Here is a 144,179-nt window from a genome sequence, read left to right as displayed (position 1 = left end):
TTAATTCTCTAGAGCAAAACCTTATTTGTTGTTTTTCTCAACAAGGGTACCTTTTGGGGTTGCTAGGGGCTTCTTGAGCTGTGATTGCTCAAACTCCCATCTGATGGTTCCTGCGTATTTCTCTGTCCAATGCCACTTGGTAGAGCCAGCAGCATGACACCAACAAACCTTTAGGCTGTCTGTAAGGTAAGGGTGACATTCTGACCACCACAATAATGGGGCATCCTTTCCACTGACTACTAATGTAAGGAGACATTATTCTAACTGATCACCAGTCCAAGTGGAGGGGATTCTTCCCACTGACTACCACTGTAAAAGGGGCATTCTTCCCACTGACTATCACTGTAACGTGGGCATTCTTCCCACTGACCACCACTGTAATGTGGACATTCTTCCCACTGACCACCACTGTAATGTGGACATTCTTCCCACTGACCACCACTGTAATGTGGACATTCTTCCTACTGACCACCACTGTAATGTGGGCATTCTTCCCACTGTCCATCACTGTAATGTGGGCATTCTTCCCACTGACCACCACTGTAATGTGGGCATTCTTCCCACTGACCACCACTGTAATGGGGGCATTCTTCCCACTGACCACCACTGTCATGGGGGCATTCTTCCCACTGTCCACCACTGTAATGTGGGCATTCTTCCCACTGACCACCATTGTAATGAGGGCATTCTTCCCACTGACCACCACTGTAATGGGGGAATTCTTCCCACTGACCACCACTGTAATGGGGGCATTCTTCCCACTGACCACCACTGTAATGGGGGCATTCTTCCCACTGACCACCACTGTAATGTGGGCATTCTTCCCACTGTCCACCACTGTAATGTGGGCATTCTTCCCACTGACCACCATTGTAATGAGGGCATTCTTCCCACTGACCACCACTGTAATGGGGGAATTCTTCCCACTGACCACCACTGTCATGGGGGCATTCTTCCCACTGACCACCACTGTAAAGGGGCATTCTTCCCACTGACCACCACTGTAATGGGGACATTCTTCCCACTGGCCACCACTGTAATGGTGATTACAGGGGGTTTCTCTGGGGTAAAAAGGGTTAAGAAAGGCTGTTATAGAAGATTATGAATGAAAAGTAAGCAAAGTGGAATATGTTTGGTTGTACATTTTTGTACAGAAAGCCTCAAGTTTTATTTATGTATGTATTTATCATTACAATCTAAGGTCCCTAACTAACATTTATACATACACATACCAGGGTCAATTTGGGCCCATCAACCTACCAGCAAGTCTTTGGAGTGTGAAAGGAAACCGGGGTACCCAGGGGAAACCCACACAAGTCAAGATATCATAATTCAAGGAAGCAGTAAATCACAGTGGTTGCAGACTGAAAGGGACATTACATTAAAGTGGTTGCATTATCTGCATTAAGAAAAAAAATATTTTAATAGTAGCTCCCCCGCAACCCCCACCCCAAATACTTACCCGAGCCCAATCTTGATCCAGCGTTATGCACGTCTGCAGCAGCTCTTCTCCCCTCTCTCCGCTCTCACGGGATTGGCTGAGAACACCGGGATCATTGACTCCTGCTGATGTCAGTCAGTCTAAACAAACGCAAACAGAATAGACGCAAATGGACGCAAACTGAATAAATGCAGAATAGACGCAAACAGCCAGGCTCAGACCCAAGAAAAACCATTGCTGTGAAAAATCATTGCACAGAGTAGGTAAGTATAACATGCTTATTATTTTAATTGAAAACATTTTAAAGCTTTACATTAATTTTAAATAAAAAATGGTTCGATTGCAATTAAATATAATATTTGTTAGTGACATTGGAGTGTTCCTTTAAAATGCAGCGCTTCTGTAAGGTACTTTTGCATAGACAAACATTTGTCTATTAGATTCAGAGAAATTTCCAAGCCAGCTAATAGACATAACTGAGGTGTCCTAAGATCTCTCCCGCTGTCATAGTGCACCATAGGCAGTCTAATACTTGTCAAAACCTAATCTATAAAGCAATGAAGAAATACATGACAACTAGAGGCAAGCGATTTGAAAACTAACGCACAGTTTTGATTATATTGCTAATTTATGCTGCCACTCTTCTACTGAAAACAATATTACATGTATATTTTTAAATGTTACTGCACAAAACTGTTCATGGACTGTTTTCAAGGAACATTAGTGAAAGTCTGCAGCTGGTATACTGCTGTTTTCCAGAGCAATGAATAAAAATTCTTAAGATTACACAAACTATTAACAGCAAAATCACTGGGTCCGCACATCTGTTTCCATTGTACGTGCACGTGGATGTAAAGTTTAATTCATACAATTACTGTCACCTCCTCTGACTGGTCTCAAACATTAACCCTCCTTTCTGTGTGTTTCATCCCATTCAGCCAGGCATGCTAAAGCTTTGACTTCTACCAACCTAATTGACAGGATTCTTTCTTGTGCTGTTTAAATGTCCACAGTGTGAGGGGGAGCTATCACTGATCCATTCACATTTCACTCTGTATAGAAAGCAATGGGAAACAATAGTAGGAGAAGGACAAGCAATGAGCATGGCAAATGACATGAGTGAGAAGACAGCCTCTGACTCATCTGGCTCAAGCTAGACATTTCCCTGTGTTCGAAGACTTTTGTACAGGGTATAGAACATTTAATGGATGGTGCAACAGAAGTCTATTGAATGGTGATGCTAAGGTCTTATATTAGTAATGGTGTTAGTTCCTCACATAGGACATAATAAATCCCCTTTCTATAGACTTAAAAGATCAAAGTAACAGAGTACTGCCATGACTGTAATATCCATCAGGCAGCATGAAACGGATCACCACATTGGGGCAACATCACTTCGAAGTATTTTTTTCTCATACAGGAAGGCAAGCTTTTTTCTTAGGTTATAGCTACAACTTGGAAGAAAAGTTGCTGTAGAGAAGGTGCTGTGCCTCGTACACACGCAACGATTATCGGCCAACCGATCGTCCAACTTTTGTCCAGAGTGGTGTTTTGTTGGTTGGAATGTGCCTAGACTGCACACAAATTTTCTCGGCCAACAAAAATCTACTTCAGAAGTGATGTCATGTGCTGGTTTACTTTCCGTGTGTTTTTTCTTCTCTGAGCATGCCCAGTCTTGCTCATCAGATTTTTGTCTGCCGAAATCTGTACTGACTGACGGAAAATCGGCCGTTGTGTTGATGGCCAACAAAAATTTTATAGCCTGCACACCAGATTTTTTTCGGCCGAAAAGTCGGAGTCGGTTGTCGGAAGCATCATACTAACAAGCCGAAAATCGTCCGATCGGACGTTGGCTGAAAATTCCCGGCCAACAATCGTTGCGTGTGTACAAGGCTTTAGTCTGAACTGTTCAGATGGCCTTTTTTATTGATAAGATGATTCAGAGAAGGTATGATTCAAAGAGATTCTAATCTTTCATTTAGTCAGTTGAAATATTGGTAGGTAGACTGCCAGATAAGGTGCTCACCAAGCAAACAGGACCTCAGCTGCAACAAAAGAGATTTACGTACCGGTACTTACACAACGTGAACATGATGTTATTTAGGATGCTCACTGAGTAGCTTGACACATGATAGAGCTGTGCAGTGTTAATTTCGCAGATGAAAATATTTTTGTCATAATTTTCGTCAGCTGCATGTTTCGTCAGTGACAAAAACTAAAGGAAAATAAAATTCGAATAAGGTCAATTGACGAAAACTATGACGAAAATCAATTCCATATTTTCGTCAACGAACAAAAATGGAATGAAAATGAAGGAGGGATGTTTATCTACCTGAACTTCCGCTTTTCTCTAAGACCCACCTGTCTGTTAAAGCCCCAGCCCCATGAGAAGTTGTAATGGCTGAGAGACGCAGGCTCCCTGCTGCCAGGGAGTTCTGGAACAATGCCATACAAACCACGAACTGAGTGTTTCCTCCCCCAGCAAGGTAGAAGTGCTTAGCACTTTGTAGACCAGTTTTCTGCCCAATGTACTCCCTCACTCCTTTTTACATCCCCATCCCCACTACATAGACAGCCAAGATCTGTAAAGAAGAGTGGACCAAAATCCCTCCTGAGTTGTGTGTAAATCTGGTAACCAACTACAAGAAACGTCTTACCTCTGTGCATGCCAACAAGGGTTTCTCCACCAAGTACTAAGTCATGTTTTTTTTTCCTCCACCAAGTGCCCCTTCCCCCATTCTCTCTGTCAATATTGATGGCACAACTATCAGCCCTTCCCGGCATGCCAAGGTCCTAGGTGTTGTCCTGGACTCTGAACTCTCCTTCAAGCCCCACATCCAATCGCTGTCCAAATCTTGCCGCCTCAACCTCTGCAACATCTCCAAAATACGCCCTTTTCTAACCAACGACACAACAAAGCTCTTAGTTCACTCCCTGGTCATCTTGAGCCTCGACTACTGCAATTCCCTTCTCATTGGCATACCTCTACACAGGCTATCCCCCCTTCAATCCATCATGAATGCTGCCGCCAGACTCATCCACCTTACCAATCGCTCAGTGTCCGCTGCTCCTCTCTGTCAAGCCCTCCACTGGCTTCCGCTCACCCAACTAATTAAATTCAAAATACTAACAACATCTTACAAAGCAATCCACAGTTTAGCCTCCAGCTACATCACCAGCCTAGTTTCAAAATACCAACATAATCGCTCTCCTCTTTGTTCCTCTCAAAACCTTCTGCTCTCTAGCTCCCTCGTCACCTCCTCCCATGCTCGCCTCCAGGACTTTTCCAGAGCCTCTCTAATCCTATGGAACTCCCTACCCCAATCTGTCCCTTTATCTCCTACTGTATTAGCTTTTAGACGATCCCTGAAAACCCTCCTCTTCTGAGAAGCCTATCCTACCCACGCCTAACAACTATACTTCCATTTTCTCCCATGTTTTGCTTAGGGATCAAAAACTTATTTTACTCACTGAACTGCAACTCAATTTATAAAATTTGTATCATGTGTCTTTTCTGGATTTTTGGTTGCTATTCTGTCTCTATCATTTAAAATACAGCTATGATAAAAAATTATAGACCCTTCATTTTTTTGTTGGTGAGCAAATGTACAAAATCTGCAGGGGATCAAGTAATTGTTTTCCACATTGTATAATGAGTTTGGAAATTCTAGAGAAATGCTTAAATAATGCATTCAAATTTAACTAAACCCATTAGATTTGAGTTAACTAAAATGTAATGGAGGTATTAATCGACTAAAATGTAACAGAGATTTTAGATATTTAAAATATGACTAAAACTAAAAGCATTCAAATTACTAAAATGCAACTAAAACTAAAATGGCATTTTAGTCAAAAGACTATGACTAAAACTATATTGAAAAATTACCACTGGCTAACTCAGCAAGAAACATTTAAAAGCCCCCATCATCATTTACACCCCTCAAACATTACCAATTTTGAAGAGTATATATTATTTTATTTTGCAGTTTCAATGGGACATGAGCAAAAATGCACAGAAATTTAAGGGGTACATAATTTAGTTTAGGTTTTTAGACATACTCCCTAATTTCTTAGAGGAAAACACAAGCTGAATAAATGTAGGTTTACTAAAAGCAAAAATAAAGTTTCACCTTTTTTCATCCTTTATTTTATTTCAACGTTGTCAATCTACTTTTTGCAGTGACTACCCTTTCTACATGCACTCCAGTGATAGCTGCATGGGATTTGCTAGGGCAGGATTCCTGATGGTAAAAACAGTGGTCCATGCCTTCTTAACTAGTGTTGGCAAGGCCAATGGTTGCCTCCTTTGGAATCCAGGTAACAGCTGGCAAGACACTATTGGGAGACAGGAGACGAGAGTTGTTACCCCTATACCAGGGCATGTCTGAATAAAGACTTTAATGGCAAGAACACCAGCTATTTTTGCTGCAGATTTAAAAAATGACTAAAGCTTATACGAGAATTTAGTGATTGGATTAACATATTGTTTAAAGCGGAGTTCCACCCTGGAATTTTTTTTTTTTTAAATACCCCCGGGACAGTCAGGGCTAGTGCATTCCACAATGGCTAGCCTCTGATCTGTCCCGGGTTGCACTTACCTGTTAGGACAAATACTTACCTTGAAAAAGTCTTGTCCAGTGCTGCCATCTCAGATGTGGGCAGCTTGAAGCCAGCGCGATCCTCTTCGGAGTCCTCTTCCGCCTTCTTCGGTCCCACGATGCCCTGCGCCGGCCCCGCCGTCACTTCCGGGCGCGCGCGTCATCCCTCCACAGCTTCTGGGCATGCCCAGAAGCTGTTTAGAAGGGGATGACACGCGCGCCCCGGAACTGACGTCGGGGCCGGTGCAGGCGCAATGATTCCTGGGAGCTATGACGTTCAGCTCCCAGGAATCATTGCAGAGCCAGGAAGTGACGACGGGCCGCGGCTGAGGAAGGAGGAAGAAGGAAGTAAGGTAAGTATATTTTCTTCGCTACGAGGTAAGTAAAAGAAAAAAAAAAAAAAATGCGATTAGCCATTTGTTTTTCAGGTGACCCCGGAGCGAGAAGATGGAGGTAAGTATAAAATTAGGGTGGAACGCCACTTTAAGCTCTACTGGAGCTTTTAGTCCAACAATACTATGTAAAAATAATGAAGTAGGGAAGGTACAATTAATGTAAATACATATTTACCACTTATGAGTGCAACATTGAACAATAATGCGCAATATGCAATGTGTGCAATATTTCTGTTAGGGCACATTCACACCAATGTACTGCGATAACACACATGTTACCAGAACAGACTGTAATGTGCTTTGGTGCGCTGAACATTCTGAATGGCACCCCAGCACACCTTTCCAGAGTACCTATGCTGAATTGTAACACAAGGAAACAATCTAATGTGCATTGTGGTGCTCTGTGGAAAATCATGTAATTGTTGGCCTGTTGTTGGTTTATTCAGTTGGTTAGAATATGTGCTTTATTAATTGTTAACAATTGTTGCCTGGACTTTAATCTGTTAACGACCGCCGGCGATGTTTTACTGCGGCAGGCAGCCCCTCCTCTAGCTGTATGTCGGTCGCGTGCCTGCAGCTAGGGGACTAGCGCATGCTCCCACCCCCTCAAATGCACGGGGCCGTTGGCTCCAATTGCCGCCGGCCACCCGCAATCGCTCCCCGCTGAGAGAGAAGGACGGTCAGCTATTGTAAACACAGCTGACCGTTCTTCTCTCTGGAATGATCACAGAGCTCCTGTAATCCTTCTATGTAGGATCACAGGTCTCTGTGATCATTTCAAAAGCCCAACCACCATACAGATAGAAACACTCCTCTAGGCTTACATTTAACCCCATGATCACCCACTGTGTTAACCCCTTCCCTGCCAGTGTCATTATTACAGTAACAGTGCATATTTTTGGCACTGATTACTGTAGTAATGTCACTGGTCCCCTCAAAAGTGTCAAAAATGTCAGTTAGGGGTCCGATCTGTCTGCCGAAATGTCGCAGTCCCGCTAAAAATTGCAGATCGCCGCCATTAATAGTAAAAAAAAAACAATAAAAATGACATAAATCTTTCCCGTAATTAGTAGACGCGATAACTTTTGCGCAAACCAATCAAAATACGCTTATTGTGATTTTTTTTTACCAAAAATATGTAGCAGAAAACAAATTGGCCTAAAATGTTAAAAAAATTAGATTTTTACATTTTTTTGGGGGGGGGGGGGGGGAATGTTATATAGCAGAACGTGAAAAATATTGTTTTTTTTTTTTTTTTTTCAGAATTGTCGCTCATTTTTTTGTTTATAGCACAAAAAATAAAAATAGCACAGGTGATCAAATACCACCAAAAGAAAGCTCTATTTGTGGGAAAAAAGGACATCAAACTTTTTAGGTACAACGTTGCACAACCGTGCAATTGTTCGTTAAAGTAACGCAGTGCCTAATCGCAAAAAATGGCCTGGTCATCAAGGGGGCAAATCCTTCCGGTCCAGAAGTGGTTAAATGAATAATGGCCATTTATAAATATTTTAGATTATATCTAGGTAGGGTAGGTCTTATATGAGTTCACCTCTATGAGTATAATTATTAGAAAACACTTTTTTTTGCTTTCAATTCATTCTTCGTAATATAGTGCACAGAAAATATCATAATCAAATATCATCATTTATTAAGCTGAACTAAACCTGCTACAGTCACTTTGGGGGATCCTTCATACATTAAAAAGCAGAGAAATATTTATTTCTATATTCGGTCACATGAAACCAATGTTTCTGTGACACCATCAGAAAACAAACTGACTCTTGATGCTTCTGAGCCACCGTTTGGGCACAACGCCACGGTGAGATGGGAATAGATCATGCTGAAAGGCATTGGGATATGTGTCTGTCACAAGATTCTAAAATTGTTTTTCCTTTAAGATGGCATCAATGGTAATCCCTTTAACATCTAACATGCCTTGGTCCAACAGGATGACACCATCAATCTCTGGTATTGGTCTCTGCCAGCTTTGTGTGCCAAATTCCAGGCAATGAATCACAATTCATCTTATTTTCAAGATCTATGATGGGCAAAGTTGAAAGTCAAAGTTTCATAATTTTTTTCTGTTCTGGGGTTTTATTAAATGTTATAAGAACTTCATTGTCTGTTATCCAATTAGAAGACTTCAGTGTTTTAGCATTCAAAGAAAGAAATATGGTTCAGGACCTTTCTGAAAGAAAGCAGCATATATGAATGTGAAAACTTTAAAATGCATTTTAATATGCTCTGACATTTCAAGCATTGAGAAACTGGTGTTTTATACTGTGTTTCTGCTAGCATTGCCTGTGAAGTGCTGCAGTCCTGACCCTGCTTGCAGTGCTTCGTATTTAAACTAAATGTAAATCCATTAGTACAATTTTGTGGATATAACCATTAGATCAGGGTTTCTCAACCTTTTTTCAGTCAAGGCACCCTTTACAATTGTAGACAATCTCAAGGCACCCTTTACAATTGTAGACAATCTCAAGGCACCCTTTACAATTGTAGACAATCTCAAGGCACCCTTTACATTTGTAGACAATCTCAAGGCACCCTTTACAATTGTAGACAATCTCAAGGCACCCTTTACAATTGTAGACAATCTCAAAGAACCCTTTAAAATTATGGACAGTCTCAAGGCAAGCCATTCTAAAATGTAAAAAAAAGATTCTAATAGCCTAGGACACGTAGGACACCCAATGTTAGAGGTGATTTTTTCTTCCAAAGCAAATACATTTTTGCACACTGTTACTGACTAGTATTCCAATGTTTCTTTTTTTTCCCTCAATTTGTCTCGATCATTCAGCTAATGTCACCCCGTTACTGAGGGAGAGGGGCACAGGATGGTCAAACAAGGATGCTGTGGAGGCAACATATGGCGCTTTTCCACTGCATGGAACCAAGCGGTTCAGCTCGCTTTTGTGTTTTTCCGCTGCATGGTACGGTGTTGGAACAGTTCGGTACGGTACGGTATGGCGGCGCTTTTCCACTGCATGGAACCGAACGGTACAGCTCTCTAAAACTATACCACCTCGAATTGTGGTTCCAAGAGGTACTATACCGGTACCATATCCCACAATCCTTTGCATGCAGTCACTACTAGCCACTGATTGGTCAGAGAATCGTTGTTATCCCACCCACTTAACTTTAGTACTACTTTAGTGGAAAAGCAAACCATACCAAACCGTACCAAACCGTTCCAACACCGTACCATGCGGTACCATGCAGTGGAAAACCAAACCGGGCCAAGCAGGGCCGAGTAGAGCCGAGCCGGTACTTGCAGTGGAAAAGTGCCAATACATCCTTCTTATTAAATGATTACGTCATTGGTTGTTAAAATGCCAGTGTCTAGAAAGTTGTAATGGTGAATAATGAAAGCCTGTGGCTTTTCATCCACCAGCTGGCTTTAAACAATTTTTGATACATTTTTAGGCATTTTGCCAAGGCACCCCTGAAGAAACCTCAAGGCACCCAAGGGTGCCTGGGCACCCTGGTTGAAAAAGGCTGCATTTGATTACAACTTAAGAATAGCTGTGCGTTCACAATATTTTCCTTGGCCCAAATATGAAGTAATGTGACTTTGTTCCTATACCTATGCACCGCACTGTTCAATAGTAGGGAACACATATAGTGTGTGACATGTCCTGTACATCACAGCAGGATATTTCCTTACTTTTCGCAGAGGCTGGTAGGAGCTGATTGGTGCTTTTATAGTCTTGTACAGCCAGAGGAGGAGATGCTAGAGCTGCCCCAAAAGCTAGGGAGAATTGCACATAGGTGCTGTTGTCAATCACTATCAGGGTTGCCAACTTTAAGTAAATTTACAAACAGTTTGTAAAATCAGTCATTTTTGCATCTGTCCCATGAATGTCAGTTACGGACACGCATGTCCGTAATGGACTTTTATAGACAGATGCCAAAATTACAGATTTTACAAACTTACATATTTACTGAAAGTTGGCAACCCTGATCACTATACTAAAGTTGCGCTGCAAGCAGTTGAAAAGCGTCACCAAGGGTGGCTTCCAGAGGAGAAGCTTCCTTAAGGGGAAGAAGTGGAGCATGTGCAGTGAGAGTGACAACAGACAAGAAGGATGATCAGGAGGAATAGTGTTGCCACGCTGATACTTCAAACTAATTCTCTGGTCACAGCATGCACTTTATGACATCAGCATTGTAATAGCAATACAAACAATAGTTATATTAGGCAAGCCAATATTAGCTTAGAAATATCTCATGTTCCTTTTTGTGAATCCTTCTCTGTTGTTCACTATGCTGCCTGCAAGCAGTGATTCCTTTACTGATTCCGCCTCCTGAAACTCCTCCTCTCAGCACCCCATGTGGTTCAGAAGGCAGGCTCTGTGAAATGTGTGACACAGCAATGACTATCAACAAGGTGTAGTGGCATTATCAGATATGCGCAGATACTATCAAGCTACACATCTAGGTAGAATTTTAGATTGGTGGCACCATTCAGAGACAAAATTATGGATACAAATAGAACAGGCACAATCCTTGTCAGGGTTGAAATGAGCTATGTGGTGCTATCAAGCACTACCAAAAGAACTGAAGACCCACCCAATAATAGGCAATACCTTGCGAATTGATATTTAGCAAGGCTTACAAAACAAATTGACTACAAGGAAATCTCCGTTATTCCCGGTATTGGGAAATCCACAATTTGGCCCGGGATTGGATCCACGGCAGTTCACCACACTACGAGGATCGGGTTAGATACAAGCCTCAGCATTCATAGAGCAGGGGAAATTGCCCTCTATTACTGGGTTGATGGATAGAGAGGGACCATACGGGCTTTCTTTTTGGCAGGCCTTACAGCTCCATCTGTGTAATACAGAACCCAGAACACTATGGGAGGCCTCTAACTAATTTTGAGAAGTATTGTGAGGAACCGGGGGTTCTTCCACATACGTTATCAATTGCGTAAAGGTTGTTAACAACCCCCGTAGATCAACCAGTGCTACCTTGGGTGGAGAAGTGGAAGGTAGATCTAGAATGTGATTTTACACAGGAACAGATCCAAAAGATCTTGAAGTTTGTGTTTAAAACATCAGGATGCACCAATATTCAAGAGGCAAACTTTAAGTTATTAACAAGGTGGTATAATACGCCGGAGAGGCTACATAGGTGGTTCCAACAGGAAACGGATCGGTGCTGGAGATGTGGGAATGAGGAAGGCACAGTATGCCATATTTTCTGGACTTGCCCAATTATAAAAAGATACTGGGTAGCAGTAGGATCTATAATCCAGAACTTTACAAAGTACACAATTGGAGACGATCCTGCCTTCTCCATTTTCCATATCTCCGATGTACCGGACAGAAAATATGAGCGGTCTATTGTCCCACATCTGCTAAATGCGGCAAAGGCATGCATCCCTATGTATTGGAAGAAAACGCAAGCGCCAACAATATCAGACTGGATGAGGAAAGTAGAGAATATAAATAAGATGGAAGATTTGATGTTATCTTCACGACATAAGCAAGATCAATATAAGAAAATATGGAATATTTGGAATCTCTTTGTCGCTTCAGAGGCGGGAAAAATACTTTTGACAGATAGATAGGGTTGAGTAGAGAGGTTCTGAAGACCCGGGCCTTCCACCTGTGGTCACTATATACCTTCCCCCCCCCCTTTTTATTCCTTTTCTCTTTCTCCCCCCCCCCTTTTTTTTTATTGTGTGTGTGGGGGTTTGACTGTTCTAATGGCAATTCATGATTTAATGAAAAAATATAAAATGGGATATTAAAGCTCAGAGTGAGATATTTTTTTCGATACATTTAAATGAAGAAGAGGATGGATAGATGGAGAGTGGTGTTCTGGGCCCCTGTCCTCAGGAAGAATGTGCTGGAACTGGAGAGAGTCCAGAGAAAGGCAACAAAAATAATTAGGGGAATGGAGGACATCAGCTATGAGGAAAGACTACAAGCACTGAACTTATTCTCTCTGGAGAAGAGACGATTGAGGGGGGGATATGATATCAATGTACAAATACTGTACTATATACCTAGCATAAGGAACAAACTATTCAGAGAAAGGAAATACAATAAGACACGTGGCCACTCACTAAAACTAGAGGAAAAACGGTTTAACCTTAAAATACGTAAGGGGTTCTTCACTGTCAGAGCAGTAAGGATGTGGAATTCTCTTCCACAAGCAGTCGTATCAGCAGGGAGAATCAATAGTTTCAAAAAATAATTAGATCGGCACCTTAAAGACCACAACAAACAGGGGTATACAATGTACGATTAACAGCAAACACACACACACATCATAGGTTGAACTGGATGGACTGATGTCTTTTTTCAACCTCACAAACTATGTAACTATGTAAGTGGTAAAAGATAAAGAGCATTATAAATTCGTTATATGGTTATATTGAAGAAATTTTGATGTATGTAACAGTGAAATGTAACATTATATGTAACACTGGGCTTAGTTTAATGATGTGATTATCTTCTTTTGACTATATAATGATCCCAAATCTTCAATAAATTAATATTTGAAAAACAAGGTGTAGTGAATATGTGTCACAGAATTCAAGGAAGTAAATGTGTGGGGAACTTACCAAAGTAAGTTTATAAACTGTTCAAATTGTTCAAATTAATAGGAATAATTGAAATTCAATGTGAACATGAATATAAAATGTTAAATGTTGACCACAGATACACTTTAAGGATACACCTGGACTTTGAAATAGTAATGTACATGGAATGGCAAGTATTTTAGTAAATATCATCAGCAGTATATAGGAATTAGGGATGGACTCAGGCGTGTTCAGTTCATAGTCCCAACCCACCTTAGTAATCATGCCAGGAAGCCGTCACTGCACTTCACCAATCATATTCAGCGTATGTATGTGCAGCTGCAGGCCGGGAAGTGCCTCACTACCTATGATTGGTGGTGTGCAGCGAGGGCTTTCTTGCGGGATTGCTCAGGTGGGTTTGGACTATGATACCAAAACACCTGAGCCCATCCAATAAAGCAATCTTGTGACTTCTATCAGTGTCTGGCGGAGCAGTCGTTAAAGCTTGTAGGAGGAGTTTTCATTCTCCTTAGACTGTCCTATGAGGCTGCATGACCATTGACTTTCTGTCTGGACAGTGCTGTTTGGCCCTGTGGTGATCAAATGCACCCTCCCAAAAAAAAAAAACTCTCCAGCAATACACCAAACTGAGAATATGCAGAGTGCCCCTTAGGCCCCTTTCACATAAACGGTTAGATTACAGCTTTAAAGCTGCAGAAAAAGGAACTTATTTACTGCAGCTAAATGCAGACAATGCATCCCTATGGCCCCGTTCACACACTGCGTTTAGCAACGTTTTCATAACCTACGGTTTTGTGCATTTAAGGAAAAATAAAGTTGACAGCATCCAGGAGCAATGTACAACAGCTATCTGTATATAAACGCAATTAATCGCAGTACAAAGAAATAATAAGTAAACAGTTGCTATACAAAAGGAAAGAATTTACTACCGCAGCTAAACGCAAGTAATCGCACATAATTGCAATGTACAAATGTGAATAATCTTTGTGCCAGGAGTGTTGGAATTTCAAAAAAGCAAAATATGATTTTACCAGTGGCACAACAACCGCCCGTGTGAAAGGGGCCTTAGGGCTCTGTTCTATCAGCAGATGGATTGGGGGCAGTAAAAGAAGGGGAGGGTCAGAGAAGACAGGATCAAACAGCCTTTTTACACAATGCAGAGGATTAACCTCTTCCACAGTGAGTATAACAAGCATGTTTTACTGCATATACCGATTTTACTGTTGTGAGTTTAGTAACACTTTAAAGTCAATTTCCATTATAAGTAGGAACCTTGCTTTTTTTTTTAGTAATTTAAGAGCAGAGTAAATACCACTAGTTATTTTACATAACAACGGACAGAATCCTGGTACGTACACATATTATAGATAAAGCAATTATCTACCCATATGATGCACATCACATGTAACAATACTGCTGTGTCAAAATTAAAAGTGTCAGTGACATTAATTCAGATTTAGATCCTTTCTACGTTCATCGGGTACATTTATGCAGTGGTTACTACACACTGAGTGCCCTACATCTAGAGTCATATATAAATGAATGATGATTTCAAATTACATGTCACTAAATGACATATATACATATCATTTAATGGCATCAGTTCTGAGTTACATAACCATTAGCAAAATCCATTTCAAGTTACATCTGAGCTGATAGATAAAAACAGACCTAATGGCATCCTAAGCAGGGGATAACTGTTTAAGAGGTCCATATAGCATGTACTGTATTGCAGGTTTGTATACACCATTAGAATGTAGAAAGAGAGGCAAATATCATGATAACGATCTAGAATTTACTTCCATATGAATTATTGCAGTGAACATCTATAAAAGGGGAGCTAGAAATATCAAAGAGCGCTTTCTTTTTTGTACAGCAAAAGATGAAACAATTACTGCTTTAAATTAGTCGCTTTGATTTTCAGCATTTTCACTGACACTTTAAACCACTAGATACATAACTAAAGCGCATATACAGTATCTCACAAAAGTGAGTACACCCCTCACATTTTTGTAAATATTTTATGATATCTTTTCATGTGACAACACTGAGGCCCCGTTCACCCTGGGGCGATCCGACTTCCCCGGGCGACCACACAGGTCGCGGCGCGCTGCTCGCACCGTGACCTCGGAGCGGCCGGCACGGACTTCATAACATTGAAGTCTATGCAGGTCGCTCCGGGTCGCCACAAAGAAGCTCCGGACCCTTTTTCTAAGTCGGAGCCACTTGTGTTGCTCCTATTAGAACAGGTCCATAGCTTCTGTATGGCAGGTGACCTACGGCGACCTGTCAGGCGACCAGGTCGCCTGACAGGTCGGCCTAGTGTGAACGGGGGCTTAAGAAATGGCACTTTGCTACAATTTAAAGTAGTGTGTGTACAGCTTGTATAACAGTGTACATTTGCTGTCCCCCCAAAATAACTCAACACACAGCCATTAATGTCTAAACCACTGGCAACAAAAGTGAGTACACACCTAGGTGAAAATGTCCAAACTGGGCCCAAAGTGTCAAAATTTTGTGTGGCTACCATTATTTTCCAGCACTGCCTTAACCCTCTTGGGCATGGAGTTCACCAGAGCTTCACAGGTTGCCACTGTAGTCCTCTTCCACTCTTCCATGACGACATCACAGAGCTGGTGGATGTTAGAGACCTTGCGCTCCTCCACCTTCAGTTTGAGGATGCCCCACAGATGCTCAATAGGGTTTAGGTCTGGAGACATGCTTGGCCAGTCCATCACCTTTACCCTCAGCTTCATTAGCAAGGCAGTGGTCGTCTTGGAGGTGTGTTTGGGGTCGTTATAATGTTGGAATAAAATAAAGAATCTGGAAAAAGAAAAGAAAACAAGTGTTTAGATACACTTGAAGACACAGGGAAAGAAAATTCGTTTATAATTGCAGTTGCTTTGTATCTCTAAATGTAATGAGAAATGTGTTGTGTTTTAGTTCACCTGTGTTTCAAAGAAGACATGGTGTCTCCTTTCTAAAAACAATTAAAAATGTCTGTGCTAGTAAAAAAAAGAAGAGATATATGCAAATTCCAACAAAATCAATATTAATAATTGCAGCACCAGTGTTATACATTAATAATCATGGCATAATTGTAACACCCTCCTAGATAGGTTACTATTTAGGTCAGGTAAATTTAGTTCTGAGGGCTCTCTTGTAATCAGTTGAGCAGCTTGGGATTGATCTGGTCTGTTCTGGGTTCTGCAGGCTGCAGGTTTGATTGCTCTCCCCTGTCTTCTCGAGGATTCCAGAACATAATGGCAGGGGCGTAACTACAGGGGTTGCAGGGGTTCGCAATTGCAACCGGGCCCCATGCTCCAGGGGGCTTATGTGGCTCCCCTGTACACCTGGATAGGAGGGGCGGCAGGGGCAGCATGTGGAGAAATCCCTGTCCTCCTTTTTCCTGCTGTAGCTGCAGGAGGAAAATGGAGGAGATTGGTTCCTCCGTATTCTGCCCCCGCCACTCCTCCTATCCAGTTCACTTGTGTTCTGCTGTCTCTGGGTCCCTGTGTGCTCCCCCCCCCCCACTGTGCCTTCCCCACCCCCCACCCCCCACCCCCCCCCCCCCACTGTGCTCTCTCCCCTCTCCTGCCGCCTGCTGCAGGGATTGTGTCACAACAGAGAACCAGGAAGGGGTCGGCAAATATGTAACTTATCAGCTCCTTCCTTTTCTGAATGGACAGATTTATAGTCAGTGACATTGTAAAAAAATAAAATATAATGATAAAGAATAATACAATCAAAATACCAAAAAATAAAAACTACTGACACCAGTAGGTGAACTTCCAGGATCGCAAAGGTCACACTTGCAACTGGGCCCTGGCATTCCACTACCGTGGGGAGGCCCCCAAGATGGCAGGAAGGGGGCCCACTGCAGAACTTGTGAAAGGATCCCACTGCGAGACCGTAATAAAGGGCCCCGCAATGAGAGTAAAGGGCCCCAGGATCAGTGGTAGGAGCCCCAGACTTAAAGGGAAGGGCCCCGGCCAGGGGGCCCTTCATGGTTTCTTGCACCGGGGCCCTCAAGGTTCTAGTTACACCTCTGCATAATGGGTTGGGATGATGCAAACCAGCAGTCTGAAAATGTATGGGATCTCATCCAATCCCTGGCTGTGGAGGATGCCCAGTAGGTAGCTGCAGAGTGCATAAATATTCTGGGGCTTGTGGCAGTCCTGTTTTTGTCCAGAAGGAGAAGTTCCCAGCTGAAAATTCTACTTGCTCTCATCGAGGTCCCAGCTGTGGCAGAGCTAAGGAGCCTGTTTTGCAAAAAAATCTCTGAAGCTTAGGGAGGGATTTTACTGGGGACCCGGTCTGGTAGACTCATGGAGGAATTGCCTAATATTGGAGGGAGGAATCCAAGTATCCAGGGACATTTTGAGTACAAACCTGAATGGAGGATCCTAGTGACTGTTTCTGCTTATATCTTTAGCATATCAAATCTAGAGACATTACCTATAGTAGAACTAGCAAAACTTTTTTTTCATTTTGGATAGAGTAAGGAAGGGTTATAACCCCTGTCAGATTTTCCCATTTGTCCCATAGAAAAACAGGAAGTGAGATGAAATCCCTGCAAATTTAGGGAATTCCTTGGGGACCCCCTGGTCATCAGAACTAGTGTCCCCATTGGAAGATTTCCCCTCTATTACTTTTGCGGGGACAACCCAAAATTTGGGATGTCCTTTTACTTTTACTTTCAATGATAATGGTAAACAGGACAAATAGAGAAGGTGAATTTCCTTAATGGGGGTCACAGACAGGAAAAAAACTGACAGGGGTTCTAATCTCTCTGCACTTTATTAAAAACTAAAAAAAAAGTTTAGGCTATAATTATACTTTAAGTTGTCCTGGTGCTGTTCAATTTCTGGTCTTTTGCTGGAGGAAATGCCCTGCAAAGTAGGGACACAGTTAAGCAGTGAAGTGTGTCTGCAATCTATTGCTCATTGTTGATGGAGTATCCCACAGCTTCCTATGCCCTATCCCTATCCAAGTTAATCCACAATACATTTTAAAAAGGCAACCCCTAGACTGTTTTTTTGAGCTAGACGTGTGACTGTTGCAGTGTGCCTGGCTGCTGCTGCCCTATCTGGGAAACAAAACCTGAGACAAATCAGCGGCCCTCTCGGGGTGAGCGCTACATAATAAGATCAACAATGTAATCAATTATATACCTAAATAAACATATATTCAAATCTATCTAAAGGGCAAAAGTGCAATTAAACATAAATAACTTGCTCAATGTGCATTCTCACGTTTTATGGGAGATATAAGACAGCAGTCTGAAGAATTTATGGACTGTCCTGATTTTGTATATTTTTTTTTTTTTCATGCTACATGATTATGTATTTAGTTTAACTGCACTTTAGCTCCTAATTTTTACTGTATTTTACATTGGTTGCACAAAGTTCATGACAATTTTTATTCAGGGCTTTTTTTCTCAGAAAAAAAGGTGCAGGAACTTGACCACGACCCCCCCCCCCCCCCAAACTGATCAGAATTTCACAGTTCGGTGGGGTTACACACAGAGTGCAGATTTCAAGGGTGTGCTCCGTGCAGAGTTTGGGAGTGTGCTATGTATACAGTGCAGAGTTCAGGGGTGCGCTACACACAGAGTGCAGAGTTCAGTCTTCTTCCACAGCTGCTTAGCTCTGCATCCCTCATCCACATCTCACTTTTACCCCTCTTCTTCTCTAGTACCTTCCCTCATATTGTAGATGGCTTTGCCTAACTCACTTGCAGGGAGATCATCCAGTGGGGGTGTCAGCATTTGCACTGCACCCCCGGCATCGGCATCTCCTGTCCCTGGAAAACACAGGAAGCCAGACCTTTGTGTTTACAAGTGATAGTGGTGAGCAGGAAGCAGAGGGCCTGAGCCAAAGGGGGTGGAACTGAGTTCCACCAAGTTCCAGCTGAAAAAAAGCCCTGGTTTTATTGCCCTTTAGATAACTTTGATTATATGTTTATTTAGAGTTATACTTGATTACATTTAATGATATTATTATATCATGATTTTTACTTTATAACACTGGTGCTGCAATTACTTATATGGTTTCTTCTTTATTTATAAATTTCACATCAGAGATGAAAAAGGAGGGGAGGCATAGCTTGACCCACTTGATATGAGGCAGGGCTCATGAGTACCTGCAGCCCCACATTTAACACTTTATTAGTGATAATAAAGGCAATAATAATGAAAAACAAATATGTAGTACTAACCTACTCTGTGTGGCAGTTTTGCACAGAACAGCCCCGATCCTCCGCTTCTCGGGTCCACTGCCGACACTCTTGGCCCCTCCCTCCTGCTGAGTGCCCGGTAAAAAACCTTGAGCCTTTACAACCACTTTCACTCTCTCGGCACCTAATGTTCCAAACCTATACTTCCTATACCTAAACCCCTATCTCTTCTTAAAGAGGAGCTGCAAACTTCAAATACTGTAGCTGCTGACTTTAAATAAATAGGACGCTTACCTGTCCAGAGATCTAGCGATGTCGTCACCAAAGTCAATTCTTCAATTGGCTTCAGGTTCAGGCGCCTGCATTGTAATTAAGCAAAACCGGCAGTGAAGTCTTCTGGCTTCACTGCTGGTTTCCTACTGCGCATTTGCTAGTCGCGCTGTGCTTTGTGAATGGTCCTGCAGTTTTCTGGGACCTGTGTGTATCCATAAAAGGGTTCAGGGGGGAGGAAGGAGGGCTGACCCTGCTTGTAGATCACCGCAGCGATCTGAGCTGGAAGCGGGAGCGGGTACCTATCAAAACGTGGTACCCACCCCCCCCCTCCCCCTCAACTGAATGAGTGCACACTCAATTAAAGTATTAGTAAACCACTGCAGTTAAAAAAAAAAAAAAAACTCCTGTAATTGCATAATGGGCTAGTATGCATCGTATAGTAACACAATATGAAATATTTACCTTAGAATGAAACCCTCCAGCGGCATTCTGTCACTGCTGACAGGGCTTCCATCCTCACACAGTCTTTCTTCTGGATTTGCAGGCTCAGGCTGTTTGAGTTGCCGAAGCTGCGATGACGTCACTCCCACACATGTGCACAGGAGCCCTCAGCTTCGGCACAAAGCTCTAAAGGTCTGGCATGGTATGACGGACCTTCAATGTTCATGTGCTGGTGCTTTCACTGACTGCATCCAGGGTGAATTTCTCCTAATCGGTGTACGTTTATGAGATATTCATTTTACCTACAGGTAAGGCTTATTATAGGCTTACCTGTAGGTAAAAATCACAAAGTGGACTTTACTACAGCTTTAAGGCAATGATGTCCGGATATGATAAAGTTGCGCTCCCTAGCTTCCCGAGCGCGACCGACCTAGGTCTACGTCAGTTTGCGCAGGAGAGCCACCCTGCCACAGTAAAAAGGCGGCGGGTGCTTAGGAAGTGGTTAAGGGGGTGTGGCGGGGAGGAGTGTCCTATGCCTACATACTTTGGTTAATAGGTGTCCCTCATTCCCATCTTAAAAACTTGGGAGTTATGCTGCCTGCATGCCTGAGCTAAAGGAAAATGGATTCCAGGAAGTAAATACAACATGAATTATCTGTCTAAAAATGTTTTTAAAAATGAGTTCTCAGCAAAATAAAGCATGGAGACATGGATGGATGTGGGAGTTTGCTTTGAATATTAAAAATTAATTAAATAGCATTTTTGATTGTGGTGTTCAGATACAGAGAAGTTTTGCTTTAAACTTCAAACTTTTTACAAAACACAATAATATTTTCAGATGAGACAGAAACGTGAAAACTTCAACCAATGTGTATTTGCTATGTAACTAATTCTAATCTGCAGCTGACTCGATGACTGCAGCCCTGTTACAAGTTATATTGAAGACCTCCTGCAGTTTAGTCTACACAAGTACAGATGTATCCTAATAATGATTCTGATGCGCACCCTTGTGGCCAGAAATGGTAACAAGAGGACAAATGTTAGCTGTTGCCTTGATCTTCATCAAATACATCTCTCCCCTATACATATTGAATCACAATGCTAAAACTGTGTTTTCCAGATGTCAATCTTGATTACATACAGGTATGTGTAATCATTGTGTTATCAATATGTGAAATGGTGGTGCTGCAGCTAGACACAAACCCAGTTGCCATATCAATTCTTTATGATTTGTTGTGAGCAGGCAGCATCTAGTGGCTATAGAAGTGTACTGCATTTATATTTGCTAGAAAGGGTTGCATGTATTATTATGATTATGCTTAGTATTATGGTAGCATAATATTATATTAATATCTATATAGCTGCAAACATATGTAAAGTGGTTCTAAATCCTAAACAAATTATGTAAATAAAAATGTTTAGGTTACAGGATCACCCCCTAACCCCACAATATTACCTGAGTACTCTCTTGATCTAGCGCCGTGCCCCTCTGTAGCGACTTTTCCCACTCTGACAGACTTTGCCGAGGCAGTGGGAGCCATTGGCTCCCGGTGCTGTCAGTCAAATCCTGTGACAAGGGAGTGGAGGAGGGGCTGAGCCACCTGTGTGTCTATAGACGCAGGCAGCATGTCTAGGGATTAAGCCTGCAGGTGTGCCACCATAGGAGACCCCTCTGCAGCGACTTTTCCCACTCTCACAGGCTTTGCAGAGGCAGTGGGAGCCATTGGCTCCTGGTGCTGTCAGTCGAATCCTGTGACAAGGGAGTGGGGGAAGGGCTGAGCAGCCTGTGTGTCTATAGACGCAGGTAGCATGTCTAGGGATTGAGCCTGCAGGTGTGCCACAATAGGAAGTGACCTCCTATGGTGGCACACCGAGGAGGAGGAGCCAGGAGCGACTGGCAGGAACACAAGGAATTTCACACAAAGGAAGCAAAGAGAACAGGATAATTTTAACACTATTAATGGCACAACAGGTAAATACACTATATTAACAAAAGTTTTGGGACACCTGCCTTTACTCCTGCATGCAGGGGCGTCGGACGCATGGAGTTCAATGGGATTTATTTTTTTGGCATCACCTGATTAGAGTCAGAGGCTCTAATAGGGCGAAGCAAAGGGTGGACCCGGGGCGCAGAGCAGTGCGTCCCGAGCCCACCCATTGTGTGACAATAGCGAATGAAAATTCACTATTGTCCCACCGATACTCCTCCTGGCCAATAAGGAAGTGCGTCCGATACGCGCTTCCTGATTGGCCGCAAGGCAAACCCCATGGCATTCGCCGAGGAGGAGGCGGGAGCAGAAGGACTCGTGGAGATGTGCCGCCGGTCACCGGGACTGAGAAAAGCCGCCAGCCGCCGCTGCTGCTGGAAGGACTCATTGAGACGCGCCGCAGGTCACCAGGACTGAGAAGAAGCCGTCCGCCGCCGCTGCTGCTGGAAGGACTCATGGAGACGCACCGCCGGTCACTGGGACTGAGAAGAAGCTGCCCGCCGCCGCTGCTGCTCCAGGTAAGTAAGGGGGCACACACGCTGATCTCTGCATTGGGGGCATGTATGCTGGTCACTAGATTGGGGGCACGTACGCTGATCTCTGCATTGGGGGCATGTATGCTGGTCACTACATTGGGGGCACGCACGCTGATCTCTGCATTGGGGGCATGTATGCTGGTCACTACATTGGGGGCACGCACGCTGATCTCTGCATTGGGGGCATGTATGCTGGTCACTGCATTGGGGGCATGTACGCTGATCTCTGCATTGGGGGAATGGTATGCTGGTCACTGCATTGAAGGGGGCATGTATGCTGGTCTCTGCATTGGGGGCATGTACGCTGATCTCTGCATTAAAGGGGGCATGTACACTGGTCACTGCATTGAAGGGGGCATGTACGCTGGTCACTGCATTGAAGGGGGCATGTACACTGGTCACTGCATTGAAAGGGGGCACGCTGGTCACTGTGCATTAAAAGGGGGCACGCTGGTCACTGTGCATTGAAAGGGGGCATGCTGGTCACTCTGCATTGAAAGGGGGCACGCTGGTCTCTCTGCATTGAAAGGGGGCATGCTGGTCTCTGCATTGAAAGAGGGCACACTATACCTTAATTACTGAAGGCCCCTTTCACGCTTTTGCGACCTCAAAGTCACGCAATTTTTTACAGCGTTTTTTGCCGCAAAGCAATTTTTCTGTTTGCGCCCCCCAAAAATTTTGAGCACCAGCCGCCACTGCTTTACTCGCACATGAACTTTAATGGCACCCCAGGCTTAGTCTGTAGGGTTCAACATTGAGTTGGTCCACCCTTTGCAGCTATAACAGCTTCAACTCTTCTGGGAAGGCTGTCCACAAGGTTTAGGAGTGTGTCTATGGGAATGTTCAACCATTCTTCCAGAAGCCCATTTGTGAAGTCAGGCACTGGTGTTGGACTAGAAAGCCTGGTTTACAGTCTCCACTCTAATTCATCTCAAAGGTGTTCTATTGGGTTGAGGTCAGGGCTCTGTGCAGTCCAGTCAAGTTCCTTCACTCCAAACTGGCTCATCCATGTCTTTATCAACCTCTCTTATGTACTGGTGTGCAGTCATGTTGGAACAAGAAGGGGCCATCCCCAAACTGTTCCCACAAAGTTGGGAGCATTGTCAGAATTATTGGGGGAGATTACATTAAAAAAAATATGTCATATATAGAAATTTTGAGCAGTGGCATCCATGTTGTAGAAGGTCACTAAAAGTTCAAACCTCCTTTTAGGAAAGGTGTCTATTCAAGAAAAGTTTCAACAGACATGCTGTGTTGACCTAAGGTAATAAATAGTCTGTTTAACTTTCATTAGATAAAGTCTAGCTGACGCTATACCAAGATAATCGTGTTTGTGTGGCGACCATAAAACACAAGTCAGTATTTTCTGTGTTTAGACCCATTTAAAAATAAGATTTTAAGATATATTATAATCCAATGTAAAAGGATATTAACAATGAAATATAAATATGAATAACATACATAGATATGTAGAAAACCGCTATATATTATAATTGTTTCATTCTTGCTAAAATTCTAGATTTAACTGATATTGATGATTCATCTCTGTATGTCAAGAGAGGCTTTAGTAAACCTTTGTAAATTGTAAGAAAGTATCATAAAACTTTTCTGTCCTTGCCAAAGGATCTAGAAGGTCTGGATTTGTAAGCTCTTTGTCAATATAAGGTGCAAAGTTTATTTGTAGGTAAATAATGCTGTTATATTGCTATGTACTGAAGCTAAGAGCAAGACAATACTGCCATCTCTGGTGACTGACTGCTTCTAATTGAAGTATTTGGTTTAGAAAGTAATCTTTAATATATATATAGATATATTAATAATATATTATGGTGTTACCAGATTTAATCCTTTATTTAGATACATGATGGATATATTAAATGGACATGTAATAGATGAGAGTATGGATAGATTTTATGTTGTATTATGATATTCTTAAATGGAGAAATCATATAGTTTTAATATTCAATGTACTGGTCAACCAAGAGGTGTCACCCAATGACCTCACCAGTTAATGAATAAGATGTCCCAACCAATGGGGATAATGTTCCTCCCTCTGGGTTTAACTTATGGTAATTTTAATAGTCCTTTGTTCAATACCATATAAAAAGGAGAACCCAGATGTAACATACACATTACACAACATACATTACACATACAACACACACGCTACTACAGCCATGCATATACTCATCTACACATACTCCATTTTGCTCCATCATGTATCTGAAACTTGGAAGGACGCCAAATGAAACTCCTCCCTAACGTGCCACCATCTTGGGAAGGCAGCCATCTTAAGGACTCTGGTAACAACCATTCTAAGCTAGCAGCCATTTTAAATATGGTAAATATACTTGCTGTTTATTTGATATTATTTACTATCATTTATTTCCTTCCTTAAATGTTTTACATTTCATATTTAAGGGTAATGACTAATGAGATTACAGTCCCAGCCGTATTAACCATATGTAGATTTTTCTCTAAGAGCTGATTTTTGCTTTTTATAACATTTTTATTAATATCAGATTTAGCGCATATTGGCGTATTAGTCTCAAGTTTTGCATGGCCTATTCTCGCTCCATCTGCAGTGGAGTGACTGTCAGACTTCGCAATTCGCAGACAATTGTGGTCTGATTATATAAAACATTTAAATATGGTTTCTATACCTGGAGAAAACGTAATCTTGCTTTATTGAGCTACAAATCACATTGCATTGATTGTTTGAAGTTTGTATTTTATGTAAAGTTATCTTTTTGTGTCATCTCAAGTCTGATCATTTATTGTGAATAAATGTCTTGTGAATAAATATTCTTATTTATATTCCTTACTGTAGACTGTTTTCACTAAGATTGGTATATGCTTTTAAAAATAAATTAATCGATAAAAAGAATCCGCTACATATTGATTTGTGGAAATAAGTGAAGATTCTCCTACCTCACAGATCTTTGCTTATTGACATAAATAGACACTGTTATATTCAGAGCAGTATAAATATTCTGACAGCATGAAATTGTCCAAAATGACAGCCAGAATTACCCTGGGTAAGAAAGTGGGAGATAGACTTGAACTGTGAACTGTCAAATGACCAGATCCAGCGGATACTGAGGCTGGCTTTTGGGCCAGTTAGATGCACCAGAATACAAGAGATGAACTATAAGCTTATAACGAGGATGTACGTCACGCCTAGGAAGCTCCATAACTGGTTTCCAAATGAAACTAATTTATGTTGGAGGTGCGGAAGAGAAGTAGGCACATTATACCATATCTTCTGGAGCTGCCCTAAGATAAAAACATACTGGACAGAAGTGAGAAACATAATTCAGAAGTTTACGGAATATGAAATAGAAGAGAATCCAGTCCTCTTCCTGTTAAATTTATCCGATATACCAGTAAATAAATACGCGAGATCGATAATTCCTTTCTTATTAAACGTGGCAAAAACATGTATCCCAGGATTCTGGAAAAAAACACAACCACCCTCGGTGTCCGACTGGATACATAGGGTGGAGGATAATAGGAGGCTGGAAGAATTGGTTGCCACAGCACAGAGTAGGCAAGATAGACATAGGAAAACTTGGGAATTGTGGAACCAATTCATAAATTCCGAGGAAGGGAGACAACACATGGCATGAAATAAAATAAGAGGAAAGGAATGGAGGAGGAGAAGGGTTAACCATCTCTTACAACTACTAAGGATCGGGATGGGAGGGGGAGAGGAGAGGAGAGGAGAGGAGAGGGGGGAGGAAGAGGAAATTATATATTTTTTTTTTCTTTTTCTTTCTTTTGGGGGGGTGGAGGGAGGAGCGAGGGGGAAAATAGAAAAAGGAGAATTTGTAGAAACAGCAAGAGGAAAGGTAGAGATAGTATAACATGAGTTAAGCTAGAAATGTTTAAGATGTCATAAATGTCATGTATAATTGGATAAATTCTCAAAAATAAAGTATTTGAAAAAGAAATTGTCCAAAATGTCTTTGTATGCTGACACCTAAGAGTGTCCATCAATGGAACTAAGGGGCCAAGCCCAACCCTTGAAAAACAACCCCACACCATAATTCCCCCTCTACCAAATGATTTGGACCAGTGCACAAAGCAAGGTTCATAAAAACATGCATAAGCGAGTTTAGGGTGGAGGAACTTGAATGGCCTGCACCTCAACCTAACAGAACACCTTGGGGATGAATTAGAGAGGAGACTGCAAGCCAGGCCTTCTCTCCAACATCAGTGCCTTACCTTACAAATGCGTTTCTGGTAGAATGGTCAAATATTTCCATAGACACACTCCTAAACCATGTGGACAGTCTTCCCAGTAGAGATGAAGCTGTTATAACTGCAAAGAGTGGACCAACTCAATATTTAGCCCTACGGACTAAGACTAAGGTGCCATTAAAGTTCATGTGCGTGTAAAGGCAGCAATCCCAAAAATGTTGGTAATATAGTGTATCAGGAATATGAAATGTTGGGGTAACATATTCTTTACAGTATAACTAAAGGCACCATTTTTTTTTAAATTTTGGATAGCGTGGAGAGGGATAAGAACACCTGACAGGTTTTTTATTCTGTCTGTGCCCCCCCCCCCCCCAATTAAAGATTTCTTTTTGGGATGTTTACTATTATCACCGAAAGAGAGTTTAATAGAAAATACCAAATTGAGACATTGTACTCTGACAGCGAAGACCCTTTGCTGTCAAAATATACTGATCAGCAGCTTCAGCCGCTGATCAAGAACATTTTTCCAACAAGCCTGTTTAACAGGAGTCGATGTCTGCCAAATGGGAGCAGCCACACATGGATCAAAATCCGGAGGGTCCCCACTGAACCGGCTGAATTTTTATCCAACTTGGCCAGTTTAAACAGCTATACAATGCTAAAAATGTATGTAGCCCACCTGTAATATAAATGTACTTACCCACTCTCCTCAATAACAGCCTGTCCCCATGGCTGGGAAAAAAAAATTAAAAAACAGCTTGGACGGGGCTATACATAAATAAATTTGTATCAAAAATATAAATTTTTTTCTTCAAATAACATTTATATACATTACATATCCATAATAAATACATCCTAGCTACAGGTCCCTGCACCTAACTCTAAAAAGTATGAACACAAAAAATTAAGCTGGGACCCTCAACCCCCCCTCTAGAGGGAAGCCCTCCCAGCAGGCTGGAAAATGTTGAGTCCATCACAAGCAGCGTCTGGGTGTTAGGCCGGCCTAGTTCGTGACCAAAAAAAAAAAAACCACAGGCAGCAATCTTACCAGCTGTCCATGTAAATTTTTACCTGTGAGCTAATCACTTCCACATCAGTCCTTCACAGGTAATAATGAGGATTTGCCAGTTTCTTCAGGTTGCTATCAACTCCTCTAACTGCAACAGAGTGGCTCTTGGTGGGCTGTCCTGCTTTCACAACCACCACCCTGTCTTTTTAAATAGCTCTCCCCAGCCACCATTCCTGTTAAATGTCTTGGAACCGGGTCCATGCTTGGTCACAATGCAGTCCCCGCAAGGGCTTGGGGACATGCATGTACTCTCACACCAGATCATCCTCCCACTTTCCCTGGGAATCCTCAATGATGTCCATGATGTTGGGAGGGACATGGGGGTAGTCCAGACCCCACTCCAGAGCTGTTTTTCCCTAGACCTCCCGCTGGAATCTGAAAAACCTTGGCAGTCCTCTTGGCTTTCCCTTCCTAGGAAGAACGCAGGCTGGGTAGTGGCAGATGTACTATTCACTGCCTGTATTCAGCGGCTCCTCAGCTGGATCTGGTACATCCAACACCTCAGACAAGACTTCCACCTTCTCCTTAGAGTGTCCCCACTCCCACTCCTCCTCCGAGCTACTGTGTGATGACCAATCCACAAACTCATCATCCATGGGCTAAATTCTGTGCACCCATCACTACCACACCCCACTGGCTTATCTGAAGATGAGCTGTCCTCCAGCACTGGTTCCTTCCAGGTTGGGTTGGCAGGGTGTATGAGTGCGGCCGACATCTCAAGGTCAGCATCTGGCTCCTGCTTGGCAGTACTGGCAGGTACCAGCTCCCCAAACTGGCTGCAGGCTGAGGCAGACTTCCGACTTTCTTCTCTGATGTCACTGTTCTTCGCAGGGGAGTCACCAGCCTCAGACTCAACCGCGCCTTTAGCAGATGCTTCAAGACCCGCACCAGCCTTCTGGGAGCTCCAAAAGCTGTTCCGTGCAGACCTGACCGCAGTTCCACACTGTAATTGAGTGGCTCCTGTCCGCAGTGCTCACACCGGATGCAGACACTGACCATTCCGTTCGGTCTTCTGCACCCAGGACACAGAAGATGCTGCCTCCCCATCTATCTCGATCATCTCAAGGGCGAATCGATCTCGATGCTCCAGCCTGACACCAGTGTCCACCAGTGTCAGCTCTGGGTACACATGTGCACCTACCGCCATCTTGCTCCTTTCTCGTGCTGCAAGCAGGGCATGCTGTATTTCCTCTGGGGCATGGCTCTGCCCCCAAGCTTTCAGACTGGCTGGCGCCAGCAGCTCTAATAAGCAGGCCTTTTCCGCGCACTCTGCTGTCACCCCTTGTTAACTGTACTGAAGTTTGCAGGCGCAGAAAGCACATTGATGATGCTGGCACTTGCAGAACTTTTTAGGACGTCGCTCGGCACCGACTGTGCCCGAGCAACTGGGAGCAGGTAATAGCAAGCGTTTACTGTGGTTGCTATGAGAAACAGCAAAGATTGTAACACACGTCACACTGTACTCAGCAGGACATTGCAGCATACAGTCACTTTTTCCAGCTTTAAGCAGATCACTGGATATTTTGTAATCCATGGGCGCGATCACCCGCTGTGGTTGCCATGGGCGACAAACAGTTCGTACTGAAACAGCAGGTTTTAACACAAGTGCCCATCTCAGCCGCGGTTGGGGCAACTGGGTATGCAGGGCAGCACTAGTTTCAGGAGCAGCTCCCACTGGTTGCTAAGGACAACAGCACTTGGTTTTAGGCATACAGTCACAAATAGGCAGAGCACATAAGTCCTTCTCCCTGGTTTTAACCCTCAGTGGTCCTGGAACAAAGCACAGTTCCCCAGCTCGATGCATCTTTGGTTGCTAGGAGCAACAGCTGTGCAGGTTATCATGGGCTATATCCTGGATGACGCCCCCAAATGTAGCGCACCCCACATAGGAGCCACAGATGATATGGGATCCCCCACCCTGCACAGCCAGGCACACCAAATTTTCACAGGCACACTTGAGTCAGAAAACAGTCCAGCACTTTGTTTTTTTGTATTTTATTGGGGGGATAAAACTTGGAATAGGGGAGTACCGGTATTAAAGGAGGCCCATTTGACTTCAAACAACTTCAGGGACAACTTTCCTATATACAGTCTATATACACCCCTCTGCTCCTCCAGCACACTTGCTGGCAGAAATCCACTGGTACACTTAACAAAAAGATGATCCTGACACATCACTCCGTCAGATCTTAGAGCAACAGCCTGTTATAGGCAGGAACCCAAGATACCTTTAAATGTGTAGAAAAAGTCAGTGTCCAGCTTCCAACTCTGCGGCTACTGATCCCAGCACCGCCTCTTCAGGCACTGCCAGCCTGCTGGCTGCTGCTGCTGCTGCTGCTGCTGCTGTTTTTCACTAGCCCTCCTGGTTATTTCTCCTCAGTCCTCCAATACTGACACCACAGCCCTCCCAGACTGTTCACTCACCAGCCCTCCCAGCGGACTCCTCTGGGGAACACCTGGATGTGCTGACCTGCTCCTGCCATCCTCTCCTTGCTCCCATGCTTTCAGGAAGGATTTCCTCCATGTGTTGTAGAGGGTCCCTCCAGCACACGAACCCCAGACTCAAGGTCAGCCCCAGACTAGGGGGCACCCTCAAGGGCCACTGACAGTCTCCTCAGCAGTCCTTCTCCATCTTCCACCCAACTGCCTCCGCTAGCATGACTCATGAGTATTTAAGAGGTGCCTGCCTCCTGCCAGCCCATTTTCCTGGGTAATGGCTGGGGCCCTCGTCAAAACTCCAAGCAGCTCCTCCTAGACTCCACCCTTTACTTCTGGAAGCTTCTCCAAGGTTCCGGAGAGCAGGGGGAGTTACCAGAGGTGCTGCTTGCTGAGTCATCCAGCCTCCCTGAGTCACTTAGCCCTGCCTGACCCAGATTCAAACCAGGCCCAACTCTCAGCCAGGCCACATTTTTCTACATTAACAACTATGTACACTAGCATCTAGTTAGATGTTGCTACATGTAAGCCATGTAATCAATGCTAAAATCAATACATGAGCACTTTTGCCTTGCAGCACTGGGGTCCTTGGTTTAAATAATGGCAAATAAACGCTGCACTTTGCAAAGAGTAGTTGCTCTAGAGCCTAGTAAATGAGCAAAAGCTCTGGTGAATTCCAGACTGCAAGTGCACTTAGCTCCGCCTGCCGCCTCTCTGCATTGATAGGTAGTTAGACTCCAGTGCTTGTCTGGTGGCAACAGCTCCTGATGCCCCACATGCCCTCTAGCTTCACTATACTCTCCTTCTGAGTAACCTATCCTGCTCTTCTGCAGGGGTAGTTCCTTAAAAAGGCACTGCCAAGGAAGGGGATTTGGGGGTGGGAGAGGAGGACTGTACTGGGGTAAGGGGCGATTTCTAGGAAAAGGAGGCACACCTGTACTCTGCACGTAGCGTACCCCTGAACCCTGCACATTGTATGCAGCACACCCAGAACCCTGCACCCTGTATGCAGCGCACCCCTGAACCCTGCACTCTGTACGCAGCGCAACCCTGAACCCTGCACTCTGTATGCAGCACACCCTTGTAACCTGCACTCTGTACAAAGCGCACACCAGAACCCTGAACTCTGTACTTAATGCACACTCTGGTATTTAATGCCCCCTACCACAGGTGATACTGCTGCCTCCTGAATGTGTTTTTTTTTTTTTTCACCTGAATGGAAATTTCTCACTGAAATACTGCATCACAACTGCAAGTCAAGCATTTGGCTTGTGGCTGCTGCGCAGCCCCATTAAGCTCAACGGGCATGTTTGACAGGCGATGCCGTCTGTGAAACTTAACATGTAAGTTAAAACTGCCACACAATGAAGCTAAGCATCGAGGCCTTGGCAATGTGCACTTACTCAAGCTGCTGCTATGTTCATTAAGAGATAGGTGATCAGGGAGCCGCTCTGTTTAATCATCTTCTTTTATGCCACTCCCATTATTAGACACTATCTGGTCATGCCCATTGCTCTCTTTGGCATGCATAACAGAACTTGTCTTTCAACTGTATCCCAGCAGGGTGGCTGATAATTTGTCATGCTGTGTTGACTTTTTGAATGCAAACCAGCAAAATTAGCTGTTATTGGCATTGTCAGTGTTTACAGATTGTGTTTATACTGTTTAAATATCATTTGTTTTAGTTTCTAATTTAACCTCATTATGACTGGAAGATTTTCCTGCTTAATGACCAGGCCCTATTTTGCGATTCGGTACTGCGTTACTTTAACGGACAATTGCGCGGTCGTGAGATGCTGTACCCAAATAAAATTTACGTTCTTTTTTTCCCACAAATAGAGCTTTCTTTTGGTGGTATTTGATCACCTGTGCGATTATTATTTTTCGCGCTATAAACAAAAAAAGAGCGACAATTTTGAAAAAAAAATAAACAATATTTTTCACATTCTGCTATATAACATTCGCAAAAAAAATTTAAAAATCCAAATTTTTTAACATTTTAGGCCAATTTGTTTTCTGCTACATATTTTCGGTAAAAAAATTGCAATAAGCGTATTTTGATTGGTTTTCGCAGAAGTTATTGCATCTACTAAGTACGGGAAAGATTTATGTCATTTTTATAGTTTTTTTTTTTTTACTAGTAATGGCGGCAATCTGCGATTTTTTTTTTTTTTTTTTGCGGGATTTTTTTTGCAACATTGCAGCGGTCAGATCGGACCCCTAACTGACATTTTTTACACTTTTGGGGGTACCAGTGACATTACTACAGTAATCAGTGCTAAAAATATGCACTGTTTCTGTAATAATGACTCTGGCAGGGAAGGGGTTAACAGTATTGGTGATCAAGGGGTTAAATGTAAGCCTAGGGGAGTGATTCTAATTGTAGGAGGGCGTGGCTTGTGAGATCATCACAGAGACATGCGATCCTATACAGTAGTATCACATAGCCTTTGTGATCATTGCAGGGAGAAGGACGGATGGCTGTGTTTACATCAGCCGTCCGCCCTTCTCTGTCAGCGGGGGGGGGAGATCTCGCTGGTATCAGGCGGCAATCGGAGCCGCCTGACACCCGCCCCAGCTTCCCTGCTGACGATCGGGGGTGGGAGCACGCCCCCTAGCCTCCTGAGAGTGAACGACATAGAGCTACGTTGCTTTGCCCAGGAGCAGCTGCCTGCCGCAGTAAATCTGCGGCGGGCGGTTGTCACATGGTTAAGAAGTTTGGTCATTTTTTCAAAGTGTCAGTAAAAAATGTGCTCTGTCAGTAAATTTTCCATGTTCTGTTGGTAAAAAAGTTGCTGAAGGTTGGCAACCCTGCCCTGCAGCCACACCTAACAGAGGAGCCGGGATACTTATTGCATCATTAAACTTATATGGCCATATATGGACAATTCTTTTATGAAAAGAAGTACATTCCTCCCCAGTCGTTTAGGTAGCATAACTATTCCTAGGCCAATGTGAATTATTACAGCACATTGTCTGCATGACTGGAGCACACTGACAAAAGTGTATTAAATGAAATTGTCCCAATATGCCACCACGATGTACTTGATTTGAGCTGTATACATGCATATATCACCCAACTGTTCCAAATTCCACGGGACTGTCCCGGAATTGTAACAGAGTCCCGGCATTCTGCAAATCAAAGCTGTGTCCTACAGCCAGAGCACTATTTATTGCACTTACCATATCTTAATAGGAATGAAATAAATGTGCATTATAAAATTACTATAAAACCTTTTCAAAACAAGGGAAGCTCTCCTACGTTTAAATACGTCTGTTTTCTAATGTTGAAATGTCATACCTCCTATGATAATGATGAAAAACAATCATTTAGACATCTATTGCTACACATGTCATGTTGCTGTATAACCTAAACAACTGAAAATTGTCACTAACACTTTTTTTTTTACAAAATTAGCTAAAACAAATACTAATAAATGGATGTGACATTAGCCACTAGCATTGAATTAAGCATATTTCCATATGTGTAGAATTGGATGTGCTATTAGACACCAACAAATGGATATAGTTTTGTAAGTCTTTGTGGAGATGTCAGTAAACAAGTACCAGTAAGGTCAAAGGAAAAGTCTTGTTAAAAGACAGCTATTTAGAGCAGGTTAGCAATTATTCTGTTTGTCTGACAGCCATCAGTCACTCATTTACAGCCCGGCAATGACTAAGAGCTTTTTAATGTGGTCCCCAAGGAAGAAATGGCAACTTGTGTGGTAAATGCTGAGACTATACTGTTAAGTCTGATGTGACATTTTCTATTTCTTATTACACATCCAAAGCCACCTACAAATGTGAAATCCTTCACATGTTTTCTTGTCCAAGTTGCTTTCTATGTTCACATACATCTGATAACAACAGTCTAACTTTATATAGCAAATGAAAATAGGCTAAAGTTATGTAATCCTTTTTCATTTCTCTGCAGTATGAGAATGATCAGCTTATTTAACCTCCTGCCGACCACATAACGCAGGACATGCAAAATTTAACACCTACAGTAGCCACCACACACATGCCTTCCTGTCCTGGACACCATCAGTTCAAACGGGGGGCTGGTGCACCTTCCAAGCTGAAAAATTCACTGTTCTCTCTTATTGCTGACACTTGTTGTGACTCTTGTGGTTCCCTCTGCAGCGATACTGGCTTCTCCTCCTCTTTCACTCTGACTGCACTGCAGGGGGATCGGATCTGGGATCTGCACCCCTATCCGCCTGCTGTCAGGCCTCCTGTGTGCCCCTTCATCCCCTGCAGCAATGCCGACTTACCTCTCCTCTCCCGCCGCCATCTGCTGTGGGCACACTGGGATCTGTTTCAGGATGGAGAGCAGGCAGAGGGCCAGTAAACATGCAATATTTACTGCCCACTTCCTCTCCTGAATCAACACAGTGAGCGAAGAGTACCTGTGAATGAACCGGAAGTTTCAAAGAACTTCCCATTCATTCACTGTCAAGTGCAGCTGAGGCTGCAGAGAAAAGGGACTGATGCATCTATGACTCTGTCACAGCCAATCACAGCAATCATGTGATCGGGAAGCTGATTCTGCCTGCCAGTGTTAACAACCACTGAAAGGGCCACCAGGAGGAAGCAGCAAGGGGTTAGTAGAATATATAAACTATTGGTTCCCAATCTTTTTATGTCCACGTCTTGGACTAATACTCCCATTACACTTTGCTGACCTCTAGCCACGAGAAATACTTATCTATGGCAGGTATGATATGTATATTTTCATTTCCTTCATTACACGGCTATCTAGATGCCCAGTTACTGAATACAACTACATATATATTTCTTTGTCTAATTGACTGATTCTAGGTATTCCATACCGGCCTATATGCCTATTAAGGACCGTTTAGGACTAACTGTGGATCATTGTGGTGCCCACAGTCTTGCTGTCTACCAGCCATTTTCCCCACTGTTCTCTTTCCCAGTGAACTATGTTTATGGGAGACTTGGCACTCCTCTTTCGATGAATACCGTTTTAATTGACAGCCCAGTTATCTCTATAGAAGGACTTCCTTTGGTAGGTACCCTCATTAATAAGATGATGACACTTCTTACAGAAATGGAACTCCTTTTGAATATGTCTTTACCTATATTATACTAAATGCAATTTATTCACATAGGTATAATTAGTGTATTGAACTCTGGTTGACCCCTGAAGAAGGGTATTGCACCCGAAACGCGTAGGGTCCGGTCCGGTTCTCTCCACCAATGGTTCCTAGGAGTCTTCTGTACGGAAACTGGTCTGTTGTTGCATGCAATTTTAATTCTTTGTATATCCAGATGTCTGCTGGGTATATATAATTATGTCCATGTAAATGTTGTTGGTTCTCTTTATGTAATAAAATCGAATTTTTTATACTTCATTGTCCAATTTTTCAGTGTTTTAGTGGCATGTAAAGTCCCAAACCATTGGGGGTACCCTTGTTGTAATCTTTTTATGTCATACCTCATTGCAATAGATATACTCTTATCCCCCCCCCGGACTGATCCAGAAATGTCTAAGTTCTAAGTTGCACTTTTTGTCGCTCTATTCAGCTGCAGGTCGGATCATTCTCCACCCACAGCACCCATAAACAAATGGCCAGGATTCTGGGGATGCTGGTGCACTTATATGGACACAAGCCCATAATTAGCCAGTGGGTTCCCAGCATGCAGCTAATTGATTCGGGACCAACAGCTGCCAAATTTGGCCAAATATAGGTTTGTACCAGACCCAAGCCTAAATCCAGGCTCATCTCTACCACCCCTCTCTACATTATAACCTTCTCTTGATGCATTATCAATAAAATAAAATAAATAAACAGCTTTGGCAGCCTCTGCCCTCTCGATTGACCTCCCAATTTCTAGATCTGTAAAGGTTCCAAGTGATGCAGCTTAAAAAAAACCTTGGGGTACCCATCTCCTTTAAACCCCCCCCCCCCCCCCTGCTCTCTTTCTTTCATTTTCTGATTTCTTTGTAGCTTGCCTTCATGTGCTTCCATCTCTCGTTGCTCATGTAGGATCCAGTTGAATAGGGTAGGCCATGGCCGCCTAGATTTCATTTAATTTTAATTATATTTATTTATTTTTGGCCAGGCTCCCCACACATATCTTTCTTTTGTGTCATGGAATCCTGGAGATGTCTGTGGTTTTGACTGCATGATATTGCTTCAATAGTCTGGATGTTGTTCCTTCTTTGGCATATTTTTGCGCACAAATGATCCTAAAGCCTTAGATTACTATCTCACTCTTATAAACTGATGTTCTGTAAGTTTTATACTTTCTATATTTTATTACAGTATCAGACTGTTGTTGCTCCTACTTTGCGCTTGGGGAGCAAAACCTGTACAATCTGTACTGCTATTTTAAGTGCACATTTAGTTTTTGTATTGCTTTATTTCCCTTGGTATACTGGAAAACTTTAATAAAAATTCAGTAACATAAAATAAAATAAATAAATCACACAGAGAAATCAGGAAAGCCTGATAATACCCACAGCAGGTGTGCATACCCAGAATCTCTCAAATTAATGTACAAAGGAGTAAAATAAGCTGCATTCAGATCTGTAATTAATGCAGATCTGAATGTAGCAGTTTTGCATGCTATGTGCCAATTCGCATTACCCCATTTTGGACTCTAGTGTTTAGATGTATAAAACAAAACTATGATATTTTGGGCTTTACACATGTAAATGTTTGTGCTAAAATTTACATGCATACATGGTAAATGAACCCTATGCACCACTGCCTAGAAATTCAGGGCTGACTTTTACACAACTGTAACTGTGTAGCACCTTGCATCCCAGGCCTGTGCCACCACTACATAAATGACTAATTCAAGGGATATGTAAACATTAGTGTGTAATCAGCAGTGGTGCAGGAGTAGGATATAAATATCTCATGGGGACATAAGTGGGTGTATGTGCCTAAACGTTCTGATGCTGTTGGGACAAGACGAAGGACAAGATTCTAGACAAATCAATACAACTCTGTGCATGAGACATACAAGTATCTCACAAAGAGATATGGTAGATAAGGAATGGAGATACTGGCGCACAGAGTTTATATGTATAGTCAAGCCAGCAATGGCTATAAAGGACTAGCATTGAAAAGATGATCCATTAAATGTCACTGGTCCATAGTGATGGAGGGGGCAATCGAGAGAAACGTGGGATCACCTGCAGCTGCTGTCCTCAGATTTGTGACCGGTTCTTTGTAAACCAAAAGGAAAAAAGCAGAAAGGGAAGGGAGCACCACCTAGGTGTAGTATCCCTATTGAGTTTAATGGTAAAAGAGGCCTGTAGAAGGAGCCTAAAGCTCTGAGAGTGTAGCCTTGCTTCTCTCTCTCATCTGGCACCTCCTAACCTTCCAGTGACATCACTTGCGCTGTGCGTTCTACGCTGGTCAGCGTGGCTTTCAGGGGCTCCTCCAGGTTCCTGAGCCAGCAATCTCTCTGCCCAGCAGCTGGAACAGTAGACAGCGGTCCTGCAGGACGGACTTAGACAGATTTACACCCACAGACATCAACACCAGATGAGCATTTGTATATCACATATTTCTTGTGAGTGTTTTTAATCTTTTACTATTAAAACTCAATTGGGATACTAAACTTAGCTGGCACTTCGTTCCCTTTCTGCTTTCTCTCAAAGAGATATAAAAGCTGTAGTTTAACTCTTAAGCATCTACCAAAAAAAATAAAAAATCTGAGAAATAAAGTTTTTGGTGGACTGTCGCCTACAAACAAAAACAAAGGAGAAAGTCTTGCCTAAGTTGGTAACTATATAAGCCTGTCTTCAACCATTAACAAGTTATCTTTGAAAGCGCCAGTGACCATTGAGTTTTTCAGGGGCTCTCGGTAATTGAAATGCTGATTTGGCATTAGTGCTGAGTATATCGTTAATAAACACAAAGCTCAGTGACGTGTTTTACTGAAAACAAACATTGCCAGAATGGGAACTGACAGTGCAATAAATGACTGCTACCCTTACCGATGTCTTTAGAGCATCTGAACTGCAGATAAAGAGGTTTCCAATCTGCTGATGAATACAACATGAGATTGAAGACGACAACCAAATAATGAAAAACATTATTGTAGAGTGTAATAAGATTTATCTGCAGGTATTTAACAAACTATTGACAAGACACCAATTGGGCATAAATAACAGGAAGACCAGACGACAATTATAATTCCCCAATGTAACTCCTCCAGTAAAAAACATCTTCAGTATCTGAATTAAATAAGAATCTCAAGGTAGTCAAATAATTTGGGAGAACTCTCTTGTGAGTTCTTCATCTGAAATACTCTCTTTACAGAGTATTTGTTTAATCTTAAAGAAGAACTCTGGGATAGTGTTAGAATCTGTACAATAGCCATATGTGGCTACTTCAGCAAAAACCTTAATGTGATTCTTCCTAAAAGTGAACATTTGTATAAAACTCACTGTTTAAAAAACAATGATGTAATTTCTTGCCCAGCTTCTTCTTCAATCCTCAGGCTCTAGTAGGAGGGTGAGAATCGGTGAGAAATGTGATTCTTCCTAAAAGTGAACATTTTGTATAAAACTCACTGTTTAAAAAATCAATGACGTAATTTCTTTCCCAGCTTATTCTTCAATCCTCGGGCTCAAGTAGGAGGGTGAGAATCGGTGAGAAATGTGATTCTTCCTAAAAGTGAACATTTTGTATAAAACTCACTGTTTAAAAAATCAATGACGTAATTTCTTTCCCAGCTTCTTCTTCAATCCTTGGGCTCTAGTAGGAGGGTGAGAAGCAGTGAGCAATGCGATTCTTCCTAAAAGTGAACATTTTGTATAAAACTCACTGTTTAAAAAATCAATAATGTCATTTCTTGCCCAGCTTCTTCTTCAATACTCGGGCTCTAGTAGGAGGGTGAGAAGCAGTGAGCAATGCGATTCTTCCTAAAAGTGAACATTTTGTATAAAACTCACTGTTTAAAAAATCAATAATGTCATTTCTTGCCCAGCTTCTTCTTCAATACTCGGGCTCTAGTAGGAGGGTGAGAATCAGTGAGAAATGTGATTCTTCCTAAAAGTGAACATTTTGTATAAAACTCACTGTTTAAAAAAACAATTGTGTCATTTCTTGCCCAGCTTCTTCTTCAATCCTCGGGCTCTAGTAGGAGGGTGAGAAGCGGTGAGAATCTTAGAAGCGGTGACGTTACTTTATGTTGGTGTTCGTCGCCACTCACTTAGACTATAAATCCCATCATGCCCTGGGATTTAGAGTTTCGAGTGTGCAGGACCATGTAGGTGTGTGTGTGTCAGTTAGTTCTACTCACATGATACCGTCTACATACACTGCTGCACACTCTTCTCCTACTTTAACATTTTGGGGATGTGACACTATACATTATTCCCACAGTATCAGGAATGGATGTCATTATATTTTCATAACCTGCAGGTACATACGGACACTCCCAGTCTGTTGGTAAAGTCATAGGAGATGGAACAGACCAGTTGTCTCCCGGCCCAACACTAACTATGCTGCACAGTGGGTGGATCAGAACAGGCAGTCTGAGACTCCCGGGTTCGACCACTACAACGAGCAGCAACATTCTTGCTTTACAAAGGGGAATGTAAAAGACCGGTGGCTGGGGGGTGAAAGGGCATATCAGCCACCGGTCTTGTGAACATTATTTGAGGGGGATAGAGTTCCTTTCATGCATTAAAAAATGCTGGATTTCTCCCTGGAAAGAGGACCATGTACAAGAACAGTAACCATTTCTTGAAAGGTATGGAAACACATGTATATGCATATAAAAACATTTTTTTCCCCAGATTTCTGCTTTAAGGCCTCATGCACACAGGACGTTTTGGAAACACTCCTAAAAGCCTTTCCTCCTGGCAGCAGAGTTTTGGCATAAAAAAAAAAAATGCTGGATGCTTGTAAAAGTGTGTAATGCGTTAAGGTGCATTTACAGGCGTGGGCATGAATTTATTCTGGCCATTGAAATGAATCTAACGTTAACAAGCGTTAAGATGCGTTGACAATTGGCAAGCGTTTTTTCTGCCACAATGCCCCTGCCCCTGAATGCACTGGCAGAGTTTTTTTTTTTCTGTCTCTAAAAGCACATGCCACTAAACACTGCTAAAACCTACGTGTGCATGGATACATAGGATAACATGCAGAGAAGTTTATAGGTGGGAAAAAAATGTCTGATGCCCCCAGGAGCAGTTACAAATATGTCCAGTGTGTAAGAGAACTTAGGCTGAACTTTGGGATAAGCAAACACTGTCTAAATAGATAATGTATATTTTTAGTCGAATTTTTGTGTGTTTTGTGTATACTTCCAAATCTTTGCAGTGATCTACTGTGAAACCTTGCCTCTGTAATATTGACCGGTCACAGCTGCTCTCTCTCCTTTTGCAGAGTAACTGGTCTTGTACCCACCCCTCCTGTAGTTTTCAGCACAATGTACAGCTTTCTGCATGGGATGTGCAGCACAGTGATGATTTCACTAATAATTTTATGTGGCAATCTCTGGATGTATAAAGGCATTTGGTGCCCACAGTACAGATTTGTATCATTTGTGGCCATTAAGAAATATATTTGAATTAAAATGTTTTTTTTCCTGGAGTTCAGCTTTAAGGAATGGGTATGTCTTTCACAGAAATCTAAGGATAACTTCATATGTATTGTTATAATTCATTGCAACATTTTCTTTTTCTATAGGTGTTGTATTAGTGAAAACATTTCTAAGATCAAAGTGGTTACTCATTTTGAAGTGACTGCCATGAAGTGAACCTGAAGGGTTGCCATTGGTGACCTCTGTCTAAAATGCTAGCTGCCTGCCTGTTATCCTGACTCCCTTGTTCTTTATGACTCAGAAAGAGTATAGTGGGGTACACACTAGTAGAAAATCTGCCGAAAATTCCCGTACGAGGTAAAATCGTATGATTTTCTGCTAGTGTGTACACAACTTTCAGCAGCCGATGCCGACATTTTCAACGAAAAAAAACGGAGGGACAAACAAGAAAATTTTTATCGTCTGTCCCCAGACTAACAATTTTCGTTTAATGTGTATGCAGTACGTCCGTGAAAAATCGGATACGAAAGACCGCGCATGATCTGAAGTTGCTGACAACCCGGAAGTCTAGGAACAAATGTCCCAAAAAAAAAAAAAATGGGACGAGAAATTTCGTGAACATTTATGCACTGTCAACTAAAAACGGTAATGAACGCTGAGCAAGAGAGAAAAATCGGAGGATATTTCGTCCGATTTCCGTGTGTACGGGTCTTAAGCAGATAAGGACTTCTGAGCTTACTGTGACTTTACCCATCTTCATTCTTGTTCTGGGTCAGTAACTCTGAAAGTACTGATGCCAGTAGATCAGTCAGAGAGCTAGCATTTACAGAAGTATGTCAGTAATGACAGCCCTCATATCCTCCTGACACAATAAAAAATGGAATATTCAGGAAATTTTGGTGTGTAGTTTTTCTTTTCCCAAGTATACTGGAGTCATTAACACCAGCAAAGGAATCAGAAGTTGGGAATACACTGTCTCATTAGCTAATTAGTGGATTTACAAGTAGCAATTAATTGCTACACCACAGCATTATAATGTCTAAAAGTGTTGTACTAATACCAAAAGATCATTAAAATGGTTCTCCGTATCTCTTACTGCACACTGACCTCTTCGGAGTTTCTATACATTGCAGACACAATACTCTTTGGATACTACAGATAATACACTTTGTCAGAACTGTGTTACTGATGGAAATATTTCAGTCTTGAAACTTTTAATCCTGAGGACAAAGCTTTGCCAGACCAGATATTTCCGAACCTTATTTCTATCAGAACCCATTTCTATTTTTGCATCAGACACACCAGAAGATTTTCTCCAAGATTATTCACCTCTAGAAAGACAGAAGAAGGTAATTCGACCAACACAAAATTAAAAGAGGTATCATATGACCTGTCAGATCTGATGGTGAAGAAATCCATCCTATTCTTAAGTCGAAGAATTCAAGAATTCCGTTGAACGTGCTGATGTAAAACGAGAACACTAGTTTCCTGTCCTTCAGCAGGACCACACATAACCCTGGATGATATGTTACTTTTTGGTATTAATCATCATTTTACAAAACTGCAATCCTTATCTGTCCAATACAGAATGAAACAAGAGTTAGTTGTATTAACATGGCTGGAAATAAATGGCAGTGTGATTATCCATAGAAAGCTCCATTGTGTATGTCTTAAGCATCAATCATTTGTCAATGATTCACAGAGAACATGGTAATATTGCCTTAGGATGCAAGTAACAAAAAGCACATAAGGTGACAAAAATGACAAGAGGAACGTCCATGAAATATGTGAAATGCAGGCCAGAAGACAAAAATTTAGAACTGAAGAAACATTGAAAGCAAATATAACCTATACCAAATAGCTAAAGTAGAATTAACTACAAATGTTTATAGGAATCCCTCTCATATAATAATATATTTTACAATGCACCAATGTGTACTAGAACCTTAAAGTGAAACTTTAAGTAGGTAAAAAACATCTGGCAAACAGGTAGGATTTGAATGCAGAAGAGACATACTATATCTCCTGCATTAAAGTTCCTATACCGGCCTGTATGACCTGTAGACTGAACTCTGTGTTCAAATTTCGGCAATGCCAAGATAAATGAACTCCCACACATGGGCGGGAGTGAAGTTATCTCAGCAGGGCCACTGAAAATGGCCGAGGATGGGTACTTAGAAGCCGATCCAGTGGAAGATGACAGTGGCCGATGGGAAGTTGCGGGAGACCGCATCGTTGGAGAGAAGGTGAATATAGTTCCGCTTTGAATTGGTTTCATATAACAGCTTGATATTGGTGAGATATGTGATCAATGCAAGCACTAACTGTGATACTTACACTCAAGGTTTACAAATAATAACATTGTAAAGCACGGTTCAGATTTACTATCACAGAGTTGTGCAGCATGGCAGTAATTTGGACAGTTAATAGCAGATCTCTCAAAGATTGTCATCTATTTGCTTTACTAATCTATGACCACCATAAACTGCTGTGAAATGGAGGCAGCCTGTTAAAATACATTAGACAGCAGACCTTTTGGCAAAAAAATAAAAAATCATTGCATATTTCCATGTGTCCCAACTATAACATGTATTGTAACCCTAAAACCCTAATGAAATGATAGCAGTTTTATATATCGACTGAACAACTTGGTACATTCAGCCTGCCCATACATGGTCCGAATTTCAGCAGGAACCAGCCAAGATTTGACCCGTCTATGGCTGGCATTAGACCATTTATTGAGGGGCAGGAGCACCTTTTCCCCAGTTGTTGCCTTGATTGATTTGTCATGGGATTCACCAAAGAGGTGTTCGTCATCAAAAGGCACATGCATGTTCAGTAGACCAGGCTTTTAGCCACAAAACCTTGTGCATGTGCAGAGATAAGAGAGATTCTTGAGACTTCTTGAATAACAGTCTGAAGAGCATTGACACAAAGCAATTGGGCATTGACTGTGATTGTCCTAAGAGAGCAGGTCCTTCATGCGTCTCAACCAGTTAGCGATAGTCTGGCAAATAGACATGGCAGCAATTGCCAGCTGCAAGGCTGGATCTGCAAGAGCAAATAAGGCCTTCACAAGGGCTTCAAAACACCAATCTATAGAATCCTTTAAGGAGAAAATATGGTGTTTTTTGAGAACAGAAATTGCAGGGTTCTCTACTGGAATAGACCAGTCCTCATAATGTGCACAATCAGTCTGTGCATGTATGGAAAAAGTCTTTTTTGACTTATCCAATCTCTTAGTACCCATAGGGATCTGTTTTGGCTGCGGAGAATCAGGTGCTGTTAGGCAAAGACTATCACGCACCGCATCAATTAATGTATCCATATTGGAAAGCATATGTCGCAAAGCCAAAACTTATACCTCGTAAGCGTCAAGGGAAAGAAAATTCTCCACCTCTGCAACAAAATCAGTGTCCTTAATAATTTCAAGTAATGGAGGTTCTGATTCTTGTTCCTGAACAGGGTCAGAGAGAAAAGGGGAATTGTAGCGTTTTTGGCCTCAGGAAAACAAAGGTTCTAGAAGTGCTTAAAGTTTTCCAAGGAAATCAGCCATAGCGGCAAAGAATCAGAGAGGCCACTTGTTATTTTTAGGATTGCTGCCAACTCTGCTATATTCCATGCTATGTCCAAGACTCTCTATATGTGAGTGCAACCTTTTAATATTCTAATAAAGCAATTTTAATATACATATTGCGCTATGAATGGATTTCTTTGAGTTTGAAAAATGCTAGCGACATTGAGCTGACAGTTTGAACCTCATGGTGGATGATTATAAACCAGTTCCTGTATCTGTATTACTAACCTTTTTGGTCAATATTGAAGGTGAGTGAACATTGCACCTGGAGGGGATTTGGTGTTTGGAAGTACATTTTTGGATATTCGCTACAATGGTTTAACTTTAAAATATGGACTGTGTGTAAGTACCTTTTCTCACTGGATGGACACTTTTTTACAAGTGTGAGAGCACAGTACTCACTGGATGAATATATCTTGCTATCAGTTTATATGTTTATGTACTGTATATACTATTAATAGTATTGTATTGTATCATATTGTATAGTATTGTATCAAGTGCAACATCAACAAATATATAAGTGACAATTAAATCACAGTCTTAATGGTTTGAACATAAAAACAAAAAAATCAATGAATAAGTTCTCACAATGTTGAAATAAATATGTCCGTAAGTATGGATAGAAAAAGTAGATCTGATGTAACCGCTCTGGTGAACATAGGTACAGTATTTAAAATGTGTCCAGATAACTATCTGCCACCTTCAAGTAAAGTGCAAACTCACCAAAGATCATGGCTGCCGTGACAGCAGCATGTGCGCCTTTCAACATACATGGAAATCCTTCTGGAATCGTGGCAGCGTTGCATCTCCACTGGTACCTTTAAGCAGATTCCCACTAAGGATAAATAAAGCTCACCAGGAGCCCAGATGGATTTTTCATAGTGTAAGATGTTTTAATACAAATAATATCCAAGTAAAAATAGTGTAAAACACAGATAAATCTGTGGATATGGAAGGCTGCTGGCGAGCGGAATCGCTCAGCAGCGAGGTGTCAGTACTAAATATTCCGCCCGACGCATTTTGTCCAATAGGACATTATCAAGGAGTTTATTTGGTCATGGCATCCTTTCTATATATAAGAAAAAAGTGTCCCCAGCTGCAGGTGCACGGAATTCGTTATTACACCATTCACCGGAAGTGAGTTGCCTTAAAAAGTGTGGAATGCAGCATCGTTGGTACATTGCAGTCCATTCAAAATGAATGGATTTCTTAACACAAAGATGTAAACAATAAATAGAAAATGTAAGGTTTATTTCATTCAATAGATTCTATATGCGTGCAACACTTGTTCACATAACCCATAAGATAGTTAGGCATCATAACTAACGCTGTCAATGAGGTAAGCATGATACAATTTAATTAGGACTCAAAAGAATATACGGGCTCTAGAGACCCCTATGCTACCAAGCCATGAAAACGTAACTGCCTGAATCTCAGTTCCTGCCAGTAATTATTCTCATATTACACATTAAAAATGTATTGAAAACATGATTTTTACTGGTAAACAAACAAAAATTTGTGTAATTATAAAATGGGAAATTAATATTTAGACTAAACAAGCTGATATTCACAAGGCAAAATTTACCAAGCCTGTAAAAGAAGCTACAAAAATCATTATATGGCCCTGCTGCATAACAGCTGGAAGCTGTAGATAATATCGCCTATGAACTAGTGACATTATTGAGAAATAGATATGCTGTGTGTCTTTTGTAATCAGAAATGAGAGGATGCTAGAGGATTAATCCACTAACATGCATCTTACAAGTCTTGGGGGCTTTAGTCCATCCCAAAGCTCCAGCCTCTCTACTTCACACCATAGAGATGATACTTCTACAGCATTCTCCAAGGCACCAGTATAAAAATAATCAACGAAAAGTGTGAGACCCCTGAGATATGTCAGGGATGTACGGGCTCAGGAACATGGCAACAAAGATCTTTGCAGAGATGGATAGTGTCCCTAAATGATATAAAACCTGTCAGAATTTTAACTCAATAGCATTTAAATACAGTATAATTGAAGTGTATGCCTGGGCAAAATATGAAAAAACAAATATATTCAGTACATTTATGCATTACCTGCACATTTCCGCGTGGATTTTTTTTTTTTTAAAAGCCCTGCAAATACAGAAAAATGCTTGCTTATTTTCAGCAAGGGCGTGAGTCCCAAATTCTATGACCTAGACCAGGCATGTCCAACCTGCGGCCCAAAACCGCAGGCAATGCGGCCCACTGCCTCCTGACAATTTTTTATTTTTTTTTGCTGGGGAGGAAGGAAGTCGGGTCGGGGGCACAGCCACATCGGCTTAGAAATTAATTGTAGGCAGAGACTGCCTCGGAAAGGATCATCCTCTAGTTGTGTTAAATTAGTGCTGGGGGGGGCGGCTGCGCAGGAACGGCGCGGCAGCGTTTTATTACTTATATACCTTAACTATAGTATATATTTTATATGCGGCCCGAGAAAATTTCTCTTCACTCAATGTGGCCCAGAGAAGCCAAAAGGTTGGACACCCATGACCTAGACCTTTGAGATCACAGCTGGGTGCGCACTGCGCATGTGCAAGCCATGCCGTGCCTTCCTGTTGGTCGGGCAATCTTCTGGGACCTCTGACGTGTCCCAGAAGATTGCAAGGAGGGAGCCTTCATATAACAGCCTTCACCTTACATCACAGCCCCCTTTCTTTAACCCCAATGCTCTTCACATACCCACTTTCCTTGCATCCCAATCCCCATTAGAGTGTCCCTTTCCTTGCACCCCAGTCCCCTTCACAGCCACCCTTTCTTGTATACCAGTCCCCTTCACAGCCCCCCCCCCCCCTTGTTGTATAACAGTCCCTTCACAGCCCCTCCCCTCTCTTGTATGCCAGCCACCTTCACGGCCCCCCTTTGTTTCCTAGTTCATTTCACAGTCCCCCTCTTTTTACATTTTTTACATCCCTAGTCCCCTTTACATGAAAGCCCCCTCCCTTACATCCTATTCCCCTTCCAATCATAGCCTCTCTCCAAACTTTCCAATCCTATCTTGCACAACGGTTGGTGGGCAGGGGGCAGCATGTCTGAGGGGGGCGGGACTGCCCAGCTTTTCCTTTCGTGGGCGGGTAATTGGTTGCTGGCGGCAAGTCACGGGCTTGTGAGGTTGGGGGGGAGGGGTTGGGTGCTCTGTCTGGGTGTGCCACGACTTCTGCCTGCCAGCTGCTGTAGGGATGAAAGCTGAGGCAGCAGCTGAGGAAGGAAGTTATCAACCGGGAGAGGACAACCAGGCTGCTGGGTGGCAGAGCCACGATCCAGATAGGACTGTCATTCATTCCAAGTCCAGACTGCGGTCCGCCATTAAGTGACATCTGCCCTATGTTATGGAGATGAAGAGAGGGAATGGTAGACTTTAGTCATGCAGGGCAAAACTCTGGTAGGGCTAATTATACCGACTGATATTTTAGTGTAGCAAATTTACAGTGTTATCAGTTCACTGGATTTCTGACAGGCACATATGGGAATATGTGGATGCATTGAAGAGATGCACTGAATGTTTTTTTTTCCTTTTTTTTCCCAGACATACTGTAGACTTTGAAGAAACCTGCCATTAAAGAGAGATACTGTATGTAGGCTATCATTGTTAAAAATCAAACTAAAGGCAAATCATTTTTTTTTATTTTGAACAGAGTGGAAAATAGATTAGAACCCCTGTCTGTACCCTCGTTAGGGAGATTCACCCTCTCTATTTGTCATATTTACCATTATCATCAAAAGAAAATCCCAAATTTTGGGTTGTCCCCAGAAAAGTAATAGAGGAGAAATCTTCCAATGGGGACACTAGTTCTGATAACTTGGTGGTCCCCAAGAGATTCCCTTAATTTGCAGGGATCTCCTCTGACTTCCTGTTTGGCTTTGGGTTTCCCCAATGGACAAAGATAGCAAAAATAAACCTTACAGGAATTATAAACCTCCCTTACTCTATCCAAAATGAAAAAAAAAAGTGTTTTCTATAGTTCTACTTTAACTTCTCTTTTTAAAAATGCTTGTTGTCTAGTCGGCATGTTGATACTTGGCTTCAATGCTTTGAGTGACTAAGGTGGAACAAGTATAGAGATGATTCTGGCACTTTTCTGGCATTCAGGTTCTGTATGCTTGTTTTGGGTTTGCAATTCAGAAATATTGAAACCATATACAGCGATACCCCCGCAGAAGCCACTGGTGATGATGGGTCCTGTGCTCTGTCTCGACTCTCTAAACTGCTCAGTCTCCACTGGCACACTCAGTCATATACTAAAGACTGTTGGCACCTGTGGATTTAGGGGCAGCAGACTATCACCATAAGAATGCATAGGAATGAGGCCACAAATAGATTGGCAGTAAATCAATTAAATGTATTAAAGAGGAAGTAAACCCTCCTCTGACACTTTTACTTATAGGTAAGCCTATGATAGGGCTTACCTATAGGTACTGTAAATATCTCCTAAACATGCACCGTTTAGGAGATATTTACCTTTCATGCAGCCAGTGACGTCACTGGCGCATGCGCTCTGAAGGAACGGCCGCTGGTGCCGTTTCTTCGGAGACCCGTGCCGTGACTGTCGGCTCCCGCGCGCGTGCGCGGGAGTGACGTCACCGCGGCTCCGGCCAATCAGATGGCCGGATGCCGCGATCCCGGAAGACGGGTGACTGGACATGTCGCCCGTCATACAGGTAAGCGGGCTGCACGGCGGGGGCTCGTTCTAAGGTAAGTATTGCATAATGAGCTAGTATGCTATGCATACTAGCTCATTATGTGTTTCTCTTACAGGTTGCCAAACTAAAAAAAAAAATAAAAAATACGAGTTTACAACCTCTTTAAGGCAGTTAAATTCCATTAGCTGCTGCTGCTGTCAATCACAGGAAATAAGGAGGGAGCGGGGTCGGGGCCAATCCCCCCTCTGTGTATTATTGGACTTGCTAAAGGGGCACTTAGCGGGGGAGAGGAGCCAGGAGCGGCAGCATGGGACCAGAGAAGAGGAGGATCGGGCTGCTCTATGCAAAACCATTGCACGGAGAAGGTAAGTATGACGTGCTTCTTATTTTAAAGAAAAAAAAATAGAGCCTTGATATGGAAATAGCATATTACATATTAATGTTGTCTAGTTGTCTCACAAATATTTAAGAATGCCCCCAAGCCTTGGCTAAGGATTATATGGGACAAAGTCTAGTTACTTTTAGCTGACCCGTGTGATTGTAATCTGATTGTAAACTGACTATATGGACATGCCAGCCCACTTTCAGGAATGTGATGTCATTCTGCTCCAGAGGGGGATGGGTTGGACATTTCCCTATACAACACACACACATACACACAGCTTGCTTTACTTGTCTCGTCTTCAGAGCTTGTAATAATGCATACGTCTGTGATTACCGGTGCCATGGCAATTATAATTGGAGGGACCCATGGCAGAAACAGCATCTTTAGTTAAGTATTCTTGTCATATTTTCTTTATCTTTATTTGTAATTACTTTTTAAAAAAATGTTATACTTTTAGGTATTTGTGTGATCTCTCTTTGCACATATCGAACACAACCCCAAAAATGTGAAAAAAACAAGCTATTAATATCACTTTAACTGGGTTACTAAAGTCTCTAAACAATATTGATGAAGACTTCCGGCGCCAAATGTGAGGGAGCAGGAAGTGGCGGCTCCGGGCACATCGGCATAAAAAAGCAGCTACAACGCCCGATCGGTGAGTCTGCGGCAGCACCTGATGCCCCGAACACCTAGGGGAACAGCCAATGGATAAATTTTTGGTCCACGGACCGTCCACCGTCCCCCCCGCCAAAGTACATACAGCTCTCCCGCAGGCATCCGGACAGGCAAGATGGCGGAGGGCGCAGCACAGCTTCCCAGCCAGCATCCCCCTGTGCCTAGCTACGCTGCTGTCACAGCCGCCTCTGAACCCCCCAGCGCGGTGTCACCCGAGCACTATGCCAGCATTGCCCAAGCTGTTGCAGCCCTGCTGTCCCCTACGATCACAGCAGCGGTGGACAAGGCCATGGCTGCTGGAATAGCCCAGATTAGAAAAGACCTAGGAGAGCATGCGCTGCGGCTCACTGAACTTGAGAGCAGGGTGGCAGAGATAGAGGAGGAAACACAAGCCTCTTTTCACCAAGAGAAGCAATTCAAGCAAACACAATGGTATCTCCTGGATAAAGTGGACGACCTGGAAAATAGGTTGCGCAGAAATAATTTGCGTATCATAGGCCTTCCCGGAATCTTATGGCGCAGATTCTCTGATGGACATCTGCTCTCAGCGTATCCCCTAGACCCTGGGACTCACCACTTCCTGTACTACAGAACGTGCGCACCGAGTGGGACCCCCATCTAATGAGAGGCGCACCCCTCGCCCGGTGATAGTGAAGTACTTAAATTTTGCTGACAGGAATAATCTGATGAAATCCTATCGCAACTCTAAATCCCTGCAAATTGACGGCCACAAATTGCTGCTGTTCGCAGATTATTCGCAAGAGGTCTCCCGCCGTCGCAAAGCCCTGCAACCTATTTGCAATGCTCTCTACCAACAGGGCATAAAATTAACCCTGGCCTATCCTGCGACATTGCGGTTCACGGATCCATCAGGCCACTCAAAATCCTTCACTCACCCGGATGAAGCTTGGGATTACCTTAATTCCCACCTGCGATTACCGATGGACACCTCCTCGGCCCCCGCACAGCCCTCCATCAGACATCAACACCCCAGGGATCAACGGAGCCCTCGTTAAGATCCGGCTAAAAAGCAGAGACTCACGGACCTTTCCGGGACCTACAAGTCTGCGTGATCATGACTCTGTTGGTGACTTCAGCCTAAGATTTACTGATGACCCCCTGAGCATCTCCGACCCTTTCACACTATCTTGACCATCTCTGGGAGCCCCCCCATTGGCACTACCCTTGTGCATACCTGTCAACCTGAACATACACTAGCGGGACTCCCGCCTCCCACCTCTCCTACATGATTTGACTCACATCTGGTGTAGTCCGCTCACACTTCCTACCTCCCAGCAACGGATTACTCTAGTGGCCACGCTTCCTTGCTCAGGTTCTTGTTTGTTACTGTACGCTTGTATTTAACTGTTTTGTCAATTTCTTGTGTCCACCTCCTCACAGGGTGCTACCGTGGATTGTCTGCTCACCTATTACAGGCTTCAGTCGCTCTGCTGTCGGGGATGTATGTGCTGGACCCTTCTTCATTGCCCTCATCTAAGCGTGAGTGGGGTTGCAGACACGTTGATGGGGCTCGGGCTCTGACCTTCCCCGGTAGCGCCACTGTAGGCGGTTTGTCACATGTGGGAAGAAGTGAAGTTCAAGCTACCACGGACACATAAGTGTCATGTTCATGACTTGTATTGTTTTGTTATTTTTGTGCAAGTTTTGCCAATCTACCTTCCACCACCCCCTATTTCCTCCTTCCAACACTCAAATCCACCCTTCCCCACCACACTTACCGTGCTCTATAGGCGCAACTTTGCCACAGTAAACTCGTTCAGATCTATAATCTCTGCAATACTACCTCCCACTAGCTCACCCCAATGGTTAGGATAATCTCTTGGAATGTGAAAGGCCCGCGTTCCCCCATAAACGCATGGCGTTTTTTCGCCATCTGAAACGGCTTAAAACAGACATAGCAGTCCTACAGGAGACTCATTTTCCTGAGCAGGATTTTACACGTATGCATAAACTATGGGTTGGTCAGGTCCTGGGATCACCTGCAATTAAGGGTAAAGTTGGCGTTCGAATCCTCATCAACAAACGCTTCCCATGTACAGTTATCTCCTCCCAAGCTGACGCGGACGGTTGGTTCATCGCGGTCACTTTATCCTCGGGTCAGAGGGAATGGGTTCTTGCCACAACATACGCCCCCAACTCACCGTTGAAACAATTCTTCCAAGACTTGGTAACGCAATTAGCCCCTTATCTCCACACCCCCCTAATTTTTGCTGGTGACTTGAACGCAGTTATGGATGCCAGGGAAGATAGATTGCGTCCCATGCCCTCCAGCCCCCTGAACGGCCCCCCCACCCCAACCACTTGTCAGACTTTGCGGAACACATCCAACTCACGGACGTGTGGCGTCTCATGCACCCTGATGGTAGAGAATTCACATTTTTCTCCAACCCACACAATTCTCTTTCCCGTATAGACAATTTTTTTGCTAACTCCCTTTCACAGCCCTTGATCACGAACTCTACCATACACGACCTGGCGATCTCTGACCATGCCCCTGTCTTCATGGACCTTTTGGAGGCATTCCCTAAACCTCCAATGAGTAGCTGGAGGTTCCCTTCCTTTTTGGCCCATGATACCCAACTAGCGAACATAATTAGTGACACTTGGCAAGAATTTGCACTTACCAATGCTTCGCATGCCTCAAACCCTACCCTGTTTTGGGAAACGGGGAAAGCTGTGTTGAGGGGTCGCATTCTCTCCTACACCGCTGGCCGCAAACGGGCCATTAGAAAAGCCTTCACTGAGGCAAGTGTTCAGCTGCGCAACGCCCAATTTGCATTGTCGCAATCAAATACCCAATCTAATCGACAACAATGGCAGGAGGCAAAGCTAGCTTTTGACACGTGGGCGGCGGAAGAAAATGTACTCCTCCATCCAAGATTTTCAATATCATAAATATGGGAACAAACCGGGCAAGCTACTATCCAAACTGTGCAAAGGTCCATTCACCCCCACGCACATCGCGGCACTAAAATCTAGCAAAGGATCACTGACCAGCTCACCCACGGAGATTGCTGAAATCCTTTCAAATTTCTTTTCTGACCTATACGGTTTAGAACCCCATGACGCCCAAGCTGCCGAGTCCTGGTTGGCTACAGTCACTCTTCCCACCATAGATGAGGACTTGCTTTCCTCTCTGAATGCCCCAATTTCGTTAGAGGAAATCAAGTCTACCATAGCGCAGCTGCCCTCGGGCAAGGCACCAGGACCAGATGGCTTCACCTCTGACTTTAACAAGTCAGTGGCTGAGGTCATAGCACCGACTCTTCAATCCCTCTACCAATCCATTCCAGAAGGTCACCCTTACTTTCCGACGGGTCTCCAGGCTCACGTCAAACTGATACCGAAACCTGGGAAGGACCCGACTGAACCTAGCTCCTATCGTCCAATTTCTCTCCTGAATCTAGACGGTAAAATACTATCTAAAATCGTTGCCAACAGGCTAGCCCCCATTATGCCCACTCTGATTCACCCTGCCCAAGCGGGTTTTATTTCGGTAGGTCGGCCACAGCCAATATCAGAAAAGTCCAGCCCTGGAGGCATCCCAAATTAATCCATCATCTGACATGGCAATTCTCTCCCTAGACGCAGAAAACGTTTTGCAACGTTTTGGATTCCGAGGCCCCTTTGTCCACCTTATTAAAGCCATGTACACCAATCCTTCAGCCAGCATGGTAGCTAATGGCCATGTCTCTGCCCCATTCTCTCTACGTAGAGGTACTAGACAGGGATGCCCATTATCCCCTCTCCTCTGTAACTTAGCGCTCAAACCCCTAGCTAGATTTATTCTTCACCACCCGGATCTCCATGGTATCCCCATAGGTGAATCTGATCTGCGCATAGCACTATTCGCTGATGACATCCTTATCTTTACTTCTGACCCGGTCAGGGACTCCAAACTTGTTTATGACATCTTTGAGGACTTCCGACTACGTTCGGGCCTAAAAATTAATTTTTTCTAAAAGTGAACTCCTTCCCCTTCGTCACACTAAACATAATCTATGGCCCTTCACACCTATTTTCTCTATAGCAAAGACTTCTATCACCTACTTGTGCATCAAAATTGGTCACACACCATCGTCTATATACCACCTAAACATTCCCCCCACTATCTCTAAAATTATCTCAACCCTGGATGCATGGACGGGCCTTCCCCTCTCCCTTTTCGGCAGATGCCACCTATACAAGATGGTGGGTTTCCCCAAGCTACTATACCCTCTCCAAACGATCCCATTATTGGTGAGACATAAAGACCTGCAGACACCGGTTCCAGCACACCATCGCCGACAAGTTTCTGGAGCAGGAACTCCATAAAATCTCAGACATTTACAAAACTCTCCTGTCTCTCCCCTCTATTAGCAAATCTTCATTCCATTCTTCCAACTGGGACAAGGACTTCCCTGATCCAAACGCCCATTCACTTATCTTAGCGGGCTTTCTGGCCACTCACAAGGCCATCACTAACGAATTTTGGAGGGAACAACAGTTCAAAATTATGAACCGAAGCTATGTACCGTACTCAAGGAATGCTCAAAACCTCCATTCGACATGCTGCCTGCTTTGCTCAACTCCCAAACCCACCCTCGCACATAGACTCTGGTCATGTCCACGCATCTCTACCTTCTGTTCTTCAGTTGAATCCTACATACACCACTGTCATGGGCCTGACACCTCTTGACAACCCTTATCCGCTCCTGTTTGGAAACCTAGACTTGCCTCTCACCAGTCTTCCTAAGAGTCAATGTCTCCTCCTCAAGTCGCATAAAACTTGCCGTTTAACCTGCTACATGATAGCCAGGAGGGCCATCCTAGCCAAGTGGATACATACTACAGCCCCCACCCTGGCTGAGGTGATTACAGGCCTGCAACAACTTTACGCCAGGGAAGCCCTCGAACTCAAGACCACCTCCTCTCCCAATCCTGACAAGTTCAATCGCAAGTGGGAGACTTTCATACGATCGCTACCGAATGCGACCCATTAATGGTTGACTAGTAGATTTACAGCATTTGCCACAGTCCATCTAGTCATTGAGTTACCGCCTGATTGAAAGTTATGGAAGGCCTTGACGACAATTCTTTATGCCAATTATATCTATATAGCAGCTTCTGGCACTTGCTGGTCACTCGATCATCCAATAAGATGAAAATCCTGATAAAATATGCTCATACAGCTTGGGACACCTCATCCCAACACATGGACTCATGGGCCGAGACACAGACTCTCCCGAGCCACTTCTCTAACCTTTAGAGCTAAGTTTACTGTGTTCTAGTTCTCCGATATCTAGCACATTGATCTGCACTTCTTGTGTTGGTGCTTTACCCTCTCCCCCTCTCCATCCCCCCCCCCTCCTTCCAGCCCCGCCCCTCACCTTCCCTCTCCCCTTCCCCCCCTCCTATTCCTAAAGTGGGGGTATCCCTGGAGGTGGTGAAAGTACCTGGAGCCTAGTAAATACAGTTGGCCAGCTTTTGGGCCCTTCTTTAGGTGGTGCACTGTCCCTTTAGAAGTAATAACCAAAAAAGGCTAAGCTGCTAAGTAGGAGCAGTCTCTGTTTTGGCTAATCGTGTGTGGCAGGCGGTTAGGGCATGTAGTTAAGCTCACCACTTACTGGTAGGTGGCTACTCTGGTCCCAGCGATCAGATCCCTGATCCTCACACAGGCCGCAGTCTCTCAGCTGAGACCCTGAAGACACAGCTATACTGGGGTATACAGGGGTGCTTGCATAAATACATATTATATACTCGTGTTTACACAAGTATAGCTGTTCGCAGCCATTCATGTCTATGTGTGGCTGTAAGAAGCATCTAGGGTTCCTGAGCTGGGAAAATATGACAGAATTTACATTCCAGAGGCTTAGATGCCCATGGGGGCCATGCTCAGAGGCCTAATTCCTACATGACTGCAATAACATGTGCACATACGGCACATAGCTTGTTGACTCTATAATCTAGACCAAATATAGAGACCAAAGACCAAATAATATATACTTATTTGGGTTATGTTTACCAAAGATATGTAGCAGTATAATTTTTGGCTAAAATATATGCAAAAAAATTACTAAATTTGCTACATTTTATAATTGAAACAAAATTTTCGGTCTTTTTTCATTTATAGCACAAAAAAAACCCAAGTGATGATTAAATACCACCAAAAGAAAGCTCTACAGTATTTGTGTGGAAAAAAATGTCATTTGGGTACAGTGTTGCATGACTGAGTACGTGTCATTCAAAATGTGAGAGCACTGAAAGCTGAAAATTGGGTAAGTGGTTAAACAAAATAGATGGAAAATGTAAGTTGTTTACCTTTACATAAAGTCATTTTTTTGGATGGTATCACACTATGTGGAGCATTTTTGTTTTTTGGAGCACTTTAAAGACCGGAGGAGGAATCTGATACTAAGGGTCATTTTCAGCACGGTCTAATCACCCTATGTTCATGCGACTCTATGGTAACAACATTGGAGTCCATCATCTCCACACCTTAAAGATTGGAGGAGGAATCTCATATCAAGGGGGTCCCAGCAAGGCTATAATACCCTATGCGTGTAAGACTCTATGTTAACAGCATTAGAGTCCATTATCTCTGGCAAGTGCTCCTGCAATTTTTCTGTTTGGTGTTGGAAGCACTATTGGTGTTTTTTCCTTTTTGTTCACTGGATCATTGAAGATTGTCTTCATATTTATGAATTTCACCTTATATGTGGACATTTACCTTAGGTTTATGTGAAAGTTATAGGTTTGTGTGAAAGTTATAGGGCCTACAAGCTAGGCTACGTATCATTGAAAATGGATCTATCCTGATGTGCTGACTACCTGTCTCATTTCTTGAGGCCCTAAAATGTCAGGACGGTACAAATACCTCCCAAATTACCCCTTTTTGTAAAGAGGACAGTCCAAGGTATTTAGTAAGAAGCATAGTGAGTTTTTTGAAGTTGCAATTTTTTGCCCACAATAGTTTAGGTAATGAAGAAGTTTTGTTTTTCCACAAAATTGTCATATTAACAAGGTATTTCTTATACGTGGCATAGATAAACTTGCAATTACACCCCAAAATATATTCTGCTACTCCTTCTGAGTATGGCAATACCACATGTGTGAGACTTTTACACAGCTTGGCCACATACAGAGGCCCAACATCCAAGTAGTACAGTCAGGCGTTCTAAAGGCATAAATTACACATTTCGTTTCCTGAGTACCTATCACATTTTTGAAGGCCCTGGAGCACCAGGACAATAGAATTACCCTCAAAACGACCCCATTTTGGAAAGAAAACACCCCAATGTATATTCTATGAGGCATAATGAGTCTTTTGAACATGTAATTTTTTTTCCATAAGTTTTTGGAAAATGTGGAAAGAAAATTAAAATGTATTTTTTTTTTACACAAAGTTGTCAATATATAGAATATTTATAACACATAGCATGTACGTAGCAAAAATAACACCCCAACATACATTCTGCTACTCATCCTGAGTATGGCCATACCACATGTGTGAGACTTTTCCACAGCCTGGCCACATACAGAGGCCCAACATCCTCTGCAGCTCTATAGCACCGTCAGGCATTATAGGAGCATAAATTACACATTTCATTTCCTGAGTACCTATCACATTTTTGAAGGCCCTGGATAATTTTTCCGCCATGTGGACAGATGTGCGCAGATTATTCCTGGGACAGATGTGTGACAGATGTTGATCACTGGGATGTGGCAGATTTTTACTGGGACAGATGTGGCAGATGTTCAATGGGACAGATGTGGCAAATGTTCACTGGGACAGATGTGGCAGATGTTCACTGGGACAGATGTGGCAGATGTTCATTGGGACAGATGTAGCAGATCACAGACAGATGTGACAGATCACTGACAGATGTGGCAGATGATTACAGACAGATGTGGCAGATGATTATGGACAGATGTGGCAGATGATCACAGACAGATGTAGCGGATGATCACAGACAGATGTGCCAGATGATTACTGACAGATGTGGCAGATGATGTGCACCAGATGATTACAGACAGATGTGGCAGATGGTCACAGACATGGCAGATGACGTGTGAAAGAGGATCACAGACAGATGTGCCAGATGATTACAAACAGATGTGCCAGATGATCAGGGACAGATGTGGCAGATGATCACGGACAGATGGTCATGGACAGATGTGGCAGATGTTCACTTTGACAGATTATTTTACTGGGCAGATGTATAACAGGTGTTTTCACTGTGTTGGGGACACTGTTTTGGGGACACTGGCTGGGGGATCAGTGAGTAAAAAGCAGTAAAAGTGCTGTAAACTCACTGATCCCCGGCTGGCAGCACAGATCCGCTCTCCTTCTCCTCACTGACAGGATAAGTGTGAGGAGAAGCAGAGCCAATCACCGTTACAATGGCTGTGTTTACATTACATGATGGCTGTGATTGGACACAGCCGTTATGTGATCAGAAGGGTCCATCACAGAGCCCTCCTACCAAGAGGTGTTGCGCTTTGTCTGGGGGACACAGGCACACCAGGATCGCGCAGCTGCACATGCACGCGGCCTGCGCGATCTCCCTCCTTCTGAAGGATGTTCAGGAATGTCCACTCAGAGGGAGGAAGCGCCCACCTGGCTGTATATGTGCAGTGGCTGGGTGGGAGAAGGTAAAAGTGTGTTTTTTCCCAAAACATTGCGCTTGCGAGACCACTGTGCAAATACAGTTTGACATAAAATATTGCAACGACCGCCATTTTATTCTCCAGGGTCTCTGCTATATATATATATATATATATATATATATATATATATATATATAATGTTTGGGGGTTCTAAATATTTTTCTAGCAAAAAAAATGGGAAAACTTTACTTAACTCTTATGCCTCGTACACACGTACCGATCGTTGGCCGAACGATCGGCCGTCTTTTGTCCGAGGGCTGTCGTGTCTGTTGAAAAGTGCAAAAGACTGCAACGACCGCCATTTTATTCTCCAGGGTCTCTGCTAAATATATATATAAATATATATTTATAAAAATATATATATATTAACTCTTATGCCCCGTACACACGTACCGATTGTCGGCCGAAACTGTTCGGCCGCCGAACGATCGGCCGATTTTCGGCTTGTTAGTATGATGCTTCCGACAGCGCACTTTCGGCTGAACAGAATCTGTCGTGCAAGCATTAAAATTTTTGTATGCCGACACCAGAACGGCCGATTGTTCGCCAGTCAGTACAGATTTCGGCCGACAGACAGCAGATTTGCAAGACTGGGCATGCTCAGAAAAGAAAAAAGACAAGGAAAGTTAACCATCACATGACATCACTTCTGCAGTCGGCTGTTGTTGGCCGACAAAATTCGTGTGCAGTCTTTTGCACTTTTCAACAGACACAACAGCCCTCAGACAAAAGACGGCCGATCGTTCGGCCGACGATCGGTACGTGTGTACGGGGCTTTAACGTAAAATCCATTTCTCTGCATTCATTGACGGACACAGCTCCTTATGATTCTTGACCATTGGGTTATCCTGCCCCCTACAGGAGTAGGATAATAGGCAGAAAAGAACTTGACTAAGCCTATGGGCAGTCTCAGGAGGTATACTCCCCCTCTCTGCTATAAGTACTCAATTTTGTTACAAGCAGTGTGAGAAGTATTACAACTCCATAGAGGGGTGGGTGCCATGTCCGTCAATGAATGCAGAGAAATTAATTTCACGGTAAGTCAAAAATCCCATTTTATCTTTCGTTCATTGACGGACACCGCTCCTTAGGATTTTTGACCATTGGGACCTCCCAAAGCAGTGCCAAACATGAGGGGTGGAGCAGCAAAAAATTCCCAAGGCTAAACATTAGCCAACCAGGTAACAGGAGCTCAACAAAAAACAACTGGAGACCACCTGAACAATACACTCCCAAAGAAGAAAAAGACCTTCTTTACAGCAGCCTGCAAAACCTTGCGGCCAAAGAAAGTAGCCGCAGATGCCAACACATCCACTTTATAGAATTTGTGAAAGTGTGCACCGATGACCAAGTGGTTGCCATGCAAGCCTGCACCACTGATGCCTGATGATGGAAGCCCCAAGAAGCACTAAAGCGCCTGAGTAGATTACGCCGTGATAGGGAAAGGAGGAACCTGACTCCTGATCGAATAGGTCTGAGTCACCATCTGTCTGATCCATCGTGAAATGGTCGCAGAAGAAGCAGACAGTCCTTTTCTTGGCCCATCTGTGACCCGAGCCACTGAAAAAGAGTGAGGGTGAACACCACCTGACTACAGCCACAAAATGTATGCTTTCCACGTACGATGATAGATCTTAGATAGATAGAGGTAGACTTCCTAGCTTTTAGCAGTGTCGGAATCACCCACCCAGACAAACCTCTATCCTTCAGCACCTGACTTTAAACAGTCAAGCCGTCAAAGCCAGCAACTGTAAAACAGGATGGAAGATTTGCCCTTGGGACAGCAGATCCTTCCTGAGAGGCAGTCTCCAAGGGACGTCAGTGACTAGCCGCACCAGGTTGGTGTACCAAGACTGGTAAGGCCAGTCCAGGGGCCAATAGAATGACCGGAATCCCTTCTGCCTTGATTCTGCACAAGAGCCTCGGCAGAAACTTGAGAGGAGGGAAAGTGTAGATTAGACAATACCAGCCCCACGGGGCTACCAGAGCATCTGTGGCCTCTGCCAGAGGATTCTTCGACCGTGCCACAAACCTCAAAACTTTTCTGTTGAGCCAGGATGTCAACAGACCCACCTCAGAGGTTCCCCACCGGAGATATATCTGATGAAACATGTCCAGGTGAAGGGACCACTCCCCTTGGTCCAATGCCTGCCCACTGAGATAATCCGCCTGACAGTTTTCCACTCCTGGAATGTGTAAGGCGGAAGGGGCCGGAACTAAGCTTTCTGCCCACCCTAGAATGCCGGCTACCTCCAGAGCTGCCAACACACTTCTTGTTCCACCCTAGTGATTGACATAAGAACCTGCTGTGGCGTTGTCCATCTGAATCTGCACTGGAAACCCCTGAAGATGATCCGTCCAGTGATCCAGGCACAGCCTGATCACCCAGAGTTCCAGGACATTTATAGGTATTCTGGACTCCACCAGTGTCCAAACATCCTGAGCAGAGCTCCAACCCAGGACACCTCCCCACCCAGATAGACTGCCATCCCTGGCGACCACTGTCCAATACAAGGGGAGAAAGGATTTTCCCTGTGAAAGAGCTGGAGAGCGAAGCCACCAGACCAGAGACCCTTTGGTTCTGTTTGTCTAGAGACTTCTGACACCTTTCCCACTTGAACAAGATCTCCCTTTGCAGGGACCTCGTATAGAACTGTGCAAATGGAACCGCCTTGAAGGTAGATACCATCAGGCCCAGCACCCGAAAGCAAGTCCGGAGGAATGACCATCAGCTAGACAGCAGAAGATGAATCGCAGCATGCAACCTCTGGAGTTTGTCCAGAGAAAGGAACACTCTGGCTAGAGCTGAGTCCACAGTCAGACCCAGATAATCCAATTTCCTGGATAGAATCAGAGCAAACTTCTGGTAAATCAGAAGCCAGCCAAACTCCCTCAGGGCCTGTATAGTAATCTCCACGTCATCCATCAGAACCGCAGAGGACTTCGCTTGCAAGAGGAGGTCGTCCAGGTAACCCAGTATTGCAATTCCCCGCTGACGTAGCAACGCCAGAACCGGGGCCAACACTTCTGTGAAGACCCAAGGGGCGGAAGCAAAACCAAAGGGTAATGCCACAAACTGATAATGCTCCTCTTCTACAGCAAAGCGGAGGAAGCGCTGGCGAGGAGAACAAATTGTAATGTGCAAGTAAGCATCCTTGATATCTATAGAGGCAAGAAAATTCCCCTGATGTAGGGATGCCACTAACGTGTGAATGGACTCCATCCTAAACTTCTGTACCCACACAAAGCTCTTCAGGGCCTTGAGATCCAGAAACGGAAGCACCTTGCCCTCTTTCTTTGGGACCGTAAACAGGTTTGAATAAAAACCCTGAAACCGTGCTGATTGGCCGAAGCCGCGATGACGTCACTCCCGCTCATGTTCACTGCATAGGGCTCTGAAGGAATGGTATAGGTGGCCGTTCCTTCAGAGCGCATGCGCCAGTGATATCACTGGCTGCAACCAAAGTAAATATCTCCTAAATAGTGCATGTTTTGGAGATATTTACAATACCTATAGGTAAGCCTTATCATAGGCCTACCTATTGATACAAGTTACAGAGGATGCTTTACTTCCTCTTTAAAGCGGAGTTCCAGCCTTTTCACTCACCTGTCCAGCGGTCCAGCGATGCGGCCGCCCGAAGCCTCGATCCTCTCCCTCTGGTCTCGGCGGCGCCGGCATCACTGCTGTGGGCACCCGGCTGTGACAGTTTGCGGCTTCACAGCCGGGTACCCACTGCGCATGCGCAAGTCGCGCTGCGCGTCTTGATTGGCCGGCAATCTTCTGGGACCTCTGACATGTCCCAGAAGATTGCAGGGAGGGAGGGGGAGAGGAGAACTTCCGTTCAGGGCGCTGCGGCGCTCCGAGCGGAAGTGGGAGCGGGTACCTGTCAAAACTAGGTACCCGCTCCCCCCCAAAAAAATGACATGCCAAATGTGGCATGTCAGGGGGTTAGAATACCTAAAGCGGAAGTTACACTTTTGGGTGGAACTCCGCTTTAATGGAGTGATCAGTGAGCACTCCTATTCGCCGTGCACTCCGCCTAGGACCAGCCTTCCCTCAGTCATCATACCGGAGTCAGGCCATCAGACAGTTCTAAATCAGTGCTCATGCTATCAGACAAGTTTTTTTTGGTTGGATGTTCAACAGAGAAAACCTAGATGACACAATATATACCATAATGTAATGTATAAAATAATGATTACACAGAGCTGTCACACAGACACCCCCTCTATAACATTTAGGCCCCATGCACACGGGGCGTTAGAAAAAACGTACGTCAAAGTTAGTTCTGACGCCGGAAAAAGCAGCTGTAAAAACGTGCTTTCAGTAGCTTTTTCCATTGGCGTTATTGCACGTTTTGCCACGTTGCTTTTAGCAGCGTTTTTTTTTCTTCCATTCAAAATCAATGGTTCCCTATGGGAGCCTATTGATTTGAATGGAGGTCGCACCGCAACACCGCAAGTCGGATCCGACTTGCGGGGTGACTTGCGCTGTGGGAATCTTGAGGGGGAACTCCACGCCAAAATGTGAAAAAAACGGCGTGGGGTCCCCCCCCAAGGTTCCAAACCAGGCCCTTCGGGTCTGTTATGGAATTTGAGGGTAGCCCCATGCCGGCGTGGGGTCCCCCCCAAAATCCATACCAGACCCTTATCCGAGCATGCAGCCCGGCAGGCCAGGAAAGGGGAGGGGACGAGCGAGCGGCCCCACCCCCCCTGGACCACACCAGGCCACATGCCCTCAACATGGGGGGGTGTTGGTGCTTTGGGGCAGGGGGAGCTCTGCACCCCCCACCTCAAAGCACCTTGCCCCCATGTTGATGAGGACAAGGGCCTCATCCCCACAACCCTGGCCGGTGGTTGTGGGGGTCTGCGGGCAGGGGGCTCATCGGAATCTGGAAGCCCCCTTTAACAAGGGGGCCCCCCAGATCCCGGACCCCCTCCCTATGTGAATGGGTATGGGGTACACTGTACCCCTACCCATTCACCCCATAAAAGGCAGTGTATGGAAATAACGACAAGAGACGTTTTGGAAAGTTTATTAAAAATCTTCATCCGACTCTTCTTGTCTTCTCCTCTCCGGGGTCTTCTGCTCTTTTGCTGTCCGCCCTTCTTGTCTTCTCCTCTCCGGGGTCTTCTGCTCTTTTGCTGTCCCCCTCTTCTTGTGTTCTTCTCTCCGGGGTCTTCTGCTGTCCCCTCTTCTGCTGTCCTCTCTTCTTTTCTTCTCCTCTCCGGTCTTCTGCTCTTTTGCTGTCGGCTGTCGGCTGTCTTCTTCCTCCGGTCCTCCTCCTCCGACGTCTCCGCTGATTATGCCTATCTCCGGTCTCTTCAGCTTATTATATAGCCATTAGGGGCGTGGCCCCGATGACGTCATCGGGAGGCCCCGCCCCCTCATGTCACAGATGACGTCATCGGGAGGCCCCGCCCCTCATGTCACAGATGACGTCATCTGTGACATGAGGGGGCGGGGCCTCCCGATGACGTCATCGGGGCCACGCCCCTAATGGCTATATAATAAGCTGAAGAGACCGGAGATAGGCATAATCAGCGGAGACGTCGGAGGAGGAGGACCGGAGGAAGAAGACAGCCGACAGCCGACAGCAAAAGAGCAGAAGACCGGAGAGGAGAAGAAAAGAAGGGAGGACAGCAGAAGAGGGGACAGCAGAAGACCCCGGAGAGAAGAACACAAGAAGAGGGGGACAGCAAAAGAGCAGAAGACCCCGGAGAGGAGAAGACAAGAAGGGCGGACAGCAAAAGAGCAGAAGACCCCGGAGAAGACCCCGGAGAAGACCCCGGAGAGGAGAAGACAAGAAGAGTCGGATGAAGATTTTTAATAAACTTTCCAAAACGTCTCTTGTCGTTATTTCCATACACTGCCTTTTATGGGGTGAATGGGTAGAGGTACAGTGTACCCCATACCCATTCACATAGGGAGGGGGTCCGGGATCTGGGGGGCCCCCTTGTTAAAGGGGGCTTCCAGACTCCGATGTGCCCCCTGCCCGCAGACCCCCACAACCACCGGCCAGGGTTGTGGGGATGAGGCCCTTGTCCTCATCAACATGGGGGCAAGGTGCTTTGAGGTGGGGGGTGCAGAGCTCCCCCTGCCCCAAAGCACCAACACCCCCCCATGTTGAGGGCATGTGGCCTGGTGTGGTCCAGGGGGGGTGGGGCCGCTCGCTCGTCCCCTCCCCTTTCCTGGCCTGCCAGGCTGCATGCTCGGATAAGGGTCTGGTATGGATTTTGGGGGGGACCCCACGCCGTTTTTTCGGCATGGGGCTACCCTCAAATTCCATAACAGACCCGAAGGGCCTGGTTTGGAACCTTGGGGGGGGACCCCACGCCGTTTTTTTCACATTTTGGCGTGGAGTTCCCCCTCAAGATTCCCACAGCGCAAGTCACCCCGCAAGTCGGATCCGACTTGCGGTGTTGCGGTGCGACCTCCATTCAAATCAATAGGCTCCCATAGGGAACCATTGATTTTGAATGGAAGAAAAAAAAACGTATAACGTGGCTTAACGCACGTTAAGCAACGTTATAGCAAAGTTATTCAGCTGTTAGCAGCGTCAGGCGTTTTTAACGCTGTAACGCTGGTCCTCAGAACGCGCAGGTGGTGGGTTCTTGTTGCAGCCTAAAAACGCCTAAGCCACTTACAGCTCAAAAACGTCTGAGTGTGCATAAGGCCATAGAATAACATGGAGGGGCGTTTTTAGGCTGCAAAAAGAAAACGCCTGACGCTGCTTACAGCAGCGTTAAAAACGTCCCGTGTGCATGGGGCCTTACTATAAGGTAGGATTTTACTGTGGAAATTTAAAGATACAGAGCTCTAAATATTAACTCATTGGTGACAATGTGACATTTTTGCAAAAAATCTAAATGGGAAAAAAAACAAAACCTCCCATTGGACCACTACATTTACAATGCAGGTGTGTCATACGCACCCCCTCTATGATATCTTACAGTATGGATTGATTTTACTGTTGGTCCAATGGGAGGTTTTGTTTCTGACCCATTTTGAAGTTTTGCAAAAATGTCACTTTGTAACCAATGGAAGATATGTGGGGCTCTGTATCTTTAAAATTGCACAGTAAAATCCTACCATATAGTAAATGTTACAGAGGGGAGGGGGGGGGGGTCTGTGTGACAGCTCTGTGTAATCATTACTTTATATATTACATTATGGTATATATTGTGTCATCCAGTTTTTCTCTGTTGAATATCCAACCAAAACACGAGTCTGATAGTATGAGCACTGATTTGGAACTGTGATGGCCTGACTCCAGTAGTCATCATCACAGGGCACCTGCCGTCCTCCTCCGAGCTTCCTCCTCACCACTCAGAATATTCCAGAACAGCCCCTTCCCCTTCCTCCGCCATTGCACAATTCCCGCTGTCCATCAACGTGACGTACACAGGGCGGACCCCGCCTCCTTGTCATACCGGTGTACTCTGACCACGCCCCGTCCTCCGTTCCATTGGTGGAAGTGACGAGTGACATCACGCTGTAGCTGGCCGTGGTCGCCGCCGGAAGAGGTGTCAGTCCGGTGCGGGGAGCAGGGTGAGGTGAGGCCAGCTCGGTGGGGGGTGGGTGGTGTACTGTGTGTATGGGGGGGGGGGGAGGACAGTTGGAGTAGCCGGTAACCAAGGCTGCGTTGCTAGGGACGTGTGGTAGGCCTCACTCTGAATGAATGGAGGCTGGGGTCCATAGTGCTGCAGTGCCAGTCGCAGTGGTTGGATTGTAAGGCCATGTAGCCAGAATGAGGGGAGGAGAAGGCTGAGCTCCCTGACACCACACCTGTGTGATTTCCCCCTTCAGTGTATGGGAGAATCCACAGTCACCTACAGGATCAGTCCACCTAGAGAGAAGGATGGGGGCCGCCATTGTGGAACTGCTCCTGAAAATGCCAGATGCCTGGCTGTGTCTGACTCCTATACCTATGAGGAAGCTACCATTACAAATCATGGGGCCCCATACAGCCCTATACCACCACATGTTTAAGAGTAGACTGATAGGAGAGAGGACTACATATCCCAGCAGAACCTCTATACCCACACTGTATATTATTGGGATACAAATCAGTATCGGCTCCTGGCATCACCTCTATATGTGTGTGGAAATCTATCCATGCACACACAGGGCAGTGCTGGAGAAGGAGGGGGGCCATCCGAGGTCGCCATTGTTGCTGCATGGCAAAGATGTCCGCTTTGTGTGGTAGCGCTGAGAATGTGCGCATGCGTCTGCGTTCAGTGCCAATATAAGTGTCAGAGAACTGAGTTTACTGCCAGGCCACTGTCCCCATACCGTGCCCTTTCACCCACTTCCTGCCCAGGCCAATTTTACGCTTTCAGCGTTGTCACACTTTGTATAACAATTGTGTGGTCATGCAACACAGTACACATATGGCATTTTTTTATCATTTTCTTTTTTTTTACTAGGCCAATTAGAGCTTTCTTTTGGTGGTTTTTAGTCACCTCTAGGATTTTATTTTTTGTTAAACTAAAAGACTTTTTGGAAAACAAAACGTTTTACGCACTGATGAGGCTGCACAGATGTATGCTGATGGGCTCTGAGGAGGAGGCTGCACTGATGTATACTGATGGGCTCTGAGGAGGAGGAGGCTGCGCTGATGGGCTCTGGGGAGGAGGAGGCTGCGCTGATGGGTTCTGGGGAGGGGGAGGCTGCGCTGATGGGTTCTGGGGAGGGGGAGGCTGCGCTGATGGGTTCTGGGGAGGGGGAGGCTGCGCTGATGGGTTCTGGGGAGGGGGAGGCTGCGCTGATGGGTTCTGGGGAGGGGGAGGCTGCGCTGATGGGCTCTGGGGAGGGGGAGGCTGCGCTGATGGGCTCTGGGGAGGCGGAGGCTGCGCTGATGGGCTCTGGGGAGGCGGAGGCTGCGCTGATGGGCTCTGGGGAGGCGGAGGCTGCGCTGATGGGCTCTGGGGAGGCGGAGGCTGCGCTGATGGGCTCTGGGGAGGCGGAGGCTGCGCTGATGGGCTCTGGGGAGGCGGAGGCTGCGCTGATGGGCTCTGGGGAGGCGGAGGCTGCGCTGATGGGCTCTGGGGAGGGGGAGGCTGCGCTGATGGGCTCTGGGGAGGGGGAGGCTGCGCTGATGGGCTCTGGGGAGGGGGAGGCTGCGCTGATGGGCTCTGGGGAATGCGCACCACCTGGATGGCCATGCCCTCCCAGAACTGGATGACTGCGCTGTAGCAGTCTTTCGGCCAGTGGTAAAGGAGAAGGTCATCTTTTTAAAAAAAATTATAATAAATGCACATCTTTTTGCAGGTAAAACGTGCATTTTTTATTACTTTTTTTACTTGGATCGTAGGTGCCATGCAGGAGTCCTGTAGACTTCTCAGTGTGTCTGTCTGCTCGTACCTCGTATGGACAGACAAATGCACACTGACAGGAAGAATGAATTAACTACCTGAGCGCTCAACAGCGCCGTGGTGCTTCTCTGAAACTAAAAGCCTTGTAATAGGATTTGTAGTTTCTCATACACAGAGGACGGTAAATGAATGACGTGGCCAGGTGGATGGAGTCCCACGCGACCACGTTTTTTTCAAATGGTGACAGTGGCTACCCAGAGAAGATGCCTGCCCGCTGCCACAGGGGAGAGGCTGCAGCTGCTGCAATATATTACATGTTCCACCCTAATTCCATAAGGTGAACTTATCATTTAAAAGGGAAGTTCTGTTTTATGCCCTCCTCATTTCAACCTCTTCTCTTCTTTTGGAATTTTTTTCGTGGGGGGACGGGCACCTGATTTTCACAGGTACCTGCACTCCCACCTTCGGTCAAATTGCCTAGGCAGTGGAAGTCGCCCCCCCCCCCCCCACCCACCCGCCTGCAAACTTCCCAGAGAAATCACAGATCCCAGAAGTCTGCAGGACCATAAACAAAGCACATTGGCTCATACATGTGCAGTGGGCACCCAGCTGTGAAGTGGCGAGTAGTCACTGCCAGCTTCCCACAGTTAACATGCCAGTACCAGGGACCTGAAGAAAGACAAAGATCCAGCCTAGGTGAGGACAGCGCTGGATCCCTGAACAGGTGAGTATCCTTGATATGGACTTTCACTGTGTTGCTCATTTAGGCGAGACAAAAAAGACTCCATCTTGCATGCAATGTTGCACTGTCTTCGAGTCCTTCACCTAAGCACACAAAACTGTTTTCCTAGTTCTCCCCCCCCCCCCCCCCCCTTCTCAAGGTTTTAGTTTCACAACTGTGATGTAACATTTTTTTATTCGCTAGTTTTTAATCTTCTGTATAAAATAGAATGTAACAATACATTTTGTCAGACTGGATACTTTAACCACAGTGATTGTGTCCTGTGAATCTGTTACTGCATATGCATAGTTAACTTTTTATTTTCAGTGTCACCAGAAATTTCCATAAGTCTTTTTTATTAAAATGACCAGCTACAGGATTTGTAGCTGTTGACATTAAAGCGGAGCTCCAGCCACCTGTCAGAAAAATAAGTCAGCAGCTACTTTTAAAAAACAGACACTTGCCTGTCCCGCGATCTAGCGGTGCTCTTAGCCCAGCCGTCTTCATCCTCTGTCCTCCCTCGGTGACACCAGCATCTTCACTATGGGCACCCAGCTGTGACAGCTTGCAGCTTCACAGCCGGGTGCCCACTCTGCACATGCCCAAGTCGTGCAGCGCATTGTGAATGGTGGATGCAGCCTTCTGGGACCTGTTAGTGTCCCAGAAGAATGCAGGGGGAGGGAGGAAGGAGAAATTTGGTTGCCGAGTGCTGTTGCACTCGGAACGGAAGTGGGATTAGGTACCCCCTGCTCCTCAAAGTGCCAATTGCGCTAGAGGAGAGGGGGACCATTCCTTAAAGCGGAGCTTCCCCTTTTGGGTGGAGTTCCACTTATAAAAAAATTTTAAACCAGGTGAAGAACCTTTTTAAGGGTGAGAAAACTAAAACTCAAGGAAAACTCGTGTCCAGGAAATTCTATAAAGCATTTTTACTTGCCTGATCCTCTGCACTTCTAAACTGGTCCCGCAGCGTTTTCCCCCCATGCTCCAGCTGTCTAAGGTGCTTTGATGTCCTCAAGACCAATACAGGATCTAGAGCTATGTATTGGATGTGAGAACCACGAGGAAGAATTCACTACTGGAGCATAGGGAATGGGTGAGTAAAATGGTTTTACCATCCCCTAGACACAACAGGAGAGGAGTTTTACTGGAGCTGGGCTTTACCAGGCTGCACCTCAGTTAAGGAGCTTAGTGCCTGCTTATGTGACAAGTACAGGGGCCAGGCAGAGATCCTGTGACTTTTGCCAGGCTCACCATCGCTGAGCTGTACCAAGGATGGTGTATCCAATATGGTCTCTCTGGCCTCAGTGCCGCCTCTCACCAAGCCTACATGAGTGCCCTCAAGGCAGCTGCCTCAATTGGCCTTCTTAGCGACATGACTGTGTGTAAATATACATGAAACAGGGGGTGTGATCTGGGCAATCTCTTCTTTGTTTGTGTGTAAATATACATGTCCCAGTGGTCTCCTTTACTTTACATACAACCACGCAACTTTTAATCTTTGTCTTGTTTCTCTAATACATGTAAAGCACTGGAAGTGGCAAAAAGCTGGTACCAATCTTGTTTTTGGATTCTTCTCCACATCAGCAGAGATTAAATTCTGCTACTGTCGGAGGTGGAGGAGTCCTGATCAATGAAAGGTTTATGGGATCTCTGTGTCTGTGCCCCTGTTCAGCGTAATGTAGTAAGCAGCAGATGTTGCTGCACTGCTACACACAGGGAGCCATTTTCTGCTGCAGCTGATTATTTTTCTCTCACTGGTGGTGTAGGGGGTGTATGCATGCTGTCATACACCCTCAGCGGTGTTTATGATAGTATATCTTTCATAAAGCACCCCTGAGTGTGAGTTCTATCCATGGAGACAAACCCCACCAAGCCCCCCTCCTTACCCAGGAGGACCTCCAGTACCCTGATCAGCGGCCTGCTTTTGAGTCAGAGACATGGAACATGCATGCTGTAAATGACCATGAGAAAAATACCCTAATTCCTTGTCTTTAAAGCTGATCTTGGTCATCAATATATTGAAGCCAGAGCATCAAGATGACAGCTAGGGGAGACGCCAGAAATGAGAATCTACATTAAAGCAGAGCTCCACCCAAAAGAAAAAGGTCCGCTTTAAGGCCTCCTCCCCGCTCCTGGTGAAGAAATGGCACTTTTGGGGAGTGGGTACCTGATTTTGACAGGTACCCGACTCCCACTTCCGTTCTGATTGCCTAGGTGAACGGAAGTTCTCTCTCCATTTCGCAGTGTTCTGGTACACGACAGGTCCCAGAAGACTATGGGAGCATTCACAAGGCGCAGCACTGCTCGTGGCTTCACAGCTGAGTGCCCATAGTTAACATGCTGGCACTAGCTACAGATGACAGGAGGGGAAATCGGCTGGGGTAAGCCCAACGCTGGATCATGGGACAGGTGAGTGACTGCTTATTAAAAGGCAGCAGCTACAGTTTTGTAGCTGTTGACTTAAACTTTTTACACAGGGGAATGGAACTCCTCTTTAATCACATGACAGGTTCTCTTTAAAGTATTTCAGCTCTAGGTTGGTCTATTGGAGTTCTGTATAGATTCACCTGCTAACTTTTTGTATCTCCATGTAGAGGGGAAATCTTCATGTATACAGGTTTGTGTTCTCTTCATTATATGAAAAAAATAAATAAAACACTTGATTTGACTTTACTGTAACTCCAATTTCTTGGATTAACAGAAGGGTTAATATACGCCAGAAAATACATCATTAAGGCCCTGTTTAAAGTGTCACCGTGGTTTGCATAATGAACCGAAACTCATTTTTTTAAAACAAGGTACATGCTGCATTTGTCAGTGTACAGCAATGCACAGCGTGTTTAGAAGGTGTGTTGGGGTGCCGTACAGAATGAATACCACTGCATCACACCAACCCGTGTAACACACATTCTCGCAGAGTGATAGTGTGAATGTGGGCAAAGGCAGTGTGCAAGTTTGAGACGCTTCTGTGCCCATTCATGATTAATTGCAAAGGCATTCAACCTCCTTTAAGGCTAAGTTTGCTTTTTCCTAAATTCCAGCTCCCCTATGTACCAATATACCATCCATTTACCTCACCTGCACAAAAATAAAAGCTTTCTCTGATTTTTAGAGCAAGGCCTTACCTTAGCCCCTGCTGTGTTCTGTATTGCCTGTCACTGACCCTAACTAACATTTTTCAGGGATGAGACATACTGCTTGAGTACCTAAAAAGGAATCTTGCAGTCATAAAGTGGTTTATGGGGCCCCCAAAAATAGAAGGAAAGAGATCGCGTTAAGGCTACATTTACCCAAAGCTACAAAACGCTCCACAGTAAAAATCCCACTGTAATGGCGCCAGTTCGCACCGTACCTGAGCGCTCAGATGCCTGTCACTAGACTCCGGTCCTTCAAAAGAGTATAGTTGCTGCTTTTCATGCAGATTTGGGCATTTTTGATCCTATTAGAGCTGCACGATTCTGGATAAAATGAGAATCACAATTTTTTTGCTTAGAATAAAAATCACGATTCTCGGCATAACATCTTTTACATTATACAAACAAAATTGGCCTACCTTTTTACTGTTTTTAGTTTTTTTTTTTTAAATTCATTAAAGTGTGTTTTTTTTCCAAAAAACTGAGTTTGAAGACTTCAAAAGATTACAACAAAGCCATTTTATTCTCTAGGGTCTCTGCTAAAAAAATATATGTAATGTTTGGGGATTCTAAGCATTTTTCTAGCAAAAAATACTGATTTTAACTTGTAAGCAACGAGTGTCAGAAAAAGGCTTAGTCTTTCACCACTTGCCGACCACCCCACGCAGATTTACTGCGGCAGGGCTGCACATAATCACGTAGATCTACGTGATTATGTGAATGTGGTCTCAGCGGCGCGCAAGCCACTGCCTGAGCTGTGCTCCCGCTGTGATTAGACACAGCGGAAGCCAGACCGCGGGAGGAGCGGGCGCGATCGCCGCCGGCCTCCCGCGATCTTCAAAACAAAGCAGGCAGCTCTCCTGTCAGACAGGCACAATGAGATTGTGTGTCTCAGCTAAGCTGAAACACCGATCTGTGTGCCTGTCACAGAGGCCCCCCCCCCTACAGTTAGTAAGCACAATTTAGGAGCACACTTAAAGCGGTGTTCCAGCCTCCCCCTCCAAAAATTAAGTCAGCAGCTACACATACTGTAGCTGCTGACTTTTAATATTAGGACACTTGCCTGTCCTGGAGTCCAGGGATGTCGGCACCGCAGCTGATGTTTCCATCGGCTGTTGGGTGCTGCCGCCATTGCCGGTAAGGGAACCCGGCAGTGAAGGGCGGGTCCCTAATGCACATGCACAAAGCGCACTGCGCATTCAGATTGGCTCGGTGGCGGGGGAAGGAGGAGGGGGCCAAACTGCTGCGGCGCCATCTCCCGGAAGAGGGGAATGGGTACCTGTAAAAAACAGCAAATGAGTGAGTTCCACTTTTCGTTGGAACTCCGCTTTAACCCCTTGATCACCCCCAGTATTTGCCCCTTCCCTGCCAGTGTCATTTATACAGTAACAGTGCATATTATTTAGCACTGATCACTGTATTGGTGTCACTGGTCCCCAAAAAGTGTCATATTTGTCCGCCGCAATGTTGCAGTCCCGCTAAAAATCGATTAACGCCGTCATTACTAATAAAAACAACAAAAAAAAATAAAAAGTCCTAAACTCCAATTCCAGAGTTTGTAAACGCTATAACTTTTGCGCAAACCAATTATTATACGCTTTTTGGGATTTTGTTTACCAAAAATATGTAGCAGAATACAAATTGGTCTAAACTGATAACAAAATTTGTTTTAAATTTTTTTTTGGGAATGTTTTATAGCAGAAAGTAATATATATAAAATTTTTTTTGTTTATAGCGCAAAATCTAAAAACCGCAGAGGTGATCAAATACCACAAAAATAAAGCGCTATTTGTGGGAAAAAAGGACATTAGTTAAATCAACACAGTGCCAAATCGAAAAAAATGGCCTTGTGATGAAGGGGGTAAAACCTTCAGGCTACGTTCACATGTGGGCGTAGCGGATCGCGGGCAGAAACACTGCGATTCTGCCTGCGATCTGGAGATCAATGCAAATCGCGGGACGCCTGTGCGTTGCCCGTGATTTGCAATGGCACCCCAAACGCTGTGCAATGTTGCTGCGATTTCGGCCTGCCCAATCGCGGTAACATCGTGCAAACAAAATCGCGGGACGCATGAAGCCCAAAAAAGGTACAAGTGCTTCTTTGGGGCGTCATGTGTCCCGCGATTTTGTTTGCGCGATGTTACCGCGATTCGGCAGGCGGAAATCGCGGCAACATCGCACAGCATTTGGGGTGCCATTGCAAATCACAGGCAATGCACATGCGTTCCGTGATTTGCATTAATTTCCGGATCGCTGCGATTCTGCCCCCAATTCGCTACGCCCACATGTGAACGTAGCCTCAGGGGCTTAAGTGGTTGGGTTAGGAGGTTAAAGCGGAGTTCCGGCCGCAAAATCGTTATTTTAGATTTTGTGGCATCCGCTTCCTTATTGTACCCTGAAAAAGAATTGGATATTCCTGAATTTTTTTTTTTTTTTTTTTTACTCTACCTTGTTTCAGCAGAAAATATACTCGCCTTTCCATCCACTTCCTCCATGTGCGACCGCGGCCCGCGCCGTCACTTCCTGTCCCGCAATGCGTCCTGGGAGCTCTTACTGATCACTCCCAGGAGGCAATGGGCAGTGACGTAGGCGGCCGGCCGCTCCTCATTGCGTTATTTCCAAACAGAAAATGACGCGATGAGTTGCAGAGCACAGCGCGGACGGCGCCAGCCTATTGCCAGTACTTTCCTTTGTACTGGGCATGTGTGAGATTTTGCGCTGCATTGATCGGCCCCCCTCCATCTACAACCAGGAAGCAGGGCATATTTGTGCACACTGTGGCTTCGGGGGACCATGGAAAAGAAGGCGGCGCTCTGCAAAAATTTTATAAAGTAAGATTTTAGTATTGCCAATCTATTATTTACATGTATGATTTGAGATCACAATTTTCTAACAATTAATTAGGCAGCTCTAATGGAGATCAATGGGATTGCCTGAAAAAAACTTGTATAAAGTCTATGGGGGCCAAAAGCATTCGATCCTCTCCCAATTATTGTTCTGATGAGCACATCACTGAACACCCAAAAAAAGCCTAAAAAAATCATCCAAATACACAACGCTGAAGAATGAATGTGGCTTAGGAATAGCAGAAACCCTTGGGAGATTTTGCTTTCCATGATCTTCCAAAAATGTAACCCAATGACACTGCAGTAGGTCATGTGACATGAAAACATTGGTGCGTTGCTGTAATACAAAGGTGTGAATGGGCCCTTACTGTCTTATCTGCCAATGGTTTTTGTAACTTCAGCCAGTTATTCTCATGACACTCACACACCCCTGCTAATCAGAATGATCACTCTGCTGCCTCCGGGGTCAGCTCATTGCACAATGGTGAAGATGCTGAATCACTGCCAGTGAGAAGGTCTGATAGGCTGATAATAGAAAGCTGAATTGCAAAACCAGAAAGATGAGTTGCTTAATCAGAAACCACATATTTCATCTGTCTGCCCGTTCATGTGTATATATAAATCAGCTGTGTTTTGCTTTAAAAGCAAATTTAGGGTGTTGCATGAAAAATGGTCACATTCCACAGGCCCCCACCCAGACTTATATAGGTTGAGGTTAAACTGGCTGTAGTGACTGTGGTGGGCTTGGCAATATACAGTATATTTAGGGTGTGGATAGAATCCTGCTTGAGTGGCTGTGGGATTGCAGCGTTAAAGTGGAACTAAAATCTCTCAATCAACATTATTTTTAATCCCTTTGCTGCCTTGATTCCTAAGTAAGTAGGAAGGTATAGTACATTTTTGTGCGTGTGTTTTTTACATTTATTCAGCTGCATCCTGGTTTTTGGCCAGGAGTTTTCATGGGCATTTTTTTTTTTTTCATTTTGAGTTGGGAAGGAGGGGCATTCTCAGGTAAATCACACCCTTCTGTCTGCATGACTGAGCTAAAGATAACGTGCTAAATGAATTGCCTGCCCTTACTCAAGATGTCTGCTGCTAGAAATGCTAGGGGGGTGTTTTTTTTTTTTTTCTTCAAAGTGTTTTCTCGAAAAAAATAAATAAATAAAGCATGGAGACCTGGATAGATGGGGGAGTTTTTTCTTAGAATGGTACGAAATAATTGTAGCAAAACTTCTTCTCTCTTAATTAGCATTTACTATTTTTTATACTCATGCTGCTAACAAAGTGGAGTTCCACCCATTTTTGTGACTTTAGATGTATGTAATCCCCTTTAAAACGACTTTTACCAATGGAAAGTGTTTTTTCTCTTACGTCCTCCGACAGTCGCCGCCCACTTCATATTCATCACCAATGGGGTTATGTCCTTTATTCCGTAGGAGTAGCTAGGCAATAGAATATGTTAGTACAAAGACTTTTAACATATCCCACCCCCAGGGGGTGGTCCCCTCAGTACATAACCCTCCACTTCCTGTATCCAACTCAGTTTCATTTGTCTAGCTGTCAGGAGTAGCTGGAAGTTTCTGTGCTGGGGCACCTTGTCTCAGCTCTCTTTCCTTTCTTTGGTTTTTATTTCAGTTTTTTCTCTCTTTCTTGTTAGCTGTTATTTTACCAGCGTTAGTTAGTTCTTCGGAAGAAGAGGATCATGCGGGCTGCGTCTCGGGCTGACCCCCCTGGTAGCAGGCTGTGGGTCAGTGGCTTCTCAGCCCGCCATCGAGCGTTCAGTCAGGTATCGCTCCTGAGTTATCTGAACGACCCATCCCTGTTCCGTGCAGGGATGCTAGGTGAGGTGGCTACCTCACTGGTCGCTGTGCGGTTTCTCAACCCACCTTCTGATGCGTCCTGGATGCGACTCTCCCTGCCTCATGTGCAGCGGTTTGTTCGCCTGTGCGGGTCCCCCACGCCATTTAAGAGGTAAGTGCATTTATGTGGGGACCTGTCTGTCTGGGGGGTGTCAGTCTGGGACTGTGTACCTTGCCCTGTGTTCACACTATTACGTTTTCCCTATCTCTCACATTGCATGCTGTGGGCTGCAGGAGGGGGGGCTGGCTGCACTCTGTGTCAGTTTTCTGTCTGTGTGAACGGCTGTGTGCTGTGGGGCTTGAGTTCTCATGCTTGGGGCACATTACAGCGCCGCTGCGGCGGTTTACCATGTTCCTTTTTTGGGCAGATGGTGTGTTTTACTTCTCCCTCATGGGGTGTGGGAGCGGCGTTTTCGGCGCCAAACGGCGCCATTTTGGCTGCGATCGCTCCGGCCGCATGTTTTACATGCATGGCGGCCATTTTCTTGTAGCCTCCATAGGCTTTCATAGAGCGCCCTGTATGCCAGCATTTCCTTTCCTTCAGGAGCACCGCAGGCAGCAGCAGCAGCACCGATCTCTCCAGGTTCATTTCTTTTTATTCCCTGTATCCTGCCTTGGTATACTTGTCCCTGTGGGGGTCCCTTGTGTGGGATGCCTAGTGTGAGTGGGCTACGATCGCAGCGCTCTCTTAACCACTTAAGCCCCGGAGGATTTGGCTGCTAAAGGACCAGGGGTTTTTTTGCGATTTTTTACTGCGTGACTTTAACGGACAATTGCGCGGTCGTGCGACGCTGTACCTAAACGAATTTGACGTCCTTTTTTTCCCACAAACAGAGCTTTCTTTTGGTGGTATTTGATCACCTGTGCGATTTTTTGATCACGCGCTATAAACAAAAAAAGAGCGTAAATTTTGCAAAAATAACAATATTTTTCACATTTTTTTATATGAAATTCCCCAAAAAAAAAAGTAAAAATCAAAATTTTTTAACATTTTTCGGCCAATTTGTTTTATGCTACCTATGTTTGGTAAAAAAAATCGCAAAAAGCGTATTTTGATTGGTTTGCGCAAAAGTTATCGCGTTTACTAACAAAGGGAAAGATTTTTGTCATTTTTGGTGTTTTTTTTTTTAACGCGTAATGGCGGCGATCTGCGATTTTTTTTCGGTACTGCGACATTGCGGCGGACAGATCGGACCCTTGACTGACATTTTTGACACTTTTGGGGTTACCAGTGACATTACTGCAGTAATCAGTGCTATACATATGCACTGTTACTGCAAAAATGACACTGGCAGGGAAGGGGTTAACTTTATTGGACAGGGAGGGGTTAAGTGTGTCCTAGGGGCGTGCTTTCTACTGTGTAGGGACATTCCTATTGGTGTAAAAGCAAAGATCAACCGTTCTACATAGTAGAACGGTCAGATCTTTACTTTTACACAGGGAGAACTGACAGGCAGCTTGTTTACACAAGCTGCTCTGTCTTTCTCCCTTCACAGGAGCGATCGCAGTGTGACTGGCGGACATCGAGTCCGCCGGTCACACGCACTGACTTGCCTGTGAACGAGCCGCGGCGGGCGCGCGCCTCGGCGGGCGCGCGCCCGCCCGCGATAGGCTCGCAAGTCAGTGACAGGCGAGTGACGTACCGATACGTCACTCTGCCTGGCCGGGGCTGACCGCCGCAGTATATAGTCGTGCGGCGGTCGGCAACCGGTTAAAGGGGCGGTCACCCTTTTATTTTTGCTGCTACAAGGGCATGGATTCTCAGGAATACTAGTTTCCTGCCAATTTAGTGGGAAGCCAGGGGACTGCGGTTTCCCCCCCCCCCCCGGGGGGGGATTTGGCTGCGATTGTGGCTAGCCTTGCGACTCAGGTGCAAATGCTGGTGGTTGCTCAATCCTCTAAAAGGCCCAGAGTTTTCAATTTCCTCTGTTTCAGAGGGTGATGGTACTGGGGCTGCTGTGGCAGAGATCTCCTTATCGGGGTCTAGTTCCTCCCTGGACCTTATAGGGTCAGAAATGGAGGCTGAGGTAGAGGGGGTTGATAATTCTCCCCCTGGCTCGTCTGAAGAGCTTGCACTCATGGATGAATTGGTTGCTTCTATCAAGCAAACTCTGCGTTTGGAGGAGGAAACATGTCCTCCAGCTGCCTTGGCGGCTTATGGGACGCAGAAAAGGCGCAAATCATCGCAGATGTTTCCATGCACTGATGATTTTCAGCGCGCTGTGAAAGAACGATGGCGTAATATACGCAAACCTTTTGCTGTACCAAGTAGGTTTAAGCTGCGCTATCCTTTTACGCCCGCTACTGATGGGCGTTGGTGTGTCCCACCTCCGGTGGACCATGCGTTAGCAGTTTTGAACAAGTCCACTGCGATTCCTGCTGAAGACTCCCCGGTGTTCCGGGATGCCACGGACAAGAGGATGGAGTCCCTTGCCCGTCGTACCTATTCTATTATGGGTTCTATGTTAAAAGCTTTAATTGCTTCACTTATGGCGGCCCAGGCGGTCGCGAGCTGGACGCAGGTGCTTAGGCGTGTCCTGGTGGCTGATTCTGCCCCCCAGGCGACTTTGGATATGGTGGATCAAATCCACCAGGGTGTCATGTATTTGTGTGATGCGGACCTGGATATGGTTCCGTTGGCTGCACGTGTACACAGTGTGGCGGTGTTATCTCGCCGCCTGGTTTGGTTGAAGTGTTGGTCTGTGGATCAATCTTCACGTAAGACCTTGGCCAATCTGCCTTTTGATGGATCTCGCCTTTTTGGCGAATCCCTGGATGCCCTAATTAAAGGGGTCACGGGGGGTAAGAGCACGCTCTTACCTCAATCCCACAAGACTGAGACGGCTCCTGGAAAAAAGAATGCTTTCTTTCGGCCCCCTCAGGGGTCCTTTCGTGCCTTTCGGTCACACTTTGGGGCAAGCCGTCCAAGGGTCAAGGCTCCCGCAAGAAGCCGTGGGCAGGTAAGCAAAAGTCCGGCCAATCCGGTTCTGCGGCCCACAACAGTGCGGCCTGATGGGGCGCCCTCACCCAATTCACAGGAAATCGTTCGATCTGGCTACTAGATCGAGTTTCTCTCTCGGCCGGAGAGCAGATTTTTTCCCTCAAGTCTTCTCTTATCCCCGGAGCGTTTGCGGGACCTGCATCTAGCGGTGCAGGACCTGAGGGCTCAGGGAGTGGTGGTCCCGGTGCCTCATCGGGACAGATTTCGAGGGTTCTATTCCAATCTGCTCACCGTGCCCAGGAAGGAGGGCTAGGTGCGTCCGATTCTGGACTTGAAGGCGCTGAACTGCTTTGTGCGGGTGCGCAAGTTCTGCATGGCATCCCTGCGGTCGGTGGTGGCTGCCCTGGTTCCGGGGGAGTTCATGGCTTCCATCGACTTGAAGGATGCGTATCTTCACATCCCGATTTTCGAAGGTCACCAGAGGTACCTTCGATTCGCCATAGCGGAAGATCATTACCAATTTGTGGCGTTGCCTTTTGGTCTCGCCTCGGCTCCGAGGGTGTTCACCAAAGTGCTGGCACCGGTTCTGGCTTTGTTGAGGGCCCAGGGCATTTCGGTTCTGGGGTATCTGGACGATATTCTGGTTCGGTCTGCGACCAGCCAGAGTCTGGAGAAGGATCTGTCCGTCACGTTGCAGACTCTGCAGGAGTTTGGTTGGACGATCAATTTTCCAAAGTCGACATTGTGCCCATCGGTTCGGTTTTCTTACCTGGGTATGATTCTGGACTCTGTCCAGGCGAAGGTCTTCCTGCCGGAAGAAAAACTCGCAGCTCTTCAGGAGGCAGTCAGGTCCCTCAGGGACGTTCCATCTTCGTCCATTAGGACGTGCATGCGGTGTCTGGGATTGATGGTATCGGCTTTCGAGGCGATTCCCTTCGCCCAGTTTCACACACGGGATCTCCAAGCGGAGATCATGTCCAAGTGGGATGGGCGTCCGCAGTCTCTGGATCTCCAGATGTCATTGAGTTCTCGGACCAGAAGGGCTCTTCTGTGGTGGCTTCAATCCCCCTCTGTATCGGGGGGCGAGTCTTTTCGTCCCCTTTCGTGGACGGTGATCACCACGGACGCCAGCCTGTCGGGCTGGGGTGGTGTTCTGGGCGTTCTGTCCGCCCAGGGTGTTTGGTCGACGGAGGAATCCTCCCTTCCGATCAACGTTCTGGAACTGCGAGCGATACTCCTCTGTCTTCGTCGTTGGATGGACAATCTTCACGGCTACCCGGTTCGGGTGCAGACGGACAATGCCACGGCGGTGGCTTACATCAATCACCAAGGGGGCACCAGGAGTGCCCGGGCGGCTCGAGACGTGGCCGCGATTCTGTCTTGGGCCGAGACGCATGTCCCGGCAATATCGGCAGTTCACATTCCGGGGGAGGAAGTTTGGCAGGCGGATTATCTGAGCCGCCAGACCCTGGACCAGGGGGAATGGTCCCTTCACCCGGCTGTCTTCCAGATGTTGTGCGCGAGGTGGGGTCTTCCGGAGGTAGACCTGTTCGCGTCTCGTCTGAACAACAAAGTACCACGGTTCATGGCAAGGACACGCGATCCTCGGGCAGACGCGTCGGACGCGTTGGTTGCCCCGTGGCATCAGCACCAACTGATGTATGCGTTCCCACCGATTCAATTGCTGTCCAGGTTTCTTCGCGGAACCGACCACGGTGATTCTTGTGGCACCGGACTGGCCTCGCCGGTCCTGGTACGCAGACCTCGTATATCTGGCAATCGACGCCCCGTGGCGTCTGCCTCTTCGAGAAGATCTTCTGTCGCAAGGACCGATCTTCCATCCTGCTTTACAGTCGCTGGTCTTGACGGCCTGGCTGTTAAATCCGAGGTCCTGAAGAACAGGGGTCTTTCCCCTGAGTTCATTCACACCTTAATAAATGCGAGGAAGTATTCCTCGGGGAAGGTTTCTTACCGTACTTGGAAGGCGTATTTTGCCTGGTGCGAATCCAGGGGTTTCTCTCCTGACACTTATTCGGTGTCTAGGGTGTTGCCCTTCCTTCAGACGGGTGTTGACCAGCGTCTGGCGCTGGCCACGATCAAGGGTCAGGTGTCTGCTTTGGCCGTTCTTTTTCAACGGCCTGTGGCATCTGATTCTTTGGTTGGCACTTTTGTGTGGGGGGTACGTCATCTGATCCCTCCTAGGAGGGACCCTCTTCCCCCTTGGGACTTGAATCTAGTTCTATCAGTATTGCAGCGTGCTCCTTTTGCAAGGTTCAGGGAGATCTCGCTGTCTTTGTTATCCAAGAAGGTCGCCTTTTTGGTGGCTATCACCTCGACTCGTCGAGTGTCGGGGCTGGCAGCCTTGTCCTGCAAGTCTCCGTGTCTGGTTGTGCATTTGGACAAGGTGGTCTTGCGACCTAACCCTTCTTTTCTTCCAAAAAGGGTTTCGGACTTTCATCTCAATGTGGACATTGTCAAACCTTCGCTTTGCGCGAAGCCAAAGCTTCCGACGGAGGTGTTGCTTCGCTCCTTGGATGTTGTCCGGGCGATTAGAGTCTATCTCAAATCGACTGAGTCTTCTCGCAAGTCGGATGCCTTGTTTGTCCTTCCGGGAGGTCCTCGGAAGGGCATGGCGGCGTCGGCTTCTACAATCGCCAAATGGATCTGACGGACCATTGATCAGGCCTATGCTTTGGGGGGGAAAGTTCCCCCTGTACCTGTGAAGGCGCACTCTACCAGATCTCTGAGTACGTCTTGGGCCTGTCGTCATGGGGCCTCTGTGGCCCAGGTGTGTGAGGCGGCGACTTGTCGACTGTACACACTTTCACGATATTCTACAGAGTAGATGTTCAGGCATCGGCTGATGCTTCCTTTGGCCGCAAGGTTCTTAGTGCGGCAGTTTCCTAGAGCCCTTGTTACGGGTTCTTTGACTTTTTGGGATTTTTGTTTTTTCCCTGGGTTTTCTTGCTCCTGTTGAGCGAGTGTTTTGTTCTTATGCCCAACTGGTTTCCTTCCTTTGGTAAGGTTCCTTTCTCTGATGGGGAGACGGCGTTGCCTTGGGCGCGGCTGAGTTCTTCCCACCCCTCATATTTACACTGCTTTGGGACATCCCCATTGGTGATGAATATGAAGTGGGCGGCGACTGTCGGAGGACGTAAGAGAAAACGTAATTTTTGTAAAATCTTACCTGTAAAATTCCTTTCTCTGAGTCCTCCGACAGTCGCCGCCCCCGCCCCTCTTTTGGGGTTTTGATGTACTCTCTACTGCTATTCCACTGAAACTGAGTTGGATACAGGAAGTGGAGGGTTATGTACTGAGGGGACCACCCCCTGGGGGTGGGATATGTTAAAAGTCTTTGTACTAACATATTCTATTGCCTAGCTACTCCTACGGAATAAAGGACATAACCCCATTGGTGATGAATATGAAGTGGGCGGCGACTGTCGGAGGACTCAGAGAAAGGAATTTTACAGGTAAGATTTTACAAAAATTCAGTTTTTTTTTTTTTTTTTTTTGCTAGTAAATACCTTATTTTCTGCTTTATTTATCCTCCTCTCACCTCCGGGTCCGGTCGCCGATTACGTCATTCGGCGATTCGCAGTGTGTGCTGGGATGTATTTCAGTGCATGAAATCTCGCAGTATTACACAGGAGATGAGCTGTACTGCGTGCTCTGCCCCGCCTCCTCTCAGTGAGCTGTATGTATGTATTGTATTGAGGCCATGCTTCCGCCCACCTCCGCCCTGCCTCCTCTCAGTGAGCGAGGGCTGAAAGCATTATATCCTCACTGAGAGGAGGCAGGCGGAAGCATGGCCTCAATACAATACATACATACAGCTCACTGAGAGGAGGCGGGGCAGAACAAACTCGCTCATCCATGTCTTTATGGACCTTGCTGTGTGCACTGGTGCACAGTCATGTTGGAACAGGAAGAGGCCATCCCCAAACTGTTCCCACAAAGTTAGGAGCATGAAATTGCCCAAAATGTCTTGGTATGCTGAAGCCTTAAAGAGGAAGAAAACTTCCTTTGTGGACATTTACCTATAGATAAGCTTATAATAAGGCTTGCCTATCGGAAGTGAAAATATCTCCTAAATGTGTACCATTTAGGAGATATTTACATTACATGCAGCCAGTGACATCACTGGCGAATGGGCTCTGAAGAAACGGCCGCGGATGCTTCTGAACCCCGTGCCGTAAACGTCGACTCCCGTGCACTTGCGCAGGAGTGATGTCATCGCGGCTGTTAGTATGCAATGCATGCTAGCTCATTATGCCTTTGTCTTACAGAGATTTTTGTTTTTGTTTTCCTTTTTAAAGCGGAGTTCCGGCCACAAAATCATGCCTTTAGATTTTTTGGCATCCGCTTCCTTATCCTTACCTGAGCTAGAATTGGATATTCCCAGCTTTTTTTTTTTTTTTTAAACTTACCTTATTACAGAGGATAATATACTCACCTTTACATCCACTTCCTCCTTCCTCGGCCGCAGCCCGCGTCGTCACTTCCTGTCCCGCAATGCGTCCTGGGAGCTCTTACTTGTCGCTCCCAGGATGCAATGGGCAGTGACGTAGGCGGCCGGCCGCTCCTCTCACCGCGTTATTTCCAAACAGGAAATAACGCAATGATAGGCATCCCTATACTATGCCGATCGCATAGTACTGGGCATGCGCGAGATTTCGCACTGCATTTGCCGGCCCCTCTCCTTCTCGAACCAGGAAGCAGGACATTCATTAACACAGCGGCTTCAGGGGAACCAGGACAAAGATGGCGGCGCTCAGGAGACTTTTTATAAAGTAAGATTTTCTAATTGCCAATCGATTATTGTACTGTAAAAAACAGGATTAGTTGATGTATAAAGGGGGGGGGGGTGACAGTTTGGGAGGTATTAATAAAAAAAAAAATGATTCTGTGGCCGGAACTCCGCTTTAATGAGTTTACAACCTCTTTAGGAGTTCCCTTCACTGGAACTAAGGGGCCAAGCCCAACCCCTGAAAAACAGCCCCACACCATAATCTCCCTTCCACCAAATGATTTGGACCAGTGCACAAATCAAGGCCTACATCCCAGAAGTCTCAGTAGGGGAGGAGAGGTTTTCTCAGCTCAGGCACGAGGGTGTGCTTAGCTAAGGGCGGATGGCTTCCAGGAAGTAAATGCTACAATAATCATCTGCTCTTACTCAAGATGGCCATGGGAAGAAATGCTAGGGGGTGTTTTTCAAAGTTTCTCAGCAAAATAAAGCATGGAGACATGGAAGGATGGCTGAGTTTTCTACGAATTTAACTAAATAGTTTTTTTTTAGTTTGTGGTGCTCAGATGCAGTGAAGTTCCGCTTTAAGCACATAGCCACCAACTTGCCCAAATTGAGATTCTTTGTAAATCTACGCAGAATATGTTTGCATTGTTTAAACCTATAATGGGAAATTTTAGTTGGCGACCTTTTTGAAGTTTAAAAACCTAATTGGCACTGATGGTTGTTTCTTTAAGACCCGTTTTTTAGGTGGCCTTGTCCTTCCTAAGCCACCAGTATTATTGGGCCTAAAGGCCCGTACACACATACCGATTGTTGGCCGTGAATTTTTGGCCGCCGGACGATTATCGGCTTGTTAGTATGATGCTTCCGACAACCGACTGCGACGTTTCGGCCGAACAAAATCTGGTGTGCATGCTATAAAATTTTTGTTGGCCATCAACAGAATGGCCGATTGTTCGTCAGTACAGATTTCGGCAGACAAAATGTGATGATCAAGACTGGGCATGCTCAGTGAAGAAAAAACACACGAAAAGTAGAACAGAACATGACATCACTTCTGCAGTTGGTTGTTGTTGGCCGACAAAATTCGTGTGCAGTCTAGAGCACTTTTCAACCAACAAAACAGCACCGGACAAAAGACGGCCGAACGGTCGGCCAACAATCGGTGCGTGTGTACGAGGCTTTACTCTTAGCTGTCCATGGTCACGTTGGTCATTGGCTTAGATTAGAGACTGAATTAAAAAGGTTTTCCTGTTGCCCCCAATTAAACCCTTTGTATTTATTACTGTAATGCAGTCGTGCTGTAAATACATTAGTAAATATGCTGCTATTTTAGTTGCTAAGGGATGCAACAAGGATTTTGAAACACCCCACTTGCTCCCATGAACAGTGCTTCTCATACATAACAAACATGTCTGGATGAAGCCACGCTCCGGTAAATGTCAATTGTTTTTGCTCAACCGTTGTCTAAAAATGGCTGGAATTTTACGTTTCAGGACATAAATGTGCATGAGGCCTTAGGGAGCAAGGGTGCTTTTATTCAGCAAAAAGAACTAAAAATGCAGCATATATACGTCTGCATCACAGCAACAAATACCGAGGGTTGGGTGTTCAAGCTGAATTTCAGGAATTCAGCCACTTTGTAAAAAGCGAACACACATTAGGAGTTAACAGAGTTGTAAAGGCAGAAGATAAAAAAACCTTTTGTGTGCAGCAGCCACCCCTAATACTTACCTGAGTTACTCCTCTGTCTAGCAATGTCCACGAGTGTCTCAGCCGTCTGAGATTCTCCCTCCTACATGGCTAAGACACAGCAGCTGCGCCATTGGCTGCCGCTGCTGTCGATCAAAGTCAGCTAACCAATCAGGGGAGAGAGGGGGTGGGGCTGAGTCAGGGCTCCGTGTCTGAATGGACACAGGGAGCTGTGACTCGCGTTGGATGCCCCCTTAGCCAGCTGCTTGCTGTGGGGGCACTGAACTCGAGGGGCCAGGATCACAGAAGGGGGACCCAAGAAGAGGAGAAACGGGCTGCTCTGTTCAAAACCAACTGCACAGAGGAGGTAAGTATAACATGTTTGTTATTTTTATAGGAAAAAATATGAGACTTTACAATCACTTTAAGTCAAACTTGGTGCATGACATCTCGACTTCTCACTACTGGTTCTATTTAACAGACTTATTTCTCTGCCAGAGAGACTCTCAGGGATCTGAGAGCAGAGAAGCACACAGAGCAGCTATGCACACCCCTCCCCTCTGCTGCCCATTCACAGAAGCCATAATGTGTTTACACAATACAAAGGCTTCTGTGATTGGGCAGGTGGAGGGGCAAGCATAACAGTTGCATCTGCTCTACTGTTGAAGGTGTAGAGATCAGAAGGATCAGTATCGGCTCCTGGATATACAGCGATGTACTATAAACCCATCAGCTATAAATAATAGAGATAAGTCCAGGAGATGTCATGCACCACCTTGGACTTCTAATATGCCTTCCGTTTTTACAAAGAAGCTGCCTTGGAAGTCTGCTTTAGGCTCAGTTTCCACTGCCGCGGCTACGAAGTTGTGCTACTTCTAGCGCGACTTCGCAGCGAAAGTAAACTGCGGCTTTCAGTGCGACTTGTCCCTCATTATAGAGGGAAGTCGCACTGAAGCCGGCTCAAAAGTAGTGCACAAACTACTTTTGAAGTCGCCGCAACTGAAGTCGCGGCAGTGGAAACGGGCCCGATTGAAACAAATGACTTTTGACTTGCTGTGCGACTTGACATGTGTCAAGTCGCACAGCAAGTCGCACTAGTGGAAATCGGGACTTAAACTGTTAAAACATTTAGTAGCATGTACCCCATGCTACTACTAGTGTTTGGTAGAGAAAACAAATCTAAACATTGTATCCTCTTGTTTCACTTTCTAAGTGCTAATTCCTATTCCATGGGCTGCAGCACATCACAATTCATTGTATCAGCAAGCATAAGGTGGAAGGGTCGCCTCTACTCCCAACATCCAGGGGAATAATGGATAAGGAGCAAATAACTGATGCACATCTTGCTGGGGTGAACAGGACCTATACCTGAAGTCTTCAAACTTTTTAAACAAAGGGCTAATTTACTGTCCATTAGAATTCAGGGGAGACGGACTGTGGCCAGCTGGAATATAATTGGCGTATGTTGTTTTTTTGTTTTTTTGGGTTTTTTTTGGCATCAGTGGAAGTTAACCGTGCCAGATCTTTGGTATTAGGGGAGGGATAGTGCCTGAATGTTTGGGTCAGTGGGAAAAATAGCACCCCATTGTTGTCAGTGGTAAGAATTAAGCCCCTCTGTTGGTGTCAGTGGGATGAATAGTTCTCTAAGAACCAGATAAAGGCAAGAAAAGGGGCCACATCTGGCCCCTGGGCCGCAGTTTGGAGACCCCTGCCCTATACAAAGCAAGATGTTTTGTCTTGTCTTAGCATTGGGACATGCTGTCTTTTGTAGCCCAGCTGGGACTGGTGTGACCGAGCCAGAATACTGACCTTAGATATACAATGTGTATAGAAGATGTGTCACAAAGTAAAGGACAAAAGATTCACAAGGTCAGTGAACCTTGATCAGATGACCTGATAAGATAAAGCATATTTGTCATTTGATCAGGGTATTATTATGGCCTGTGTCAGAATTTTGGTAAAAAAAACATATTTGAGTGTGGATCCCTAGAAAACACTCTCCATATGCATTTGTGATATCCATTCCATTGCATTCATCTCTATGGGTTTGATTTACTAAAACTGGAAAGTGCAAAATCTGGTGCAGTTCTGTATGGTCGATAATCGGCTTCTACCAGCTTGTTCAATGAAGCTTTGCCAAAAAAAAAAACATGAAAGTTGATTGGTTTCTATGCAGAGCTGGACCAAATTTTTCACTCTCCAGTTTAAGGCCCCTTTCACACAGGCGGACCGTTCAGATCCGCCTGTCCGTTTTTTTGGCGGATCTGAACGGTCCCCCCATGCATTCCTATGGGGCATCGAATGTCAGCGGAGACATGTCCGCTGACATCCGACCCGATCCGATCCGTCAAATCTAGACAGATGGAAACCATATTTTCCATCCGTCCAGCGGATCGGATGGCATCGGATGAGAACGGACGGACGGTCCGTTCCCATCTGATTTCCCCCATAGAGATGCATGGGGAACTGACAGCTGTGTCTCCGCACACAGCACGGAGACACAGCTGTCCTCCTACTGCTCAGCGGGGGATCGGCGGCTCGATCCCCCGCTGAGAAAAACGGACTCCATCCAACGGACGGAGTGTGTGAAAGGAGCCTTAGGCTGGGTTCACATATACTGTATACGGCGGCCGTGGCTCTGAGCACTGCAGCCCCTTATGCTGTGCCTCCCTTTTGCAGTATAAGCTCTGTTGTAAAGTGGATTGCATCTCCGCACTGCTGAACTTCTTTCGGCTCTTTGCAGCCCTTCCTGTCTACCGGCACACATTACAGGGAGGCTGCATAGCATTTCTCTATGTAGGTTTCGCAATGATGACAACAGTGCAACATGCCTCGGCAATGAAGAATTGTAGTTTCACATAGGACATACATACATAGGACAGTGATCGCGAACCTTGGCACCCCAGATGTTTTGGAACTACCTTTCCCATGATGCTTATGCACTTTGCAGTGTAGTTGAGCATCATGGGAGATGTAGTTCCAAAACATCTTAGGTGCCAAGGTCCCCCATCACTGACATAGGAGAACAATTGGGAAATGGGGACAAAGCATTGTCACACTGTAATGAAGTGTCTGGACTAGGAATTTTTGGCAAGATCACTCTCAGAAGTTTGAAAGGCAGAAGATATATTTGAGTAATGCTGGCCATACACAAATAGATTTTCCAATGGGAATATTGTCCAGTCATCAAATGTACAAATACTTTTTGTATGATTGGTGACTGGACAAATCTGATTTGGAAATTTTCACTTGCTTTAAACATTCAATTTTAGAATTAATAACATTTCTGATCGAGAAACACACACTGTTCAAAATCCATTTGTTAGTTTAAGAAAAAATTCCCGTCCCGTTACTACACACAGCTGCACCAAATTCTGTGTGCATGAGTTTTAGTAAATCTCCCCAATAATGTCTGCTTTGCAGTAGAGGATGTTACATTTGACCTGTTTACATTTTGCTCTTTGTGTTTTCCCAGATATTGCAGCCATGGCGGACTCGGTTCCTAACAATCCTCCCCAAGGAGGGGCAGTGGTAAGTGGTGTATAGTGCATAGTGATCGGCCGATATGGTTTTTTTTTTTTTTTTTTAGTGCCGATACCGATGTTTTGGTCATCGGATATCGGTATTGGGCGATATTTTCGGACATTTAAAAAAAATTTTTTTTATTTTTCACAGGTACTATTGTGGAGGGATCTGGGGGTCTAAAAAAAAAAACCCAAACCCCTCCTCTGCACTTAAAAGCATTGTTTTGAATGCGCACATTTTGTTTAAATTGCCCCTGAGTACCCGGAAGTGATGTCATGACATCACTTCCAGGTTTTTTACATGGAGACCCCGATCAGAGCCGAATGCAGCTTTGATCGGGTCTTCGGCGGCCATGCAGGTAGGATGCCCGGGTCTCCCGGTGGGACAGGAGACCCGGGGGAGCCGCGGAAGGCAGTGGGAGGGGGGAGACGTCCCCTCCTGCTACTTGTAATGACAGTCAAGCGGCTTCTCAGCCACATCGGTTGTCATATACAAGACAGCCGATCGTCTGCTATGGACGCCGGTGCCGGAGTGATGCCTCTAGCTGCAGGCATCACTCCGGTACAAGCATTTCCTGAAACATCGGTAACCTCAGGGGCCGATTACGATATATCGGGGAAAGTGCATATCGGCCCCCGATATATCGGCATTGCCGATAATCAGTCGATCCCTAATATTAAAGTTAACCAATCCTTAAATGTGGCGGCTTTTTTTTTTTTTTTTTTTTTTTTTTTTTTTTTTAGGCCTTTTTTTCCAGGCTTTTTTTCCCCTTAGTTTTCTTTTGGTGATCCTGCCAGTAGCAAACTTCTTGTACTAGGGTGACAACTCTAACTTGCTACATACCACCCCCTCACCATAAAAGAGGAAGTGTTCTGTAGTTCAGGTGTGCAGGGTTGATAACACTACAGAGAGAAGAGAAATAGATGGGTTTGCTGGATTTCTGGTAGGATCAACAGGTATTTTTTATTTTGTTGCATTTGATTACCAGATCTATAAAAATACTTTCGATGTATTTAAAACCACCATTTAAAAACACCAAAAGTGAGCAGAGAATGTCATTGCTACGGTTTACATACACTGTAAGGCCCCTTTCACACTTATGCGATTTTACCGTGACTTTGCCGTGAATCGGGGCACGATTTTGACGCGATGTTTGAGCAATGGCTCAGGGCTATATACCTCAAAACGCATTAAAATCGTGCCAAAGTAGTGCAGGAACTGCTTTGAAGTCGGTGCGACTTCAAAACGCACTGATATGAATGGGGCTCATTGAAAATAGTGGAAAATGACTTGTCATGCGATTTTTGCGACGCAAAATCGCTGGACAAGTCGCACTAGTGTGAAAGGGGCCTAAGTCGTTGTTACCAATTTGAAGCAAGTGGTATGAGTTATGCATCTTGCTCATGTTCAAACATAACTTTATTCATGGCTCTGCATATTGGATGTTTTCCAGTATTATAAGCAGACACATGTAGCCATTGAAGTCTATAGATAAATTACAAACAGTGGTTTATAACCTGAACCATTCCTGAGGAAGGGCTCCACATTTCATGTTTGTTACGGATTGGTACATCCATGGAAGAAGGAATCCGGGATCATGCATCATGGGAACTGTTGTCAGGGATAGTTAGTGCCATCATGGGTGCTGTCACTAGTAACTGTGTAATCCTTAAACTGTTTTCATACAAATAAGTGTATTAATTATGTTTTCTTTCTTCTTTTTATTTATTTATTTTTCTGTAGCAATTTATGATGGCAAATAAACTTGACACTGCAATGTGGCTTTCTCGATGGTTCACGGTATATTGTTCAGCATTATTTATTCTTCCTCTTTTAGGGTAAGCAATCATCTTTTGTTCCTGACATAATGCTTACTATTAAAACAGGGCTAGAATCTAGAACCTGTAAAAAAAGAAGTGGCTTATTGTGCTAAGTAGAGGGAGGCTTGTGAAAAAAGTCTTATAGATGGTTCATGGAGAAGGTTAAATTAAAGTCAATGTAAATAAGAGAAAATAACAAGCACTTGAAGTCTGACTCTAGCTGTCCCAAAGGAGAACTGGAAAACCTCATAATCTGTGTAAAGAAGAAAGTATGAGAAGCGCCACAATCTAAGTGCAGTGTGTTGTTAGCAAGTAAAACCAGGATAATAGTCAGATTTTGCACTCCACATTTTATTGAGGAGTTAAAAGCCTCTAATCCCAATGGAGAGAATGCAGAGATTGGCAGGATTGGGCTGTAGGAGCTGCTGGAAAATGGAATCGGTCTGGCTGTGGAAGTGACTTGGATGGCTGTGAATCAGCCACGAGGCAGAGAAGCGACAGGAATGTGTGACAGTCAGCTGGCAGTCTGGAGCAAGGGAGCAAATGTCTGGATGTGTAGTGGTCAGTCAGCAAGCTGGAGTGGAGGAGCCGATGTCCAGGAGCGAGCTGGGGCTGCAGCCCAGACAGCAGTGCAGGCAAATACCAGGAGGATGATGTGGAAGAGGTATCTGTTTGATGGTTTGACAAAGGGGCGGTCCTTGTTGCCTTGAAACGCATAGCCGCATCCCTTGATCCGACTTTGATGCGACTTAAGGTCCATAGACCTCAAGATTACAGAGACATTGCTTCAAGTCCAGTCAAAGTTGTCCGACTTTCAGGTCTCACAAGTGTGAAAGATGCCTCAGTCATATGGCGTTATTGAAGTATTGTATCCATTTCAAATATCTTGTTGATGTATGGTGTTGTGTATGGAAAAAGCTAACTGTTCTCTCCATGATGATACTCAGATCCTTGAAAGTTTTTCTATTGTCCTTGGCTACAGTATGGAAATGGATTTGCATTCTATTCTAATTTAGTTTGTTCCTTGAATATATTCTGAATGAACAGATTGTAATATAAAATGTTACACTTTTGATCTAATGAGGACCTGTTCATTAGGAGAGCATCTCATATTTATTAACTCCACTCAGAAATGTTGGTCTGAAGGTGCCCAAAGACATTAAATTATTGATTCACTGTGGTTGCTCTGAAGGTGTCCAAAGACATTAAATGATTTGTTCACTGTGGGGCATAGCTGACACTCTTATTTAGCCGGCTGGCTTGTTGAGTTTAGGGCTAAACACAATTGCAATACAGTTTGCTGTGGCACATGTGCACAAACATTGTTTTGGGCGATTCATATTGAATGGCACCCCAACATGCTAAAGCATTGGAGCTCCGATGCATGTGTTGTGGCACAGCACAATGCATGGTAATGCATGTGTGTTGTGGTGCGCTGCGTCAAAAAAAGTGCATGTCTGTTTTTGGTCGGTTCTTGTGTGTTGGCAGCTGGGCTGGGGAGATTTACTAAAACGGATGCACTCAGAATCTGGTGCAACTGGGCATTGTAACCAATCAGCTTCTAACTTCAGCCTGTTCAATTAGGCTTTGACAATAAAACCAGGAACCTGATTGGTTTCTATGCACAGCTGCACCAGATTCTGCACTCTACCAGTTTTAGTACATAACACCCAATGTGTATGCATGTGAACGCAAAGTATGAATGGTAATAAATCTTATCTGACAAAAAGCTGAGTAATATTTACCTTTTAGTGGTTTTGTGCTACCTCCACCTGCTAGTACCTGAGGATAGCAGCAACCAGCATTGTACATGGTCATATGATTGTCTGTGTCTAAATCTAAAGCGGATTTTCACTGCATCTGAGCACTACAAAACAAAAACACTATTTTAATAAATTTTTAATATTTAAAAGCAAACTCTTCCATCCATCCCTGTCTCAATGCTTTTATTTAGTTGAAATCACTTTGAAAAACACTCCCTGGCATTTCTGGCCATGGCCATCTTGAGAAAAGGCAAATTATTAGCATTTACTTCCTGGAATCTATCTGCCCGTTAGCTCCAGCCTGCAGGCAGGAGACTGTGCTTACATGGGCATCCGCAGAACTTTTTTCAGGGGGGGGCATCATTTTAAGGTCACCCATGCTACGCCCCTTTTCAACAATGTCATGAAGGGGAGGGGCTTAGTCATTAGACTTATTATGAGTATTTATTTTTGAAGAGCAAACAGCAGCATTTATTTTTAAAGCATTTGTTAACCTAAAAAAAAAAATATTGATCATGTTCCCTTAAAGCATGTGATACAGCACAGTGTTTTTGCTGTGTAATTTGGCCCCTTCTATCACCTAAAATGCCTGGCTGATCCTGCCTGGCTATGTCCTCCCTTCTGTAAACTGACCACGTTATACCATGGCTGCTGAGCCCTGACACTGTGGTCAGTTTACGTGTCTCCGTCATCCGCATCCCTCCTGTCCTCCTCTTTCCTCTCTTCGCCCTCCCTCCCTGCCAGTCTGCTCCTGTGTCAGTGCACCTCTCCTCCTGCTGCTGTAGTTTTATTTAAAGTTTCATATCCTGTCTACAGTCTATTTATTAATCCTGTGTGCCCCGTGTCTGTGTTATGTAAAAATAAGCCATTCTTTACAAGTTTTTAGAGTGCCACTCGCCGCTCACGTGACCCGCCGCCTCTCTCCTCCTCTCCCCCCTCCCCTCCTCCTCCCCTCCAGACTGACACCAGTGAGGAATCCTTGGCCCTGCAGGCAGCTGTCAGACGGGGAGAGGAAAGACCTGATGGGTCACGTGAGCAGCGCTCGGCCCTCTGAAAACTGTCAAAAAAAGGCTTATTTTTTTTTAAAACACATACACAGGCACACAGGATTATTAAACAGACCAGACAGGATGGTATAAAGTGGCTTAACAACCACTTGAAAGGGTAAGTTGAGATTCCAGAGGGGGGCATTTCCCCCCCCCCCCTTGCCCCTACCTGCGGATGCCCATGTGTGCTTAGCTGCGAAAACCCCTCTTGAAGACTGTTGGGATGTATGACCTCATTTGCCTAGGCAAGAAACCAGGAAGTAATGTAAAGAAGTAAAGCAAAGAAATGTTAATAAATAAATACTTTCCTATATACACTTACAGTATTTACTAATGCGAGCAGCACTGGCATTAAAATAATCAATGTTGATAGGGAGAGTGAAGTTCCACATTAAACCTTTAATGGAGAGCATTTGACACACCGCTACTGCTTTGTGTGAGAACTGGCAGCCAAATGGAGTCTAAAGTTGCTGATCAGACATTTTGCAGCTTTTTATTGGTGTAAAATATTGGACAGTGAGGAGTGATAGTGAAACAGGGTTAGAATAGGGTTTAGGCCTTTTAAAAATCTTCACAACTTTAAACATATGCTGAAATTATACTTTTAAATAGCAGGGGACCTTGCTTTAGTCTAAATAAACAAACAACATATGATTTCTGCTCGCATTAAAGCCTAAGGCTTCTTTCACACAGCCGCTCCGTGTGAAAGGTCCGCTGCGGGACTTTTTTTTTTTTTTTGTCATCCGCTCCGTGTGCCCGCATATCATCCCATCCGTTTGCGGATGATATGCGGACATAATGTAAGTATATGGCACTGCGGATGTCAGCGGATGACACCGCTGACATCCGATTTTCCTTTCTTTCCGTTTTTTACACGGAAGAAAAAATGGGGTTCTGTTCCATTCGAAAAAACGGAACAGAACTGAAAGGAGGAAAATCGGATGTCAGCGGTTGGTATTCCGCTGACATCCGCAGTGCCATTCACTTACATTATGTCCGCAAATCATCCGCAAAAAAATAGGATGATTTGCGGACACACGGAGAGGCCGTGTGAAAGGACCCTAAAGGTGCAATGAATGCCAAGATCCTGTGTTGTTACTCCATTGTAGTGGTCTTTATGAACAATACTGTACAGTTTTATTGGTTGTTCTGGACTTGTTACATTTGATAAAAATCCATCTGACTAAAGCTTTAGGTAGGGCAGAATAATGTCTGGAATTATGACCCATTATTCAGGGAAAGTATTGTGGCTTATCTTTTACACTAAGGACTTTAAGGATGTGCCTAAATAACCCATATTGAAAAGCAGCTGTCACTCTTTATACCCATTCTGAAGGGTGGTTTGTTTTTAAAAGTATCTTGCCCGATTTAATAAATGTAACTGATAGCAAGAAATGTCATGCAATATTTTTTTAAACACTTTCATCTGCATTCTTTTTGTTTTATTTAGTGTGATCATCTGAAAAAGTTTTTCTTTCTTCTTCATTTACAGATTACATGAAGCTGCCAGTTTCTATCAACGTGCCTTGTTGGCCAATGCTCTCACCAGTGCACTTCGGCTGCACCAGCGGTTACCTCACTTCCAGCTGAGTCGGGCGTTTCTGAGCCAGGCTTTGTTAGAAGACAGCTGTCATTACCTGTTGTATTCTCTGATCTTTGTCAACTCATACCCTGTCACTAGTATCCTTTTCCAAGCATCCTCTTTAGACAGCACCTCAGTCTCCCAAATCACTTACTCCTGAGACAGTTAGGCTAAATTATTAAAGGAGTTTACACTCTTTACACAATAAATTCTGTGAATAATAATTCAATTATCCAATCATGTGCAAAATCAATTTTATGTTTCCCTTTTTAATTTGCCCATAATTGGATCATTTTATAGTGGTTCTAAAGGCTAAAGGTTTTTTACCTTCATGAATCCTATGCCTAAAAGTAAAAAACCTTCTGTGTGTTGCTCCACCCACAGCCCCCCTAATACTCACCTGAGCCCCCTTTCAGTCCAGTGATGTGCACGGGAGCCTCGGCTGTCCCAGGTCTCTCTCTCTCTCCTCATTGGGTGACACAGCAGTGGGAGCCATTGGCTGCTGTCAATCACAGCCAGTGAGCCAATGAGGAGAGAGCAAGAGGCAGGGCCGAACGTGGCATTAGTGCCTCCATGGCAAGTGGCTTGCTACTGGGGGCACTGGTCATGGGGGAGGAGCCAGGAGCGCCATTGGAAGGTGATCAAGGCTGCTCTGTTCAAAACCATTGCACAGAGTAGGGAAGTATGATGCATTTCTTTAAAAAAAAAAAAAAAAAAGCTAAAGCTTTAATATCACTTTAAAAGATAAGTGCAGGGTTTAAAAAAAAAAAAAAAAAAACATACATACTCACCTAGATGGATGCAGAAACAGTCTAATGCTGCATCTGTCCCCCGCCGCCCATAAGACTGAGAACTGAGCAAATAAAGACCGCTGTTAGCTTAGTTCTCGGTCTTCAGTGAGCAGAGAGCTCTGCCCCTCCAGCGCTGATTGGAGCGCCGGGCTGTGCAGGGAGCCAGCTGTCCCTCAGGCATCGTAGTAGATCCTGACATTAAAGTTGGGATCCCTACAGAGTCAGGAGCGGCTGAGTGACATCAGCTGACAGCGGACTTTAGCCCACTGTCAGCTGAATAGGGGTCACAGGAGTGCAGAACTAAGTGCATTCCTCTGACCCACAGGAGATGTAGGGTCTCAAGAATCTCAACTCCTTAGGTAAATCAGCCACCAGCATGTCTTTTTAAAAAGGCAAAAAAGTTGTTGGTGCTTCTTTTTGAAAAATGGCATAATTATCAACATGAAATCCTTCTGTAACTTTATAGGCGGAATCGCTGCTCACTTTTTCTTTTTTTTTTTTTTGCTGCCTGAGTCATGTTTAGAATGTCCTTTTCACTTCGTGTCCTATATACACCACATTAACCGGTTGCCGACCGCCGCACGACTATATACTGCGGCGGTCAGCCCCGGCCAGGCAGAGTGACGTATCGGTACGTCACTCGCCTGTCACTGACTTGCGAGCCTATCGCGGGCGGGCGCGCGCCCGCCCGCCGCGGCTCGTTCACAGGCAAGTCAGTGCGTGTGACCGGCGGACTCGATGTCCGCCAGTCACACTGCGATCGCTCCTGTGAAGGGAGAAAGACAGAGCAGCTTGTGTAAACAAGCTGCCTGTCAGTTCTCCCTGTGTAAAAGTGGAGATCTGACCGTTCTACTATGTAGAACGGTTGATCTTTGCTTTTACACCAATAGGAATGTCCCTACACAGTTAGAATCACGCCCCTAGGACACACTTAACCCCTCCCTGTCCAATAAAGTTAACCCCTTCCCTGCCAGTGTCATTTTTGCAGTAACAGTGCATATGTATAGCACTGATTACTGCAGTAATGTCACTGGTAACCCCAAAAGTGTCAAAAATGTCAGTCAAGGGTCCGATCTGTCCGCCGCAATGTCGCAGTACCGAAAAAAAAATCGCAGATCGCCGCCATTACGCGTTAAAAAAAAAAAAAACCAAAAATGACAAAAATCTTTCCCTTTGTTAGTAAACGCGATAACTTTTGCGCAAACCAATCAAAATACGCTTTTTGCGATTTTTTTTTTTTTTACCAAACATAGGTAGCATAAAACAAATTGGCCAAAAAATGTTAAAAAATTTTGATTTTTACTTTTTTTTTTGGGGAATTTCATATAAAAAATGTGAAAAATATTGTTATTTTTGCAAAATTTACGCTCTTTTTTTGTTTATAGCGCGTGATCAAAAAATCGCACAGGTGATCAAATACCACCAAAAGAAAGCTCTGTTTGTGGGAAAAAAAGGGCGTCAAATTCGTTTAGGTACAGCGTCGCACGACCGCGCAATTGTCCGTTAAAGTCACGCAGTAAAAAAGCGCAAAAAAACCCCTGGTCCTTTAGCAGCCAAATCCTCCGGGGCTTAAGTGGTTAAGTGAGCTGAAATCCCCTTCCCTTTTTCTATTTTATTTTTATTATAGTTTTTCCCAAAGACCTAGAGAAAAAGGGCACATACCGCGTCTTTACCATCTGAGATCATTGAAAAACAGAGTGGAGCAAGATGAATACACTAAATGATGGAAGTCCCCCTTTATGCATCAGTTTAACAGATGTCCCCAACAGAATATCTTCCCTCTCCTCCTTTGACAATCATAAATATCTGGATTTTCATCACTTAATCCTGGTGACAGTGGTCACCATGATAAATAGAGAGACTGTCACCTTGCTAAAGGGCCAATGTGCTGCTGATCAAGCCAGCAACATATTCCTTTCCTTTCACCCATTCTGGGTAAACTAGAAAAGCAGACACCTTTTGGACAGTATCATTGTCAATCTTGGGAGAGGGCAGTGTTCGACTAGTAGATTTAGATGGACTTGACTAAAAATCGAAGCTTAACCACTTTACCGCTGAGTACCGTAGTACTACTGCGGCAAAGTGGCTCTTGTAGGTCTGACGACGTAGACCTACGTCGCCAGACTCCTCACCCTGTAGGCAGCGCTCGCGCGCCACCGGAGGCGCGCTCCCGCTGTTTTCATTCACAGCGGGAGTCGGGCCAGGGGAGGAGCAGCGGCGATCGCCACTGCTCTGCCCCGATCGTCGGGGAATCCAGTTTGGAGATCTGCCCGCCTGTGTAAACAGAGCGGGCGGATCTCCTCAGTGACAGGGAGTGACAGATTGGACTGTTCAGCATAGCTGGACATCCGATCTGTCCTTGTCTCACACAGTCACCTCCCCCCCCCCACACGTCAGTAAGCACCAGGCATACATTAACCCCTCCCTCTCCAATAAAATTAACCCCTTCCCTGCCAGTGTAATTTTTACAGTAACAGTGCATATTTATAGCACTGATTACTGCAGTAATGTCACTGGTACCCCCAAAAGTGTCAAAAATGTCAGTCAAGGGTCCGATCTGTCCGCCGCAATGTCGCAGTCCCGCAAAAAAAATCGCAGATCGCCGCCAAAACACCAAAAATGACATAAATCTTTCCCTTAGTAAGTAAACGCAATGACTTTTGCGCAAACCAATCAAAATACGCTTATTGCGATTTTTTTTTTTTAACCAAACCTAGGTAGCAGAAAACAAATTGGCCAAAAATTTAAAAAAAAAATTAGATTTTTACATCTTTTTTGGGGGGAATTTCATATAAAAAAATGTTAAAAATATTGTTATTTTTTCAAAACAAACGCTTTTTTTTGTTTATAGCGCAAAAAGTAAAAATCGCACAGGTGATCAAATACCACCAAAAGAAAGCTCTTTTTTTGGGAAAAAAAGGACTGGGAAAAAAAGGACGTAAATTTCGTTTGGGTACGGCGTTGCACGACCGCGCAATTGTCAGTTAAAGTCACACAGTGCCGAATCGCAAAAAGTGGCCCAGACGTAAGACAGCAAAATGCTCTAGTGGTAAAGTGGTTAAAGAGCAATTCCGCCCCCAGAAAAAAAAATAAATCAGCAGCTACATATACTGTGGCTGCTGACTTTTAATTATAGGACACTTGCCTGTCCTGGAATCCGCGATGCCGGCACCCCAGCTGATGTTTTCATCGGCTGTCGGGGGCTGCTGCCGCCATTACCGGTAGGAAACCCGGCAGTGAAACCTTGCGGCTTCACGGCCTGTGAGGAGGGGGGCTGGACTTGTGATGTACTGCGTCGCGGCCGAGTCCACTGAAATTGGGGACGGGAACCTGTCAAAAACAGGTACCCGCTCCCCACCGAGGTGCCAAATGTGATCAATCGGGTAAGGGGAAGTTCCACTTTTGGGTGGAACTCCGTTTTAACTCCAGCTAATGCTTTATAAGCAGTTACAAGGATCTGTTTCTTCTTTTTTTTGGGGGGGGATTAAGGCCCCTTTCACACAGGTGGACTGTTCAGTTTTTTGGGGGCGGATCTGAACGGTCCCCCCATGCATTCCTGTGGGGCATCGGATGTCAGCGGAGACATGTCCGCTGACATCCGATCCGTCAAATCTGTACGGATGGAAACCCTATTTTCCATCCGTCCAGCGGATCGGATGAGAACGGACCGACGGTCCATACCCATCCGATTTCCCCCATAGAGATGCATGGGGAACTGACAGCTGTGTCTCCGAACACAGCGCGGAGACACAGCTGTCATCCTCCTGCTCAGCGGGGGATTGGCGGATCAATCCCCCGCTGAGAAAAACGGACTCCGTCCGACGGACGGAGTGCGTTAAAGGAGCCTAAAGGTTTTACATAAATGAATAAAAGCTGACCATTATAAGCCCCCATCAGTGTTAAATGGTTTGTATCAACCTTCTAACTGCTACTTTGTCTGGACAACTAAGTTTGTTAACCCTATTGCTGTCGGAGCAGTTTTTTTTTTTTTTTTTTTACGCAAACGTTTAAAAAATTATTTTAGCCCTGAAACATCATATATACTGAAAGCAGATTACCTACAGAATAAAATGGTGGTAGTTCAAATGTTTTATGTTACACAATATTAGCACAGAATGTCAGTAAAAATACACTTGATTTTGAAAAATGTATTTTCTCTAGCGCTCATCGACAGACGTAGTCCTCGGTGATACACCACCTTCGGGTTATGTTACCTCCGCAGGAGCAGGACTAGACAGGAAATTAAAAAGCTCTGGCCACACCCTAGGGGCAGTCCCAGAGGGTATATCCTCTCTCTCTCTGCCTCAGCAAATCAGTTATTTTCTGTCTAGTTAGGAGTAAGGACCTAGATACCTTGCTGGGATCTTAGGTCCTGGCAAGAATTTTTTCTTAAAGGATTTTTTTAGACAGCTTTTTCTCCAGTGTTCCTGTGAGATCTTCAAGCAAGAAAGCTGAACTGGGCGACGGGCTGGATGTTGAGATCCGGTGGTCACCCCAGTTCAGCCTACGAGCGCGTGCAGGCCATAGCTCCGCGCTGGGTCGGCCGCGACAAAGTCCCATTAAAAGGACTAAACCCGCGAGTTAAACGTCTCGCTGAAACGCCAAAGACCATGAGTCACGGCGTTCGTATCGGTCGACAGCCCTCCCGCCCCGGTGGAGAGGGGTACTGTCAGGAGTTGGTGCCCGCCTGGTTCCGGTATGGTGAGTAGTATGTTCCCCCTTTCCCTCTGACGGGTTTTGTGGTGAACGCGGGCCCCTCTCGGTATGGTAAGAAAGAGTCCTTTCTATCCTATAACATGTCACAGATCCTCCTACTTTGAGTGTGATTTTTTGTGTACAAAAAGCCAGGAGGCTTGGTTTGGGAGCTAACAATCTATTGTATACATGTTTAAAAGATGTAATCTGTGGCATTCTGGGAATCTTATGGGTTAAGTATAAGCTACCTACCAGTCAGAAGCCACGGACATGTAGACTGCCTTCCAAATCAGATCTCCAGCTATTAGCAGGCCTCCCGAACGGCCATGCGGTCCGCCAGGGGCCGATACCGCCAACCACGCCATATCCCCAGGCAGAGACAGTGTTGTGTGCAGCACACCGACATTCAGCAGGCCGCCGCCATTTTTTCTTGCAGGATCGCACGAGCCGCCATTTTGGCGTAGCCTCGTGTCTCCAGCATGGGGGCGGCCATGTTTGAGGTGATCCTACACCTCGTGGAGCTTGGGGGAGGCGCCGGAAGGCGTGCAGAGGGGCGGAGCCGCCTCCTTTCTTCCTGGGCAGCCAGCCAAAAGACTTCCTGTTTGTCAAGACAGCGCTGTAAGCTGTTGCAGTTTAACTCTGGGCATCAAGTGGTGAGCCTGGGGGTCTATCTCTCTCTCTCTCGATCGATAGGGATCCCTAAGCAGGTAACACTAAGGGGCTTTTTTGTGGCGCTGGGGGTCAAAAAAAAAAAAAAAAAAGTTTTTTTCTTTACTTTTGAATTATATTATCCAGGAAGTAACTGGAGTTATTATGGACCCTGCCACACATATTCCCCCACCTGTTTCCCTCGAGGGGGCCTCGGGACCCGCCGGTGCACAGAGTATAGAGTCATTTACAGCAATTTTGGAGTCTATGGTGGCTCGGGTGGAGGCGGCCTGTCAGGGACGGGGGTCAAGGAAGCGACCCCCGCCTACCCCTATACCATCTGACACCTCTGACTCAGATTCAGAGATGGTCACGGCAGTTGCAGGTTCCTCTGCAAGGGCTGTTATCCCAGGTAAAGCCCCCTCAGACAGTGAGGAGGACGCTTCTTCTCTTGCTATAATTCAGGAAGAAGCATTGGTGGACGCACTAGTTGTGCGGCGAAGGCTTTTCCTGTACCTAAATGTTTTGGTAATCAGATTAAAGGAGAATGGGAGCATTCTAAACGTACCTTTACTATTTCCAAGCGTATTGCTAGACGCTATCCGTTTGAGGAATCCATCATTAAGAAATGGACGGTACCACCAGTCGTGGATCCGCCTATTTCCAGGCTGAATAAAGCCACGGTTATTCCAGTGGAGGACACTTCGTCCTTTAAGTATCCGGTGGATCGAAAGATAGAAGCAGAGTCCCGCACTATCTTTTCTCTGATAGGGTCAGCATTTAGACCAGTAATCGTTATTGGTCTAGTTTCCCAGACACTTACGGAATGGGCGAAGATGGTACGCCAAGATCTTAGGGGAAAAGATATTCCCCAGGAGACATCTGATTTGATGGAACAGATCATACAAGGGCTACGGTTTATCTGTGACGCAGCCTTGGACACTACTCCCCTATTAGGGCATGCATCTAAGTTAGCAGTGATCCTCAGACGTGTGCTGTGGTTAAAATGCTGGTCAGCTGACCTAGGTTCCAAAAAGACCTTGACCAATCTCCCCTTTCAGGGGAATCGTCTATTTGGAGCCAACCTAGATGAAATCATTAAGGATGCCACTGGGGGCAAGAGCACTTTTTTGCCACAGGCTGCAAAAGCTAAGGGACCTCGCAACAAGCGAGGACCTTTCTTTACCGCCCATAAAGGGCGCCCGGCTGGTACTAGCGGGAAAGGCAAGACTCCTCCAGGAGGGTTCAAGAAGGGGACCAACCCAGCCAAACCCGAAGCAAAGGAGTACACAGCCTGAAGGTGCGCCCCCACCCGGTTTCAGGGTGGGGGGACGTTTTCACCGGTATTCAGGACATTAGATCGAGCATCAACCACTACTACCGGTGCGATTCTTCCCTTCCAACATTTAAGTACCACAGGAAGCGGTAGTTACCGTTCCCTGAAAAGATTTTTTCCTCTACCTTTTCCTAAGATTAGTCCCGATACCTCACAGGAATCGGATCTGGTTGACCAGATAGGCCAAGCAGCCTCTAGTCGGGTGACTTCGGTCCCTGAGGTTCAACCAGAAAAGATCACTTTTCCTGATAACTATCAGGCATCTGATAAATGTGTGGGAACAGAAAACGACCAGACTTTCTCGGATGGTCGGGGCCAGATAGCTCTAGGGACGCCTGGTTCAGATCCAATCAGCGCCAGTGGTCCTAGAAATTCTAGGCTGGCCTCCTCAAGCCGGCCTGGCCGACTTGGACATGTTAGTCGCAGACGTTCCGTGGGAACTTCGTCTCAGGGAGTGTCTGTGGTCTCAAGGACCAATTTACCTTCGTGCTTTACAGTCGCTGGTTTTAATGGCCTGGCCATTGAGACCCAAGTACTGAAGGAAAGAGGTTTGTCTACTTCAGTCATTCCTACCCTTATTAAAGCAAGGAAAGCGACTTCCAGCAAAGTCTATTATCACACATGGAAGACTTATATTGCGTGGTGCGAATCTTTAGGATTTCCTCCACGTACCTATTCGGTGACTCGAATATTGGCTTTTTTGCAACAAGGGGTTGAGCAGAAGCTAGCCTTGAGCACCATCAAGGGTCAAGTTTCAGCATTAGCAATCTTCTTTCAGAAGCCTTTAGCTACCAAATCCTTGGTGCGGAATTTCATCCAGGGGGTGCGGCACCTGGCTCCTCCAGTCCGCGCGCCCTTACCGCCCTGGGATCTTAATTTGGTTTTGTCGGTTCTACAGAAACCTCCTTTTGAAAACATCAGGGAGATTCCCTTGCTTACTCTATCCCAGAAGGTGGCCTTCTTGGTGGCTATTACTTCTGCTCGCAGGGTGTCAGAACTGGCTGCATTATCATGCCAGTCCCCATACCTAGTGATTCATAGGGATAAGGTAGTACTTCATCCTAAGCCATCTTTTCTTCCCAAGGTGGTTTCAGATTTTCATCTGAATGAAGATATTGTACTACCTTCCTTGTGTCCTCAGCCCAAGCATCATCGGGAACATGCGTTGCATTCCTTAGATGTGGTTCGGGCAATCAGGGTATACCTGAAAGCTACGGAATCATTCCGTAAGACGGATTCACTTTTTGTGATCACGGATGGCCCCAGAAAGGGTTTGCCTGCATCTGCCGCGACCATTGCCAAATGGATTAGACAAACGGTGGTACAGGCTTATTCTATTAAGGGTCAGAGTCCTCCGTTCCCTGTTAGGGCGCACTCCACTCGAGCGCTCAGTACTTCCTGGGCCTTTCGCCATCAGGCGTCAGTGGTCCAGGTATGTAAGGCGGCCACCTGGTCGTCGGTACATACCTTTACAAAATTCTATAAAATTGATGTGACGGCATCGGCGGATGCCTCATTTGGCCGCAAGGTTTTGCAGGCCGCAATTTGAGGAGACCGGTGGTCTACCTCGAGGGTTTTTTTTTCTGTTTGAAAAAAAAAAAAAATTGTTTTCTCTTTTTTTTGGTTGAGTCTCATCATTAAGGATGAGCATTGTAAACTTCTAGTTGGCACCGGTTGGGCCTTCTAGATTGGGATTTGATTTCCATTTTCCCACCCCTCAGTTGTGATACTGCTCTGGGACGTCCCGAAGGTGGTGTATCACCGAGGACTACGTCTGTCGATGAGCGCTAGAGAAAAATGGATTTTTGTAAAATCTTACCGTAAAATCCTTTTCTCTTAGCTCATCGACAGACGTAGTCCCCGCCCCTCTGTTTTGGAGTTGGGTTGGGTTAAATTCTCTAAGCACTGCTTTTTCACATAACTGATTTGCTGAGGCAGAGAGAGAGAGGATATACCCTCTGGGACTGCCCCTAGGGTGTGGCCAGAGCTTTTTAATTTCCTGTCTAGTCCTGCTCCTGCGGAGGTAACATAACCCGAAGGTGGTGTATCACCGAGGACTACGTCTGTCGATGAGCTAAGAGAAAAGGATTTTACGGTAAGATTTTACAAAAATCCATTTTTAGTGCACACAAACAGTATATTACCCAAATTTTGGTAAAACATAAAAGATGAGGTTGTGCCTAGTAAGTACATACCGAACATGTCAAACCTTAAAAATTAGGTGCATCTGTGAAATAGTGACAAACTTCAGTACTCTATTATCCATAGGCGACACTTTAAAAGCCCCCAACAGGTTTTGCTCTCCCTTTGGCATGTGTGGTGATATGTAATGTGTATGGCAAATTGTGTTTTCGTGAGTAGGCGTCCCAACATTTGTTTGTTCTTATGTGGGGGTGGGGCCTTAGTTTCCTTTGGGTTGGGCGGGAGGGGGTTATGTGCTTGGGTGTTACTTTTAATATTTTCATTTTTAATTTTTTTTTTTTTTTTTTTTTTTGGTGATGCGGTTCTTTTTAACCACCTGACCACTGAAAGATTTACCCCCTTCCTGACCAGGCCATTTTTTGCGATCCGGCACTGCGTTACTTTAACTGACAATTGCATGGTCATGCAACGCATTACCACGATAAAATTTGTCATTTTTCCCATCCACAAATATAGCTTTCTGTTGGTGGTATTTGATTGAAAAAGAAAAAAAAAAAACATTCTGCTCTAAAACATATCCAATAAAAAAAAAAAATTTAAAATCTAATTTCTTCATTATTTTAGGCCAAAATAATATTCTGCTACATATTTCTAGTAACATATGCAGGGCTCCGTCCAGTCTCTCTCCTCACGATCGGCGGGTGCCGGCCTGGCCCTGCCTCGTGCTCTCTCATGGTTGGCTCACTGGCTGTGATTGACAGCAGTGGGAGCCAATAACTCCTGCTGCTGTGTCTCAGGCAATAAGGAGAGAGTTATCCAGGACAGCCAAGGCTCGCATGCACATCACTGGATAGAGATAGGGCTCAGGTGACTATTGAGGGGGGGGGGGGTGGAGGGAGCAGTACACCAGTTTTTTTCTTCTTTTTTTTTTTTATCCATCATGCATTGAACGCATGAAGGTAGAAAACCTTCACCCTCTACAGCCACTTTAAGCTGTTTAGAGGGAGGATAATATGTATGTCAGTACAGGCTTTTGTTACATCTGTTATGTTATACGCCAGTGGTCCTCAACCCTGGCCCTCAGGGCCCACTAACAGGCCAGGTTTGAAAGATAACTGATATACATCCCAGGTGATATCATTTGCTGCTCAGTGATTGCAGTACTCTAGTCTGCATCTCCCCAAGGTAATACTTAAAATCTGGCCTGTTAGTGGGCCCTGAGGACCGGAGTTGAGGACCACTGTTATACGCAATCAATATAATAGTGTATCAGTTTCTACAGCTTTCTGTTACAGCATGCAGATTTGGTAGTGACTACTGTACTACACTTTTTTAATTTTAAGCATCCCTTTAAGCATTTTATCTACTTGATGTTTGAAAATGTTTTAAAATAAAAACTGTCATTAAAAGAAACAAGAAGACTGGTTACAAGGGTGGATTGCCTGTCCTGCTGGTCCTTTTGTTTCAGAATGTTCAGTTACTAATGTGAAAGCAAGATCAGGACTTTTTTATTTTTCCGTTGCCTGTTCCAGGTCAGTGAGTCAAAGTATTAAAGAGGTTGTACACTCGTTTAAAATTCTTTTTTTTTTTTTTTTTACAACCTGCAAGAGAAACGCATAATGAGCTAGTATGCATCGCATACTAGCTCATTATGAAATACTTACCTTAGAACGAGCCCCCGCCGTGCCGCTCACTCACCTGTATGACGAGCGACATGTTCAGTCGCCCGTCTTCCGGGATCGTGGCATCCGGCCATCTGTTTGGCCGAAGCCGCAGTGACGTCACTCCCGCGCACGCGTGGGAGCCGACGGTCACGGCACGGGGCTCTGAAGGAACGGCACGATCAGCCGTTCCTTCAGAGCGCATGCGCCAGTGATGTCACTGGCTGCATTAAAGGTAAATATCTCCTAAACGGTACATGTTTAGGAGATATTTACAGTACCTATAGGTAAGACTTATCATAGGCTTACCTATAGGTACAACTTCCCGAGGAGGGTTTACTTCCTCTTTAAAGCCAGGCCATAGTCATGTCTTTCAGTCAAATAACTTTTAAGAAAAATGGTATGCTCCATGTTTGTCATTTACAGGTTTGCCTTTGGGATTGCTGCACTCATTTACTTATTGTTGCTTTTATATAAAAGCATAATCACCTAAACAAGAATCTATATATTGGATTTTTTTTTCCCAATGAGAAGATTTAAAAAAAAAAAAAGTACATTCACACAATTGGAATGTATGGGAAAAATAACAGAACATTCCAGGACAGGAGGGGCTGTCTTTTGTTTAGGTTGGCTTAAAAAACTCATCAAGTAGAAGTTGAAGAGAAATTATTCATGTTTTGTTTTTCTTAATGACTTTCTTCAGTGAGCATCTTTCCCGTTCTGCTCTTTTCAATGCTTCATGCATCGTCATGGACAAAAAAAGTCTTGGATGTAAGTATTCTGTCCGAAGCATTTGGCAGCTTGTACTGCACAGCAGAAATAACCTGGGAACTTAACATATGCTGTTACTAACATGAACTTCTGTGTATCCTTCTGTGTTATTTTATTTAGTTAGTATTATTTAGTCATTTACCCACATTATTTATCAAGCTTAAGACAATATATGTCAACAGTTGCCAACCAGTAGTCCATGGACCACTGATGGTCCACAAGAAAATGTTGACGGTCCCCAGGAGTTCTGCCACAAATCAACTTTGTGGCGAATGTATACCGCACAATCTTGTTTCCAATGTGCTTTGACAGTCAATACTGCATTGATACCTGATGCCTCCTCTGTAGTTCCAGCTCCTGTGAACTCAGAGGGAGGTGCTGGGAGTAGTGCAGAGAATGGGAGGTGAAGAAGGAGGGGACTTCCAATGGCAGCGCTGATCAGACTGTGGGAGGGAGCATGGAGCCCAAGTACTTGGCTGGTTAAGGTGGTGAGATCCAATGATAAGTCAGTGTGAGGCAGCATTGTAATGCAGAGTGTAGGGGGAGGGGGCCAGAGAGGGGAGTCAGAGCAGTGTGTGTGTGTGTGTGTAAAATTAATTTTAGTGGTCCGTGGGATTCAAAATTGGCAGTTTAGTGGTTCATGAGGTCAAAGTTTGGTGACCACTGATCTATACTACTGATCCACTTATATTTATATTTATATATTGTGTTAGCCATGTAAAGTCTGGATCCATAGGCAAAAATGCATTTAAAAGTTTTATTGCTCAAATTGATGGCCTTAGACTTCACAGTACAAAAGTGCTGAGCGTTTCCTAATGTAGCAGCAATGATGCTACATGCAGAGATGATTTCCTCCTTTGGGGCCATTTCAGACGTAAAATATTCCTGTATTTCAGCACCCAGGTGCTCCAGCTGCTGAATAATTCTGCCCATAAGAATTAATTTAAAAAATAAGTTGTACAGGGGTATCAATTGTACTTGCATTTACAGATGCACATGTATGGGCGTATTTTCCAGAACGCAAAAGTCAATGTACGTGTTATACTTTAGGAAAGGGGGGGGGATGGGTAGAGTAAATTGTTAGAAACACATATTGGCACAAAGGAGACTTTTTCACAGGTTCGCTAAAATTTGAATGAGATTGTGTTTGCTGTGAGCATTTGATGCTTGCGCTCCAAACACATCTATCATCCAGATCATGGACCTGGGGCTTATAGTGCATTTTTTTTTTCCAAGAAAGATGTGGATCTGGTCAATGGAGACCTGATCTAGACTTGCCCAGGCTAGAACAACTGACTCACTCCCCATACAGAATGGGAGAAGCCTGGTGTCCCTGATGTAAACAAAATGTGGAAGTATTCTGGCAACTTTTGCTTTTACAGAGTGCTCTTTTGGAGCAATCTATAAAAGCATTAGAGGCTCAGGACCAAATTGTTTGTTTCTGTACTTGGGCTTAATGCTGGATGCTGGCTGTCAAAGTAAAGCTGGCTGTTCCAAGTTGCACCCTGCCTTGGACCTGCAGGAGCTGCTGAAAACAGGTGCCTGTTAAATGGTATCCACATTCTGATTGGTGATCGTTGGGTGGTTCTTAGGGTGGTGCCTTTTGGGGAGAGCAGCAAATGGAAATAAAATATTAATTTATGAGATTTGAATTGTTAAGCAAAAATAAAGAAAAGTTTAGTAAGTGAAGTTCATATTGATAGCAATGTACCACTAGACATCCTGTAAGGAGTTGGATGCCAAAGACTTCCTGCAAAAAAATGTATTCAGCTAAACAGTGCACATGGGAATTCCTACCTAGGAGACTCGCACTGTAACGAGTTTCACCCAGGTATAGTTATAGAGATTGTAGCAGAAGACAATATCCGGAGCTTGGGAGCAATAGTCTCAGAGGATCTCCCAATTGTACCTCTAGGGTTTGTGTGCTGGACAAGCCCCGACAACAAGGTTATCTGTGGTGGCACTATGGGACTTTTGTGTGATGAGAACTGAGTGTTTTGAAGGAGAAGTTCACCTTTGGGATCATGTCAGATGGGCAATTATTTTCATGGTTTACAGTTTACCAGTGACAGCTTGATTACTACTGAATGGCTGTCTGCTGCTTCCTGAAATGCTTAAAAACTAAGTTTCTAGTGATGGAACAACAAAGACTAGTTAAAAGTGTCACTTGATGGCGGGACAAATCTGACATGGCCCTTAAAGTGGAAAAGTACATACCTTGTGTTTGCATATGCTTTTGAAATTGTTTAGTAAAACATGCAGATCTGGGTTTACTAAAATTTGGATCTGAGCTTTTCTTGATGCTTTGTTTAATGATTAAACTTTCATAATTAAACCTTGTATTTTATTCTCTCGGTTTAGGCCAAAGATGCAAACAGCATGGCATTTGTCAGGTCTCTTCTGGACAGAATTAATGCAAATCAGCAGAATATACTGAAGTTCATCGCTTGTAATGAAATCTTTTTAATGCCTGCAACTGTTTTTATGCTGCTCAGGTAACTCCTCTTTAATCATTTCTGAGTTGTAAGTGGAAGTCAAGGCTCCAGAATAAGACAGTTTGTATAGTAGAGGAACATGTTAAAACCTTCACTTATAAAATTGCATTGTGGAAGTACCTGAAAATCATCTTCTGAAATCAGGTCACATGATCCTACTGTCTTGTTTGCTGTTATAAAATATCCAGCCTAGGAGGGGTGTTGCTACAGAGGTTCCAGGCCAGGGGTCTTGAATTAAAATTCATGGAGGTTCAGTTGGTAAAATTTTCCTGCGGCAGAGGTCAGAATCTCATGCTTGCACTAAAACACATTATGGCAGTGTTCTCACTCCCCGCCCCCTTCACATCACAACTCCCCGTAACATCACAAGCTCCCCCTTTATATCACAGTCCCACAGTGTCCTCAGTTTCTATTCATGAAACTGCGCCCTATTACATTGCAGCCCCATTCACATCATAGTGTCCCTTGGCACATCACAGTGCCCCTTTACATTGCAGCCCACTTCACATTACATATCACAGCCCCCCATTACACTGCAGTTCCCTTCATGTCATAGTGCCACTTTACAGCGCCTCATTACACATGACAGTGCCCCATTACATATCACAGTGCCCCTTTAAACATCACTGTGGGGCCAATTCATTCGCCAAAAAATGCAGTAAAATAACGCATTTGGTAAACCGGTTTTAAAAGTGCAATTTACTAAGAATTTTGTGTTTAAATATAGAATGCGTTATTTGATTGATTTAGCTGTAATTAGCGCATTATTTAATTTGCATTCGCATTGAGCAGGTTGCGGTCTGGGAAGTTTGCCGCCATGTCCTTAACAACGAATAGCTTAGCGAGTTCCCCGCTGACAGCTGAATTAAAAAAAAAAAAAAGGACGAGCATTAAAAATTATGAAAAAAAAAAAACAGTGTGGCCCTTAGGGTCTTTTATGGTTTTTAGGGGAACCCCACACCTACCCCAAAATAAATACAAAAAAACAGCATGGGGTCCCCCCCCCCCAAAATCCCTACCAGACCCTAATCCGAGCATGCAGCACGGTCGGTCAGAAATGGGGGGGGGGGGGGGGGGCGAGCGAGAGCTTCCCCTTGAACCATACTAGGCCACATGCCCTCAACACGGGGGGGTTGATGCTTTAGGGCAGGGGCACAATGTTGATGGGGACAAGGGGCTCATTCCCACAACCCTGTGAAGTAGTTGTGGGGGTCGGGGGTAGAGGGCTTATCAGAATCTGGAAGCCCTCTTTAACAAGGGGACCCCCAGATCCCACCCCCCATGTAAAATAGTATGGGTTAAAAAAGAGTGTCAAAAATAAACACACTGTTTTTGACAAGGCCTTTATTTAAAAAAAAAAAAAAAATGTCCCCCGATGTAAATACATTGTCATTCACGCTGCACGGCGGACCAAAAAAGGAAAAAAAATTGCTCCGCCGTCCATTGAGGCAAACCTCCAAATGCCTGCCTTGACGACTGACAGTTCTTTTATATAGGTATGGGTGGCTGCTTGGCGATCATGTGATTGGCTGGCTCTCTCCGCTCCCCATCTGACAACTGCAGGGGGCAGGGCCGAGATGTTCCTGCTGACGTCACTTGGGAGGAGAAGAGGGGGGAGAGAGAGCCGGCCAGTCACATGATCGCAAAGCAGCACACTGAAATAAGGTATTCACAGCATTTTTTTTATAAAACACATAGACAGTGGCACATAGGCTTCAAAAACAAAGGGGATAACATAACATATTCGGTTATTTCAGCTGCAGCAGGAGGGGAGAGGGGGCTGACACGGAGCTGACAGGCAGGGAGGGGAGGGGGGAGGAGGACAGAGGAGAGCAGGGCTGTGGATGACGGAGGCATGTACACTGATCATGGTGTCGGGACTCAGCAGCCATGATACGCTGTGGTCAGTTTTTTTAGGGTAACAAACGCTTTAAAAGCTTTTTAAACATTATTTACCAGCACATTTTTTGCAGTAAATACCACATAATCTTGTTTTTTTTTTTTTGTGAATAGGACTTTTTTTTACTGCATGCAGTAATTTATGCAAATGAGTTGCATGACTATATTATCGCATGCGGTAAACGATAGTGAATTGACCCCAGTGCCCCATTACACTGCAATCCCCTTCACGCCCCTTTTAGTTAATTCCTCTCCTGCACCCTACCAGAGCAAAGGCACTTATCAGCCTGACTGTCCTCTCCCGCCCAGCGCTGGTATCATCCTTACAGTGGGCCAGGCAGGAGGTGCTACAGATCTTCTGCTGGAGGTGCTCCAGCTGCTTACGGTGATTACCCGCTTGTTAACTTGAAAGGACTCCCGCACTCTGTGCCGATCTGCAGCACCTCCCACTTGTGAGGATGATAGCAGCAGCTGGGCAGGAGACCAGAGAAGAGGACACACAACTTCTAAGTGGCACAGCCCATTATCACAGACTCATTATCACAATCCTAGATTGCACATTAAGTTGAATGACTAGTGGGAAGGAATCCACTCCCACTTCAAGCAGAAAGGGCTGTCTACATGTATTGTCTAAGTATATGTTAGTTTACAATGATGTTTGCTTATATGTGTTGGCTTAATTATAAAGTTCTTAAAAAAACTGGTACCCTGCCTGTTTTTATTTTTTTTATCTATTCTCACAAAGTACCTGATGATGCTACCAGTTCCCCTGGAGCCCTTTTTCAAACTAACAACGCCAACAACAGAAGCAGATCTGTGCTGGCATGGTCAGTTTGCATCCCTGATATCACGGTTAGGAGATGCAGGATGCCATGCACACGCATGGAGTGCCTGTATCTCCTGTAGTCAAATTTGAAGCCACGCCTGCCCCTGTCCAGCGCTGTTGCAGGCACAGCCTGTGGGGGGGTGGATCAGCCTGCTGCAACAGAGTGCACAGACTGGGGACGTACGTCCCTCCTCTGTGCTATGTCACACTATGCTTGTCCACTGGCTCTACAGGTACACCTACCTCTATTGGGGAAGGAGGAGGAGCTATTACTTATCCATGGAATAAGAAAAGGTACATGGCAATTACTTTTGGTAACAATACAGGCAATTTCAGTCAATAATTAGAATTTGCTGTTTTGCTACTGACTTTGAAGCTAGTGTGTTCTAATATTTTAAACCTGCAGGAGCTGTCACCGGGTGCAGATCTAGTGCTGGGCTATCTTATTGGAAAGCCCTGAATTAAATGTATATTTTTAGGGAATTTATACAAATAATAAAAACTGCAACAATATTTCAGTTTATAAACCTATAATATTCAGTTTAGAAACTGTTATCTACAAAGCTTCTGCTGTTACGAGGAATGTACCACCTACTGTCTGCAATTGGTAAATATGAAATGGCTAAATATGTATTTCATACTTGCTGGATTAAAAAGAGATGCAAATTATTTTTTTTAGTACATTTGTATTATTAAATTGAATTCATCATTACATGGTACAATATTTACATCATACAGATCAATAGCCACAGAAATACTATTTAACAGTAACATATAAGAGCAGGATTCACAAGTTTAGGTAAAGAGATTAGGTACTGTAAATATAAATAAAACCATTCAAAAAGAGCCTCAGAACATTGTGTGATTTTGAAGGTGTTCTTTGTATACAGTAAACATTGACAAAGGGAGAAACAGCATTTTTACATCTATAGGAATGCCTTTATGACCTAACAGAAACTGTATATTGGGAAAATCGATGGTAAGAATGGTGTAGTCAATACCACTAGGTTGAACCCTTACTTTTTAATATCTTGAAAAATGATATAGGGTCTGGGTTTAAAAGTACAATTTCAGTCTTTGCAGATGACACCAAGCTATGCAGTGGATCAACGTCCTTACAGGATGTCTCCAACTTACAAGCCAAACTCCATGCACTGTTTCATTGGTCAACTATGTGGCAAATGAGGTTTAATGTTGATAAATGTAAAGTTATGCACTTGAGAGCTAAGAATATGCATGCATCATACATACTAGGGGGAGTGGGACTGGGGGAATCTATAGTGGAGAAGGATCTGGGTGTTCTGGTAGATTATAAGCTTAATAATAGCATGCAATGCCAAGCTGCGGTTTCCAAAGTGAGCAAAGTCCTTTCTTGTATTAAGAGAGGCATGGACTCCAGAGATAGAGATATCATTTTGCCCCTGTACAAATCATTAGTAAGACCTCATCTGGAATATTCACTTCACTTTTCGGTACCAGTTCTCAAAAAGGATATCGGGGAACTGGAGAAAGTGCAGGGAAGGGCAACCAAACTGATAAAAGACGTTGAGGCACTCAGCTATGAGAATAGATTAGAGAAACTGAATTTATTCTCTCTTGAGAAAAGGAGATTAAGGGGGGATATGATCAACATGTATAAATACATTAGGGGTCCATATAGTGAACTTGGTGTTCAGTTTTTCACTTAAAGGTCATCACAGATGACAAGGGGGCACTCTTTACGTCTAGAGGAAAAGTCTCCAAATACGGAACGGTTTCTTCACCGTAAGCTGTGAAAATGTGGAATAGACTCCCTCCAGAGGTGGTTCTGGCCAGCTTAGTAGATTGATTTAAAAAAGGCCTGGATTATTTCCTAGGTGTACATAAAATAAATGGGTACTAACATTTATAGGTAAAGTTGAACCAAGGAATATCTGATTGCTTCTTGGGGGACCAGGAAGGATTTTTTTCCCCTGCTGTAGCAAATTGGATCATGCTTTGCTGGGGCTTTATACCTTCCTCTAGATCAACTGTGGGTATAGGATTGTGTATATGGGATTGTATGGTTGTGTTTTCTTGTTTGTTTTTTATTGGTTGAGCTAGACGGACTTGTCTTTTTCAACCTGACTATGCAAGGTTGCTCACAAGAGTTGAAACACGATATCCAGTCTACCCCCCCCCCCAAATTTTGTTAAATTTGGCAGGACACCCCCCAACTCCCGGGCCGCGGAACGTGGCCCACGACCTGTTGATTACCAGGCCACATGGCAGGAAATGAGCGGCGGCTGCTGTCAGCACAGGGCTATCACAGACCGCGGTTGCCACTCACCTCTTGCTGTGCAGCCATGCCTGTGTGTGTATCCTCTCTCGACTCCTCAGCACACCTGGTGGACAATGTCATCCAATCAGTGGGGCAGGAGATGGGGGGAATTGAAATGCAGCGCTCCTCCCGCCCCCTGCCCTGCTGATAAAATGACATTGCCTGGTGGGGCAGGGGCACTGTAATATAAAGGGGACTGCACTGTAAACGGGCACTGTAATCATTGCAGTGCATTCCCCTTTATATAACATGCCCCCTTTACAGTGCAGTCTCCTTTACATCACAGCCCCCCTTACAGAGCAGTCTCCTTTTACATGACAGCCCCTGTTATATTAATGTAAAGGGGCACTGAGGAAACTAATGTAAAGGGGGGGACTGTGCTGCAAAAAAAAAAGGGGGCTGACTCCATGAATAGCCGCCCCCCCATGGCTGCCGTGAAACCGGTCCCTGGTGCCAAACAGGTTGAGAACCGCTGCCGTAGAGGGAGTATTAACCAGTCTTCCAGAAATTCTTATCTAAGAGTGCTGCGCAATTCCAGTGTAATACTTGTCTTGTATAAAATAAAAGTAGTCTCAGAATAATCTTTTAAACACTTCAAAGATCCATATCACCAAATATCCTTTGAAAAAAGTATGTTATTTCTAGTTGCGAATTTAAAGAAAAATTATACAAAACAATTCTTCACCCCCTTTAACAATATCTGTGTTTTTTGTTTTTCAGCGGTCAAGGGAGCCTATTACAGCCATTTATTTACTACAGATTCCTGACACTGCGTTATACTTCCAGAAGAAATCCATACTGCCGGTAATTTGATTGTGCCCCATACATAAAGCTGCTCAAAGGGTTAGATTGGCTCAGGATAGAAAGTGAAACAATTGGCTGCCTCGGAAGATTCAGCTGGTCCGAACAGGAAGACTATAACAATGGCATGGAAAAGGGGGAAAAAAACACACACCCTTTATCAGGCTACTCTGCTTTCTTTCACAGAACCAAAGAAATTTTTTAAACAAAAGTGCAGCGCCTAAGTGATAAAGAATGAATATAACCATCTTATAATAATAAAACCAAAGTGTAAACAATATACCTATAACAAAAACGTGACTTTACTTCCAGACTGCGCTATAACCAAAAGAAGGCTACAGCACAGTTGTCCAGTTCTGGGAGGGTGTCCATGGACATCCTCTCAGAACCACCCCCCTGCTTGCCCCCTGGGGCATGTTCTGCGATCGCCGTGTCCGAAACACAGCTGATCGCAGTAAAGTGCCAATCACAATGGCTCTTTACCGTGCGATCATTGGTTATCGGCATTCCTTTCCTGACACGCTGTCACAGCATGAGTAAAGGAGAGCCGGTAATCTGCAATTTTGACAAGGCACATTTACACTGATCATCAGTGCTGCCTCAACAGCCCACATCAGTGAAGGAGAAAAATTTGGCCTGGGCAGGAAGGGGATGAAAGTGCCCTGTATTCAAATTGTTAGGAAGTGCATAAAAAGTCCCTCAAACGTAAGTATTCTTAGTGGTCAATAAATATCTCCAACAGTTATCCATGTATAGTGTTCATCCAACAGTCCGAGAATATCACCACGTGTTGCTCCAAGCCACCACCTATCCTCTGAAGATGTGCATACGCGCGTAACGTGCTGTAGGAGCTACGTGCTGATGTCATGCTGCTGCTTCCATTTCTGGGACCGGTGGCCATCTTAGTAGGTGAATGTCCTCATATGGTAGATTTACACTGCTATACCTGTACATTTTGTGTACAGGTGTATAGATTTAATGGATGGATAGATGCTGAATTTACAAATAATAGACTACACTACACTATATAGATTTTTTTTTTTTTGTAGCTCCGAAGTCCTAGGCTTGATATATAAGTGGTGCTGATGGCCCCCTGTGCGAGTGTAGGATTACAGTGCGGATAGATTCCCATACCATGATGCATTGTCTGTGCTAAAAACGCTGTCTGCTGCAGCTTAATACTGGTGAGAGTGCAAAGGTGGTGATTTGGAGAAACACGTTGTGATATATTCAGACTGTTGAATGAACACTGTACATGGATAACTGTTGGAGTTATTTATTTACCACTAAGAAGAGTCACATGTTTGTGGGACTTTTTTATGCACTTCTTAAAGTAACGTTTTTATTATAGCTATAATATTTACACTTTGGTTTTTTCATTATAGAATTGTTATATTCATTCTTGATCACTTAGGCACTGTAATTTTGTGTTTACATCTTGTATTGCACTCGTCTTATTTCAGAAGCTAAGCAGGGTCAGGTCTGATTAGTAGTTGGATGGGAGACCACCTTACCCTACCTTGTTAGCTGCAAATATTCTCTTTTTCCCTGGCGCTGTTTCTTTTGAGATTACAAATTAAGATGAGAAGTAGCATTTGACCTGATCCCTTTCCTTATTACTATTTACACACGCTTCATTAGTAGCTGTGAAATCTTATTTCTGAATGAGTATACCTTCAATTGAGTCTCCAGATGAAAAAAAAATGGCATGCCATTTTAGCCCCTGTTCACACTGGTGTGGATTTGAAATCGCGCAACTTCAGCACGATTTTTAAAGCTGCACATCAGTGCGATTTTATTGCTTTTATATTTTATAAACTTCATTTAACAGAAGTCTATGCAAGTTGCAATGAAATAAGCTATAAGTAGTGCAGGAGCCTTTTTTATAATCGCCGCGACATGAGTTGTGGCGATATAAATGGTTACATTGCCGGCAATGGAGTGCGACTTGTCATGTGATTTGGAACTGTCAAATTGCATGAGAAGTTGCATCGGTGTGAACCGAGGGCCTAAACAAAGCTTAGTACAGCAGCTTGTTGTATCTTCTGATATCTAAAAACCCTATCACCTTTCCTTAGGGAAATACTGAAACCCCGATTTTTTATTTTTTTTATTTATTTATTTTTTTGAGGCAATTGGTTTGGCGATTTCATAGATATCCAAGAGTCTAAAAAAAAAAAAAACATTCATGGATGCATGAAGCTTTAACTTTAGTTATTGTTTAGAAGGGTTAGGTTGGTGGTAGGTTTACAGCAATGGGGTTTTTCCCTCTTTTTTATCTTTAGGCCCTGTTCACACCTGAGCGATTTTCAGCTCGTAAAATGCTCATCTCTAAAGTCTCAAAATGTCAAACAAGCTATATCCTATTAATTTCAATGGCCCCTGTTCAGATATGAGCATTTTGTCACCTGAAGCAAAACACCTAAAGCTCAATAAAGTACATGAGCTTCTTTTTTGGCAGATTACACGCGTTTTTGTTAGATGTCAATGTCTACCTCCAAACACCTGCAAAAAACTCCTGAAAAACGCCCAAAACAAAACGCTGGCTGCAATCTCTCTTCGGGGCAGTGTAGGACCTGTTGCTTCAGGGAATTCCAGTATCAAACGGTTTCAAGGTTTTCATTCAAACCTGTTACCGGTCCCAAAAAAGGGGGGAAAGGTTCATCCTATTCTGGACCTCAAGGCCCAGAATTGTTTTGTGCGGGTACAGAAATTCAGAATGTAGTCCATTTGCAAGGTGGTGGCATCCCTACATCGGGGAATTTTCTAGCCTTTATTGACATCAAAGATGTTTACTTGCACATTCCAATATGTGCCCGACACCAGCAATTCCTCCACTTTGCTGTGGGAGAGGAGCACTATCAGTTTATGGCATTACCCTTTGGTCTCGCCTCGGCGCCTTGGGTTTTCATGAAGGTGATGGCCCCGGTTCAGGCGTTGCTACGTCAGCGGGGGATTGCTGTGCTGGGCTACCTTGACGACCTCCTCTTGCAAGGCGAATCCTCATCTGCATTGATGGACGACGTGGAGATCACTAAACAAACCTTGGAGTTCCGTTGGCTTCTAAACTACCAAGAGTCTGCCCTGATTCCATCCAGAAAATTGGATTATCTGGGTCTGACTCTGAATTCAGCTCTAGCCAGAGTGTTTCTTCTTCTGGAAAAACTCCAGAAGTTGCATGCTGCGATTCATCTGTACTGTTCCGCAGGAGGTCTTCCCTCAGAATTTGCATGTGAGTGCTGGGCCTGATGGTGTCTACCTTTTTTGAGGCAGTCCAGTTTACTCAGTTCCATACGAGGTCCCTCCAGAGGGAGATCCTGGTGAAATTGGACAAGTGTCCAACGTCTCTGGACAATCTGATTCAGTTGAGCTGGGAAACCAGGGGTTCCCTGGTCTGGTGGCTTCGCTGTCCAACTCTTTTTAACAGGGCAAATCTTTTCTCCCCTTATATTGGACAATGGTAACAACGGATGCCAGTCTGTCCGGGTGGGGAGGTGTCCTGGGTCTGAGCTCTGCTCAGGGTTGTTGGACGCTGGAAGAATCCAGACTACTGATCAATGTCTTGAAACTTCAGGCAATCAGGCTGTGACTGCATCAATAGACAGATCGGCTCCGGGGGCTCACTCTGATCGAGTCAGACAATGCACCGTTGTCCTTTATTTCCCCCACAAGCTTTCTTTTGGTGGTATTTGATCACCTCTGCGATTTTTTTTATTTTTTGCGCTATAAACAAAAAAGCGACAATTCTGAAAAAAAAAATATATTTTTTTTACTTTCTGCCATACAACATTCCCAATAAAGAAAAATAGAATTTTCTCTATTGTCCATGAACAGACGCAGCCTCATCTTCATGAGCTGTGTGGGTTAGGCTGCCACCTTGTTCAATTTATTCATAAACAGCATTGAGGACGGGATCAGTAGTTCGTTATCAGTTTTTGCAGATGACACAAAATTGGCCAGGGCAATAACTGCACAGCATGAAGCAGATATCCTACAGAATGACCTGGACAAAATAACGGAGTGGGCAACGACAGGGCAAATGAGGTTTAACTTGGAGAAGTGTAAGGTTTTGCACTTGGGGACTAAAAACACAATACACGTTAGGAGGGGAACCCTTGGAGGAATCAAAAATGGAGAAAGATCTGGGAGTCTTGGTTGATGATAGATTAGGCAACAGCATGCAATGTCAAGGGGCAGCTGCCAAAGCCAGCAGATTATTAGCATGCATAAAGAAAGGGATGTATTCCAGAGATAAGACTATAATCCTTCCACTTTATAAAACTCTGGTCCGACCGCATCTGGAGTATTCTGTCCAGTTCTGGTCGCCAGTCCTCAGGAAGGATGTGTTGGAGCTGGAGAGAGTCCAGAGAAGGGCAACTAAACTGATTAGGGGGTTGGAGGACCTTAACTATGAAGAGCGGCTGCAATCGCTCGATTTATTCTCCCTGGAGAAGAGACGTCTGAGGGGGGACATGATGGCAATTTATAAATATCTTAATGGGGATCTCAGCTTAGAAAAAAAGCTGTTCATTCGAAGGAATTTCATGAGGACTCGAGGACATACAATGCGATTAGAGGAGAAGCGTTTTAACCTCAGGCAACGAGGAGGGTTCTTTACTGTTAGGGCTACAAGATTGTGAAATTGTCTACCACAAGAGGTGGTTTCTGCGGGTAGTATGGTGGCTTTCAAAAGACTCTTAGACTTACATCTCAAGGATCAGGACATTAAGGGCTATGTGAGATGATTACAGCCACACACACCTACACAGGTTGAACTGGATGGACTATTGTCTTTATTCAACCTCACCTACTATGTAACTATGTAACCTGCAGGAGTAGTCTAGGCAGTACATTAGTACAAAGTTTTAGCATATACATGCCCACGGGGCTGTCCCTCCAGACATAACCCCCCACAGACACAGCCCAGCACATCAGTTTGTTTCTGCCTAGAGAAAGAGTAGGACCTAGGTTTCCTGCTGGGACTCTGGTCTTAGTGTTTTCTATTCTTTTTCAGTGTATTTTCTTTTATTTCTCTTTACTCACTTGCTAGCTAGTGTTCAGGGAAGAATTTTCCTGGTGATGTACAAGAAACGATGCCGGCTGGGCCTTCGCACTGGATAATCTAGATCCTTATGGTCCCCCCAGCCAGGCCTACGAGTGTGAGCAGGTTATAGTTCCGACCTAGGCCTAGTCACGACAGTGTCCCTTTTCTGGATGGGGACGAGCCTGCAAGCGGATGCCTCGCCGGGACGCGACAACCTGGTATGCCCTGAGTCGCAGCGTACCACTCGGCTGGCAGCAGGTGGAAGGCAGTCAGCCCGGAGCGGAGCCCACCCAGTCCATGCTATGGTGAGTAAATTTGTCCCCCTTTGCCCTTGTTGGCCTTGGGAGGATGTGGGCCCTCTCCTGGGGATAATGGGATTTCTGCCTCCCAAAAGATCCCCCTGGCCTGCCCGTTGCCCAGTTTGTGTGGCCTATCCTTCCCTGTCCCTGTGGTGGCTGTGTGTCTGGAGAGCCTGGCGCCCTGGGGGGGGGGGGGGGGTGACATGGTACCTTGGGCTCGCTGGTTCCTGTTGTGGTTCCTGAGGCCTCCATGTGTCGGTCCCTTGCCGCATGGCTCGCCGTGGGTGCCGCCATCTTAAGTGTGGGCAATGTGATTTTTTTTTTTTTCTCCCATAAACTTGTATGGGGCAGCCCTTTTCCCTGAGCTTCCTATTGATCTGTATGGGCAACCATTTTTGTGTAGCTCTTGTGCTATGCTAAGCAGCGTGACCTTTCCTCAGGCGACCTCACTTCTTGTGCATATGTTTCCTACTGCTGACTGAGGTCACTACCTGTCTTTCTCTCCATGCTGCTGGAGCGATCAGGATGGTTTGTCTGAGGTGGTACAGTACTTTGGGGTCCCTGCAGACATATCCTTGCACATTCTGCTGTCACTTTTGTTTAAAGGGTTTCCCTGCAGACCGTGGTGTTTGGTGCTGCGATATGCGCTCTTAAAGCGACAGTACTTCGGTTTTTGCAAATTGCACTATGGAGTCCCAAACTGTGATATCACCCTCAGACCCACTCTGTGCGACTCCCGGACAGTCCGGATCGCAGTCGTTGGCTGCGATTTCAGCAGCTCTGGTAAGCCTGCCATCTAAAGTTGATTTAGTCATGAAAAAGGTTGATAGCCATAAACGGCCGCTGCCTTCTCCATCTATGGAGGTGTCCTCTGATTCAGAGGCTGAAGTGGTTGCTCCAGACGCTGCCCTACCTGAGGGGTCGCTGTCCTTGCAGTCAGATGGTGAAGAGCACTTGTCTTCTTCAGCTGCAGCGCGGGAACATGCTTTCGTGGAAGCCCTGATTATTTCTGTATGGGATACCTTAAAATTGGCTGATGAGCCCACGCTGGCAGGGATGGGACAGCAGGGTGGCTTTCGGCTCTCAGAAGTCTCTGAAAGCTGGCAAGGTTTTCCCTTGTCCCGACGCTTTTCACGATATTGTGAATGACCAATGGCGGCTCGTTAAGCATGTGTTAGTTGTACCAAAACCATTTAAACGCCAGTATCCTTTTGCTGAAAAGGTTTCCAACCGTTGGACGGTGCCACCTAAAGTGGACCATCCTGTCTCCAGATTAAACAAATCTACCCTTGTGCCTATGGAAGATTCCCCGGTCTTTACGGACCCGGTGGATAGGCGGGTGGAATCCCTTTCCCGCTATCTTCACGCGTTGGCGGGTTCCATTTTGAAACCGGTGTTTGTGTCTGTTTGTTTTAGTCTCCCAGATGGTGACGGCATGGATTAGGGGTTTGCGGGAGTCTTTGGACCCCGAGACTGTTCCTCCAGAACAGCTGGAATTGTTGGACCAGGTAATCAAGGCTCTGGTGTTCCTGTGTGATGCGGCTCCCCTGGTGGCCAGGGTCTCGGCCGTGGGCATTGCCTTGAGACGCATGGTTTGGCTGAGGAGCTGATCCGCTGACCAAGCTTCTAAGAAGGCCCTAGCTGACCTCCCTATTCTGGGAGAGCGTTTGTTTGGCGAATCATTTAATGAGTTGATCAAGGGCTTGACTGGTGGGAAGAGTACTCTTTTTTTCCTCAATCCTCCAAGGGTAAGACTCCCCGTACTATGCAGGGTCCTTCTTTTACTTCTCACAAGCGTGTTTTTTTCGTGCAGCTGGGGCGCAAGAAAAAGGTAAGCCGTTTAGAGCTTCTGTAGGGGTTAAAAAGCATTGGGGCAAACCCAAGGACGGTCAGTCAGGGGCTGCTGACAAGTCCTCTTCAGCATGAAGGGGTGCCCTCACCCGGTTCAGGGGTGGGGGGACGCATGCGCTTCTTTCAGGAACCCTGGACTGACTTCATTCAGGACGAATGGGTTCATGAACTGATTTGTTTCGGGTACAAGATCGAATTCTGGTCCCGTCCAGGGGACAGGTTTTTTCAGTCAAATCTTCACATGTCTCCAGGGTGTTTGAAGGATCTGCAGGAGGCTGTGCAAGATTAACAGAAACTGATTTTATTACAAAGGTGTTTTTTACATATAAGGAGAATATATATATATATATATATATATATATATATATATATATATATATATATATATATATATATATATATATATATAATCTGATTTTATACAGCAAGTGTGATAGTTTTTACTGTGTATCATGTCTTATGGTCGTGATCAGCAGCATAAGGAATGTGTAGAATTATAGATTTATCCAAGGTTTTTCTGTATTGACAAAGAAGTGTTGGTGTGACTAGAGTTAACAACACCTCGGTGACCACACCCAAAAGGGAGGAGCCCTCTTTGGGCTATTTGGAATCACTTCTGCTATATAAACCAATAGGCCAGGTATGGTCCCTAGGCTCTGAGGAAGAGGCGTAGCCACGAAACACGTTAACCAACATCAAAAACTGAAACTGTGGACTCTATAATCATGGACTTCGCTGTTTGAATCTGATATGCTGGTTTACATCACCCGTTTGTGAGTAGACCTCTTTTAATTTGTTATAAATAAAGGCCTTATTGAGGATAATGCGCTAGGCTGGTGCACCCTTTCTTTGTGTTTTTGTTTGCAGTGCTATGTCGACCATCCCGGTCGTACAGGGAAGCAAGGTTTAGCCATTGGGAATGCCAAGTATAAGTCCCGTGACAGGAGTAGTCTGGGAGCCCTGTTTCTGAGCGCAGGAGTAAGGTACCAAGCATCATAAATTTCTTTTGGGGCTGTGCAAGATCTCCTGGCTCAAGGGGTGATTGTGCGGGTTCCTTTGCAGGAACAATCTCAAGGTTTTTATCCAAACCTGTTCATGGTGCCCAGAAAAGAGGGCAAGGTGCGCCCAATTCTGGACCTCAAAGCTCTTGAACCGCTTTGTGTGGGTGCAGAAGTTTTGAATGGAGTCCATTCGGTCAGTGGTGGCATCATTGAATCGGGGATTTTCTGGCCTCCATTGATCTCAAAGATGCGTATCTCCACGTCCCCATTTTTGAGGGACACCAGCGATTTGTGGCGTTACCCCTTGGTCTTGCCTCGGCTCCCAGAGTATTTACCAAGGTCCTGGCCCCAGTGCTGGCCTTGTTACATCAGATCTGCTGGGCAATGTCTCTATCACAATTCAGACCCTTCAGAAATTAGGGTGGATGATCAATTAAAAAAAAAAAACTGCTCTGACGCCTTCAGTACGGGTCACTTATCTGGGGCTGACCCTCGACACTGCTCTGGCGAGGGTTTTTCTTCCCCTGGACAAACTTCAGAAGCTGCAAAAAGCAGTCAGGTTGCTGATGGAGACCGATCAGTCCTCCTTGCAGGTTGCATGCCGGCCCTGGGTCTGATGGTGTCGACCTTCTTCATAGCAGTCGGTTTGCTCAGTCTCTTTCGAGACCCTTGCAAAAGGAGATTCTGGTGAAATGGAACAGAGATCCTCGGTCGTTGGACCAGAAGATTCGCTTGAGCCATCTCACAAAGGCGGCTCTTTCTTGGTGGCTCCAGTCTTCTGTCCTGTGCCACGGGAAATCCTTCCTGCTGGTGTTTTGGATGGTGGTCACTATGGACGTCAGGCTGGGGTGGAGTGCTGGGGAAGCTCTGTGCCCAGGGGACTTGAGCAACGGAAGTCTTCTTTGCCGATCAATATTCTGGAGCTGAGCGCGATCCAGCTCTGCCTGCTTCACTGAACGAGTCGGCTACGCGGCTCTCTGGTTCGGATTCAGTCTGACAAGGCCACGGCTGTGGCATACATCAATCATCAAGGGGGCACCAAGAGTGCTCTGGCAGCCAAGGAGGTGGCCAAGATTCTGATTTGGGCAGAAACCAATGTTCGGCTCTTTCCGCAGTCCACATTCCAGGTGTGGAGAATTGGCAGGCATATTACCTGAGTCATAAGGTGTTGGATCAAGGGGAATGGTCCCTTCATCCGGAGGCGTTTCATCTCCTCTGTGTCCGGTAGGGGACCCCGGACTTTGATCTGTTTTGCGTCCAGCCTCAACGGGAAAGTTGAGCGGTTTGTGCCCAGGTCTCGGGATCCTCTGGGCGACGCCACAGACGCTCTGGTGGCTCCTTGGAGCCAGTATCGACTGATTTATGCCTTGCCTCCGCTCTTACTCCTGCCGCAGTTTCTGCACCGGGTGGCGATGGAAGGCAATTTCGGTCGTTCTGGTGGCACCAGACTGGCCTCTGCGGTCTTGGTAATCAGAGCTGGTAAAGATGGTCGTGGATCCTTCATGGCGTTTTCCTCTGCGGGAAAATCTACTATCTCAAGGACCGATCTTCCATCCTGCTTTACGGTCGCTGGCTTTAACAGCCTGGCTGTTGAAAGCAAGGTGTTAAAGGATAGAGGTCTTTCTGGCTCTTTTGAAGGCAAGGAAGTCGACTTCCAGGAAGATCTATCATCGTACATGGAAATCAACTGCACCCTCGCTTGTTTTCTGTAGCTAGGGTTTTGGCCTTTTTACAAAAAGGGGTTGAGCAGCGTTTGGTGTTGGGAACTATTAAGGGCCAGGTGTTGGCCTCAGCTATTTACTTCCAACGTCCATTGGCTACTAATAGCTTGATTTGCACTTTCATCCAGGGGGTGCGTCATCTGGCTCCTCCGAGGAGATCCCCATTACCCCCCATTACCACCCTGGTATCTCAATCTGGTTGTCTGTTCTTTAAAAGCCTCCCTTTGAGAATATTAGGGAGATTTCTCTGCCTTCCTTGTCACAGAAGGTCGTCTTCCTGGTGGCTATAACTTTTACTTGCAGAGTTTCTGATTTGGCAGAGCTCTCCTGTCCGCCTTATTTGGTGGTCCACAGAAATAAAGTGGTCCTCCGGCCAAAACCGTCCTTTCTTCCTAAGGGGGTGTCGGATTTTCATATTAATGAAGACATCATGTTGCCTTCCTTATGTCCTAAGCCTCAACATCCCAAGGAGATTGCCCTGCACTCTCTGGATGTGAATCAATCACAGACAAAGTAGTGACCGCACTCCGGTATAGTTGAAATCCAAGAACGGGAGTATTTTTTATTCTTCATCACAGACATCAATACATGACTGGTAAGACATGGGACAGGTATTTGGTTGACCCGTTTCACGACAAATCCAGTCGCTTACTCATAACCATACAAATAGCGTTTGTGAGATGACCACAGATCTCTGGATGTCGTTCGGGCGATAAGGGTTTATCTGATGGTTACTGAGTCCTTTAGGAGATTGGACTCACTCTTTGTCCTTACGAATGGTCCTCGCAAAGGTTTGGATGTGTCCGCTGCGAACATTTCAAGGTGGATCAGGCAGATGGTTGTTCAGGCTTATTCACTCAAGGGTCAGGTTCCTCCTTTCCCCGTGAAGGCGCATTCTCCTAGAGCGCTGAGTGCCTCTTGGGCTTTTCGCCATCAGGCCTCGGTGGTACAAGTTTGCAATCTTTACCAAATTTTACAAGGTGGATTTGTTGGCTTCTTCGGATGCCTCTTTTGGCCACAAGGTTTTGCAGGCTGCTGTTTCATAAGAGAATGTTTTTTTTTTTTTTTTTTCTTATTCTCTTTTATCTGGGTGAGCTCATGTTGTTTTGGTTGAGCTTCCTGTTACCCAGTTGGCTACATTTAGCCTTTGGATTTACGTTACTTTCTGGTTGCGTTTTTCCCACCCCTCTTACCTATACTGCTTTGGCACGTCCCACACAGCTCATGAAGATGAGTCTGCGTCTGTCAATGGACGATAGAGAAAACAAGATTTTTGTAAGAACTTACCGTAAAATCTGTTTCTCTGATGTGTATTGACAGACGCAGCACCCGCCCCTCTGGGGTTGGTTTTTGTGTCTTCACTGCTTGCAACTAAACTGATGTGCTGGGCTGTGTCTGTGGGAGTTATGTCTGGAGGGACAGCCCCGTGGGCGTGTATATGCTAAAACTTTGTACTAATGTACAGCCTAGACTACTCCTGCAGGTGGCAGCATAACCCACACAGCTCATGAAGATGAGGCTGCATCTGTCAATGGACATCAGAGAAACAGATTGTGTTTTTTTTTTTTTTTCATCATTTTAGGCCAGTTTGTATTCTGCTACATATTTTTGGTAAAAAAAAAAAAATCCCAATAAGTGTATATTGAATGGATTGCGCAAATGTTATAAAAATGGTAAAAGAAGAGCAGATAAAGAAGACACTTTGTGTACACAGTTCATGAACTTGCGTTGAGAGCTTATTTTTACATGGCGGGTTTAAAACTACTTTAAAAGGTTAGGAGATGCCAAGTCGCATTTCAGGCATAGGAAAAATCTGGTTGGATGAGTCACTACATGGCTTTTTTTTTTTTTTTATGTCTTTGGGACAAGAGAAGTGTTTCAGTGTTCCCATGTTCCCACTCCTCTTGCTGTATCCTTCATAATACCTGTAATGGTCCCTGGGGCTCAGGTGATCCCACCACCCAATTCCCTAAAGCAGGCCATATAGATGATGTAATTTTCTTTCCTTCCACCATGGGTTACACAGTCAGTGTTGAAGGGGGGAAATGTCTCCCGCAGTGCTATTGTGTTCTGCCGCCAGGGGGGCACAGTGAGCCTTCCTAGGTGGCAGAACTTGATTACTGCTAGTGGCTATAGCAGCTGGCAGTAATAAGTAAAAAAACCCGACAGGTTGGTTGTACCCAAGTTGATCCATGGGTACAACAATCAGCCTGCCTATAGATGGATTAAATCTTGGCTGGTCCCTGCTGAACTGGCCGAAATTTGATTCCATCTATGGCTAGCTTAAGAGACTAAAAGAAACAAATGATATTTTTGCTCTACGGCATCGAACAAAAATGTAAATATTAGTTTTGGGGGACTTGATCGATAGATTTATGTTACAACAAATTGATTATCTATACAGTAAAGTACTATTTCAAAACCGACTGTTAACAAATAATTGTGTTTTAATTCCACATTTACAGGACTCTGTTCACAGAGCTGAGGATTATCTTGGAGCACATAGTTATGAAACCAGCATGTCCGGACTTTGTCAGAAGACTGTGTCTCAGCAGCATTGCTTTTATCAGCAGACTGGCACCGACTGTTGCATAACTTATTCTTAAATTATACAATGTGTATGTAAATGAGCATTAGCAGCTGGTATTTCTGCTCTCTGTATGATAATACGGTCGTTTTACAATTACTGCAACCTAACGGCATCCAGACTGGTCCGTGCGAAAAGATGCTCCTAATGCCTTTTTATAAACATCTTGTTACAGTATCTTAGCGTTCTTTCTGTGACAGTGTCCCCAGTCAGTGAATGTAGACTTCATTCTTTTTTGAAAATAATACAAATGGTAGTACCAAACCTTGCTTGAGCACTATCAGGGATCTGATTTCCAATGATCGCCTTATAGAGTTGCAGCCTCAGGTTTCCCTGCCCCGAGCTGCAGAAATGCACAGATAAATTTATCAGGAACAGACTGTTTGTGAATGAAAGCTAGTGAAGTCTAAATGTTTTAGTTCTAATTTCACAGGAATACACTAGATTGAACATTGTGTATATTAAACAGATTTTACTTTTTCGTCCCACTTATATTCTTTGTATAAAGACTGATATTGAAATATAAACTAGAGTATAGGAAACAAATACTTTTAGAGCATTTGGGGTATCTAGCTTTCTGAGATGTCAAATTCATTGTATTTTTTTTTAGTTTGTTTATCAGAGTGTACAAAAAAATGGAAAAAAAAATGCAATAAAATTCATACATTTGCCATTCATAATAAATAACTCCTTCTCTAGTTTAATGATATTCGGTGAAAGATCACTGCATGATTTTGGTTGTTTTTGTATTTAATGCACAGGTTAGCTCTTGGTTTATATCAACAGTCATCCTTACAGTGAAATTCCATATTTTTCATTCAAAATGAATAATAATAATAAAAGAAGTCATTGATACTTCCTATGTTTATATATGTTTTTATTTGGTGATACGCCTTGTTTTAAAACTACCTCAGACTTGTGACATTCTTTGTGTATGTGATTCAGCCTTACTCAATAAAAACTGCAGTCTGTTCTGGTTTGTGAGTTGCAGTATCTTCTCTGAGGTGTGCTTAAGGTGATTCTAAACTTTTATTATTTTGTGTTAAAAAAAAAAAAAAGAAAACGTCATACTAAACTGCTCTGTGCAATGCCCCAATCCTCTTCTTCTCGGGTTCCCCACCGCTGCTCTCCTGTGCGCATCGCTGGATTGAGAGGGGGGCACAGGTGAGTATTAGGGGGGCTGTGGGGGGGGGGGGGGGGAGCAGCACACGGAAGGTTTTTTTCCTTCGTGCATTGAATACATGAAGGTAAAAAAAAAACTCCAGCCTTTACAACAACTTTGATGTTGACATTTTTAATAGCCCTTTATATATTTTTTCATATTATGTTGCATGAGCGCTAAGTAGCATGTAATTTTAACACCTCTCAGGTGTGGGAGTTAAGGGGTTAAACTGTTTTCTATTCTCTGTAATAAACAAAACCCACCTGTCTGTGTCTTGTCTCCTCATTGTGTGTTCCCAATATCGATGGAGGGCCTCACTGGTCATCCAAGGGACGAACATAAACATATCACCTAACACCAGGTATTTATTATTTCTTGCATAGATCACAGTACTCCTGACAATGCCTTAATCTGCTTTTATACCCAGGAGGATGGAATCATATTTGTTTTGCATTATCAGTGGTCCACATGTACTTCCTGGACTGAGATGTTGGTTCTGAGATGACAATCATGAAAACCTTTGTGCTTGGTGATGTATGCAAGACATCACAAATGTCTTGCATACATCAGCCCCTGTTGCAGCTTTTCACCTTGTGACTTGCTACAAAGTTAAGCTGGCTAGAGATGGATCGAAATTCGGCCTAGTTCAGCAAAAACTGGCCAAGTTTCAATCCAGATGTGGTTGCTCCCCCTTGACAGACTGATCAAATTCTGTCACACAGACTTGTTGGAAAACTTTTCTCGGTCAGCAGACTGCAGCCACTGATTAGTTTATTTTGACAGTGGAGAGTCCCGCTTCCAGAAAATACAATGGCACAGCCAGGAGGATTCCTCCATCCGCTTTGCTTGCGTGAATGGGGAAATCTGGTAATTTTTCTTCGATCAACCTGTTGGCTGATCGAAAGAGAAAAAAAATATCCATCTTTGGCCAGTATGCAAACTGAAGCTAAAGGACTGCATGCAAACGTGCAACGTTTTTGAAAAACATGTTGCTGTATATCCTGCTTTTTAAATTTTATTCACGCAGACTTGTAGAGTCTGTGCCATAGAATGTAATGGAAAGGCAGTCTACTGAAAGGAAAGCCTGTCTGGTGTGTGTGTTGTGAGGGAGGGCTGAAATTTTAAGAAGACCCTATCACTATGCCTATTTATTTTGTGATCTTTTACTGGATTTGCCTTAATATCTGCAGATTTTATCCTGTGAGATTTCACATGACATATAATATCTTTCAGTCTTCCCTACATAGTAATACTGCTTCCTCCCTTAAGGCTGAATTGAGCCATCTTATGTACAATCAGTGGTAGTAGAAATTGAAATCATATATGTCTGTGAAGATTCTCATTTATCAAGGTCATATTACAGCTAGCAGTAGTTGGACACATTCAACTGGACTTGTTCTACAATGCTGAAGACGCTTCACAGCTGATCAAAGCCACTTCACCTCTGAGTGTCAGCAAAATATCCAAACATTTAAATCTGTGCGGATATAACTGCTTGGGGCTTTGTGGCTTTGATAAGTCACAAAGGGTCTTCAAAATTACGGAAAAAGTCCAGTTGAATGTGACTACTTGTAGCTATACCATGACCTGAATAAACAAGAACCTTTTTCTGGAATACTGGCAATCATTTTGGAGTGAATACCTTGCAACTAGTGCTGGCATATGAGAAAGCGGCAAGAACTGCTTAATGAGGTGGTGAGATGGTCCCACTTAAAGTGGAACTTCACCCAGAAGGGGAAGTTCCGCTTCATTGCATCTCTCACCCCCTGCACTGCCACTTTTTGGCACTTTTTTTTTTGCGGGGGGGGGGGGGGGAGGAGGGAAGAGCGGGTACCTGGTTTTGATAGGTACCCCATTCCACTTCTGGTCGGATGGGCTGTGGCGATCTTAACCGCTTGCTGACCGCCGCCCGACTATATACGGCGGCGGTTAGCCCCTCCCAGGCAAAGTGACGTACCGGTACGTCACTAGCCTGGGAGCCAATAGGGGGCGAGCTCCCGCCCCCGCTCGTTCCCTAAGCAGCCCGCGCGTGTGACCGGCGGACCCGATGTCCGCCGGTCACTCGCGATCGTTGGGTGGAGAGGGAGAAAGGCAGACGGCTAATGAAAACAAAACCGCCTGTCATTCTCCCCTGTATAAAAGCACAGATCATACGGTCCTGCTATGTAAGACTGTTGATCTCTGCTGTTACACACACAGCCACATCCAATCACAGTTAGAAGCACGCCCCTAGGGACACACTTAACCCCTCCCTCTCCAATAAAGTTAACCCCTTCCCTCCCAGTGTCATTTTTACAGTAACAGTGCATATGTATAGCACTGATTACTGCAGTAATGTCACTGGTACCCCCAAAAGTGTCAAAAATGTTAGTCAAGGGTCCGATCTGTCCGCCGCAATGTCGCAGTCCCGCAAAAAAAATCGCAGACCGCCGCCATTACTCGTTAAAAAAAAAAAAAAAGCAATAAAAATTACAATCTTTCCCTTCGTTAGTAAACGCAATAACTTTTGCGCAAACCAATCAAAATATGCTTTTTGCGATTTCTTTTTTTTTTTTTTTTTTACCAAACATGTAGCAGAAAACAAGTTGGCCTAAAATGTTTAAAAAAATTGATTTTTACATTCTTTTTTGGGGGGGGAATTTAATATAAAAAAATGTGAAAAATATTGTTATTTTTGCAAAATTGTCGCTCTTTTTTTGTTTATAGTGCATGATCAAAAAATTGCACAGGTTATCAAATACCACCAAAAGAAAGCTCTGTTTGTGGGGAAAAAAAGGACGTCAATTTAATTTTGGTACAGCGTCGCACGACCGCGCAATTGTCCGTTAAAGTCATGCAGTGCCGAATCGCAAAATAGGCCCTGGTCAGGAAGGGGGTAAAATCTTCCGGGGCTTATTAAGCTGGAAGTTCCGCCCTCTCCAATCCCCCACAGTCTTGTGGGACACATCACAGGTCCTAGAATACTACGGGACAGTATTTGTAGCTACAGACTTTTATTTTTTTTGGGGGGGGGGGGGGGTGGTCTGGAGCTTCTCTTTAACCGGTTGCCGACTGCTCACAGTATATTTACTGCGGCAGTCAGCCCCGGCCAGGCAGAGTGACGTAGATCTACGTCGCTCGCCTGTCACTCCTTTTAGAGCCAATAGCGGGCGGGCGCGCGCCCGCCGAGGCACGTTCACACAGGAGTGTGGGCGTGTGACCGGCGGACCTCATGTCCGCCGGTCACACTACGATCGCCGGTACAGCGGGAGAAAGACAGAGCGGCTTATGTAAACAAGCCGCCTGTCATTCTCCCCTGTGTAAAAATGAAGATCAGATGGTTCTACTATGTAGAACCATTGATCTTTGTTTTTACACTAGGAGACCTGTCCCCCTACAGTTAGAATCACGCCCCTAGGACACACTTAACCCCTCCCTGTCCAATACAGTTAACCCCTTCCCTGCCAGTGTCATTTTTTTGCAGTAACAGTGCATATATTTAGCACTGATTACTGCAGTAATGTCACTGGTACCCCCAAAAGTGTCAAAAATGTCAGTCAAGGGTCCGATCTGTCCGCCGCAATGTCGCAGTACCGCAAAAAAAATTGCAGATCGCTGCCATTACTCGTTAAAAAAAAAACACCAAAAATGACAAAAATCTTTCCCTTTGTTAGTAAACGCGAAAACTTTTGCGCAAACCAATCAATATACGCTTTTTGCGATTTTTTTTTTTTTTTTTTTTTTTTTTTTTTTTTTACCAAACATATGTAGCGTAAAACAATTTGGCCGGAAAAAATTTTTTGGGGGGGAATTTCATATAAAAAAAGTGAAAAATATTGTTATTTTTGCAAAATTTACGCTCTTTTTTTGTTTATAGCGCATGATCAAAAAATCGCACAGGTGATCAAATACCACCAAAAGAAAGCTCTGTTTGTGGGAAAAAAAGGACGTGAAATTCGTTTAGGTACAGCGTCGCACGACCGCGCAATTGTCCGTCAAAGTCACGCAGTAAAAAATCGCAAAAAACCCCCTGGTCAGGAAGGGGGTAAAATCTTCCGGGGCTTAAGTGGTTAACCATTGATGCATTGAGATAAGAAAGTTAATGAAGTAAAATGGAGTTTGGCATAAAAACTACCTAGGTGTTTTTATATTTTCTGCATGCGTTTGTTGCTTACAGCTAACATGAAATCATATTATTATGTTAACAGATGTTTTTTTTGTATGAATATAGGTAATAGGCTCTGCATGGTTTGAGATTACCAGTTCCAGCAGAGCATCATTTCTAGTAGGGGCCTCAATAAACTGCACCATAAAATTGTCTTGTAATAGGTTTATAAATTTTCACCCTTTAACTGTTCCAGCAGTGCCATTACTCCAGTCAATGTCTGGGTAGGTAAAATCCCCCATTGTTATCACTGCCCCAGCCCATGCAGCCCTTTCTATCTGTGCCAGGAGCTGAGTCTCCACGTCCTCATTAATACTGAAAGGTCTATAAAAAACTCCAATGATAATCTTTGTATTATGCACACCCATACTGCTTCGGACTTCTCACACTCTCCATCAAGTAGGTCCTCTCACACTCGCTTTGATCACTTCTCACATAGAGACAGACACCACCATCCCCCTGTTTTACCCTCTCTTTCCGAAAGAGAGCATAGCCAGGAATATTAATAACCCAGATATTAAACTAAAAAGCAAATGCGCTACCAGTGAAGTAAACGTGAAGGAATAAATATAAAAACAATAACTAAGTGTAATAATAAATATAGAATAAAAGCAGCCAATCTCTGTAGTGTCAACACGTACAAATAAATGAATAACAGAAGAATATAGATCGGCGCTAATTCGAACAATTGATGTGAATTTAAGAGCAACAGTTAAATAACACATCCATAAGTATCCAATAATAAAAAATGCATAGCAAACTAGTTGGTCATCATTTTCTAGTTTGCTATGCATTTTTTATTATTGGATACTTATGGATGTGTTATTTACCTGTTGCACTTATATTCACATCAATTGTTTGAATTAGCACCAATCTATTTTCTTTTGTTATTTAACCACTTAAGCCCCGGAGGATTTGGCTGCTAAAGGTCCAGACCCCTTTTTTCAACTTGGCACTTCGTGACTTTAACTGATAATTGCGCGGTCATGCAATGCAGTACCTAAACGAAATTTACGTCCTTTTTTTCCCACAAACAGAGCTTTCTTTTGGTGGTATTTGATCACCTCTGCGCTTTTTATTTTTTGCGATATTAATAAAAAAAGAGCGAAAATTTTGCAAAAAAATGACATTTTCAACTTTGTCTTTTAAAAAATATCCAATATACTCAATTTATGTCATTTTTTTGGGCCAAAATATATTTAGCTACATGTCTTTGACAAAAAAAAAATCAATGAGCGTATTTTTATTGGTTTGCGCAAAAGTTATAGCGTCTACAAACTATGGTGTAAATACTGAAATTTACGAAGCTTTAATTTCTGACTGCCTATCTCATTTCATGAAGTGCTAAAATGGCGGGGCAGTACAAAACCCCCCCAAACTACCACTTTTTGGAAAGTAGACATCCTAAGGAATGTTCTGAGAGGCATGTTGAGCTCATTGAATATTTTATTTTTTTGTCACAGGTGTTTGAAAAATGACAAAAATAATTTTTTTTTTTTTTTTTTTTACACAAAGTTGTCATTGAAATGATATATTGCTCACACATGCCATGGGTATATGTGTAATTACACCCCAAAATATATTCTGCTGCTTCTCCTGAGTACAGGGATACCACATATGTGAGACTTTTTGGGAGCGTAGCTGTGTACGGGAGCCGGAAAACAAATCACCACCATCAGAATTTCAAAGGGCGTACATTTTTCATTGCATTTTCTCACTACCTATAACGGTTTTGGAGGCCCTGAAATGTCAAGATACCACAAAACCCCCCCAAATGACCCCATTTTGGAAAGTAGACACCCCAAGCTGTTTGCTGAGAGGCATGGTGAGTCCATGGAATATTTTATATTTTGCCACAAGTTTCGGGAAAATTACAATTTTTTTTTTTTACACAACGTTGTCACTAAAAGATAAATTTCTCACACATGACATGGGTATATGTGGAATGACACCCCAAAATACATTCTGCCACTTCTCCTGAGTATGGGGATGCCCCATGTGTGAGACTTTTTGGGAGCCTAGCTGTGTACAGGACCGCGAAAACCAATCAACACTCTCAGGTTTTCTAATGGCGTAAATTGTTCATGTCACCTCTGCACTACCTGTCGCAGTTTCGGAGGCCCTAAAATTCCAAAATAGCACAAAACCCCCCCAAATGACCCCATTTTGCAAAGTAGACACCCCAAGCTATTTGCTGAGAGGCATGGTGAGTCCATGGAATATTTTATATTTTGCCACAAGTTCCGGGAAATATATATATATATATATTTTTTTTTTTTTTTTACACAAAGTTGTCAGTAAATGATATATTGCTCACACATGCCATGGGTATATGTGAAATGACACCCCAAAATACATTCTGCTGCTTCTCCTGAGTACAAGGATACCCCATGTGTGAGACTTTTTTGCAGTCTAGCCGCGTACAGGACCCGGAAAACCAATCTGCACCTTCTGGCTTTCTAAGGGCGTAAATTGTTGATCTCACTCCTTACTACCTATCACACTTTTGAAGTCCATAAAAGGCCAAGATGGCACAAAACCCCCCCAAATGACCCCATTTTGCAAAGTAGACACTCCAATCTATTTGCTGAGAGGCATGGTGAGTATTTTGCAGCTCTCATTTTTTTTGGAAAATGAAGAAAAAACAGGAAAATGCATTTTTTTTCCACTTTTTTAAATTTCCAAAACTTTGTGACAAAAAGTGAGATCTGCAAAACACTCAACATGCCTCTCTGCAAATAGCTCAGGGTGTCTACTTTCCAAAATGGGGTCATTTGGGGGGGTTTTGTGCTATCTTGGAATTTTAGGGCCTCCGAAACTGTGATAGGTAGTCAGGAGTGAAATCAACAATTTACGCCCTTGGAAAGCCTGAAAGTGGAGGTTGGTTTTCGGGGTCCTGTACTCGGCTAGACTGCAAAAAAGTCTCACACATGGGGTATCCCTGTACTCAGGAGAAGCAGCAGAATGTATTTTGGGGTGTCATTTCACATATACCCGTGGCATGTGTGAGCAATATATCATTTACTGACAGCTTTGTGTAAAAAAAAAAAAAAATATATATATATATATATATTTCCCGGAACTTGTGGTAAAATATAAAATATTCCATGGACTCACCATGCCTCTCAGCAAACAGCTTGGGGTGTCTACTTTCCAAAATGGGGTCATTTGGGGGGGTTTTGTGCTATCTTAGAATTTTAGGGCCTCCGAAACTGTGATAGGTAGTCAGGAGTGAAATCAACAATTTACGCCCTTGGAAAGCCTGAAAGTGGAGGTTGGATTTCGGGGTCCTGTACTCGGCTAGACTGCAAAAAAGTCTCACACATGGGGTATCCCTGTACTCAGGAGAAGCAGCAGAATGTATTTTGGGGTGTCATTTCACATATACCCGTGGCATGTGTGAGCAATATATCATTTACTGACAGCTTTGTGTAAAAAAAAAAAAAATATATATATATATTTCCCGGAACTTGTGGTAAAATATAAAATATTCCATGGACTCACCATGCCTCTCAGCAAACAGCTTGGGGTGTCTACTTTCCAAAATGGGGTCATTTGGGGGGGTTTTGTGCTATCTTAGAATTTTAGGGCCTCCGAAACTGTGATAGGTAGTCAGGAGTGAAATCAACAATTTACGCCCTTGGAAAGCCTGAAAGTGGAGGTTGGATTTCGGGGTCCTGTACTCGGCTAGACTGCAAAAAAGTCTCACACATGGGGTATCCCTGTACTCAGGAGAAGCAGCAGAATGTATTTTGGGGTGTCATTTCACATATACCCATGGCATGTGTGAGCAATATATCATTTACTGACAGCTTTGTGTAAAAAAAAAAAATATATATATATATATATATATATTTATATATATATATATATATATTTCCCGGAACTTGTGGTAAAATATAAAATATTCCATGGACTCACCATGCCTCTCAGCAAACAGCTTGGGGTGTCTACTTTCCAAAATCGGGTCATTTGGGGGGGTTTTGTGCTATCTTGGAATTTTAGGGCCTCCGAAACTGTGATAGGTAGTCAGGAGTGAAATCAACAATTTACGCCTTTGGAAAGCCTGAAAGTGGGGACTGGTTTTCGGGGACCTGTACTCGGCTAGACTGCAAAAAAGTTTCACACATGGGGTATCCCTGTACTCAGGATAAGCAGCAGAATGTATTTTGGGGTGTCATTTCACATATACACATGGCATGTGTGAGCAATATATCATTTAGTGACAACTTTCTGTAAAAAAACAACAAAAAAAAAAGAAATAATAATTTTCCCGACACTTGTAGCAAAATATAAAATATTCCATGGACTCACCATGCCTCTCAGCAAATAGCTTTGGGTGTCTACTTTTCAAAAAGGGGTCATTTGGGGGGTGTTTGAACAGTCCCGGCATTTTACGCTCAATCTTAGCCACACATCACCCACTCTTCTAACCACTTGAAAACCAAGCCTTTTCTGTGCCTTTTTGTTTACATGAAAAAATATTTTTTTTTTACTAGAAAATTACTTTGAACCCCCAAACATTATATATTTCTTTAAAGCAGAGGCCCTATAGAATAAAATGGTGGATGTTGCAATTTTTTTTGTCACACGGTATTTGCGCACAGATTTTCCAAACGCAATTTTTGCGAAAAAAATACATTTTTTTTAAATTTATTGCACAAATACACTATATAATTCCAATTTGTTTGGTAAAATTTAAAAGATGATCTTATGCCGAGTTCATAGACACCTGACATGACATGCTTTAAAAATTGCGCACACCTGCGCAGCGGCAAAAACGTACGTACATTTTTAAAAACCTTTAAAAGTCTCTACAGGTTACCACTTTAGACTTACAGAGGAGGTCTACTGCAAGAATTACTGCACTCGATCTGGCGATCGCGGCGATACCTCACATGCATGCTGAAATTGCGGTTTACATATGACACTAGACCAACGCTTGCGTGTGCCATTGCGCGCAAGCACGGGGGAAAGGGGGCGGAGCTCGATTTTTTTTTTTTTTTTTTGCTCTTTTATGTTATTTTGACACCTTTCCTTTAATTTTTTTGTTTTTTAAATCATTTTTATTGCTATCACAGTGAATTTAGATATCCCCTATGATAGCAATCGGTAGTGACAGGTACTCTTTTTTTTAAAAATTGGGGTCTTTTATACTCTAGATCTCTCCTCTGACCTTAATGCTTCTGACCACGCCAAAATTGGTGTGATAAAATACTTTCCCAATTTCCCAATGGCCCTGTTTATTTCTGGCGAAAAAGAAGTCATGAAATGCTCGTAGCCTCCGGCATCTTAGGCCATAGAGATGATTGGAGCCATTCTAATCTTCAATTAGCTCTATGGTTAGATAACTGAACCACCGGCTGCACTCTCGGGTTAACCGGTGGGACAGGAGAGCCCGAGAAAAACCACGGAAGGCTGCGGAAGGCGGCGGTGGGGGAGGCCCCTCCCACTGCATGTAAAAGCAGTCTAGCGGCCAATTACCTGCTAGGATTGCTTTTACATGTAAGCCGACCGCTGGCTGTAAAAAACGATACCAAGATGATGCCTAAATCTGCAGGCATCATCCTGGTATAACCACTCAAAGTCCAGCAACGTACCAGTACATTGCTAGTCCTTGTTTGGCATATAGGTTTTTTTTTTTTTCATGCAGCCTGTGGGCTGAACGGAAAAAAGAGAACCTATCAGAAATCAGCACAGGAATAATGCGTAGTATTACTCATCATTAACCGCCCAAACAACCACCCACTGAATTTAATGATGGGTATACACGGCACTATCCACGTATACCAAAATAGGATTTTAACTGCAGTGCTGAAATCAGAAAATCACCACAGCTGCTATCAGCAAAGGTATCCATATATGCTGAGCGCAAACACTGTTTGTGTCAGAATATATAAAATCAATGCGTGGTAGCCGACAAGTACCTGCAAGAGAAACAGGTCACAAAAGAATGAAAAAACAAAGTACATTAAAAAAAGTACATTAGGAAGAGTAGGACATATAAAATGACTGACAACAACAAAAGTTTTTGGATTCTCATCATTAACCGCCCAAACAACCACCCACTGAATTTAATGATGGGTATACACGGCACTATCCACGTATACCAAAATAGGATTTTAACTGCAGTGCTGAAATCAGAAAATCACCACAGCTGCTATCAGCAAAGGTATCCATATATGCTGAGCGCAAACACTGTTTGTGTCAGAATATATAAAATCAATGCGTGGTAGCCGACGAGTACCTGCAGGAGAAACAGGTCACAAAAGAATGAAAAAACAAACAAAGGACATTTAAATGTACAGTAAGAAGAGTAGAAGGACATATAAAATGACTGACACAACAACAGTTTTTGGATCCTTTTATTTTTCTTTCTAACTGTTTCTTCATGTCTTGATTTGGGACTGCGATCTTCTGCGATCTTCTCTTCCAGCTTGGGTCTCTCAAAATGTCGATGGACATCCAACATCCTTCGAGACCCTGTGTTTGTGTGCCCTACACTGTGTCGTGCTGTACCCTACACTAATACTCCACTAGTGTATGGTAGCGCTCAAAACATTCCCCGATGCAGAGACCAGGTTGGTCAGGACATTTGGGACAATAATAACGGGTGTCACGCCTAAATCCGCGCCTGCGACAGACACGACATCTTCTTTGGGGCCATCTTTGGGTAGGGGTACTCGGGAGGGCATAAGGAAAATGCCTCTCATGCAGCCGGCTCACTGCATCTGGAAGGGGAAGTTGGGCAGGCATGCCTCCTGGGTACAGGTAGGCAAGGATGATCTCTTCCTGGAATTCCCGGAAAGATCCAGTTCGTCCTGACGCCTTGTATAGGACAAAGGCGTTCAGCATCGCCAATTGGAATAAATAAACAGACACTTTTTTGTACCAGCGTCTGGCTTTACGGGCAACTAAATACGGCGCCAAAATCTGGTCGTTAAGGTCCACCCCTCCCATGTTAAGGTTATATTCGTGGACACAGAGGGGTTTCTCCACAACGCCAGTTGCCGTAGTGATTTGGATTGTCGTGTCTGCGTGAAGGGAGGACAGAACATAAACATCCCGTGTATCCTTCCACTTCACCGCAAGCAATTTGTCCGTTTTCAAGCAGGCTCTTGCCCCCCGACTAAGACGGGAATCTACAAGCCGTTGGGGGAAGCCCCGGCGATTAGGTCGCACGGTGCCACATGCGCCAATTTGTAATTCGAGCAGGTGACTAAATAGTGGCACGCTTGTATAAAAGTTGTCCACGTACAAATGGTACCCCTTTCCGGATAAGGGTGACACCAAGTCCCAAACGATCTTACCGCTGCTCCCTATGTAGTCTGGGCAGTTGGGGGGCTCCACAGTGCTATCTTTTCCCTCATAGACCCGGAAACTAACTGTATAGCCTGTGGCCCTGTCACACAATTTATACAGTTTGACCCCGTATCTGGCACGCTTGCTGGGGAGGTACTGTTTCATAGCAAGGCGGCCAGTAAATTTAATCAGGGACTCGTCAACGCAGACAACTTGTTCGGGGGTAAACAAGGCTGCAAACCGCTGATTGAAGTGGTCTATGAGGGGCCGAATTTTGTGGAGCCGATCGTATGCAGGGTCTCCCCCAGGACGACAGATTTCATTGTCGCTGAAATGCATAAATCGCAGAATTTGCTCATATCTCGCCCTGGACATGGAGGCAGAGTACATGCGCATATGGTGAAGTGGGCTAGTGGACCAATATAGCCGCAATTCACTCTGTTTAGTTATGCCCATGTGGAGGGAAAGGCCCAGAAAGATCTTAAATTCGGAAACCGTTAAAGGTTTCCAGCCGAATTGTCTGGCAAGGGGCGAATTTGGGTTGGCGGCGATGAATTGTTGTGCATATAAATTTGATTGATCCACAATAGATCTGAAAAGATCTTCCGTGAAGAACAGCTCAAAAAAGTTCAGGGGCGTAAAACCAGCTGTCTCCACGTGGATTCCAGGTTGGGCGGTGAATGGGGGAAGTACTGGCACTGTAGTATCAGTGGGTTGCCAATTAGGAAATGCCAGCGCATCAGGGAGGGCACTATGGGCTCTACGGGCCTGTCTTCGAATACGCGGTGGCTGCGGGCCACTACTTGTGCTAGCCACCGCACCAGCTTCAACTGCACTTAGGGGACTCGCCACGTCACCAGGTCTTACTGCAGTGCTGGTTGTACTAGGTCCAGGGTGTACTAGGCCGCTGGCGCTTGCCAGGTCGCCAGAAGGATGAGCGGCACTAGTACCCACACTCTGCTCCATACGAGCACCCTGCGATTCCTGCATCTCAACAACTCCAGAATGGGGTCGGGTACGCCTGGGTCTAACAGGGACCCATCTGTCCTCGGAGCTATCTGTCAGGGAGCCGCTGCTGTCATTTGGTTCGTATACTGACCCTGATTCTGCCGGTGAGGCTTCCCCATCGCTCTCACCTGACATGGTCATTATACTGTAAATAGCTTCATCACTGTACGAACGTTTAGACATTTTGGTAACTAAATTTACCCGTACAGTGATGCGACTCACAGGTAATAAAAGCACCTGGTTGTCGAAGATTATTTCAAGCGCTACCAAAAAAACTGCTAATGCTAGCAGGGATCAGGCCTGACTCTGCTAACACAGCGGTTTTGTGTCTTGTGTTTTTTTGTAAGTGACAGTAATCTGTTGATTACTACACTTACCTGGGTGAAAGGGTTAAACGCAGGTGCTGGCAGGAATCAGTGCTGATCGTGCAAACACTGCGTTTTGGGAACCCTAAACTATGGGGGCGCTAGTATAGTTCTGATCAGATCAGATATTGATCTGTTCAAACACTATACTAGAAATGGAAGTGTATGTGCGTGCGTGCGTGAGTGCGTGTGTGGCAATCAAGGGGTTATTTCTAAACTATGCGCTGGGGATCTGGGGGGGGTGGCGGGGACCCTAAACCTCCTTTGGGAAAGAAACTAGCTAGCTAGCACAACCTCAAGTCACAATGACACCAATACAAAATACAGTAAAAACAGTATATTATGTGTGTATTAGTGCTAATGTGACAGAGGGTGTAGGGGTTAACGGGATGTGATCAGGGGGGGATCAGGGGTTTAAATCTTTATTGGAAGGGGCTGGCGGGTATCCTAAGGATAAAAGGAACGGTGGCAAGCGCTAAACCTGGTCACAAGTCACACTTATACGGGTATATAGAAAATGCTATATACTGTATACAGTGTGCGTTGTGGCAGGGGGTGTAGGGGTGATCAGGGGGGGATCAGGTGATTAAATCTTTATTGGGCGGGTGGGGGGGACCCTAAACCTGCTTGGGACACAAACTTAGTCGCCTGCGCTAATTCTGATCACAATCACACTAATACAAAAACACAGTATATTACGTTTGTATTAGTGCTGATGTGACAGAGGGTGTAGGGGTTAACTAGCGGTGATCAGGAGGGGATCAGGGGGGATCAGGGGCTCAAATCTTTATTAGGGGGGGGTGGCGGGTAATTCAAGTGGAAAAGGGGGGGTCGCAAGCGCTAGACCTGACCACAAATCACACTTATACGGGTATATAGCAAAATGCTATATACTGTATACGGTGTGTGTTATGGCAGGGGGTGTAGGGGTGATCAGGGGGGGGTCAGGGGCTTAAATCTTTATTGGGCGGGTGGCGGGGACCCTAAACCTTCTTGGGACAGAAACTTAGTCGCCTGCGCTAATTCTGATCACAATGACACTAATACAAAAATACAATAACACCGTATATTGCGTTTGTATTAGTGCTGATGTGACAGAGGGTGTAGGGGTTAACGGCGGTGATCAGGGGGGGTTCAGGGGGGATCAGTGGGTTAAATCTTTATTAGGGGGGGTGGGGGGTAATTTGAGTGGAAAAGGGGGGGTCGCAAGGGCTACACCTGTTCACAAATCACACTTATACAGGTATATAGGTATATGCTATATGCTGTATATAGTGTGTGTTGTGTCAGGTGCTGTAGGGGTTAATTGGGGGGGCGATCGGGGGTGAAATGTGCCTATCTAACTGTGTGTGGGTGTGCTTGGTGCAATACTCACAGTAAGATGTGCTCTCCTCTCACGCTGGATCCAAAAAGACCGTTGTGGGGGGAGGGCACATCTCCTCTAAGCCTGTGTTTACATTTCACAGGCTTAGAGGATGATCTGATTGGGCAGGACCGATCAACAGGTCCAGACCAAAAATGATTGGCCTGGACCTGATGACTGATCGGTTCTGAACCCAATCGAGTCATCGGCGGCGGCGGCGGGGCGCGGGAGCGCGCACAGGGCCGGCAAAAAGTGCTGACGTAGGCCTACGTCAGTTTGCCTGGCCGGGGCTGAGTGCCGACGTAGATCGTCGTGCGCCGGTCGTTAAGTGGTTAATAGCCCGA

At 44.7% G+C, this 144,179-nt stretch overlaps 1 protein-coding gene across 3 annotated transcripts; it reads left to right on the top strand.

Moving 5' to 3' along the window:
- Positions 1-66,046: 66,046 nt before the first annotated feature.
- Positions 66,047-128,845, top strand: TMEM33 (transmembrane protein 33). Of its 3 annotated transcripts, none has more exons than XM_082270724.1 (8): positions 66,047-66,184; positions 89,364-89,419; positions 91,157-91,251; positions 95,535-95,722; positions 107,601-107,668; positions 110,030-110,163; positions 115,908-115,991; positions 128,370-128,845. In XM_082270724.1, exons 2-8 carry the CDS (start codon positions 89,375-89,377, stop codon positions 128,497-128,499), a joined length of 744 nt encoding a protein of 247 aa, XP_082126850.1. In that variant the 5' UTR covers positions 66,047-66,184; positions 89,364-89,374; the 3' UTR covers positions 128,500-128,845. The 3 variants fall into 3 exon arrangements, with proteins under 3 accessions (XP_082126850.1, XP_082126852.1, XP_082126851.1); XM_082270726.1 differs by having other exon boundaries at positions 66,060-66,154; XM_082270725.1 differs by having other exon boundaries at positions 66,094-66,179.
- The last annotated feature ends 15,334 nt before the right edge of the window (positions 128,846-144,179 follow it).

The sequence above is a fragment of the Pelophylax lessonae genome (genome assembly GCF_965119305.1).
Source record: "Pelophylax lessonae genome assembly, chromosome: 1".
Taxonomy (NCBI): domain Eukaryota; kingdom Metazoa; phylum Chordata; class Amphibia; order Anura; family Ranidae; genus Pelophylax; species Pelophylax lessonae.
This window is presented reverse-complemented; position numbering and strand designations above follow the sequence as displayed.

Coding starts and splice junctions, on each gene's coding strand:
- TMEM33 (XM_082270724.1), top strand. CDS start 89,375: ATGGCGGACTCGGTTCCTAACAATCCTCCCCAAGGAGGGGCAGTG. Junction 91,252..95,534: donor TTTATTCTTCCTCTTTTAGG/GTAAGCAATCAT, acceptor CTTCATTTACAG/ATTACATGAAGCTGCCAGTT. Junction 110,164..115,907: donor ACTGTTTTTATGCTGCTCAG/GTAACTCCTCTT, acceptor TTTGTTTTTCAG/CGGTCAAGGGAGCCTATTAC.